Source organism: Lampetra planeri, chromosome 36 (assembly GCF_965212315.1).
Source record: "Lampetra planeri chromosome 36, kcLamPlan1.2.h2, whole genome shotgun sequence".
In the NCBI taxonomy this organism is placed as follows: domain Eukaryota; kingdom Metazoa; phylum Chordata; class Hyperoartia; order Petromyzontiformes; family Petromyzontidae; genus Lampetra; species Lampetra planeri.
This window is the reverse complement of record NC_136142.1, coordinates 5,766,787-5,901,604: the sequence shown is the minus strand read 5'-3', so window position 1 is coordinate 5,901,604 and position 134,818 is coordinate 5,766,787. Positions and strand designations below refer to the sequence as shown.

At 48.5% G+C, this 134,818-nt stretch overlaps 7 protein-coding genes across 20 annotated transcripts in view; 3 read left to right on the top strand and 4 right to left on the bottom strand.

Annotated features, from left to right (window-relative positions):
• Nucleotides 1–14,141: 14,141 nt before the first annotated feature.
• Nucleotides 14,142–21,874, bottom strand: MEAF6 (MYST/Esa1 associated factor 6). The gene is made up of 7 exons (XM_078611443.1): nt 21,698–21,874; nt 19,108–19,223; nt 17,840–17,927; nt 16,686–16,731; nt 15,564–15,822; nt 15,139–15,172; nt 14,142–14,797 (listed from the first exon to the last, which is right to left on the bottom strand). The coding sequence occupies exons 1-7, from the start codon at nt 21,785–21,787 to the stop codon at nt 14,795–14,797; spliced, it is 636 nt and encodes a 211-aa protein (XP_078467569.1). The 5' UTR covers nt 21,788–21,874; the 3' UTR covers nt 14,142–14,794.
• Nucleotides 21,875–24,953: 3,079 nt separating this feature from the next.
• Nucleotides 24,954–46,941, bottom strand: LOC144730730 (uncharacterized). The gene is made up of 11 exons (XM_078611445.1): nt 46,524–46,941; nt 41,655–43,270; nt 40,187–40,293; nt 38,604–38,758; nt 37,110–37,417; nt 35,491–35,812; nt 34,175–34,331; nt 32,895–33,180; nt 32,041–32,147; nt 29,910–31,491; nt 24,954–28,652 (listed from the first exon to the last, which is right to left on the bottom strand). Exons 2-11 carry the CDS (start codon nt 43,222–43,224, stop codon nt 28,546–28,548), a joined length of 4,701 nt encoding a protein of 1,566 aa, XP_078467571.1. The 5' UTR covers nt 43,225–43,270; nt 46,524–46,941; the 3' UTR covers nt 24,954–28,545.
• A 3,376-nt stretch (nt 46,942–50,317) lies between these two features.
• LOC144730727 (AP-1 complex subunit sigma-1A-like) lies at nt 50,318–63,850 on the bottom strand. Its single transcript, XM_078611442.1, has 5 exons — nt 63,632–63,850; nt 57,375–57,553; nt 56,957–57,065; nt 55,284–55,421; nt 50,318–54,220 (listed from the first exon to the last, which is right to left on the bottom strand). Exons 1-5 carry the CDS (start codon nt 63,632–63,634, stop codon nt 54,173–54,175), a joined length of 477 nt encoding a protein of 158 aa, XP_078467568.1. The 5' UTR covers nt 63,635–63,850; the 3' UTR covers nt 50,318–54,172.
• A 5,845-nt stretch (nt 63,851–69,695) lies between these two features.
• Nucleotides 69,696–88,270, top strand: LOC144730726 (G/T mismatch-specific thymine DNA glycosylase-like). 4 transcript variants are annotated; one of them, XM_078611441.1, is made up of 10 exons: nt 69,696–69,814; nt 76,004–76,257; nt 77,065–77,426; nt 78,435–78,504; nt 79,639–79,774; nt 80,595–80,677; nt 81,187–81,281; nt 81,665–81,836; nt 82,743–82,865; nt 83,977–88,270. In XM_078611441.1, the coding sequence occupies exons 2-10, from the start codon at nt 76,035–76,037 to the stop codon at nt 84,117–84,119; spliced, it is 1,407 nt and encodes a 468-aa protein (XP_078467567.1). In that variant the 5' UTR covers nt 69,696–69,814; nt 76,004–76,034; the 3' UTR covers nt 84,120–88,270. The 4 variants fall into 4 exon arrangements, with proteins under 4 accessions (XP_078467567.1, XP_078467565.1, XP_078467564.1 ...); XM_078611439.1 differs by having other exon boundaries at nt 69,718–69,834; XM_078611438.1 differs by having other exon boundaries at nt 69,718–69,842.
• Nucleotides 88,271–92,271: 4,001 nt separating this feature from the next.
• Nucleotides 92,272–112,146, top strand: LOC144730723 (uncharacterized). Of its 6 annotated transcripts, none has more exons than XM_078611431.1 (7): nt 92,272–92,519; nt 94,128–94,207; nt 102,622–102,884; nt 103,343–103,434; nt 104,015–108,517; nt 109,199–109,416; nt 109,891–112,146. In XM_078611431.1, exons 3-7 carry the CDS (start codon nt 102,665–102,667, stop codon nt 109,958–109,960), a joined length of 5,103 nt encoding a protein of 1,700 aa, XP_078467557.1. In that variant the 5' UTR covers nt 92,272–92,519; nt 94,128–94,207; nt 102,622–102,664; the 3' UTR covers nt 109,961–112,146. The 6 variants fall into 6 exon arrangements, with proteins under 6 accessions (XP_078467557.1, XP_078467554.1, XP_078467558.1 ...); XM_078611428.1 differs by having other exon boundaries at nt 102,589–102,884; XM_078611432.1 differs by lacking the exon at nt 94,128–94,207.
• Nucleotides 112,147–114,895: 2,749 nt separating this feature from the next.
• On the top strand, nt 114,896–125,438 carry MAN2C1 (mannosidase alpha class 2C member 1). The gene is given in 7 exon segments (XM_078611419.1): nt 114,896–115,043; nt 116,757–116,882; nt 117,260–117,500; nt 117,502–118,263; nt 119,194–119,445; nt 121,015–121,167; nt 122,084–125,438. Coding segments are annotated over 7 exon segments (4,143 nt in total). The 5' UTR covers nt 114,896–114,945; the 3' UTR covers nt 124,595–125,438.
• A 1,411-nt stretch (nt 125,439–126,849) lies between these two features.
• LOC144730722 (protein SCO2 homolog, mitochondrial-like) overlaps nt 126,850–134,818 on the bottom strand; it is a 9,981-nt gene continuing 2,012 nt past the window's right edge. For 4 of the 6 annotated variants that reach the window (XM_078611422.1, XM_078611420.1, XM_078611426.1 and 1 more), the window contains 7 exons: nt 133,328–133,396; nt 131,907–131,966; nt 131,689–131,776; nt 131,268–131,453; nt 129,654–129,746; nt 128,981–129,099; nt 126,850–128,099 (listed from right to left, as the gene is read on the bottom strand). In XM_078611422.1, coding sequence (XP_078467548.1) covers nt 127,971–128,099; nt 128,981–129,099; nt 129,654–129,746; nt 131,268–131,453; nt 131,689–131,776; nt 131,907–131,966; nt 133,328–133,384 — 732 coding nt within the window. In that variant the 5' untranslated portion in view covers nt 133,385–133,396 and the 3' untranslated portion in view covers nt 126,850–127,970. The remainder of the gene's footprint in view (nt 128,100–128,980; nt 129,100–129,653; nt 129,747–131,267; nt 131,454–131,688; nt 131,777–131,906; nt 131,967–133,327; nt 133,397–134,818) is intronic. The other 2 variants (XM_078611423.1, XM_078611425.1) reach the window with 1 other exon arrangement.

Here is a 134,818-nt window from a genome sequence, read left to right as displayed (position 1 = left end):
TACACGACCGCTCCCCGAGGTCACAACGACACTCACCCACCACACTGCAGGTCACGTTCGTATAACTTTTGCTCAAATCAATAAACATGTTAACTCTTACACTATCACAACTTTGTATCGTGCCGTTTGTTGATGACTGCTCGACGTTTCGTGACCTTGGGCCTGTGCTCAGCAAGTGTGTTCAAAAAGAAAAAAAAACTTCACAGACCCGTACGCTATGTCTGTTATCGGTAAAGTATTAAGTTATGGTTGATGTTCCAAACCAACCAGCTTTGGAAAAGATACACATGGTACGAGGTCAATTGAAGGGACCTCAGGTTGTAGTTCTGTGCTAACCGCTACAATCCCACTCCCCATCACCACCACCACTATGCCAATCTCGGTTTAAATTTGCAACAACAAAATAAGAATAAAATTACCCACACATTGTTCACGTAGCAATCATCGCCTCCTAGTGGCACCGGGCAAGGTGCCGAGTCACCTCGGGCCGCACAGGGGCAGCTGCCAACAGGGGGCTCTGAGCTCTGAGATGTATCGTGAAGTGACAGAGCGAAAGATACAACACGCAAGCTCATTCACTCACTGCCACATCCACCGTCACCACGCGATTCATGTATGCTGAAAATATTATCTCGCTTACCTTTGTTAAGCACGAGTTGGTCCTATCCTCGACATCTTCTGCCAGTGATACACTAATTAATTATAAAACCCAACATCACCAAAGACAAAGATCCCCCGTATAGGCTTAAGAGACCGTCGGGGCAAGTGCTGTTAGCGAGTAGCACCGATGAAGGCAAGACAGATAGGCACACATCCATCCGTACACACACACAGGCACACCTAGACACAAAGACAGAGATCCCCCATATAGGCTTAACGAACTGTTGGGGCAAGTGCTGTTAGCGAACACCTATGAAGGCCAACGCGCCCACACGAAGGGTGTGGGTGGCCAACACCACGCCCGGCCGCCTTTGTCTCTCCGGTGGCGATGTTTACCACACACCGCACCAGATACTAATTTGAGGTTGAGTCGACCTAGGGGGAGGCCCAGAACCGCTGGGGATATTCGTCACCGATGTTGAACCGTGAGCGGGAATCGAACTCGGGGCTAGGGGTCAGCGCAGCTCGCTTGACAGCATCTCGCAAAAGCCGAAAAGATTCTCACTCACCGACTGTGGTTCACTTCCAGACGTGCCACTTGCCGAAGTTGACACAAAATTAACAACAACGCCAGCAGCACCACGAGGCAACAGCAGCCTCAGCAGCAGCAGCAGCAGGACGTGTTGCTGTGGTTTTGCCCCCCCCAGCCCATCCCACAAACCCAGAATTATGTTACAAAGTGGCTCTTTCACAGCAGCTCAGCCTGGCCGGCGCACGGAACGCAACGTTTTACGCTGCGCTCCGCACGTGTGTCAGGAATGCCACTCGGAGCCGATTATAATCACTCTCACCGTTAGGCAGCACCAAGGCCGTAATTATTATATTGGGGGGGACACATCACCCCCAAGATTCAAATATGCTCAAAATGTCCCCCCCCCCAAATTATTGCAATAACATAGATTTCTGTTTATATGATTGTGGTTATACTTTATTAATCCCTAATCTCTGCCATTACATGCAATGAAACAAGTAAAGGTAAAAAAGAAAAAAACAAAGCAATGTAATACAATACACTATTAGACATTATTGTAAAAAATAAATTAAAAGTCCATCCCATTAGTGATTATTTTTTCATATTTTAGGCAGGAAATTCGTTTTCTAATTTTGATTTTTTTTTCTGGAAGGGGGGGCCCAGAGCCCCTGTAAGATTTGGTCCCCCCCAATGTTGACTCCATGGCTACGGCCTTGGGCAGCACCCACCGATAACGTCTCCCCCCCCCCCAGACCCCCACAGCCCCGGGCAAGAGGTCTGAAAACCTGCGGCTCCGGAGGCTCATGCGGCTCTCTTTAATGAACCGCTTCGTGACCGGTTTAAAAAAAAAAATTAACCCGTAAAAACAAAGTTTTTCACTATAAATCCTTTATATGCGTGGCGGCTAGAGTCCTCTCGTCCTCTGGCTTGAGATGGCTGCCACCTATGGGTCAGGTGATTGCCTGCCACCATTAAGCAATTGGTAATTAAATATAATTTATTTTTTCCTAAAAAGTGTAAAATTTTGGAATTTTTTTTGTCACGAAAATAAATTGTCACGCACAACGAGTCTGTGTGCAAAATGTCAGCTCGATTGGATCACGGGAAGTGGGTTAAAAAACGACCGAAAGATTTGCACGGTCGTAAGTGCGCAAGCAAGCGAACTTAATATAAAGGATTTAATAAGAACCGCCGTCTCGTGTTCACCGCGTGCATTGCGGCTCTTGAAATGTTGTTTGTTTATCGAATTCGAAAAAAATTGCTCCTTCTGTTATTTTGGTTGCCCCCCTCCACTGGTCCAGCCCCTGAATGTCACACTGCCCACAAGGGCTGAATGTTGGCCCCTTTATGGCAAAGCGTAGAGAAGAACATCGAGAAAACGGAGTCAAAACGGCCGCGTAATATCGAGAACTTTGCGAAGAGCGATGGACTTGCTTGTTTCTGTTACATTGTGGGTTTGGATGAAGTTTTCCTTTCGACGGTGTGAATAGGGGGGGGGGGGGGCGATGGCGCAGTGGTTAGCGCACAGTGCTGTGAACTCAGTGAACTAACTCTGATTTCCGGCTACGGTTAACAATTAGTGGCAAGCGATATCCGGACATGTGCTTGGCACCCGCTCTACTATACTCTTAGTTCTTTCGGTAAAGTCACGTAGGTAAAAAATGAAATTAAAATTGATAAAAAATAAAACAATAAAAATCACCACGTTTCGGAGGCAACACAAGTCTCCGTCATCAGGTGATGCAGCAAATCTGGCTGTGACGGTCCCACCTGATGACGGAGACTTGTGTTGCCTCCGAAACGTCGTGATTTTTATTGTTTTATTTTTATTAATTTTAATTTCATTTATTACCTACGTGACTTTACCGAAAGAACAAAGAGTATGAATCCTTGCAGTCACGAAAGCTTCAAATCTAGAACCCGCTCTACTGAGCAGCGTGGCGAGGTATGGTCAAACAACCCCCATGACCGACACGGTGTGGGCAGGCCCTCGTCCAGCAGAGGATTGACACAGCGGTGTGAAATGACTAAGCAATGTCTGTAACGGGACCCTGAACCAGATGCAAATACGGAAACATGAGTTCCTGTCCACAACGATGGCACGAGACATCCTCCAGATCAGTGTTCTTCATTGCAAGGCCCGTGGGACATCGGCGGCCACTGACAATACACAACACGTGAAAACACTCCCCCATCATCATCATCACCATCGTGCCGCTGTCAAACCCCAATGGTTTTAAATGTGGCGGTCCTCACACTGACGATGTCTTATGGGCGAAAGTGCCTCCCCTCTGAAAATGAGTGAACACTGATACAGACGGTCCTGTGGTGGTGGCACCAATGTCACATTTAAAAAGTTCTGCTGAGGAAGGCAAAGTGGAAGCCACCTCATCACCTCTCCTTCACGAACCATGGCTCCATGACATGAGTGCAGGGTATGTTGTACATACAGTATTCGCTGCAGAGGCGAGGTGTTAACTACCTCGCCTGGCATGCTGGAAGGTCGTGGGTTCGATCCCGACCCTGACGCCTGCTGCTGCTGCTGCATATTTGTAGAACTACCGGCGACAAACTGGGCCCTGTGGCCGAGCAAAGTCCATCTCATGGCCAACCCTCGAGGGATCGAGGAAGGCTAAAAAACAGTAACTATTAAAACTAGTTGTTTTGTCTTGTTTACCCAGGTAAAGTCCCACTGAGCTAGATAGCTATTTCTCTGAAGCGACCTGGTCACAAGTGATTTCTCAACGAAGTGGCTTATTGCGTGGATAAGTATTACAACCAAATGCTCGAAACGACGCATGTTTCTAAAAATGCGGAGGAGGGGGAAAACGTAAGGACCCGGAGAAAACCCCACAAGACCACGGGGAGAACGTGAAAACTCTAAAACTACAAGCGTCAAGGTCAGGATCGAAGCCACAACTCCCTGTATACGAGGCGAGGTATTTCACATCTCGCCACCGTGGAGCCCCTAGCGTGGTCAAAGCAACGAGTTGGGGGCCCTCTTGACAACCGCCACACCACAGAGCTGTAGTGGCTGCATTATGCGAAGACGGAGCGTCCATACAGCGTTACAATGTCCCAGACCGTGAGCGTAACGACGATGTGATCCGGCAAGAGGAGCCGCGATCTACAATAGCCTTGGTGCTTCCGTGCGAGACAAATCAAATATTGGGGCCCCGTCTGATCGATTGCCGCACACCCTGAGCTGATAATGTAGCTACGCCACTGCTCTCGAAGGAACGGAACATTGAAATCTGAATACCATCTTCTTGGTTCTTTCGGTAAAGTCACGTAGAAGGGAAATAATAAAAATAAAACATAATTAAATACAATTCTCACGACGTTTCGGCCACAACGCAAGCAGCCGAAACTGCTGCTTGCGGCTGCTTGCGTTGTGGCCGAAACGTCGTGAGAATTGTATTTTATTATGTTTTATTTTTTTATCATTTTATTATTTCCCTTCTACGTGACTTTACCGAAAGAACCAAGAAGATGAATCCCTGCAGTCACGAAAGCTTTAAATCGAAATCTGAATACCAATTAAATGCGTGGATATGTTTTAAAGGATGTCATAAACTTGTCGTATTGAAGTGTTCACACAGAAATTGGCAAATTGTGAATTTTTATAAAAGTATAATTTTTTTAAAATCTCGAATTTCACAATTGTACTTGGAAGTGATGTGCAAGCGAATTCCTCCACGGGATTACGACCTTCTCTTCGCCACCGTCACCAAGATGCCAAAGCTGCTTACTAAGCCGCTTACGCAGCACAAAGAATTAGCCAATGTGGGAACGCGGTGACTTGCCCACGGAGCAAATCACGGCATTGTGACTTTGCCAAAGTGTAGTTATGTAAGTGAAATAATAACATTCAACCGTGCTGGTAAAATGCCAAACTTGGCCACTAAACTTTGTTGGATTAAAGACTTCAAATCTGCATTTTTAAGTACGAAGCACAATTTCCTGTAAAGCTGTAAAAGGTAAAGGGTGCGTCCCGGCCAATGCAGCACTTGTTAACGTCACTGCTGCTCGAAGGGCCTCCACTGTGGCCAAATCTTACACGCAGGCCACACGTGTTGGATGAGGTTGCAGCTCCGATTAGCACGGTTGGCCGCATACGGGTGCGTAAGAAGTTCAACATACATGTGTAATGCGGGCGTAAGCGACCTTCCGGATGTGACGTCACGGGGGGTGGAGTCATGTGACGTGGGTGGAAGGTTCGGGTCCTTAAGCGGGTAAACCGGAAGGGGAAGTCAGTCGGGGTGTGAGCGGAAAAGAGTGAGGCCACGCGGGCGAGTGTGGAGAGGGGGGGGGCGCCGACGGCCATCGGGAGCCAACCCCGAAGATAAGAGGAAGCTGCGGAGTGGTGTGCAGCTGCAGAGGAGACAGCCAGAAGGGCTGCGTGTTAGAGGCAGCGGTGTGGCTGCCAGGAGGAGCTGCGGAGAGAGAGAGAGAGAGGGCTGCGTGTTAGAGGCAGCGGTGTGGCTGCCAGGAGGAGCTGCGGAGAGAGAGAGAGACAGCAAGAGGCTGTCAGAGCTGCGGAGGGAGAGGAGTTGCAGCGAGTACAGCCAAGGGGGGCTGTGTGAGAGAAACAGCAGCGGAGCTGCTGTTGTGGATCGGGCCGACATTGGAGTCAGCACCGTGGAGAAGCTACAGAGTAAAGACAGCCGTGTGGGTGTACAGCACGAACCGAATAAAGGACACTGAGCCAGACATCGTGGTCCAGTCGTTTATTACACTGGTGTCGGAAGTGCAACGGCATGTCGAAACAAGTGAGGAAGAAAGTTAATCCGGCGCCTGCATCGGCTTCTTCGTCCGACGACGACGAACTCCCTCCAACCACGGATCCTGTTGGGGTGGTGGAGGAGAGCCCGGCTGAGGCGACCACGGGAACGGGAGTGGAGGATGTTGGCGCGGTGGCGGGTCCGTCGACATCATCAGACGCGGATCAACGATGGCAAGCGATGGCGGTACAACTGGAGGCACTTAAGGACGTCCTGGCACATCTATGCCATCTCGTCGCGCCAGGGACGATGGATGATGCAATTGGTGCTCCGCGGGCCGCCACGTTGCCTGTCCTGCCGCCGCCATTGCCCACGCGGCAAGAGGCCGCCATTTTGCGCGCTCCGTGGCGCCAAACCGCCATCTTGGCCACGCCGCGGGCCGACGCCATTTTGAATTTGCCATCACAACCACCACCATTGGAAGACGGCGGGAAGAGGAGTCGGAGTCGCCACCTTACAACGGTTAAAGAATTTTCCGTCGGTGGGGACTGGAGCGCGTTCGCCTGCCGCTTCTTGGCGGCGGTACGCACAGCAAGATGGACCGATGCGGAGGCTTTGGAGGTGTTGCCGACTCTCCTGGGGGCAACTTTATGTGGTGTTTTTCAAGAAATGGCCGATGCTTATGAGCCACCAGATGATGCGCATCGGCGATTCGCTCAACGACAACGAGCACCAGAGGAGTCGCCCGTGGCGTTCAGGGGTGCGGTGCTGGAGCTGGCCATGGCAGCTTATCCTGAGACGCCACAGGACCTGCTCGAGCCTCTCATATTAGGGAAAATGTTGGAGCTGTCTCGGGATCTAGGGATCCCCATGCCTGTGTGTGGGCATGAGAAGCTAACTTCCCGGACGGCTGCTAAGTGTCTCGATGCGCAATTCAACCTCCGTCGCTGGAAACAAGTGACGGCGTGGACGGGGGGGCCCGTCAAAGAAGGGGATGCGCTGGGGTGGAACCCTGCGCAGGCTGTCTATGTTCCGGATGACCGGGGCCCTCAACAACTGACGGCCGCCTCCGCTCCATGGACGGGACGCGGCGGGCCGAGACCGCGCGCGGCGCTACCAGAACGGGGCCGTCAGGAGGCGAGGCCTGCGCTTCGGCGCAACGAGGCCGAATGTTTCCGCTGCGGGCGTAGGGGCCACTACGCCAGAGACTGCTGGGCCCGCTTCCCGGCTCCGCCGCAGCAGGAGGCCTCGGCACCGGTCAAGTCGGCTAAAGATCCTCCGAAACAGGCATGTCGGCACGCACCAGACACCCGGCAAGGCTTTACACCTCACCCATCACCGTCGTTGCGCCATCCTAACGTTGTGGTTAAAGCATGCCCTTCGACGGGGCCTTGTCGCTCGGTCACGCAATGGCGCAAGTTGGCACGGAGAGTCGTCGCGGCCGCTACGGGCTCGTCCACTGTACCGGGGTCTATACAAGGGGTGGACGTACGCATTTTGGTCGACTCCGGCGCGTCTGCGACTATTATTTCGGATGTCATTTTTCATCTGTTGGGCATCCCGCCGGGGGCTGTGCGTCCGGTTTATGGGTCGTGCGTCGCTGCGAACGGGGGTAGCATGGGTATCGTGGGTCAGGTGGATGCTAAGATATCTATTGGGGATGTGTCGGCCTCGGGTGTTGTGTTGATATCGAGATCTTTGGCGGTTCCTTGTTTGTTAGGCACCGATTTTTTGGCTAAGATGCCCATTTTGATCAAAATCAATGAGAATTGTATTGAACTGCCGGGGGGCCGTCAAATCTCGTTTCTGCCGTCGCCCTGGGGGCGACCTGCTTCGGCCGTACAAGTGCAGGCGCTGTCCGTCGCATCTGTGGACATCCCACCTGGTACACAGATGCTTATACCCTTGCGGTATCGGAAGCCCCTGCCTGATCGGCTAGGAGCAGTAGGGGTCTTGTTGTCACCGTCCGCCGCGATAACAACCGGGTTGGCGTTAGTGGGGGCACAGACCATCGTCCGGCCGGATCAATTACCGTTTTTACAGGTGCTTAATGCGGGGGGAGAAAACGTCCGTGTCCCGGCCGGTACGGTTGTGGCACATGCCACTACGGCGTTTGCGACCCATGATTGTCCACATAGCCGGGGAGTTGTTGCTGGGGTTTCCGAGCCAAGGAGTTCGGATGATCGTTGGGTTGCTCATTTATGTGACGAAAATTCTTCCCTGTCCATGGAGCAACGTGGTGCGCTGCGTAAATTGTTGTTGACATATTCCGATGTGTTCAGCTCCGATGATTTGGATTTGGGCCGCACTTCGTTGCTTTACCATCACATTGAGACGGGCGATGCTGCCCCTATTCGATTAAATTCGCATCGGATGAGTCCTGCGGAGCGAGAACACGTACGGGGGGCAGTGGAAGACATGTTGGCTGCGGACATTATATCGCCATCTAACAGCCCATGGGGCGCTCCAGTCGTCTTGGTTAAGAAGAAGGATGGCAAATTGCGATTTTGTGTTGATTTCCGCAAATTGAATAAGATATCGGTGGCAGATGCGTACCCCCTGCCGCGTATGGATGACTCCCTCGACGCATTGTCGGGGGCTAAGTTCTTTTCCACACTGGACCTCTCTTCGGGATTTTGGCAGCTTCCCCTTGACGAGTCCTCACGGGAGAAAACCGCATTCCGTACGCCGCAGGGGTTATTTCAATTCAACTGTCTCCCGATGGGATTGAATGCGGCCCCTGCTACATTTCAAAGATTGATGGAGCTCGTTTTGACGGGGTTGCAGTGGGAGACATGTCTTATATATTTGGACGATATCATTGTCTTCAGCCGCACATTTGATGAACATTTGACGCGGCTGGAGACAGTGTTCACGAGGATGCGTTCTGCCAAATTGAAATTCAAACCAAAGAAATGTCACCTACTGCAACGGTCCGTCCGCTATTTGGGGCACATTGTGAGTGCTGAGGGAGTGTCCACGGATCCGGAAAAGACGGCGTGCGTCCGGGATTGGCCGACTCCGGCCACCGTGGGGGATGTTCGGCGGTTTTTGGGATTTGCCTCGTATTACCGAAGATTTGTGCCGGGTTTTGCGACGATTGCGAGGCCCTTGCATCTCCTTACGGGTAAAGGACGGAAGTTTGTTTGGGGACAGCCGGAGGAGGCGGCCTTTCGGAGTCTGCGTGATCTATTGGCCACGGCCCCAACATTGGATTATCCCGATTTCGATCACCCATTCATTCTTGATACGGACGCGAGTGACACAGGTATTGGGGCGGTGTTATCACAGTCTAAAGGGGGTGTAGAGCGTGTCGTGGCGTATGGTAGCCGAGTCTTGTCTCCTGCGGAAACCCGCTACTGTGTCACTCGCAGAGAACTATTGGCGGTTGTTTTTTTCCTACGGCAATTTCGACCATACCTCTACGGTCGTTCTTTTATTGTGCGTACGGATCATGCGGCCTTGCAATATGCCCTTAAAATTGACCAGCCATCCGGACAGTTGGCACGTTGGTTGGACACGCTACAGGAATTTTCCTTCCAAATTCAACATCGGAAGGGAGTGCGCCATGCGAACGCTGACGCACTTTCCAGATTACCGCGGCGCGCCCCTTGTAAATGTGAGTCGGGGACGCATAGGTGTTCGCCGATTCCAAACCCCCCTCAGCCGCTTACGTTGGCCGTCGAGAAGTCGGACACTCCGATGGAACCGGGACCGGCTGACGGGGTTTTGAATCTGCCGCGGTCTGTCTGGATCCGGGAACAGATGATGGATGAGTCATTGGTGTCCTTGCGGAAGCGGTCTGCTAAGGACAATGGGAGTCCGAGTACGGCTGTGGGGCCGCAAACCGCTCTCCGAGATGGTCTGCTTATGTGGCGGGAGGGGTTCCAGGAACGTTGGCGCCTGGTGGTACCAACGTCCTTGCGATTCGAGTTGATTAGAACCCTCCATTGTGACACTCTCTTACATTTAGGGGTGCAGAAGACCTTGTTGACGTTGCAACGTCATTATTTTTGGCACGGCATGGCGACAGATGTCGTAGGGCACGTGCGCGCGTGCCCTGCGTGTGCACGACGTAAGCCGCCGAAACATCCTTACGTGCCGCCTCTCCAGTCGATTCAGGTGTCTCGAGTCAATGAATTGGTGGCACTGGACATATTGGGACCTTTTCCACCATCGGCGAGGGGTAATAAATATTTGCTGGTAGGGGTTGAGTACCTCTCCCGTTGGCCGATGGCCTGGCCGTTGCCCGATCAGTCGGCCGCGGCCATTACCGACGCCTTTTTGTTTGGGTATATTATGGATAAGGGGGCGCCTGAGAGACTCCTCACGGACCAGGGCAGGAATTTCTCTTCTAAATTATTGGCGGAAGTGTGCGCGGGCCTTGGGACTAAGAAAGTACGGACATCCCCATACCATCCGCAGACGGATGGTATGGTTGAACGGCTGAACAGGACATTGTCTGCCATGCTTTGCCATACCGTGAGTGAACAACAATCAGATTGGGATCTGCACATCCCCGGGGTGCTTTCGGCGTACAGGATGACGCCTCATGCGGCTACAGGATATTCGCCGTTTTACCTTATGTATGGTCGGGAAAACGTGCCGCCGGTGGATGTGCAATTGGGAACTGGGGTGAAGGGACCTCGTAAACCACTTCCTGAATACATTCAGGACACGGTTCGCCGAGTCACGGAGGCGCGGGAGAATGCCCGCGTGGCTACGGCCAAAGCCCAGGCCCGGAACGAGCGATATGCGCGACGGTCTGAGGGGGAGTGCCCTTGGAAGGTTGGGGACCTAGCCTGGCTTCATTGTCCACAGGTACGTCCGGGGACCTCGCCGAAATTGCACAAACCCTGGCATGGTCCCGTACGCCTCATTGCGGTTCCCAACCCACAGTCAGCACGCGTCCAGATTGGGTCTCGTCGCTGGGTTGTGCATACGTCGCGCTTGAAACCATATGTTGCTCCCTTACATGATGCGTCATCCCCCAATGTTGCCTTGCCGGGGTCTGTTGCTGCTGACTCTCCCCTGCCTGCCTCCATTGATCTTGCTAGAGCGCCTGTCGTACCTGTTCCAGACAGGCCGGCCGTGACATTGCGGGGGACGAGGGGCCCTGCTCGGAGGACGCCTGCCAGGTCTGCGGGACCTTCGAGCCCTGCAGCCCTTCCGACCCAGCTGCGGGCACGGTCACAGGACAAGCCCAAGACTAACTCTTTAGGGACACGTGACGTCGGTGGACTTCCAGCTGCGACAGGGGGATTACCCCCTGTCATTCCTCGACTTTCATCGCGTTCCCGTTCTGCGAGTGGGCCGCCGACCGTCCGGGACGGGCCGGCGACCCGCACACGTTCCAAATCGCTTACGTTTCGTTGATTGTTGCTGTCTTGTTATTTTTTTTCTTACAGTTGTATTTATTGCATGCTTTTTGTACGTTCGTTGATGTTAATTGCGTTGTTGTTGTTGTTCTTGCTGTTACATTGTATGCTTAGTGTCCTTTAGGGGGGGAAGCTCGGTTCGCCGCATTACGATTTGCTATTGGTCAGCCGAGGTCGGCTGGGATTTTTCTACGGGGGAGGGTGGTGTAATGCGGGCGTAAGCGACCTTCCGGATGTGACGTCACGGGGGGTGGAGTCATGTGACGTGGGTGGAAGGTTCGGGTCCTTAAGCGGGTAAACCGGAAGGGGAAGTCAGTCGGGGTGTGAGCGGAAAAGAGTGAGGCCACGCGGGCGAGTGTGGAGAGGGGGGGGGCGCCGACGGCCATCGGGAGCCAACCCCGAAGATAAGAGGAAGCTGCGGAGTGGTGTGCAGCTGCAGAGGAGACAGCCAGAAGGGCTGCGTGTTAGAGGCAGCGGTGTGGCTGCCAGGAGGAGCTGCGGAGAGAGAGAGAGAGAGGGCTGCGTGTTAGAGGCAGCGGTGTGGCTGCCAGGAGGAGCTGCGGAGAGAGAGAGAGACAGCAAGAGGCTGTCAGAGCTGCGGAGGGAGAGGAGTTGCAGCGAGTACAGCCAAGGGGGGCTGTGTGAGAGAAACAGCAGCGGAGCTGCTGTTGTGGATCGGGCCGACATTGGAGTCAGCACCGTGGAGAAGCTACAGAGTAAAGACAGCCGTGTGGGTGTACAGCACGAACCGAATAAAGGACACTGAGCCAGACATCGTGGTCCAGTCGTTTATTACACATGCAGGACCTCGACTTTAACCCACCACACACAATCCTGATCGACAGAATTGTGCTGTTCATACTGCTGGGTGAATAGAGGTAGAGGGAGTCTTGGAAACTTGCCCCGTGATTTTAACTACCGTTGGGAGATCGAACCTGCGATCTCTGGATTGCAAGTCGTCTACTTAACCATTGCACTGTGGCAGCATCTACACCTTGTCGTGCAGTATAAAGGAATGTTTTTACAGTATGGTATAATATACATATGGGTATTGCTTAATATGGTAAAATTATTAGTCAGTTTCCCCATTAAAACCTCCCCGAGCCTCTATACTTTGTTTCAGGAGGGTCCTGCATTGGCTATTCCCATTAAAGAATCGTTATCGGTTTCTTTCGGGTCACATCGTGTCGAAGTCATGTCGATTTCTAACGATAACCCTCCACTACCCGACAGCGCCAATCAAATCAAGTTGTCACGTGGGCAAATACGCCAAATGCATGTTAGTTAAAAACTAACATTGTACCAACAGACCTGAATCAAAATAAAGTATTAATCATATTGTTCGTAAAAGCCTTTATGTATATATACATAAAAAAAATTATATAGATTTTTTGGCTTCGGATGGTGGAGGAAAACTGAGGAAGCCAACCACGCATTTCAGGGGGAAAACACGAGTCGAGATTGAAAAGTGTGTAAGTTTTGCACGGCGCCTATTGAGATGTCAATGAAGGACAATCGCGACATTTTTTTATGACCAAATAGTTTATTTTGTTAAAGATCTATTGCGTGTAATTAATGCGGTAGCTTTAAAAACATTTTTCTCCAACTGGTGTCATGTCGACGAGACTCCACAACACGCTGTTAATGCATGGCCATGTCTGTAACGGAGATGTCACAAGCGCTGACAGGACACGTGATCGTAACGTTGGTTGAAAGCACACAAATCTCGACACTAAACACACTTGTCATTACATTTTTTTCTACAAACTGTTGCTGCGATGAAAAACAAACGGCAAAAAAGTAAATAAGACTGCTACATTTATAACTGGTAAAGCAAGACGATTATGTGAACTAACGTTTATTTCTTTATGTGGTATTCAAGGGTAAAGTTTGGAATTATAGCTAAGATTGAGGAACATATTTTTGATGACTTACAGCCCTTGTCATTCGACTGTTGGATAAACGCCTCCCCACACGTGGATTGGTCGTGGCAGTTTGTCTGGCCATACTTCACCACGCCAGTCAAAACAGGGTTGGTGGAGGAGTGGGGGTAGGGTTTCTCAGGACCAGCTCATGTATCACTCGCCAACCGACGTTAGACGGAATCAAAGTCGGAGCAACTCGCTATCCGCTGCATCACCACTCCACCCTAAGGGCATCACCGCCATCATCATCGGTCACGATCAGGAGTCGGATGCGGCTCTTTAAGGGCCACTTCACGAGACGTTATTTTTCTTCTTGGTTCTTTCGGTAAAGTCACGTAGAAGGGAAATAATAAAACATAATAAAATAATTCTCACGTTTCGGCCACAACGCAAGCAGCCGTCCTCAGGTGAAGAACATGTCTGTCGGGAAGACAGCGTCTGACAGACATGTTCTTCACCTGAGGACGGCTGCTTGCGTTGTGGCCGAAACGTCGTGAGAATAATTTTATTATGTTTTATTTTTATTATTTCCCGTCTACGTGACTTTACCGAAAGAACCAAGATGAATCCCTGCAGTCACGAAAGCTTTAAATCGAAATTTGAGACGTTATTTATTAAGGACACATGCATTTAGCAAATTCGACAAAAAAAGGTCTCAACTTGTTATCGTAGTTTCCCACCCCTGGTCATGATCAATCCCACTACTGGATGAAGGCCTCTGAGTATCGACTATAATATAAACATTGAGACACAATCAGTCACTACTGTTGAATCAATTTTTTTTTGCAAATTACTACTGTTCTTTTTGCTTGATAGCATTCGGTATACTGCTACGACCGTTGCGTAGGACTTCGTGGTTGCGCCGCATGGTTCGCTTATGTGTTTTCAGATCGTGCCACGCGCACAATCCTAATCACAAATCAGAGAGCATTTCAGTACCGTTGCAGCGACTCTTACTCAGGTGAGAAACATTTGCAGACAAGATATTGCTGGGAAGACACTAAGGCCCCTTTTCTTTGTGCTTTCAAGCTGCACGTCACAGCACGGAATCGATGTCCTTGCTATGACTGCAACTTTGCGCATGTACTGCAAGAGAGGTTCATTCACTGCATCTTATTCACGATTATCACTTTACCAAGGGTTTTTTGTTGTTGTAATCACTGTGTGAGTTTCTCGTGGTTGCGCCATGCAATGTGTTTGGGGGTTGTGCCGCGCGTTGTTCTGCACAATGACGTCCTAGCGCGTGGAGCGAAACGTCGGACATCAGACCAAAAAAAGATGCGGTGCACCGCGACAACGCATTGAAGAGCTCTACGGCAGCACAATCCCAAAAACCTACGTAGCGGAATAACTTTATGTTCACCAAGCATTCAAACTCACTTGAATTTCTGGTTCTCCCGTGTTATTTCTGGTCGTACCGCAAACATTGATCGGCACGATGAGCCCTAACTGAATTCAGTTCCTGACGCTCCCGAAACGCACAACCAGAAAACACATGGGAGAGCTCCTTGTTTTCCCCCGTTTAAAGTGATCATTAACAGAAGCTACAGGGGAAATGTTGAAACTCTTTTTCACGAAGGGTAGAGGCGGAGATCACTTCAACGGCTTCACCCAGCTCGCTGGAAATCCTTCATTTTACTGTGAAGACAGCATAAGAAACATCATCATCATCACTATGAGATCTCTTTTACCAGTGGCAAAATATAGTAGTAGGTTTTTACCCTTTTAAACTGGTACAAAACTGACACCTTTATTCAAGGCATCATGTTTGCAATAACCACAACACAAGTAGTCAAAAAAGCAAACAAAAATAAGCAACTCTGATAATGATAATAATATGCACTGTCCTTGAAGTTGATTGGTCCACACCCGAGACGGCTTTCTTTAGAGCCTAGTCCCCATTGGTGTTGGACCAGATGAGATGGTCCAACACCATAATGTATGCATTTCATAAACACTATTTACAACGCAGTACTTACACTTCGGGGTTTCTTGTTGATTTTCCACTCAAATCTGCAACACAATGCGTAAGCAACAAGTTAGAGCCCTTCAATGTCCTCACGTGTTCGTTTCTCCATGCAAGAAAAACCTAACAGTCGTTCTTATGCGACTCGAATCACCCCGTAGCTATATGTATGTTGAACTTCTTTCGCACCATACGTAGCCAACCGTGCTAATCGAAGGGGGAAAATTCGATTAGTGTTTGTGGATGGCTCTTGCTCATCCATCAGGTTCCCCTCCACACACACACAGACACAAGCGAGGGTTGCCCTACACGTGACTGTTTTGCCAACCTGCGTGACCACCGCGCCGTCCGTGCGACTACTATCACGGGGAGCTCTACCGCGCCAGCACAGCAGTCGCACACAGCGGTGGCGTCAGACCGGACACACCAGTGGCGTACCGGTGCCGTGCTTTGTGCTTCCTCTTCTTGTGGCTGCCGTGCGGGGCAGTGGCTGCCGCTGCTGCCGCTGCTGCTGGAGCGAGCTGCTCTGGCTGGCCGCCATCGCCACCTCCGCCGTCCGTCGGCTTGGCGGGCGAGTCGCTGGCGGCCTCGGCTTCGCCGGGCTCCGGCTCGCACTCCCGCGCCGCCACCGCTTCCTCCTCCACCGGCGCTGGCTTCACCTTCTCCTCCCGGCGCTCTTCCTTCTCGAGCTTCTCTTCTGCAGCAGAGACCAAAGCGATCGTGTCGGTGCTGAAGCGCGCGGCAAGGAGAATGAGGGTCAGGATTTGCATCTAGAGTGGCGCGCTTGCTTCCATTGCTCAGCAATTCAAGGCGCGCTACGCTGCCAAGCTAACCGCAGGCGGGACTCGAAATTCAATAAATCTAGGAGGAAACCTGGAAAAGCAGTTGCGAGTAGCAACATCATCAATACCAGCTAACATCACTCGCCTCACCGAAGAGAAGCAGTTCCAGCCATCTGACGTTGGCTGTAAATCACCACAGCCCCTTACGTTATGGCAAGCTTTGTGGCCACTTCCTGGAGTTCTGCCATTACGAGTACGGTACATTTCATTAAAGCGTGTTTTAAAAAAAAAGTATTTTTTAATATTACTTCTTTTATTAAGTTGATCATTTTGTTTGGCCCGCGAATGATGTTATAAATATCCAAATGGCCCTTGGCAGAAAAAATGTTCCCCACTCCTGCTTTACAGCAATGGCTGTGCTGCCCTCTGCTGCCCACCGTGTCGTCCCACAGCAGAGGTCGCAAACGGGTTTTGATTCCTTACCCGTACCCGGCCGCACCAGGGTCGCAAATGGGTACCCGTATCCGGTCGGGTACGGGTACCCGTTCCCTACCCGTACCCGTACCCTACCCGAAATGAGTGACAAACGGTTACTCACCAGTGACTCACGGCCTACCCGTACCCGGCCGCACCAGGGTCGCAAACGGGTACCCGTACCCGTACCTGGCCGGGTACGGGTAGCCGGGTATCGGGTACCCGGTTGCGACCTCTGTCCCACAGTGGGACTTTGGTTTAAAATAAACCCTTCAGATCTGATCAAGGAACAACGAACACTCACTCTTATCTTCCTCTGCTCCATCTTGGTTCACAACTACACCCACAGCCTGTAGAAAAAAGTAGACGCGATACACGTTTTAAAACTTGATTGACTTTGTTGACATATACGAGTGCTATTAGTCAGCATATTTATGCTTAATGTTAATGTTTGAAGCTTGGCTTTGTAATTTGTGCTTTGTTTATTCTGGAGGTAATCTGCCCACTACATTGTGCACTGCAAGGAATTATGTTTGCAATTCTAGATTTGAAGCTTTCGTGACTGCAACGATTCATACTCTGTGGTTTTGTCGGTAAAGTCACGTAGGTAAAACAATCAATAAAATAAAATAAAACTAAATAAAATCACGACGTTTCGGAGGCAACACAAGCTTTCTTCATCAGGTGTATAAAATAAATCTCGCTACAGTTATTGTGCTATGCCCTTTTTTACACCTGATGAAGGAAGCTTGTGTTGCCTCTGAAACGTCGCGATTTAATTTAGTTGTTTTCATTAATTTTATTTTATTTTATTGTTTTACCTACGTGACTTCACCGAAAAAAACAAAGAAAATGTTTGCAATATTTGTAATTCGTCATCGTGATGCAGTTTTCATTGTTTTGACTTTATTATTTTCTATTTTGTCATTTTGGTGACGCATGCCACTCCTGCAAATAAAACTTATCCTGGTCTCTCAAGTCTTGACATTTGAATGGGCATGTTTAGAGGTGGTCAGATAGTTAATGGGGCAAATGAATCCAATCAGAAATCTCACAGAACAGTGCATGTCCCCGAGTGTTAGGGAAGAGCCCACAGAAGCGAACATTACGGAAATACTGCTGAGATCCCGATAAGTGACCTGGTAGGAGGCGCCACTTTCCCACTTGAGAGAAATGCACAAAAGTCAACCCAATAATTTCTCAGACCTGGAATTTAGACAAATTAATTGAATACAAACAACAAATGTATATTTTTTCTTTTAATATGTGCTAATTCGAGTGAGAGCTCCAAAACATAAGAACCCGGTTGAATCATGGATGGTTGAAACCCAGACTCAAACTCATTAAATCAACAGTGGTGGTGCAGTGTACAATTCCACGAGCCATCCTCTGGCCACCTCCATCTTGAATATCTGTAACTTTAAAATGTTTTTTGAGACACAGTGAACATCAACTCACGGCTGAGGATGTGACGGAGGATTTGCTGAACAATCTCTCTGCCTCTTTAAACCTCCGGCTCTTCCTCTCGACGGGTCCAGAGCCACCCCTGTGCGGCGAGCCAGGGGGCAGGGGCACAACAAAAACAACAAAGCACGCGCACACACCAATCTCTTTAAACACACGGCACAAGGAGCATAAACCATCACGCAAACTCCGGTCATCCATCCTCGCAGCGACGGCTTTTAGCTAGCCATCGAACAAAGACAGTCACACTGCGTCGCGCGCTTTCAGATGCACTTCTGCGGCCGTCTGGAACACCCTTTCTTCCGATGTTAGGAAGCCAATGGAGCTTTCCACCTTTAAATCTAGATTGAAAAGTAATTTCTTTATAACTGCTTTTTGTGTCTAGTTTGTTGTCCTTCCCCCCACACCTCCGATGATCATGCTTGTCTATGTACGCTGCGAAAGAAGTTCAACATGCATACATACGTCATGCGTTTGTTTGACTAACATCCACACCCATTTTCTTCGCAAATATTAAAAATATATATACGCACACACATACAGTTCAACGCAAAATTGTATAATAGACAACTCAACATAATCATCCACGTCATTGAGAATATAAACAAAATAAATAAACAGAGAAATATGCACTCCAAGAAGGCCATGTTGCTTTTGCGTTATATAATAAATACTTGTTTTTTACGTGAAGGGACACGGTCTGCTTATCTTCTTTCTTATTTATATTCTCCATGACGACACTCGTGATTGGTTTGAGTTGTGTGTTCATAGGGCAAGGCAACGGTTGCCTCCTCAGACAATGTCAATTACAATCTGCATGGACTACGACGACACGCTAACTCAAACTAAACCTTTATTACGATTATTACGAGAGCACACCGAAACCAGGACGGGTGGAATTCATCTGTTTGCAGGCTCTGCTACATCTGCCATCGCCTGTTGAGTGACGTGATGTTAACCATCTCACCTGGTATGCAGGACATTGTGGGCTCGATTCCGACCCGGAAGCCTGTATATTTAGAGTTTGCATGTCTCTCTCCCCGTGGCCACGTGGATTTTCCTCCGGGTCCTCCAGCTTTTCCCTCCACATTTCGAATCAACGTGTTTAGAGTTATTTGGCCGCTACAAATTTCCACGTGATCAGCCACTTCGTTGAGCTATCATTTGTGGCCAGGTCGCTTCTGAAAACAAGTTACATAGCTCAGTGGGCCTTAACTGGTAACATAAAAAGTAGTTTAGCTAAATAATTTAGTTTAGCTTGCCTCTGGTTGGAGAGGTAGCGGTCCCATCCTCTCACGATGTTGCCATACACCTGCGTGTCCTCCAGGTAGCTCCCCTCAAACGCGTAGATTTGTCGCTCAAGATTTTTCAGAGTCTCCTGTAAAAAAACAAATCAATTTTAAAAATAGAATGGATGCAAACTAATGTAATCGGACACATTTGCTTATAAAAGTCAACGAGCCTCGTGTCCAGGAGAAGTTCGCTCGAAGGGTCGATGTCAAGTGGGCGACCAACAAGGTCTGAATTGGTCTGTAATAAGGCAGGCACTGATAAGGGGTTGACGGGTATGATGATATAATTTCATGCATTTATAAATGACCTCATCTTACCCTCTGGGACATTGCCACGTACCCCCAAGGGGGTCCACGTAACCCCGGTTGAGAACCACTGGCTTAAACCGAGCACCGCTTTGGGAGGAACAGCCAACAATGCTTGTCCTGTGGATGTACCTGTCTCGGTCATAGGAATGTGACATTTCCACCACTGGCTTGGGGCCTAGAAACAGGGGATGGGCACGACTGCACTTCTCGGTTGAATGTGAAACCAGGGTGGCAGCCGAGGGATGGAACGTGACAGAGGCGACGTCCACCAAGAAGGTGGAGTGATGAGGTCAGTTCCTGAGCAGGTGCTCTGGGTGACTAATTAGAGGCGCATTATGAGATGGCTGCCATTTGAGGAAGTCTTCATCCAGCAGTGGACGATGCCTTACACAAAGGCCGTAGCCATGGAGTCAACATTGGGGGGGACCAAATCTTCCAGGGGGTATGGGGTCCCCCCCCAGAAAAATATCTAAATTAGAAAATTTATTTCCTGCTTAAAATATAAAAAAATTCACTACCACATGGGATGGACTTTTTATGTATATTTTACAATAATGTCGAATAGTGTATTGTATTACATTGCTCTGTTTGAACTTTTTTTTACCATTTCTTGTTTCATTGTATGTAATGGCAGAGATTAGGGATTAATAAAGTACAACCATAACCACAATCACATCAACAGAAATCTATGCATTGATGTATATGAAGACAAGTCCAGATATTGTGGCCAAGGTTTAGCAAAATTGTTGTTTTTATTTACATAGCATAGCAATTATATTTTTTATAGCAATATATTGTAGGGGGGGGGGCATTTTGAGCATATTTGAATATTGGGGGGGATGTGAATATTGAATATTGGGGGGGATGTGACCCCCCCAATTTTTATGATAATTACGGCCTGGCCTTACACCCACACGTGTAACGTGGTATTATTATACCAACAACGCACCAAATATATTTGCAGATGTGACGGGAACTCTTTTTTTAATTTGCCAGTATCAAAGAAGTTAAAATAGTAATAATAGGCGTTTTATCCTTTCTAGCGATAAAACAGTAGATGTGTTAAGATGTTCAAACACCAAATATCTACATGTTGTGGTTAATGTAGAGACCAACAAGGTTTTTGGGAATTGGCTTAATGCAGTAAATTTGATTCCTTGCAAAAGGTTTATATTTTGGTGTTATAACATCTTAACACAACTCTTGTTTTTTTGCCATAAAGGGTAAAACCTCTTAATTTTCCATTATCTTTGCAGACAATCTCCATGACGTTATTACCAAAGTAGTGCCTACACATGGATAACGAAACATAATTTTTGTAACCCATTATACGAGAACGAATCATTATTACAACTCATTAGTGTGTTATGATGTAGTAGTAACTCAGCCGGTCGCACTCTCACTTGCTATCTCTAGCTATCAATAGTCGATAGCAAGTGATCGATAGTCGATAGCAAGTGATCGATAGTCGATAGCAAGTGATCTATAGTCGATAGCAAGTGATCAATAATCGCTAACATGTGATCGATAGTCGATAGCAAGTGAGTGATAGTCGATAGCAAGTGATCAATAGTCGATAACGTGATCGATAGTCGATAGCAAGTGATCGATGATCTCCACAGTACTCTACAACACCGTACAGTGGCGCAGTGCACTAAAGCAAAGACAAAGGTCCCCCGTGTAGCCTGCACAGACTGTTGGGGGCAAGTGCTGTTAGCGAGTAGCGCCTATGAGGGCACACGAGGGGGTGGGTGGCCAGCCCCCAGCGGCGATGTTTAACTTACACACCGCAACCAACGTACTCGTTTGAGGCCGAGTCGACCTAGGGGAGGCCCGGGACCGGTTCAGATAAATCGTCACCGGGTGTTGTTGGCCGTGAGCGGGTTCGTAGCGCAGCGTAGCGCTGACCGCTTACACCACCAGAAGCGCCAAGGCCGCCGCTTCGTCGTCGTTGCTGTGGTTTTTGTTGTTTAAGGCTGAGTCGACCTAAAGGGGGGAGGCCCCGGTGTAGGAGTCGAACTCGAGGGTGAGACGCAGACCGCGCTCACCGCTGCGCCACCGCTCCCCTCCTCCTACCTCCCCCACACAACGAATGCTACAAAAAAAAATCATCATCGTCATCGTCACTACTCGCAGCGTTATTGTTGTTCTCGTAATCAACTACGGCCCGGTGATGTGGTTGTTGTTGTCTGTGGTGGTTGTTGTCTGTGGTGGTTGTTTGGTGGTGTCGGATGCAACTACGTGGGCTGACCGCGATCTCCTGCTGCCTCTTGACCAGCTCGCTCAGCTCGTGCCTCGTGTCGGGCAGCTGGGGCGAGGCAGAGTTCTTGAAGGCGGCCATGTCGCCTTTCCCTCCTCCTCGATCACCAACCTCCTCCCGTGTGCATCACGCGTGGAGGGCGTCCGGGGGGAAGTGGTGGGGATAGCGAACCCTAGTGGCTGGAGCGCGCTAGGAAATCGTTAACTTTTCACGGTTAAAGATGCCCCCAAACAAGGTCCCATCGGTAGTTGGCACGTGGCCACGTGGACATGGACCACGGTCACATTTCAGTTGGTGGCCACCCGAGTTGGATAAACTTGAGATGTTTATGTGACCAGCAGTTTTAAATTACCACGGTCACATTTCAGTTGGTAAGCGAACCCTAGTGGCTGGAGCGCGCTAAGAAATCGTTAACTTTTCACGGTTAAAGATGCCCCCAAACAAGGCACCCATCGGTAGTTGGCACGTGGCCACGTGGGCACGGACCACGGTCACATTTCAGTTGGTGACCACCCGAGTTGAATAAACTTGAGATGTTTGTGTGACCTACAGCTTTAAATTACCAATCACCTTCACTCACCTCCTCCTGTGTGCGTGGAAGACATATTTCTTTTATGGCTTTATTTTGGTGATTTCGAAAAGTGTTTTGGTTTGGCCATGTTTGTTTGTTGTAGTACAGAGTTAAACTGATGGCTTTAATCTAAGTTGTCTTGTAGTTGTTGTTTGACTTGCATCCCACTGGGGATTTTTTTGCACAGCGTTGGTGTACGCTGTTTTCTCCTGGATTTTTTTGTTTGTTGCGGTTGCACCCGATTCAAGAGCCGAATGGCTCACAGGGCTATACCAAATAAATGAAAATGAAACGAAAACACCGAGGGAGAAGCGAGATAGTGCCCCCTCGTGGCTGGAGCGAGTTATAAATCGTTAACTTTTCACGGCTAAGAATGCCCACAAGGTCCTCTGGAGTTGCCACGCACGTGGGCACGGACCACAGTATTTCATTTGGTGCCACCCGAGATGGATACACTTGAGGTGTATGTGACCAACAGACTTAACATTACCGTTCAAAGTTAATAATGCAATTATCTTACGTAATAAGCATGTTGATGCAGACTGTTTTAAAAGGTTTCAAATAGGTGTAGCCCAAGGGTCATAAAGAAGTGGCTGGGTCTAGTGATGTTAACGTGAGAAATTAGCATGTAACTGGGTACGGAAGTTGCTATGATAATGTAAGAGATTAGCATGATGTTAATGTGAAGAATTAGCATGTAACTGGGTACGGAAGTTGCTATGATAATGTGAGATTGGCATGTTAATGTGAAGAATTAGCATGTAACTGGGTACGGAAGTTGCTATGATAATGTGAGAGATTAGCATGATGTTAATGTGAGGAATTAGCATGTAACTGGGTACGGAAGTTGCTATGATAATGTGAGATTGGCATGTTAGTGTGAGGAATTAGCATGTAACTGGGCACGGAAGTAGCTATGATAATGTGAGAGATTAGCATGATGTTAATGTGAAGAATTAGCATGTAACTGGGCACGGAAGTTGCTATGATAATGTGAGAGATTAGCATGATGTTAATGTGAGGAATTAGCATGTAACTGGGCACGGAAGTAGCTATGTGAGATTAGCATGATGTTAATGTGAAGAATTAGCATGTAACTGGGCACGGAAGTGGCATGTTGTATGTGCTGGCTCTCACTTCGCGTGTATAAATCATAAATAATAATTCACTGTGGAACTAAAACATTTTTTGTTCCTGGGTAGTGTTATTTTCCAATTGCTTATGCCTCAAAAGTACAGAAATTGATATTATTCCCCACAAACTTTGCTTTTGTAAAATCATGCAATATCCTATAACACGCATTACCAAATACACACCATTGCTCGTCTATTGGAACCAGGGCTCTTCTACATGACCCAAAGTATTCTCATAATTACTAGACGCACTTCGATCCCCAAAATGGAGGTTCGTCTGATAACCGGGTAGGCAGGTAGGGGTACGACCAGAACGAGTGGTGAGCGATAGCGTAACGGGTAGCTAGTTGCCCTATGAACCTGGCTTCCCACTTATGGGCAACATCAACAACCATGATCTGTATGGGTCCTGGGCCTCCCCTTGGGCGACCCAACCTCAAATGTGTAAACATTGCCACTGAAGAGACAAAGGCGGACCCAGGCGTGGCGTTGGCCACCCTAATGGCACTTGCCCCAAAAGTTTAAGGCTATACCGGGGACCTTTGCCTTTTTGACCGTGATTGTACATCTTTTTAAATACCTATCACAAGTTTTTTTTTTTGGGGGGGGGGGGGGGGGTTCGTCTTATTTTCTGAAGCGTTATTTTTATCCAAAGAATAACATTTGGATGCAGGTAGCGTGTGGTGGGAAAAAAAGTGAGTTCACTGAATTATTCCAAGACGTCTCTGCCATCGTGGACGAGTAAGAACAATCTCTCTGGTGTAAGCCACTCCGACAGCAGTGGCGAGCGGTGTCACAAGAGCGAACATCCATGCGGATCTCACGGGAGGCAACGCAAACGGCCCGTGTACGTGCACCAGCCTTGTATGTTGAACTTCTTTCGCACCGTACGTAGTCAACCGTGATAATCGCAGGTGCGGGTCATGGGATGTACTACTATACTTCACCACGCCGGTCATCGCGGACTGCAGGCAGCAGACGTGGGACCAAAGAAGTACAACTAAGTCTTCTTGGTTCTTTCGGTAAAGTCACGTAGAATGGAAATAATAAAATTAAACATAAATAAAAATAAAACATAATTCTCACGACGTTTCGGCCACAACGCAAGCAGCCATCCTCAGGTGAACAACAGGTCTGTCTTCTCGACAGACCTGTTCTTCACCTGACGGCTGCTTGCGTTGTCTTCTCGACACTCTGTCTTCTCGACAGACCTGTTCTTCACCTGAGGACGGCTGCTTGCGTTGTGGCCGAAACTTCGTGAGAATTATTTTGTTTTATTTTTATTATTTTATTATTTCCATTCTACGTGACTTTACCGAAAAAACCAAGAAGATGAATCTCTGCAGTCACGAAAGCTTTAAATCGAAAAGTACAACGAAGATTTGCGTGCTCTGCCCTCTTGCTGCCCCACAAGCTGTCACTGCAGCAGCCTTGTCACGTTCATCGGTTACACATCCGAGGACTGATGCAGGCTAAAAACCCAGCTTAGCTTTTGTCGAGATCGGACGCAATCCGAATTGATTGTCAGAGGCATAATTGCAGGGCACATGCCTGCGTCATGTGTGCAAGTTTAATCAAATTGTGCGAAACACCGTGAGTGGTAAACACTGTGAAACTTAGCAACGCAAGAACCATACAAAAAACACATCAACAACAAACAAATGCACAGTGCAGACAGATGCTATGCGGAATTCCTCAATTAGGTGAACTCAGAAGCCCTTATCGGGGATTATAGGTTTCAATTTACATATATTTTTTCTCCGATATGAGAATTTCACATGAAAGATTCAAAATTATTGTAAATAGTTTTGTTACGTAAAATATGCTATTTAAAAAATATATAATTTGGTAGAGTTTTCTTGTTTTGGACCATTTACTTTAATAATTTTACCAATTACTGCCCTCCTCCGTGGATCAGAGCACCTCTTTGCTGCTACTGCTGCTAACTGAATGTCGATTCCCCTTACAACAGGCATGGGGGAAGCTTTAATTACTCAGGCCTGAATAGGACTGGCGTGTCACATATTATGAACACACGTGTTATCAGAAAACAATGCAAAACATAACCCGCATCTCATATAAACAGGCACTTGGCAAGACAGAATTAACCGAGTGAGATCAAATGAGACACACATGTGTTGCTAGGTCTAGTAAGTATCCAATTAACAAAACAAACTCACTCGTCAATATAACTACATTAAAATAAAATATCTAAATATAACATTTTAAAAAAAAAGCACTTCATGTAGTTTTCCTTTTCATAAGGCAGTTATTATTCACGAATGCGTTGAGTTATTTGTGCTTGTGCACCAGTGTCAAAGCATCGTCACCAAGTAATTAGCACGGCCAAAATTCTCGCGGTCACGGATAAAGCGAGTTTTCAGGCCTTCGGAGTGGTTGGTCTCGTGCCCACAGACCCTGTGAAATACAATGTAGTCAACGGACTCGTATATTCCCCACCAAAGCTATAGGTCCTATACTCTGCAGCGAATTTTCAGTGCAGGCTTTACATCCCCTGGTTAGTCGAAAGGCAATCGCCTCAATGGAAATGACTCTTACAACACAAGGGGGTGAGGGGCTGCAAAAGGAAATGCCTACAACCTTGCAACGCTACGTTTTCCTCATGCGTTTACGCAGGTTTTTAAATCCCCTCTCAATCACCTCCAATCTAATGGCGATGTGTGCAGTCCACATCCCCTGCGAACGACAAAGCAGTTCGTTGGTTTGATAAATCTCAGTAACCCCGCTAGAGGCCACTTTCAACCGAAGTTAACAGAACCTACACTTGCATTATAATCGCAATCATACGTGTGTCTGTGGCACTTAACCACTGACCTGTGAGTCATTGCATACGTAGTGTTTCATGTCAAGTTAGTGACCGTTATATTCTTAGTTCTTTTGGTAAAGTCACGTAGGTAAAAAATTAAATTAAAATTAATAAAAATAAAACAATAAAATCACGACGTTTCGTCACAGCCAGATTTGCTGCTTCACTTGATGCAGCAAATCTGGCTGTGACGGTCCCACCTGCTGACGGAGACTTGTGTTGCCTCCGAAACGTCGTGATTTTATTATTTTATTTTTATTAATTTTAATTTAATTTTTTACCTACGTGACTTTAACCGAAAGAACTAAGAGTATGATTCCTTGCAGTCACGAAAGCTTCTAATCTAGAATTAGTGACCGTTATTTTCAAGTGTAAAATTTGTGTTGACGTTGATGATCAAAAATGTAAAAAAATTGTACTGTCATTATTTACCCAGGGAGTTCACACCGAGACCCAGGAGTTTTTTCACGAGGGTTGCGGATTAATCGGGACGTTTTGCCAGTTCCATTAATAAGTGCTTAGGTTCATGCGGGACAAAACTGTCGTGCCCGGAGAAGAAAAATCATGCATACAAGGGGGTGAACATGAATGAACATGCTCCAGAACAGATACACCTTATTTGTGTGATATTTCTCTAACTGCATCACCTCACCACTAGAGCATAAAAATCCAAAACTTGCATCATATTACACACGTATTATTTGGAATGAATCCCAACATGACAGCAGGTTTATGCACAAACACAGAGATCGTGAAAAAAATGTTTTCCTCATCTACCTTAATTACATGAATAGATGTAAAATAAACAGCAAAATATTCATTCCATTTTGCTTCTATACATCTGGTGTACTCTTGTTAACGCTGGCTGCGCGGAATGATTTTTGTCCACAATACGTTTAAATGTGAATCAGCATTGTATGATGAAAATTATAATAATGATGTTCTTTAATTACCCTTGTAAAGCCTTGCTGAGTCTCAAGACCTGTGTTCATGCACTGGGAGGAGGTGTGACCCAATTTCATTCCGCTTGAGTTTGGCTTCGTAAGGGCGGAAACTGAAGAACTCAGAAAAAAAATCCACGGCGCATTCGAGGGGGTGACACTCAAAACTCAACAAAGATCATTTTTATCCACGGATAAACTCAAAACTTTTCAATCCATCTGTGGATCAAATAAATGTTGTGTTATGCCATCTTTGTAATATTTAATATTTGGGAAAACACACAAAGCGCGACGTTACGAGGTTTCATAACGCCGCGATAACGTTTTGTGACATGGAAAACGTTGTCCAGTATCCAGTATCCAAGATCCCTTTCCCAAATCACCACCCTCAAAAAAGAATCCACATTGATCTACAATCTACAATCAATGCTCCCCAATATTACACTTTCCCACATGTAACATTCAATTTGGCTGGACCCCTGAAAACAACCAATCTTCACATCAGGGGTTTTCACTGTACCCCAGAATCAAACAAACTCCAATATGAGCCACACGTCATGGGACTAAACTACTGCAACAGAAATGCACGAGTGCCACCAAGACTCCCAGCTGTGCACTTCAGGGGCACCGATCAGTGCTTCTCAACTCCAGTCCTCGCAACTGCCCCCCCACCCACCTCCACACTCCGGTTTTTCGTGATTTTTTTCATTCGTAGACCAAGTACAGCCACTGTGCACTGCATGTGATCTTGCTGCGGTGTAACGTGTGACGGTTTGATCTCCCGCCCCACTCCGTGCGGAAGCTGAAATGGGTAGGTTTAAATTTCGATTTAAAGCTTTCGTGACTGCAGGGACTCATCTTCTTGGTTCTTTCGGTAAAGTCACGTAGAATGGAAGTAATAAAATAATAAAAATAAAAACATAATAAAATAATTATCACGACAGAGTCTGTCTTCTCGACAGACCTGTTCTTCACCTGAGGACGGCTGCTTGCGCTGTGGCCGAAACGTCGTGAGAATAATTTTATTGTTTTATTTTTTATTATTTTATTATTTCCATTCTACGTGACTTTACCGAAAAAACCAAGAAGATGGGTAGGTTTATTAAATTGCTCCCTCCGCCCCCCACCTCCTCGCCTCTATCCACCCAATTGGGTGGACTTATGGCGAGTGTGGAAGAGGAAGTTATTGATGGGGCTGCCACCCGTTACCACCGTTTCACACTGCACGAATCTGATGGTAATCACGAAAGCTGTACCGTGAGGGGGTCGCGAGGACTGGCGTTGAGAAACATGGCACGACCTCATGAGTCGCGAGGTGAGTACCGTGTAATTGGTCTAAAGGGAAAAAGGAAATAAAACATAACAAATTAAAATTGGGGCTTTGGTGAAGTGGAACTGCATGATTCTCTGTTCTCCTCGTGCACGAGGGCCGCTTGATCGAGATCTTCCTCCCTCCCCGTGGAGTCTTGGGTACCTGTAGACAAACCGTCAAAGTTTCTGCAAACCCATCTATCTCACGTGTCAACACCTATAACGACAAGGACAATCATTTACAGCCCCTGTTAATCAACTGGGTGGAGGATGACCTCCCTATTACGCTGGTCAATGCGGGTTTGGTAATATGCCACGCACCACTGATGTTAGCCGTGCACTGGCAATTTAATTGAAGGTGATGAGCGCCAGCAGCGCAAGGCCCTGCTGGTTCTAGGCCAGCACCAGGGTGGCCGCCTGTGGCAGGCGGCAGCACGGGGAGCCACCCCTGCCAGTCCAGCACACGAAATACTCTCCCCTGCGTGGACGTCCAGCAGAGGTCGCAAACGGGTACCCGATACCCGTACCCTACCCGATACCCGGCTACCCGTACCCGGCCGGGTACGGGTACGGGTAGCCATTTGCGACCCTGGTGTGGCCGGGTACGGGTAGGCCGTGAGTCACTGGTGAATAACCGTTTGTCACTCATTTCCCAACGTCTTGTCTCTCTCACAAATCAAGTTCCTAGAATCAACCCACCCGCGCCTGCAACGTGGCTTCATCCCAGAGGTCACAATCAGGTACCCGATACCCGTACCCTACCCGTACCCGGCCGGGTACGGGTAGGGTACGGCAGGGTACGGGTACCCGTTTGCGACCCTGGTGCGACCGGGTACGGGTACGCCGTGAGTCACTGGTGAGTAACCGTTTGTCACTCATTTTGGGTAGGGTACAGGTACGGGTAGGGAACGGGTACCCGTACCTGGCCGGGTACGGGTAGCCATTTGCGACCCTGGTGTGGCCGGGTACGGGTAGGCCGTGAGTCACTGGTGAATAACCGTTTGTCACTCATTTCCCAACGTCTTGTCTCTCTCACAAATCAAGTTCCTAGAATCAACCCACCCGCGCCTGCAACGTGGCTTCATCCCAGAGGTCACAATCAGGTACCCGATACCCGTACCCTACCCGTACCCGGCCGGGTACGGGTAGGGTACGGCAGGGTACGGGTACCCGTTTGCGACCCTGGTGCGACCGGGTACGGGTACGCCGTGAGTCACTGGTGAGTAACCGTTTGTCACTCATTTTGGGTAGGGTACAGGTACGGGTAGGGAACGGGTACCCGTACCTGGCCGGGTACGGGTATCCATTTGCGACCCTGGTGCGGCCGGGTACGGGTAAGGAATCAAAACCCGTTTGCGACCTCTGCAGTTGCTACAGCCACAATGTATTTCACATCGCACACCGGCACCGGCATCCTCACCTGAACTGTCGCTGCAGGACCCGAGCGACCTCCCGCACTGTCCCGTCAATTTGGTGCCGTCGTCCTGAAAATCCATCGCGTCAATCGCCGTGAACGCGATTCTCTCCACCAGCATTTCCCCCGCGCACTTCGGTTCGCCGTCATCAACGCCGTGCTCTCCGTCGGATGGGCACGGGCGATCGGTGCTCGAGCCGAGAGGCGAGCAAGGCCAGGCAGGGCGGCCATCCATGCCGTCGTCCGGTGCAAAGTGGCGCTCGCTAGAACCGGCGGGGGCTGCGCCGCTGGCGCTCACGTACTGGCTGCCCGTCAAGTTCCCAGAGTGCCCTACGTAGTCCGACACGGGGTTACCGCCGGTCACGTGATCCTTGGACATCTGGCGAGGAGGGAGGCAGCTACCAGAGCCACTGCAGTCTGCTGGTTGGTAGTAGAACTGAGAAGCGGAGGTGGCGGTGGAGCTTGCCGGGAGCTCCTGCCACGTGAAGGCACTACCACCACCGCCGCCATCTCCACCACTCAAGGTGCATTGTGTGGGCTCCGCTAGTCCCACAGCACAGGAAGTGGACACCGCCAGCCCAGGGGATTTCACGGCGGTGTCGCACCTGGGATTGAACTGCGTAGCCTCGTACTGCAATGTGCCGGGACCCTGCTCGTCAGCGGTGCTCAAGAAATACGTGCCATAGATGAGAGGGGTCGGGCTCGACAACAGCCGCTGGCCGTGTCGGAACGCGTGCGTGGGGTGAGCCGACTGCACGGACACGGGCAGAGGGCTGCGGCTGCCCGAGTGGTTCACTTGTAAAGTGTGGCTAAATGGGGTCGCGTTGTTGGGTACGGCCGAGTGTTGAAGGAAAGCAGAGTGGTTGTAGTTGAAAGAAGGCCGAGGGAGGGTGGGGTGGTGACAGTGAACGGGGTGACTGAGGTGGGCCGAGTGGTTCGGTTGAGCAGCGTTATTGCCGTGGACCGAGTGGCCAAATTTCGGGACATTGTTATACAGGACAGGCTGGTTCGAGACGGGCTTATAATTATAGGTGTGCGGATGCCTGCAGCCGACGGAATAATTCAGACAATCTGTGTTTTCATGTTTGAGAGCGTGATTAGCAAGGCACGAGCGGTTGAAGTGGGTTAAGTAGCTCAGCTGGCCTGCTTGGCTAACCAGGGGCGCGTGACCGATGTCCGCCCTGTGGCCGGCGTAAAACGAGTGCCCAGAGTCAGCGGAGTGGCCCACGTTGGCTGGGAGAATCGGGAGGGCCACGTGATTTGCCGAGAAGGTGAGCGGCTGACCAAAGTGGCTGCTGTTGTCACCGTACGAGCTGTATGCAGCATTTCCGAGCGGGTAAGTGCCAGCTTCGAGGGCAGCAGCCTGTGCAGCCTCCATGCCACCTTGGCCACTGTCCATGGTGAGATAGAACCCATTTGGGACTCCGCTATGCACCACCTCCGGCCCATCACAGTCGTCGATTTGACTGTGGACGGCTGTCCCATAGCCGCTGTGGAGCTGCTGTAGGGCAGTCAGCGTGTAGCCAGGCAGGTAGGACTGCGTAAGCAGGTCCCTCCCGGCCGGTATTCCGTAAGACTTGAGGTGCGTCTGCGTGAATGCACGAAGACAAAGACAGAGATCCCCCATGTAGGCTTAACAGACAATGGGGCAAGTGCTATTAGTGAGCACCTGTGCAGGCTCACGAGGGGGTGGGTTTCCAGCCCCACGACTGGTCACCTTTGTTTACCAAGCTCCGATGTTTACGCACCGCACCAGGTACCTAAACCCAGGGGAAGCCCAGGAATGGTTCAAATATTCACTACTGTTAATGGTCGTGAACGGGAATCGAACTCAGATCGCCGGATTCGTAGCGCAGTGCGCTAACCGCTTCACCATCACTCCCCATGCACGCACGCACGCACACACATACACGTGGAGGGGAGGAGCAACCAGGGGATTGCACAAATTATATCCAGGATGCTCGTGATGTAATGGTTAACATACTGGACTTGTAATCGAGAGCTCGTCCGTTCGATCTCCCAGCAGTGGATTGACGTGTACATATATGGAGAGATTCATCGGTTGCAGGTTATTTTGATTGACGAACATTTTTTTAAGTAGCGATGATGCCTAGCAGAGCAGGGCTAGCCCACATACCTGTGTGCGCAGCCCATCGCTAAATCCAGCATTGTCACTGTTCGCTTTGTGTTGAAACAGCAGCTCAGAAGTGGACCCAGTCTTGTACATGGAGTCTTGCTGCAAAGCTGAATTGAGCGAGAATGCAAAGTGTTGTTGGTCACACTGTAGGCACAGGCTGTGCACTCCCAATCCAAACCATGCTAAACATCCCTCAAGCTTACATCAATATTGATGATTATCATGATGATGCTGATGGATTGCATTGATGATTCATCCTATTATCCACACCTTTGCACAGATGAGAGGTCATTGACCTGGAGGAAAAACTCATCCCATCACTCACATGTAACCACGGATAATCGTGGCTAACCGCAGATAACTGTGCATAACCATGCAGCGTGCCACGGCAGGTAGCAATACCACCTCAGGTCACGCCAGAGGTCGCAACCGGGTACCCGATACCCGTACCCTACCCGATACCCGGCTACCCGTACCCGGCCGGATACGGGTACGGGTACCCGTTTGCGACCCTGGTGCGGCCGGGTACGGGTAGGCCGTGAGTCACTGGTGAGTAACCGTTTGTCACTCATTTCCCAACGTCTTGTCTCTTCTCACAATTCAAGTTACTAGAATCAACCCACCCGCGCCTGCAACATGGCTTCATCCCAGAGGTCGCAATCGGGTACCCGTACCCTACCCGATACCCGGCCGGGTACGGGTAGCCGGGTATCGGGTAGGGTACGGGTACCCAATTGCGACCCTGGTGCGGCCGGGTACGGGTAAGGAATCAAAACCCGTTTGCGACCTCTGGGTCACGCCACTGCTTGCTTGTCGATTGTACCGCCACAGGGTGGTGGGGCATGCTTACTTACTTGAGTAGTATTGCTGCTGCTGCTGCTGCAAGGGCGATTGACGCAACTGTTGCTGGTTTCGCGAGTCCTGCGTGGACGCCAGCTGGCAGTGACTCCTGGCGCCGCTGGCCGACAAAGACATTACGCTGTCCGGTGGCTGGCTGTGGCTGTGGAGGTAGACCTGGCTGTTGGCTGGGAAGGGCGGCATGCCGAGGCTCGGCGGGAAGGAAGGGAAGCAAGCGGTGCAGCAGTAGTGCATGGGCAGTCCCTGTCCTTTCATGTAGGGCAGCGGCGGTGGTACCCCGTGCTGGTAGGGAACACACGGTGACTCTCAACTCACAGAGATTAAATCCAACAACTTTCACTTGCAATGCGCCCATAACGTAACACGTTATCTCAGAGCACAGAATTACATAACGGAGAATGGGAGGGAACGGGACAGACCAAGAAAGGAAAGGAGAGGAAGCATTCATATACTGCCAAGCCCTGGCCACTTCGCAGCCCCAAGCCAACCATATTTGGCATCACCCAGTGTGTTCCCATCCAAGTACAAACCAGCTTGAAAACCTGCTTAACTTTCAAGGTTAGACGATCAGGAATATTCTGTTTAATCGGTCGTGTAGGTCCTCCCTCATGCTGACATTTAATTGGGGGAGCAGTAGGGTAGTGTTTAGCAAACTGCACTCTAAGCCCAGTGATGTGAGTTTGATTCCCAGCGAGTGATATCTGAACTTGTCCTCCCAACCCACTGCCCCCCGTTCTACCCCGAAGTTTGACAAGTTTATACTTTAATATGGGACAAACATTAACCGTGTTAAATTTCGATTTAAAGCTTTCGTGACTGCAGGGATTCATCTTCTTGGTTCTTTCGGTAAAGTCACGTAGAAGGGAAATAATAAAATAATAAAAATAAAACATAAAATAATTCTCACGACGTTTCGGCCACAACGCAAGCAGCCGTCCTCAGGTGAAAAACCTCCTACACATTCCACAAGTAATGACTAATCCCATATCTGCATTTCCCATATGCTAAATTCCTCTTGATGTGCAAATTCTTTTGTCAAGGCGCTCTTCTCCCTCCAACCCAGCTTAAATATACGCTCCAAGCCTGGTGGTGTTTCATTCAGACGCTGTCTTTCCGACAGACCTGTTCTTCACCTGAGGACGGCTGCGTTGTGGCCGAAACGTCGTGAGAATTATTTTATTATTATTTCCCTTCTACGTGACTTTACCGAAAGAACCAAGAAGATTAACCGTGTTGGTCCTAACGGCCTGCTCAGGATGTGCAGCGTGCTGGATACCTCTGCGCTAGCTGGTGGCACGTGCTCCCCTGCGTAGTCCACGCTGTTTGTGATGACGCTGCCTCGCGATTTGGCCAGCAATGTGTGCGGGTGGACGAAGCTAACTCCACTGGGCCTTGCTTCCACCTCCTCCTGTTTGTCCTCCCAGAAGGCATTCCTGCACAAGGTAAAAAGTAAGATAGATGCAACAGTCATTCAACTGTTACTCTAAGAACGCAATACAATTACAAGGCCAATGTGGCAATGACATTATCGTGACACGGAGCGATGATATGGCCCGTCGGGAATGTCATTCGCCGCTTGTTTCAGAGTTTTGTGGTTCAAATCCGGCAGGCCACCCTGGTTAATACTGTGCTTGTATTAAACGTAATACATGTGCTGTTTGCTTCACAGTGGACGTTCAAGATCCCATGAAGTTATTCACACATTAAGTGCCAGCATCATGGTCCAACTTAAAAAAATTACCTGCAAATTACTCGATTAAGATTTTACACAACCACCTTGCCCCCGACAGTGAAAACTACTGAAGATTAGGTCTGTGAAATGTAGCACCTTCACGACAGCCTTGCATTCGAAGATTGCTGCTAATACTAAATGTACCAAAGTATTAACAGATTATAATTACCGGTGACAGTCACGCACAAAGGAAATCTATAACAATGGGTATGGTTTGCAACATCAGTTAGATTGTCAACCTCCTTGTCCAACTGCAACAAGATTGTCTATGATCATGTGAGTAAACATTGGCCACATCGCCACGATACATCCTTCGCAGTTGAAGTTAAAGATTTGTAAAACTCAGGACACGTGTATAGAATCACACGTGGATTAGAAATCATACGCGAGTTAAGAGATATCACATTGTCTTGACTGTTGATAAAAGTGGGTTTTGGGCATGATACGTCGCAAAGAAGGGGATGACAATAACCGATGGTCTAGACCATGGGTCGGCAACCTACGGCTCCGGAGCCGCATGCGGCTCTTTACGGGCTGCTTCTTGACGATATGTACGTATGTACAGTATGTACTCAGATGCATTGCGGCTCTTGAAATACTGAATTTTGTACCGAATTGGAAAGAAATGGCTCTTCTTGTTATTTTGGTTGCCGACCCCTGGTCTAGACTAATGACCGAGCAGTAGCCAAAGGAGGGAACCCACCCAAAAATAATCACTGCAGAGGAACAATGTGGATTTCAGTATCACAGGAACCACGAGGGATGGGGATGTCGTGGGCGCGGCCTTTATCCAAAAGTCAGCAGACCATGGCTGGTGATGATGCCGACTCACGAGTTTTCTTTACTGTGCCCCAACTCACCTTTGGACACTGCCAACGTTGCAGGGGATCGCAGGCGCGTGCTCCGGTCCGTTCTGCTCCAGCGGCACGGCGTGGGTTGCAGGCATGTGTAGCGGCAAGTTGGCGCTGCGCTTGATCAACGGTGGGCTCATCAACTGCAGCGGCGGGGCGGCTGTGGCCATCGATGTGGCGTTGGCGAGGCCGGAACACCAATTGGCTACGCTGCGCGGCTCTTTGGGGAGCGTTGTGCCTGCCGTGCCGCCGTCACTACCATCACTGCACTGTGGTCGTGGTGGTGGTGGTGGTGGAGACGTCCTTTTCATCTCTGTCCCAAGCTCCAATCCTAGCGGGCGGAGAACAAACCACGGCACAGCGTCGTATGATTCTCGTTCCTTGTCTGGACAAAATACAATTGTGGTTGTAGGACTAGGATTTTTGCCTTTTGCGTCATGCACATTTGGACGTATGCACAGTAGTCCCTCGCTTCACGTTTTTAATCTGTTCCACGAAAACTGTTAACCGAAATAACTGTTAATCGAATTCACTTATGAATTGCCCGATGATGCTGGATGCAATTACAAGCGAAACGTCATACTCAAATTGTAAATGTTGTGGTTTCACACTTCAACATACCGGTGGGCTAAAGCAGTGAACTATTTGTCTTTTGTCAACGTGACACTTTTTTACTGATTGGCCGTGTCGGGTGGTGGAGGGTTACGACACATTTATAAATAACGCGATCTAAACCCAAAAACGTTGATTATGAAAAATCACTGAGTCTGCAAGAGAGCTGTTTCCACTATCAAAACAGAAAACAATGTAAACAAATCCAGTGGAGGTCTAAATACTCAAAATATTAACATTAGCCGAAACCATGGGGTCCTATGGGAGCCGAAACGTTCCCCGAAAAACCGATGTCACTGTTTCCCAAGGGACTACAGTATGTTGAACTTCTTTCGTACCGTACGTAACCAACTGTGCTAATCGGAAATGTGGGGGTAGGACAAACTAAACACAAAAAGCAGTTCTAAAAAAATTAGTTTTCAACCTAGATTTAAAAGTGCATCGCTCCAGTGGCTTCCTAATATCGGAAGAGCGTTCCAGACGGTCCCAGAAGCACATCTGAAAACGCACGATGCAGTTACCGCCATTGTTCAATGAGCAGCCCAAAGCCGCTGCTGCTACGAGAATGACCAGAGTTCACGTGATGGTTTATGCTCCTTGACAGGATCACATTGTGCCCATTATGATATTTTTTTCAAATTTGAAACATGCAGCACCCTGTCACCACGTGGCATATAAAGGTGCTTTCCAATGCAACTGGACCTCTAGCATATTGCGGTTCACAAGTAAAAGGTAAAACGTTAAAGGTCCAGCCGAGCAAGTACTTCCTCACGCCACCGCTGGCAGATGGCCCTCCATGAGAGAGAGTTCTAGACAGCGCATGCAGAGACTATTTGACCCACTCCTCTACGCTGGCCAGACATCTTGGCAGAGGTGAGAGTACTCAGACTTTACCCCTCTACGTGGACCTGCCAATCAATTAATTGAGGTGCACCCATTGTACCGTTATGATATTGCACGTAAAAACCGGGACCTTGTCTGACTTGTGCGATCGCCGCTTTGGTGTGCACACCCACCCGGCGTGCAGACGAAGCTGCAGTACGTTCCGGACAGAGGCGGCGGCGGCGGTACCGAGAGGGCAGCGGTTGCGCAAGGCAGGCTCGACGTGGGCAGCTGGGGGCCACTGCTACCCACCGGCGCTGGTGACGCGGCACAAGCGACTCCCCCATCGGGGGTTTGCAAACGCAGCCCGCGGAAACCCGGGGGGGCACAGCCAACGTCAGCCGGCATGGACCGCGGCGGCTGGGTCATAGGGCGAGGCGGCTGCTGGAATACGAAGGTCGCGGGACATTGAGACGCTGAGCCCGGTTCTTCCTGTGGAAGGCTGCCGTAGAGAAAACAGACAAGATACACGCTAGAGTTGTTAAACCCGCTTTTCTTTCATTACTGGCAACCACATTGTGAACTATGTAAAAATGGTTTCTGGTTGTGCTGTACATACAGCAATGTATAACAAAAAACATTAATGTGCAACCCTGTGTGTTTGTGTCTGTTTGTCACCTTATATGCGGTGTAATGGCAAGCACAATTGACTTCCTACACAGAGTGGTTAGATCCAGTCTCCCGGCTCAGCAATTGCAACAATGGGGGAAGTTTCTGAAATATGCTCGCCTCTGTCCACCATGCAGAACAATGGGCACTCCACAGATCGTCAATTGGCAGGTCTCCTGCGGTGGTGTAAAGTTTGTTGGTATGCTCAGGTCCTCTCAACATGTCTCGTCAGCGTGGGGGAGTAGAATACAAATAACTTCTCAAGAGGCCCTTAAGCCAGCAAGCAAGCAATCAACTGCAGCCCTGTCATAGGCAGAGGTAATTTGAGAAGGCTGCTTGCTGGCCAATCAGAGTCGCACGCGCCGTGCGGAGTGTATGTCTGCGAGTACCACTAGTGCGTTTATTCGGAGTGTTCCACAGGAAACGCTTGCCGGCTCCTGCCTCTTGGAACCGGCAATACGAACGCTTGCCGGCTTACCGTCTCTCGTTAAGCAACCCGAGTATATACGAGGGACACGTTGCCATTGTTTTGGTTAAATCTGAAGCAGTGTCATATGGCATCATTGCTTCTTAGTGTGCCACCCCTGACCCACCCCCCCCACCCTCGGCTAGGGGGAGTTCCAGACTAGTGAGGCGAGGGGCACCTCCCTAGTCTGGAACTCCCTTCCCCCCCAGCCGTTTGTGCTGTCAACTCCCTGCCCCTGCTCAAATCCAAGCTCAAGATTTGTGTTCTTTCTTTCCTCTGCATACGACCCACTGCTGCTTTCTATAAATAAAAAAAATCCCCACTCCTCTGCTTCTGTACGAATCTTGAGATGCGGTCTCATGTAGATGCTCTGTGGATCCACGATGTTTTGATTGTATTCTAAACTCGTACAGAAACCCAGACTCGCGCAAGAAACCCCACAGACTCGCATAGTGACCGACACCAAGATGAGGTCGTGTTTAAAGGCTATATAAATCCACATCGTTACGTATAATTAAACTGTAATGTGAATGCAAAAACACCAATGACGTACCGGCTAATTGTGGTGGTGGCCGTGATGGTAGTTTTGGCTATGGTGGTGGTGGTTGCCGTGGCTCCGATGGTACGTGGGGGTTTCTTGACGTCCACGGCCTGCGCTTTCTGCCGCTGCAGCTTCCGTAACTTGGCTCGTCGGTTCTGGAACCACACCTTCACGAAGCGCCGCACCATAATTTGTGTAAAAAAAATTGCAGGGTCCAACAAATGAATCGGCAGTGTATGTCTTATCAATGGTATATTAGCAGACAGATGGAGTATGGAGCCGTGTACACGTCAATACCCTGCTGACAGGTCGAACTGCAACCTCTTGATTACACCTACAGTGTCATAACCGCTACACCACTGTGGCAGCTGCCTTCAAATCCCAATGAAAAAGAAAAACATGTTTTGTATATTGCTAGACATGTTTATATGCGAGGAAAAATCGGTAACCGTTTTTTTTCATTCGGTTACCGGTCCGTTATCAGTGCCTACCTTATTACAAACCAATTCAGACCTTACTGGTCACCCTATGACCTTATAAATCTCAACATTCAACCTACAGTCCCATCACAAGAGAGAAACACAAACAAATTGACGAAAAAAATTTGCCCAAATTGAAACGGCTGTACGCCGTATGGAACTGAAAACTCAATTTCCCTTTACAAGAATACGGGTAAACCATATAGGTTGACAGGTATGCGGTCCTGAATCGATTTTAACCACCTTATACTTTACTGAATAGTAACTGCTATAGAAATTGTGAGACCCTGCTCTAGAAATTGTGAGTTCCAGCAGTTGTTTTATGATGTTCGGGGGTTTCAATGGTGTTTGTTTCATCCTTTTACAATGCTTTTTATATTTAGAATATTAAGAACCAATGTTATATGCAAATGGGAACGTTTTCTTAAAGGAACAGAGCTTTTTTTTTATTTAAAGCTTTCGTGACTGCAGGGATTTATCGTCTTGATTCTTTCAGTAAAGTCACGTAGAAGGGAAATAATAAAATAATAAACATAAAAATCATAAAATAAAATTCTCACGACGTTTCGGTCACAACACAAGCAGCCGTCCTCAGGTGAAGACAGAGCTGTCTGAAAGACAGCGCTCCAATGAACACTGCTAAGCTTGGCAGCGTATTTTAAGCTGGGTGGGAGGAGAAGAGCGCCTTGACAAAGGAGTTTACATATCAACAGAAGAATTTAGCATTGAATAAGCTGTGTTAATGTGAGAGAATTAGCAGGATGTTAAAGTCAGAAATTAGCATGTACATGCCAAGGAGCTCTTCTCCTCCCACCCAGCTTAAAATACGCTGCCAAGCTTAGCGGTGTTCATTGGAGCGCCGTCTTTCAGACAGCTTTGTCTTCACCTGAGGACGGCTGCTTGTGTTGTGGCCGAAACGTCGTGAAAATTTTATTTTATGTTTTAAGTTTATTATTTTATTATTTCCCTTCTACGCGACTTTGCCGAAAGAACCAAGAAGATGAACAGAGCTTTGTTTAGAATCCACATATACGGGGAACCCCACTCCTGAAATATCCCAATCGAGGACACGCTGGACACAATGATCATGATAATGGATTGAAGGTCAGCGTTTACCACGACTCGCTGTGGTGAGACTTCGATAGCAGAGGCGATGAAGAGGCGTCGCTCATGGTCAGGGTAGCAGTCTTCCTGGAACACCTTCTCCAACTTATCCAGCTGACCTACACTCGGAAAAGACAAATATCCCCTGTATAGCCTTTAACAGACTGTTGGGCAAAGTGCTGTTAACGAGCACCGATGAAGGCCGGTACGGCACACGAGGTGAGTGGCCATACTATGCCCGGCCACCTTTGTCTCCCCAGCGATGATAATTAAACACACCGCACCACATACTTATTTAAAGCTGGGTTGACCTAGGGGAGACCCACCCGCACTGGGCAGTGTGAAACATGACAAGACCATTGGGAGTGAAATGTATTCTTACTTTTTAAATCCTTTATATTAAGTTCACTTGCTTGCTTGCGCGCTTACGACCGTGCAAATCTTTCGGTCGTTTTTTAACCGACTTCCCGTGATCCAATCGAGCTGACATTTTGCACACAGACTCGTTGTGCGTGACAATTTATTTTCGTGAAAATTTTTTAAAAATTTTTTCCACTTTTTAGGGAATTTTTTTTTTTTCATATTTAATTTAAAATACCAATGTGATAAAAATGAAACTCTTACTCAAGAAAAACAGAAATGAATAATAAAATAAAACCGATGCCACGCATATAAAGGATTTATAGTGAAAAACTTTGTTTTTACGGGTTAATTTTTTAGACAGATAGTTTTGCCTACAGCTCCAAAATCAGGGATTGAGAGCCTCTTTCTTTATAAGGGCAGAATAGGACTCTCAAATACATACCTTTGGCATCAATCTTGACTTAAAGCTTTCGTGACTGCAGGAACTCATATTCTTTGGGTCTTTCGGTAAAGTCACGTAGATAGGTTCAAAGAAAACAACACAAGCGGTCGTCCTCAGAAAAAGGGGGTTAGCCTCTAAAGGCAAACTGTTTATAAAGGTTTGAAATGGGCGTAGCCCAAGTGTCATCAGCATGGGTGGGGCCGCTAATGTTAATGTAAGTGATGGTACTCGTAGAGGACAACCACGGCACTGGTAGTTGGCTTCCACCAATAAAGGGCTACTGCTAGTGATGATGGTAGAAGTGGGCAGTGATGGTCCCGGTGGTGGGCTTCCATTAATTAAAGGATTGCCAGGTCTAAAATGGAAACATCATAGCCAGTTATGACTTAAACTGGTTGATAATGTCCTTCCAGTGATTGCTGAGTTTGTACCCATCTTCTCGGTTGAAATTGTGCCTATGTCTGTATATATGGATGGCTATATATATGGATGGCTTCATGAACGAATTTTTGTTGATAGCCAGTGGCTATCAACAAAGATATAACTTTATCGAAAGACCAAAAGAATACCTTTGGCATATCACACATTTACAGACACTTTAGTCACTTCTGTCATTTCAAAATGCCCTAGAGGTTCCCCACCCTTGCCCTCGCCAATTCATTCTGTTCCACGTACACTGAGTGTAGAGGGTCCTGATTTTTTTCTTCGGAGGCTCAGAAACTGCAGGCTCGGTCCAAACCTCCAAACCTCTGCGGGAATGACCCGAGCATTCTTCAGCGGGCATAAGCGGGCATGGAAACATTGGCTGGCTCGAGGGTGCGGGGAGACCGGGTGGAAGAGTTGGGGGGTGGCACTGCACCGGCTGTTTCCAGAACTCCTCCTGAAGCCGCTGGTGCTGCTGACTCATGTCGTGCGTGCAGTACGAGGACTCTATGTTGAGTCCCGAGTGTTTGCACTCTGCCAGGTTGACTGGAGGAAGGGTGTGGCCTGTGTTCCGCTTGTCCTGAAAGTTGTACACCGCGGAGGCATCTGAGAAGGCTTGCGCCCTAATAGCGTTCACCTTTTGATGCACGGACTGCGACTCGTGGTGCAATTTGATCTTGAGCACCTCCCGAGTGAGCACGGCTTGACAGGCGGCACTGCTGCTACTGCTGCAGCAAGGCTGTACCGGCTCCGAGCAGGCGCTGCCGTAAAGTGGAGAACCGTGCTGACTTGTTTGCTCAGACTCTGTGGATGTGATGGAGACTCGACTGTCAATCGCGTCCCGTTCCGTCTCCAAATTCCACCGGAGTTCACCCACTCGCATCCCGCCGCACGGTGCCGAGACGGATGAGGAATCAAAAATTCCACCGCTAACTTCTTTGGTGACGCTCCAATACATTTTGTCGGTGTTGTTGTTCTTGAAGAGAGATGTTTTTTGGGAAGCATCGACCAAGTTGTCCAAAGCAACAGGGTCATGGCCACGGTCATCGACTGCTCCATCGTTTTTATCGACGACGTTAGATTTGCCCGCGTGTTGATCAAGAGAATCTCTGATCACCACTTGAATAATCATGTCCGCGGGGTTCTGCCTGTGCTGCGTCTCGTTGCTGGGAAACACGTCGTGCTCCAAGTGCTGATATACGTCCGATCCTTCAGAATCGCGAGGAGACATGGGATCATTCAAGAGCACTATGTTCATATTCTCACACCCCTCAGGATCGGCCTCACTGTGCAGGACGTTTTCTGAAAACGAGAAAATAATTTTACCCGACTCCATCAAAGCACCTTCTTCGGTTGCGTTCTCATTGTTGACAGCCTTCGCAGGACGTCCCCCAAAAGGTGACGATAATCTCTCAGCAGAGGCAGTCTCATCCTTCTGAAGGGCTTCTTCCTCAAGGTCATCTTCGGAACACAATAAAGTCTTATCTCCAATCGACTCTATAGTAGAGCATTCACCACCATCGTCTGTCTGATCCAAGTCGTCAGCAGTGCCTTGGGTGGCCTGCAGAGTTCCACATGGCCCAGCACTGTGAGTGTCCACACCCTCCAAATCATCACACTGGAGATGCTCCTCCTTGTCCAAATCATCACAATGGATATCCTCCTCCCCCTCCTCTTCCTTCTTCATGCAAATTTCTTCCACATAAATGGGATGCTCGGGTATCTGGAGACACGTATCCAAATCGCTACAGCATCTCTTGTCTCTCCTTCGATCAGGGATGGCACGCTTTTGACCGCTTCTGTTATTCTCTGGGAGATCCATCGCTTGAAATTTACAACATTTTTTTTTAATTCTCTGTTTGCAAAGACTGTTAGGAAAGAAAACAGAAGAATTAGTCAACAGCTTCAACATCATGATAATTGTTTTTCTACCCTTTTATCTGGCAACAAAACTGACACCTTTTTTTTACAAAGAGTCATGTTTGCATACACCACAATACCTGCAGTCGGAATGCAAACAAAAAACATAACTCTGATAATGTATGCACTGTCCTTGAAGTTGATTGGTCCACACCCGAGACAGCTTTCCTTAGAGCCTAGTCTCACATGGTGTTGGACCAGATGCAGAGCCGGCCCAGCCACTAAGCGACCCTTGCAATTGCAAAGGGCCCCGTGGCCAGCAGAGGGCCCCCTAGAGTCACTGCTAGCGAGTGGGTGAAAAAAATCATACATCAAAGGGGCCTCCAACCAAATTTTGCTTAGGGCCCCCAAAGGTCTAGGGCCGGTTCTGACCAGATGACGCCAAAAGGCGCACAACTCAAAGACAATGCACCATCAGATTATGAGAGCTCGGGGTAAGCATTTACACCATTGGAACCTCATTTACCAGTAGAAAAATATGATAGTTTTTTTACCCTTTTATCTTGCATTCCGACTGTAGGTATTGTAGTCTATGCAAACATGACTCCTTGTAAAAAAAGGTGTCAGTTTTGTTGCCAGATAAAAGGGTAAAAAAACAATTATCATATTTTTCTACTGGCAAATGAGGTTCCAATAGCTTCAACATCAATTTGAAATATGACAGCTTCTACAACTGTACTACTATTGATTTGGTGAAACTGGGAAAATATTTGTTTAGGTAGGCGCCTTTGCAAACAACGCATTCGATTCCACGAAGGTCATTGAGAAAAGTTCAACATGAACACACGGTACACGAGCTAAGGAAAAATAATGGAAAAATGCACACAAGTCAGAAGCATATAACATTGTACAGGTGCAGGCCTTTGCCAATCAAGTGCTGGCAGATGGGCTTCCCCATTCCACGTGGGTCGCAGTGCTTATTTGACCACACTTGACCATGTGTGCCCTATTGGTGTAGGTGAGGGGAGGCACAGTTATACGGTACAACAGTGGATGCTACTGCATTGCCCTTGTGCTGCTGGTAACATAGTCGCCAGCAGTCGACAACACCTTTTTGGTGCATGGGTGGTTGTGTGGATTAAAGGCTCAAACCCAGCCTTGTTAACTAGATCTGACCAGATCGGGCGCATTGCAGGTGATTTGGTCACAGGTGTCATACTAACATGATGCATATACAGTATTAAATACATTATTTCGTGAATATTTTTTCTGTGCAATTAAGGGATATTGTCTGAAACGTCGTATATATATTATTTTTTGCACATTCCAATATTATTGGCGAATGTGTTGAGTTTTTAGTGGGATCTCTGCAATGTTCTAATAAATTTCGATTTAAAGCTTTCGTGACCGCAGGGATTCATTTTCTTGGTTCTTTCGGTAAAGTCACGTAGAATTGAAATAATAAAATAATAAAAATAAAACATAATAAAATAGAATAAAGTTTAGCTGGAAGCATATTATATTTTTGACGACATAGAATTGTAATGTATTACTTACTGTTAGTAGCTCAGCTTATTGGAGAGTATATTTAGTATACTGATGATACTATGTAGTTTATACTTTAGTTGTTTACGTGGTGTTTTAGTTACTACAGCTACATACTAATAACATTCCTTCCCTTTATTAATCCCCTCCCTTTGATGCTAATCCTGCATAATGCACGGGCATAATGACTTTAAACCCCCCGCCAAACCTCCTACGCATTTCACAAGTAGTACTAATCGCATATCTGCATTTCCCATAAATATGCTACATTCCTCTTGATATGCAAATTATTTTGTCAAGGCGCCCTTCCCCCCTCCATCCCAGCTTAAATAGTCGCTCCAAGCCTGGAGTGTGTCATTCAGACTCTGTCTTCTCGACAGACCTGTTCTTCACTTGAGGACGGCTGCTTGCGTTGTGGCCGAAACGTCGTAAGAATAATTTTATGTTTTATTTTTATTATTTTATTATTTCCCTTCTACGTGACTTTACCGAAAGAACCAAGAAAATGTTCTGATACTTCATGAAAGCTCTACGCGTGGCACAATGCTAATTTGCTTCTCACAGATTCCACTTTCCAATGTTTTAGAGAATCATATCAAAGCTGAACATTACAGAATGCATTCAATAACTTGGAACGTCAAAGACAAAACAACGCAGGCAACATTGGCATGTTGTGGTCCAAACGCCATTTGCTGCATGTGAACATCTTCAGTAAAATTATTAAGGAACGACAAAGGAGGGAATGGAAATCGAGAGGACCATCGTGGAGATGGAGCAATGATATCAGCTTAAGAGCAGGAGCCAGAGGGTTTCTGGCATATTAGAAAGTAGATTAACACCGAGGTAAATAACTGCAGATGTCTTAGTATTTGACAAGTAATGGATTGTGCCATATTATAAAGAAGATTAACACCGAGGTAAATAACTGCAGATACTGGAACTCATTGAAGACTTCCTCCATATAAGATATTTAGCGATGCATTTATGTAAGTGGTTAATACAAGTAGCTGATGTGGCAACGTAATTATTAAACGAGGTTATTGCATAAGCGACAATATTGGCCATTTAAAGATACAGATTTTTTCTTAAACTCCGTAAACTTTGACAATCTTAGGGGTCTGGGCCTACGGCCCAACTGTTGAAACCGAAGCCTGCGTTAAACAAAATGTAAAAATAATTGCGACGGAAATTAATTAGCAATCTAGGACAAGACAGTGAATGCTTATAAATTAAGGCTTCAAATGAGGAACATTCACAATCTCTGGTTTAAACGATTAAAATCAAAACGACGGCGAGATTAACCACACGCAGTAGTTAGAAGGCCATTATGGGGAGAGGGCCCCTACCAACAACAATAACAACACCTTTGATGATTGCTAATTGTGCTCAACAAAGTCCTCGACGAGAAGTGTTGGCGACAGAGGTTCAATAACGTAAAGTTAATTTGATTACAAATCGGTTATCCAACTCCTCGGCTCTCCACCATGGCGCACGTGGGACCACGTGGCACGGATCCGACATTTAATAACACAAACAATAGCACGCACATACAACAACAATAACCTTTGCTTTAAACGAATATAATCCACCAAAAAACTTTTTTTAAATGCCCCCCCCCCCCCATATAAATTAATACGTTGCAAGTCACGAGTACACTTTAACCAAATTATCGAATTAATTGAGCAATTTCCTGTTGTTAAAAAACCCGATACGTACACTGCCCGAAAATTGTAGCTTGAAGGCAACCCTCCTCTGGGTGCTGACGAGCCACTCCCACGACACAAACAAATTTACATTGCTGTTAAGAGGCCCTCAGCCAATCATCACCAAGTTAAAGCTTTGCTTCCATCTCTCGCCGCCCTCCTCTGTGTGTGTGAATATCAACTGGATCTCCTAAAAGCCCTCTGATGACACCGTGTGAAACTTGAATTTTCAGGTCCATGTACGGCGTACAGCCATTTCAATTGGGGGCAACAGCAATGTTTTTTGTGTTTTTGCCTTGTGATTGTGACTTTGTCGGATTGAACGTTGAGATTTATAAGAGCACGTGGTGACCAAGAAGGTCTGAATTGGTCTGTAATAAGTAGGCAGCCCTGATAAGGGGTTGATAGGTATGCCAGCCTCAAATGAGTACCTGGTGCGATGTGTAAACATCGCCACTGGGGAGACAAAGGCGGCCGGGCGAGGTGTTAGCCAGCCACACTCCCCCCATGTACCTCGCTAAGAGCACTTTGCCCCAACAGTCTGTTTAGGCTACACGGGGGATCTTTGTCTTTGCAGATCGATTGGCCAAAATCACCAAGGAATGTGCCCCATCTGGTCAGATCTCAGAAGCTGAGCAGGTTGTGTGTGGAGGGGGGGGGCTGGATATTGGTGGGATGGGGCTGCTTTTAAAAGCATCGAAACAATGTGTTGCAAAGTAATGAAAAAATAGGAATAAATGTACCCTCTCTGGCAATAAAACATGTTAAGATAAATTGGAGGGTTTGCCGTGCTTGTTTGTTCCACACTTAACTTCTAATTTAGCAATCTTTGGAAGAACGTAATCAAGCAGGCTATGCGTTAACTGTGTGCTAACCGACTCTGTTGCATTGCATTACACTTCCTAATTTTACTGGTAGGAACCTCCTGGTTACACCAGCCCACAGGGGATTATTGTGTCCGTCCGTCGTGCAGGGAGGGGCTGGGTGGGGAGGGAGGGGCTGGGTGGGGAGGGGAGGGTGGAGAGGGGCTGTGTGGGCTGGGTGGGAAGGGGAGGGTGGGGAGGGGCTGGGTTGGGAGGGTGGGGAGGGTGGGGAGGGGCTGGGTGGGGAGGGTGGGGCTGGGTGGGGGGTGGGAGGGTGGGGCTGGGTGGGGAGGGGCTGGTCACCCCGTGGTGCCCTTATAAAACTCAACGTTTAACCTACTCACGCCGGCTTGTGCCCGCCCTCACAGTCGGGCATATTGGCGGAATACACCACGCCGCCGTTGACCCTGGCCATTGACCGAGCAACCCAACGTTCCTACCAGCTCCCTCCGCAGGAATGTGTTTGTGATGTTCACTCAAATATTTAGTTCCAAGCGGGCTCGACAATTTTTTTGAGCATTTGGCTGCTATGAATTTCCCACCTGATAAGCCACTTCATTGGGCTATCATTTATGGCCAGGTCGTTTCTGAAAAAGAGCTAGAGAGCTCAGTGGGTCTTACCTGGTCAAATAAAAAAATATAAAAAGAGTTTTGTGTGCCAATTTTAAGATTTTCACTCCATATAGATCTCGAGAATCACGGACATCGATCGCTCTCTGGCACGAAAAGAATGTGCAGAGTCGAGAATTCCAACCACTCTGCCACAGCAGAGCCACTCACTGTGACAGCAACACAGACATTCACCGCGGGATGGAGTGGGGCACGAGCCGATGAACTTGGCAACCCGAGTTCGTCAATGGCCGTTCCCAACTCAACACATTTGTTGCTACACTGTGGTCTTAAAAGGAAAACAAGTATAACCCGTAAAAACAAAGCTTTTCACTATAAATCCTTTATATGCGTGGCGGTTAGAGTCCTCTCGTCCTCTGGCTTGAGATGGCTGTCACCTATGGGTCAGATGATTGCATGGCACCATTATGCAATTGGTAATTAAATATAATATTTTTGTCCTAAAAAGTGTAAAATTTTGGAAAAATTTTTCACGAACATTAATTGTCACGCACAACGAGTCTGTGTGCAAAATGTCAGCTCGATTGGATCACGGGAAGTGGGTTAAAAAACGACCGAAAAATTTGCACGGTCGTAAGCAAGCAAGCAAGCGCGCAAGGATTTAAAAATAGAAATATTCGACATTTCAGACAACGGCTCATCTTCATAGCACATAGTAAGTGAGGTCAGAGAGAGTAAACAATAACAGTTCGAGACTGCCCGTTACACCATAGGGCCTGATTATTTTTTAATGTTTTATGATCAACAGTTTTTAAATAGTAAGTAGTTAGTTATCTAAAAGTAGCTGCTGCATTGAGTAACAGGCAAAATCTTCGATAACCACAAAAATGTTTCTAAAGATCTTCACCGACCTGTACTGACCTGTATGTGACCACAAAGACAAAGACCCCCCGTATAGCTTTAACAGACTGTTGGGCAAAGTGCTGTTAGCGAGCACCGATGAAGACCGGTACGGCACGCGAGGGGGTGGGTGGCCAGCACCATACCCAGGTGCCTTTGCCTCCCCAGTGGCGATGTTTACACACCGCACCAGGTACTCATTTGAGGCTGAGTCGATCGAGGGGAGGCCCAGGAGCGGATCAAATAATCGCCAACGGTGTTGGCTGTGAGCGGGAGTCGAACTCGGGTTGCCGGATTCGTGTCGCAGCGTGCTAACCGCTGCACCACCACTCCCCACTATGCCCGCCATGCAGTTTGGCCACTCAACCACCATGACAGAAACGCATTTTGTGGCTATTGAATGTAATCTTCAACTGGAGAAAGAGCTTCGAATATATTGCAGGTCTCTTCTTGCTGGTGATGACTAAAGCATGCTGACGTTTTGGGCAATGGACCTTCTTCATAGCACATAGGAAAGGCCAGAGAGAGAGATGATATATTGTAGCCATTCCATTGTTCTTGACTAATGTGTTGAGTTTCTTGTTGCTTGTGCACCACTGCCAATGCAGCAGCACCAAATAATGTCTCATTTAATTTATCGCTGTAATCACTTGGTTAACTGTTGACCCACTTTAATACGAATGTAATCACGTGCAGAGGTATCTTTTCTGCACGTATTTGTAACCTGTTATTGTTGTTGTTGCTATACTTGATCTGCCAGGACACGTGATAACGATGACACCTTAGGGGCCGTCCATAAATGACGTCACGCGATTTTGGGCGATTTTTGACCTCCCCCCGCCCTAGTCAGTGGTCACACGGCGTCACAAAAAGTCAGACCCCCCCCTCAAACATGACGTCACAAAGCTCTGCCCCCCCCCAAAAAAAACATGCTTCAAATCACTTTAAACTATTGTCATTGTAGTGCGTATTTAATGTGGCGTTGCACTCTGATGTTATAGGAGAAAACATTTATTAAAAAGTATATTTAATTAAGTAGAACGTGTTGTCTATATTTATTTAAAGTTGCGCATTTTGATGTGACGTCACATTTCTCACCCCCCCCCCCCCTCGTCACACATCGTCACAAATGTCTGACCCCCCCCCCCCAGGTGCGTGACGTCATTTATGGACGAGCATATTTCCCAGGGTTCGAGCAGAGCTGTGGTTAGCGGAAACTCAGAATTAGAAGTTTGCAAGTTTAGATCAGGTGGTCAACGAAACCCATCATCGCTCCGAGGAAGATAAAGCAATTACCGCTTTGTACGTATGTTTAACTTCTTTCGCACCGTACGTAGCCAACCGTGCTAATCGGAGGTGCGAGGGGAAGGACATGGGAGATATCAACAACAATTGTATAAGGCATATGGAATTTCGACCGCACTCCCACGTGTGTGATCCGACAAATTGTCACGATTCAATCTCGCGATCCGGATACAAGAATCAATGTATTTTATTGCGATGAACGGTTGCGTTTTGAGTGACTGCAGTGGGCAGGGGGGGGGGAGTCACACATAGAACCTGTTAAGATCCCATTGCAGGCGACAAAATATAGGCAGCGAAAAACGTCAATTGTCACACGCGATTTGACACGTGCATTGAGCTCGAGAAGCAATCGATAACTGCAATGCATCACCACGCCCCTATACGATGTATGTCCACCTGTGTATAACTTCTTTCACACCGTACGTAGCCAATCGTGCTAATCGAAGGTGCAACCGAAGGTGGTCGCCGATCCAAATCTCATTTATGCGGCGAGATTATTTGCTTTGGCTCCAGCAGGAAATTGAGAAAATTCCCAGAAACTTGGTAAGAACTGCAGCACACTCGCCAGCCTGCGGGGATGTTTAGTGTTGTCTTTTAAGTGCCTTGTCGCACTTTCATCTCAACTAAACTTAACCTTCACTGCTTCGACAACTATTGCCCAGGTCCCACGAGCATCACAACTCGAAGTTGAACTCAAGTTGCCGTTCCAGGCAGCACGTTTCCGTAGTTTTTTTTTATTATTAACTTTAAGTTGGTTGTGAATTCTGGCCAAAGCTCAAATCTTTGAGGCTAATTTCACTCCACTGAAATTAGCCTGAATTCCCTCCGTCAGAATTCCGGCAGAGTAGAAATAGGTAAATCGTTATAGATTTTTAGGTCAGATTGCCAATGCGTGTTGTACACCCCAGGGGCGTGCGGTCAGGGGAGGCAGAGCCTCACCCGTCATACTCCAATTAAAATAGCTGTTACGAAAAAAAGCGAATAAATATTAAGATTTTTACACTGATCTGTGTTATAAATGTCATTTCTGTACGATTCCAATCATTTTTATAGTCAAAATCGCCAAATTTTCGGAGCTCCGCTGCAAATACTGGAAGAGACGAGAGGTGAGGCAGCGACGAGCTCAGCCTCCCCTCTGATTGCGCAACCCCTCAGTAAGTGTATGGAGCGCGGGCAATAAGCGCGTGCCTGCTACTATCTCAGTATGTCACCAATGTAATGTTTGTAGACCCCTTCGTTTCATGTCCTCGCCTTCCATACTCCAGGTAACTTATTTCACGTATGTGGATAAATTTATTTAGGCTCGCTGGTCTCGTCATGAAACTGCAATGAAAAAGCACCAGGGGAGGCAGCTATCACATCTGCCTCACTGAGGGGGACGTGTCTAACGCGCCCCCCTCAGTGAGGCCACGCCCTCTGTGAGGCCACGCCCCCCTCAGTAAGACTACACCCCCTCTCAGTGTGTGAATCTGGCTCTGACACTAGCCAGTGCCTCCCCAGCCATTGACCTCACCGCACGTCACTGGTACACCCTCCTGCACTTGATGGAGCCAAATAAATAAAGTCGTGATGTGAACAATAAATTAAGAATAATAAAATTGGTTGTGAAAGCTTGTGCTAAATGTACCCTCTACTGGGATGAAATACATTACCAAATATGTTACGATAAAACATATTTGATTGGAGGTGGCTGGAACATTTCATTTTAGATTGAAATTTTACATTGAATTTAAGTTGTCAGCACCAGCCTTGGCATTTGACTGTAGCCGAGTCTTACTCCGAAGTGTTTCCGGAAATAGCTGTCCAACTCGGCGATTACTTGACACTCATTTTCTTTAGTCAACTCGAGCCTTCTTTCAACTTCAATTCTGACAGATATTAGGCCAACTCGGGCCAACTCCAGCACGCATTCTCCACTGGCACATCTGAGCTGAGCTCAGCACGGGGTCACTCGCGGTACGGGTGGTTTTCCACAGGCAATTTGCTGTGCTGAGCAAGAACCAATCCGTTATGCGCTGCCCGCACAAGACGTCCGAATCTGGCTTGGGGCAAAGCACGCCCAGGGGCAGGGCTAATGTCGCATTCGTCGCGTGTGACGTCGTCAGTATACTGTGAAGCAGAGGTCGCAAACGGGTTTTGATTCCTTACCCGTACCCGGCCGCACCAGGGTCGCAAACGGGTACCCGTACCCGTACCCGGCCGTACCCGTACCCTACCCGTACCCGGCCGGGTACGGGTAGGGTACGGGTATCGGGTACCTGATTGCGACCTCTGGGATGAAGCCATGTTGCAGGTGCGGGTGGGTTGATTCTAGGAACTTGAATTGTGAGAAGAGACAAGACGTTGGGAAATAAGTGACAAACAGTTACTCACCAGTGACTCACGGTCTACCCGTACCCGTACCCGGCCGCACCAGAGTCGCAAACGGGTACCCGTACCCGGCCGGGTACGGGTAGCCGGGTATCGGGTAGGGTACGGGTATCGGGTACCCGGTTGCGACCTCTGCTGTGAAGACATGGAATTACCCAGACACCGACATGGAAATTGACTCGCTCTTTCAGTGTTGAGACAGCAGCATGTCTCGGCTCCTGCAGTGGAAAAATTACCTAACGCCAACTCAGCTATGCTGGCCTGGCTCAGCAAAGCTCCGATGTGGCTCAACTGAAGCAGTGGAAAAGTGGAACGGTTGACCGTCGTCCTCTGGAAACTCGGTATATGAGCGGCAGGAGCAGACAAAACGCCTTGAGGGAATATACATTTTTTTTTTACCATTATCCACTCAAAACACATTCTTTTATTTAACATGTAGTAACTACTATTGGGACAGACAGCAGCTTCATTATTAATATATGATTAAAACAGAACTGTATGTTGATGCTTTATAAAACCAAATTGTACCATGTTATTTGGGCATGTAACAATTCACGTCGCACTCTTGACCCGTTGATTTGATGAATTGTCACAATTCAGGATCGCCATTTGATTCTCTCTCATTTTTAGCGTTTCTTTCTCTTCTGCCTCATTTGTATAGGCATGTCCACTGCATTTACCTTCACATTAGCATGTAATTTGAAATGATAACTTCCATTAATAGTGAATAATCTAATGTCACAAGCGCAACTCAATGCAAAGTACTACAAGCATCATCATCGATTCCAATCGATGTATCGTTACATGCATAGCATCACAACGCGCAAAGATGGGGCTAAAATAAAAATAACGGTTGTTACTTTCATCGCGTCTCTGTGACAATGTGAATCGTCGCGATCTCATAGCTTCTTCACCATTCCTCGTCAGACCTGGGGTCAATCACAATCACAACAGAATCGTGAGCCGAAATTACAATTATGAACACGGTGAACTCTCGATTGTCTGTGGGTGGATTGTCTGTTTTGCGGATTTACCGCCGGAAAAAAATATAGATTTATGCGCGCGGCGATATAAGTACGCGCTGCTGCTCACTCTTCGAGGACCAGTGACGCAGTGCCCACGTGACTGTAAGCACGTCGGCCAGTAAACCCATTACTTTGAGAAGCAATAAAAAGAGCAATAAAATAGAATGCACATTAAACATGTTCACCCCCATTCTACCGAGGTAAACAATAAGTACGTTTTATACCCTAATTTAAATATGTTATCCGTGCTTATGCTTTATCCGGGCCAGCCCTCCATCCTCCCTCCCGCACCCTCCCCCCCCCAAAAAACCTACCATTATCCTGGATAATTGAGAGTTGACCGTGCTGTTACAATTAATTTACAAAATAAACAATGACATTGTAATACAGTAGATGCCAGGTCTGCCACCTCACACAGGTTTCACGGTATTAAGGCTTCAAAGAAAACTCTCTCCGGTGAACACAAACGCGTTTGCGAGACGTGGGTTTTCACGGTGGTGCTCTGCGTGGGGCTCCGGGTGTAATTTACGTTGACGGGGGGGAGAGCCGGGGGGGGGTGGGGTGGGCCGGGGGGGGGGGTGCTCTTCCAGAGAGCGGGGGGGTCGTCTCGGCTCAACTCGGCCCTTCACTCACACCAGCCCCAGCTCCTCCAGCATGCTGCGAGGTTCCTCATTCTCCTATAGGCGCAATCACACGGTGGGGGGGGGGGGCAGGGGGTGGAGGGGGTAAGGGGGGTGGGTGGGGGGGGAACAATGAGCATTGCCATTGCCGGCCAACGCGGGTGCACAATTGCCATGTTTGTGACAAATTGTACGTACGTACGTTTGCATGTTGAACTTCTTTCGCGCCGTACGTAGCCAACCGTGTGCACGAGTCACAAATGATGACAAGTTATTTACCGCGTTTCGCATTCGCGTCTTTCCGGAAATAAGTACCGTTTCGCAGATTCAAGTTTATCGGAATATCGTGTGTGTGGTTTGTACTCGACCTCTTGTGTTTGTCTTTTGACGCGTGTGTGTGTGTGGGGAGGGTGTTGTTGTATTTAGCGCACCCTGTTACAAACCAGTGATCAGAGTTGGATTGCAACCCACCGCCAACATCAGTGGTAAAAATATCCATGATTAAAATGCGTGGGGTGACCTTAATCCAGCAGTGGTTTGACATGGGGCCGAAAGCTGCTGTAATGCCTAAACCGCTCCCAGGGCCTTCCCCCATGTCGACTCGGCCTCAAATGAGTACTTGGTGCGGTGTGTAAACATCAGCATCGGAAAGACAAAAGGTGGCTGGGTGTGGTGCTGGCTACCCACCCCCTTGGTGCGGGCGGGGGAATCTTTGTCTGTGTTTTAGTGCAGGGGTCCCCAACCCCCGAGCCACGGACCGGTACGGGTCCGTGGCCTGTCAGGAACCGGGCCGCACAGCAGCAGCAGCGCGAGGTGAGAGCGGCGAGTCCGCGCGTGGAACCCGCCCCCATTGTTTCATTATTCACCACTTCCGTCCGCGCCTCTTTCCCGCACCGCGCACTCGTCTCGGTCACAGTGTTGGTAAGCCCACAAGCTCTAACCCCTAGTAGCCAACATGAGTAAAAAAAACAAACGTCGCTGGAGAGCTTCTTTGAAAAGGGGGAAAGACCCAATGATGACCCCTTACCCCTCCCCCCCCGGTCCGTGAAAAAATTGTCTTCCACGAAACCGGTCCCTGGTGCCAAAAAGGTTGGGGGCCGCTGTTTTAGTGTGTCCGCACCTCCTGCAGTAGGTCGGCCTCCTCGATGGCTTTCAACGCCCTCTTCTTGGAGGTCTCCTGCACCTCCCCGCCCAGCAGGAACTCGTCCAGGATGAAATAGGCTTTCTCGAAATTGAAGATGATGTCCAGCTCGCACACCTGGCTCACACGGTCACCAAGCACGTCAGAGGACAATCCCACATGTCGACGCATCGTCCCCGGAGGTGGTCCCATGCTTCAGTAACAACATGGTGCTAAGACTAAAACGAAACGATTTTCTTTATTTTAGCAGGTAAGGCCCACTGAGCTGTAAGTTCGTTTTGAGACGTGACCTGGCCACAAGTGATAACTCAACGAAGAGGCTTGTCATGTGGACATGTATAGAAGCATCCAAATACTCTAAACGCATGTTGATTCTAAATGTGGAGGGGAAAACCGGAAGACCCGGAGAAAAATCCACGCGACCACAGGGAGGAACATGCAAACTCCAAAAATACGGCACGCGTCAGGATCGGGATGAAACCCATGACCTCCTGTATACAAGGTGTGGTAGTTAACATCTCGCCACCGTGGTGCCACGCACATGGATGTGTGCAGTCCTTGCGTAAATGTCCGAAAAAAATGTATATTATTCGATTAAACGTTGCATTGGATCCACCAGTAAAACACAATGTGTCCCTAAAGGCAACTTCCATTCTTTAAGAATTATTATTAGACAGCAGATTTGGCCAGCAGCAAGCAACTGTGACGTCACTACGGCAGGTGTGCCGGGCTAGGTGCACTTTGAGGGCAGATGATGTGTCGACGGCTCGCAGCTGGCAGGAGGTACCAGGAAAGACCCCATTTGTCACGGTTCCACCGACTGAGATAACTGGACAAATGCACCACCTGCGTTCTCCACCGTACAAATCTTTACTTACATTGGAGGAATCTTATGAGCTATGAAGCTACTTTTCACAGATGTCTGGTAAGGGTGAGTGAGCAAGTTAATAACATAAAACTACACACAAGTGCACACCCTTTATAGCAGCCTTCTTCATTGCCAAGGCCCGCAGGCCACTGGCAGTCCCTGGTGGCCTTTAGTGCGGCCCCCGACAATACACAACACGTGAACCCCCCCCCCCCCCCATTGTGCTGTCAAACCCAATGGTTTAAAAATTAACCCGTAAAAACAAAGTTTTTCACTCTAAATCCTTTATATGCGTGGCGGCTAGAGTCCTCTCGTCCTCTGGCTTGAGATGGCTGCCACCTATGGGTCAGATGATAGTCTGCCAGCATTAAGCAATTGGTAATTAAATATTTTAAAAAAATTCCCTAAACAGTGTAAAATTTTTGAAAAAAATGTTCACGAAAATTCATTTTCACCCACAACGAGTCTGTGTGGAAAATGTCAGCTCGATTGGATCACGGGAAGTGGGTTAAAAAACGACCGAAAGATTTGCACGGTCGTAAGCGCGCAAGCAAGCAAGCAAGCATGCAAGCACGCAAGCAAGCGAACTTAATATAAAAGATTAAAAAATGTGTGGCGGCCCTCACACACTGATGATGTCTTATCGGCGAAAGTGTACCCCCCCCCCCCCCTCTGCAAATCAGTGAAGAACACCGCTTTGTAGCATGCAGATGTTGCCGTATTCATCGCGTTTCAGAAAATCTATCCAGCAGTCGATGGCTCACGGCCGGGTGCAATGCCTCACGTTTCCGAAGTACTGGTCGAGCAGCTCCACGTAGCGGTGGATGAGCTCCAGCGACAGCAGTTCATTCTCGTGCGACTCGATCGCGCAGCAGAAATACAGACTCGCGTAGCTGTGCACACAGATACACGGACAAAGATCCCCCGTATAGCCTTTACCAGGCTGTTGGGGCAAGTGGGCTTCAGCGAGCGCCAATTAAGGCCGGCACGGCGCACGAGGGGGTGGCGTGGCCGAAACCCCGCCCGGCCGCCTTTGTCTCCCCGGCGCTGAAGTTTATAAACCGCGAGCGAGGCAAATACGTAAAGCCAAGTTGACCTCGAGGAGGCCCAGGTCCCATGGTGATATCGCTCACCACTGATGTTATCCGTGCCAATGTTGATGCGCCGTGGGGACGGGGGGTGGGGTGGGGGGGCCGCATCACCGTTTGTAAACGAGCTTGAGGTCACGCCAGTCGAGGAAGTTGGAGGAGCGGGGCTTGCGCGTGAGCACCCCCTGCACCACCTCGCGCACCACCTTGCGCCGCTCGCGCTCCGCCAGCGCCACGTACCACTTCTGCAGGCGCAACTTGCCCTGCCGGCTAAACAGCAGCATGAAGCGCAACTGCACACACACATGCACAAGACAAAGATCCCCCGTATAGCCTTGACAGACTGTTGGGGCAAGTGCTGTTAGCCAGTAGCACCTATGAAGGCCGGAACGGCACACGAGGGGGTACGTGGCGAACACCACGCCCGGCTGCCTTTGTCTCTCAAGTGGCGATGTTTACACACCGCACCAGGTACTCATTTGATGCCAAGTCGACATAGGGGAGGCCCAGGACCAGTCCAAAATATTTGCCTCTATTATTGGTCAGGAGTGAGAATCGAAATCAAGTCACCGGTTTCGTTGCGTAATGCGCTAACTATTGCGCCACTGCTCCCCACACAGATGTATAATAACAGAAAGTAATATAATTATTGATGGTAATACGAATCATAACACTTGCGTTTACGGAGAGCCCATAGCCTAACGAAAAATCTCAGAGCCCCTTGGTTTTAGCTTTGGGAGAGACGCCCCGAATGGCAGCTCGTCCCAAGGTAGCCACAAGGTGACCCGGCACCAGCCTGCCAGTGGGCATTCTATTCTTGCGTACACATAGCAGTACAGTACGTTCCAGAGCTAAGTGTCGGCCACGCCGAGAGGGCTTCAACGACAGTTTGTGGAGTGTTGCTGTTCCTCCTCCTCCGTCAATGGAGCGCAGGCTACAGCAGAGGTCGCAAACGGGTTTTGATTCCTTACCCGTACCCGTACCCGGCCGCACCAGGGTCGCAAATGGGTACCCGTACCCGGCCGGCTACGGATACCCGATCCCTACCCGTACCCGTACCCTACCAGAAATGAGTGACAAACGGTTACTCACCAGTGACTCACGGCCTACCCGTACCCGGCCGCATCAGGGTCGCAAACGGGTACCCGTACCTGGCCGGGTACGGGTAGCTGGGTATTGGGTAGGGTACGGGTATCGGGTACCCGGTTGCGACCTCTGGGCTTCACTGGGTTTCCTGTGTGGTCCACAGTTTGAGTTGCATGGCCCCAATCGCACTACTGTCTCTCGCGTCTCGATTGTCCATTCGTGAAGGAGATGTGGCGCAGCATTGGCCTGCCGACGTGCTGATGCGGTTGATGGACACACCCCGGTGTCTGCGAGGAGGAGGATTGTCAACGCCTGGAGGTGTGATATTTTAGTCTCTAATGAGGTGTTAATTCTGGACGTCCAAGTTGTTCCACTCTGTTTTGTCAGTGTACTTCCGGGCACAAGCCGGCGTGAGTAGGTTAAACGTTGAGTTTTATAAGGGCACCACGGGGTGACCAGCCCCTCCCCACCCAGCCCCACCCCTCCCACCCCCCACCCAGCCCCACGCCACCCTGCCCACCCAGCCAGGACGAATGTCAACGCCAGGAGGTGTGATATTTTAGTCTCTAATGAGGTGTTAATTCTGGACGTCCAAGTTGTTTCAGTCTGTTTTGTCAGTGTACTTCCGGATCTGGGTGAGATTCTATGATGGTGATGGCACGGTCACAAGTGGGGGATCAGGACTTGTGGGCCCTAGTTAGCCAGTAAGAGCCGATGATGAGAACTGCTTTGTGTAATCCCAATTTGAGAGATTTGCGGTGGAATTTTTCGAATTTGGCAAATTTGAACAAAAACCATGACCACCATCATCAGACTTTAGGTCTTACACTTGGTCTCTGACCTTAGGAGACCAAGTGGTCTCCAAGTCCTCGCCAGACCAGGCAAGATTAACGACCTCGCCTGGTATACAGGAGGTCGTGGGTTCTATCCCGACCCCGACGCCTGCTGTATATCTGGAGTTTGCGTGTCTCTCTCCCCGTGGTCGGGTAGATTTTTCTCCTGGTCATCCGGTTTTCCCTCCACATTTGGAAACATTCTATTAAAACAAAATTCACGTAATACGCCACGTCATTGGGCTATCATTTGTATCGCTTCTGGAAAAAATCCAAATAGCTGTGGGCCTTTCCTGGTAAAATAAAAAAAATATATTTTGGGTGCCACTCAGATGTCCGTCTGGGTAACTTGCCTTGCCCCACCCTGTGTATACGTGTCCCAACCACATCACAAACTCCTCTTCGATTGCTGGCCATGTTCTTTACGACCAACATCATCAGCGTCAGGCGATATGTAAAATGGGTCCTGGGCCACCCCCTTTCACCAACCTGCATTGACCCGTCTGGTGAAGTATGGTCAAACAACGTTCACGACGAACAGGCCATGGGTAAAACTGTATCCAGCAGTGGATTGATGAAGAACTTTACATTACCGTCAATGAATAATCATTGATATATTACGTGTGACGTTAACCCCATTAAACCAGTTCAGTCATTAAACATCGAAAGAAATTCATGTCATAAGCAAAAAGAGAATTGATAGCTTTCTCCTGCCAAACATGAAGACTGGATTGAATACGAGTGTGTTCGATTCAGAATATGCCACAAATGTTTCTCCGCTACCTAAATTGTTTCGAAAAAATGTGCCTTCCTTACCGTGTATTACAGCGGAAAGTTTAATCATCTTCAATCTAGCAAAGGTCAAGGCGAAGCCCTGCAATTCCCTGCTCACGCCACTGTCGGCAGTACGGCCCAATTAGACGGAGCTCTAGAGAACCCCTCTCGAAAGGAATTTTGGCCCAGACTTCTTGAAAGAAGTGGGCAGTAGTATGTTTTAAATCAAGATTGCAAACTCATTTCTTTATAACAGATTTTTGTGTTTAGTGTGTCGTATTTCCCCAGCACCTCTGATTATCATGGTCGGTTACGTACGGTGCGAAAAAGTTCAACATATATAAAGAGGCGAGGGGATCTAACATTAAAACACATTCCTGCGGAGGGAGCTGGTAGGAACGTTGGGTTGCTCGGTCAATGGCCAGGGTCAACGGCGGCGTGGTGTATTCCGCAAATATGCCTGACTGTGAGGGCGAGCATAAGCCGGCGTGAGTAGGTTAAACGTTGAGTTTTATAAGGGCACCACGGGGTGACCAGCCCCTCCCCACCCAGCCCCACCCCTCCCACCCCCCACCCAGCCCCACCCTCCGCACCCAGCCCCTCCTCACCCACCCCACCCAGCCCCTCCCAGCCCCTCCCCACCCTCCCCTCTCCACCCAGCCCCTCCCCACCCTCCCCTCTCCACCAGCCCCACCCCTCCCACGACGGACGGACACAATAATCCCCTGTGGGCTGGTGGAACCAGGAGGTTCCTACCAGTATAAAACCTGCCCCATTGTTTCAACTGCAGCAGCGGGACCTCTGGATTGTTTATCGAGAACAAAGGTTAATGTTTAATGCAGCTTGTTTACAACATTTTTTTTTACATCTACAAACAATTTACAAGGTGTACACGAGTGCCGCTCACAGCATGCGATTCATGAGCATGCTTTTAATTAAATGTTCAGGTTTATAAATAATTAAACTTCTCACGTGATAAAAAAAAGATTCAGGTGTCTCTGGAGGAATATCGCTCCGTATCGATCACCAGGCAGCCTCTTTGATCGCACGCGGCACACGCCGTATGGTTTGTGCAGTTTTCAGCAACATCATCATAACTCGAGACTCATGCACTGTGTCTCAGCGCTGCGTTATAACGAGATTCATTCACTGTGTTACAGCGCTGAGTTATAACGGCTCATTCACTGTGTCACAGCGCTGTGTTATAACGACTCATTCACTGTGTTACAGCGCTGAGTTATAACGAGACCCATTCACTGTGTTACAGCGCTGAGTTATGACGAGAATCATTCACTGAGTTACAGCGCTGCGTTATAACGAGAGACTCATTCACTGCGTTACAGCGCTGAATTATAACGAGACCCATTCACTGTGTCACAGCGCTGAGTTATAACGAGACCCATTCACTGTGTCACAGCGCTGAGTTATAACGAGACTCATTCACTGTGTCACAGCGCTATGTTATAACGAGACTCGTTCACTGTGTCAGCACTGAGTTATAACGAGAGACTCATTCACTGTGTTACGCTGAGTTATAACGAGAGACTCATTCACTGTGTTACAGCGCTGAGTTCTAACGAGACTCATTCACTGTGTCACAGCGCTGAGTTATAACGCGAGACTCATTCACTGTGTTACAGTGCTGAGTTATAACTAGACTCATTCACTGTTACAGCGCTGCGTTATAACGAGACTCATTCACCGTGTTATAGCGCTGAGTTATGACGAGAGATCCATTCACTGTGTTACAGCGCTGAGTTATAACGAGACTCATTCACTGCGTTACAGCACTGAGTTATAAGGCGAGACTCATTCACTGTGTTACAGCGCTGAGTTATAACGAGACTCATTCACTGTGTTACAGCGCTGAGTTATAAGGCGAGACTCATTCACTGTGTTACAGCGCTGAGTTATAACGCGAGACTCATTCACTGTGTCACAGCGCTGAGTTATAACGAGACTCATTCACTGCGTTACGGCACTGAGTTATAAGGCGAGACTCATTCACTGTGTCACAGCGCTGAGTTATAACACGAGACTCATTCACTGTGTCACAGCGCTGAGTTATAACGAGAGACTCATTCACTGTGTTACAGCGCTGAGTTATAACACGAGACTCATTCACTGTGTCACAGCGCTGAGTTATAACGAGAGACTCATTCACTGTGTCACAGCGCTGAGTTATAACGAGAGACTCATTCACTGTGTTACAGCGCTGAGTTATAACGAGACTCATTCACTGTGTCACAGCGCTGAGTTATAACGAGACTCATTCACTGTCACAGCGCTGAGTTATAACGCGAGACTCATTCACTGTGTCAGCGCTGAGTTATAACGACTCATTCACTGTGTTACAGCGCTGCGTTATAACGAGACTCATTCACTGTGTCACAGCGCTGCGTTATAACGAGAGACTCATTCACTGTGTTACAGCGCTGCGTTATAACGACTCATTCACTGTGTCACAGCGCTGCGTTATAACGAGAGACTAATTCACTGTATTACAGTGCCGAGTTATAACTCGTGACTCATTCACTGTATTACAGCGCTGAGTTATAACGACTCATTCACGGTGTTACAGCACAGAGTTATAACGCGAGACTCATTCACTGTTACAGCGCTGAGTTATAACGCGAGACTCATTCACTGTGTCACAGCGCTGAGTTATAACGACTCATTCACTGTGTCACAGCGCTGGGTTATAACGAGAGACTCATTCACTGTGTCACAGCGCTGAGTTATAACGACTCATTCACTGTGTCACAGCGCTGGGTTATAACGAGAGACTCATTCATTGTGTTACAGCGCTGTGTTATAACGCGAGACTCATTCACTGTGTTACAGCGCTGTGTTATAACGCGAGACTCATTCACTGTGTCACAGCGTTGCGTTATAACGAGAGACTCATTCACTGTGTCACAGCGCTGAGTTATAACGCGAGACTCATTCACTGTGTTACAGCGCTGAGTTATAACGAGATTCATTCACTGTGTTACAGCGCTGAGTTATAACGCGAGACTCATTCACTGTGTTACAGCGCTGAGTTATAACGAGATTCATTCACTGTGTTACAGCGCTGAGTTATAACGCGAGACTCATTCACTGTGTTACAGCGCTGAGTTATAACGACTCATTCACTGTGTCACAGCGCTGAGTTATAACGACTCATTCACTGTGTCACAGCGCTGAGTTATAACGCGAAACTCATTCACTGTTACAGCGCTGAGTTATAACGCGAGACCCATTCACTGTGTTACAGCGCTGCGTTATAACGCCGACACGTGCCGTGTTAAACACGTGCATTGTGCGTTATACCACTGGTACGCGTTACAAAAGTCGAAGATGATAATCATCAATCCACCGTTTGATGGTCTCCCCACGCGTACAGGTGTACAGCCCCGGTAAGTTATAACAACCGACAGCTCGTTCCACGTGTATCACGAACATCACCAGCAGCAGCAGCAGCCAGGATCGATCCACTGTTGGATGAAGGCCCTTTCTCACGTACGCACACGCGTTAGAGCGCGCTGGTGAGCCGAGTTCCAACGCGGAAGCGCGCCGCGTCAAGGCGGATTAGCGCGTGCCTCTTGGCCAGGTAAACGCAGGTGGAGTGGTAAGAACAACCTCGCTGGGGCTTCCACTCTCCCCCCTGCTTCTATCTCACTCTCACTCACTCACCATTGTCCCAGCTGCTCCTGCCTTTGATGCGGCTTGATGATGATGAGGCAGTAGCTGATGATGATGGTGGTAGTGATGATGTGGTTGCTGGTGGAGGGGGTGGGCTGGCCGTGCCCGGCTGCTGTCTGAGAGAGGTTTCCGGGGAGGGCTTTGACCTTTGCGGGGGGTGGCACCAGAGGTAGGGTCCGCCCAGCAGGGGCTCACCTTCACCTGGCAGCCACAAACCTCATCATCATCATCCTCCTCCTCCTCCTTCATCCATTCGCTCCCCTTCCTTATCCTTCTCCATCTCATCAAACCTCATTATGCTCATTAAAATCCTTATCACCATTCTCATCACCATCTACTTCAACAGATGTGTGTGTGGCTTCGTATGAATATCATGCCATAGATTTCCATCCAATCGCAATTATAATCGGTTAACGACTATACAGAAATTCAGGGTGTCAGTCTCAACATAAGAGGCTGGCAGTGGCCACCATGAATGAAAAACAGTTCCGTTTGGAACATGGAAAGTTACTCAACTCACTTAAATATGAATTCCATAAGCTGAGTTATTTTTCCTATTTAATGAAAACAAGGGTGTACATTGTTGCAGGCGCGTAACAATGCATCGATTCATGGATTACAACATATATCGTAACAATTGCATGTGTACGGGTCTCCGAAGTTCCTCCTCAATCAAATAAACAGCCCTGTCGTGTGATAGCTGTCAGGGGAATGCGCACCGGCTTGGTCTTTTTCTCGTAATTCCAGATCAACAACTTACACAATTTCACGTTCAGGTGGTCAAACCAGAAGACACGCGCGTCAGCAGTAGCGGAGTGCACCGCTGTGCGAAATATCATGCCATAGAATACCCCAGCCGCTCGGTAGGGGTGGGGAACCTTTTTTCTTCTAGATTTGAAGCTTTCGTGACTGCAAGGATTTTTACGTAGGTAAACATATTATTTTATTATTTTTACCTGCATGACTTTACCTAAAAAACCTAAGAGTATGAACCTTTTTTCTGCCAAGGGCCATTTGGATATTTCTATAACATCATTCGTGGGCCATACAAAATGATCAACTTAAAAATTAGACTGTTGTTCAAACATTCAATTAACTCACCCCTAATGCGATGGGCTGGAACTGCTTCTATTTGGCGAGGCGTGTGATGTTAGCTGGTATTGATGATGTTGATTTAAAGCTTTCGTGACTGGAGGGATTCATATTCTTGGTTCTTTCGGTAAAGTCACGTAGAAGGGAAATAATAAAATAATAAAAAATAAACCAATAAAATTCTCACGACGCTTCGACTGCAACACCTGATGACGATTGCTTGTGTTGCAGTCGATACGTCGTGAGAATTTTATATTTTTCTTATTTTATTATTTCCCTTCTACGTGACTTTTCCGAAAGAACCAAGAATATAGTATTGATGATGTTGCTACTCGCAACTGTTTTTCCAGGTGTGCTCCTAGATTTATTGAATTTCGAGTCCCGCCTGCGGTTGCCTTGGCAGGGCTACACCAAATGATTTCGTGGGCCGGACGTTCCTCGCCCCTGGTACTTTATAGGATTCTAATGGAAAACGAAAAACGGCTGGAGACGCCTCACAGAGAAGGGAGATGATTGGTCAGGACAAGGGGAACCGAGTGAACATTCTAGAAGAAAGACGGAGGAATGGGATGTGAAGAGGACGAGAGACTGCCGTTTTTGATGTGAACTTCCCACGAGAGTTAGAAAATCGTTTAAATAAAACGTGCCCTTACCTGAATGTCACTTGTGTGGACTCCCTGTCATATTCCCATTCAATGTGTGGCTGCGTCCACTTTGCCGTGGTGTCGGTTACACAACACCCTCCCGTGTGTTCTGTATCGGTTTAATCCTCGATATATCAAACAACGCCCTCAGCTGCTTGTGGATATAATTACAAGTGATTTAATGAAATGTAATCGACATCCAACCTGCAAGTCATTGTTTTAACAAAATGTACCGGTCCCGTACTTCTAGATTTGAAGTTTTCGTGACTGCAAGGATTCATACTCTTTGTTTTTTTCGGTAAAGTCGTGGAGGTAAAAATTTTATATAAATAAAATCACGACGTTTCGGGCGCAACACAAGCGTCCTTCTTCAGGTGGGGATAACTTATGGTGTGGTTTCGCTAAGTTGTCCCCACCTGAAGAAGGACGCTTGTGTTGCGCCCGAAACGTCGTGAGGTCAGGTCCATCATCAGCCATGTTCCATCCACTGTTGCATGTAGGCTTCACCAAACCGCTGACATCGCTCACAGCCCTTACAGGACATCCGAAACGCGCCGAGTGTCTCTCAAACGATAAACTATTTTACAGGTGTTTTTGTTAGATCGCGTAAAAATAAATGTGTCGTTAAACCCGCCACCACCCGACACAGCCAATTAGGATTGTGACGTAAACAGAACGTGCCAATTCGTCACTAGTGCAGCACACCGGTGTGTTGGAGAGCAAAGCCACAACATTTACAATCTGAGTACGACGTCGTTGGAGAGAAAATCCACAACATTTACACAACACTAGTGGCGAATTGGCGCGTTCTGTTTACGGGACAACCCTTACTAATTGGCTGTCGGATGTTGGCGGATTTAACGACACATTTTAAATTTATGCCATCTAACCCAAAAAAAAACCTGTATTATGGATGATATTGGTTGCGAAAGCCTATTACGTGTTAAACTACAAACTATATTATTTTTTATTTTAACAGGTAAGGCCCACTGAGTTATATAACTTTTTTTAAGAAGTGAGCTGGCCACAGACACCTATTCAGACTTGCCTTCCCATAAAATCGAATTTTTATATTTTTTTAAACTGTCTTCTTTACTTTTCACCTATTTTATGAATGTTTATTTACTACTTACATTTCTCGTGCTATTCGTTCAGTCGTTGTCAGCCGCTGAGGTCGTGACGGGTCTAAATTTTCATTCCTCTTGCTCTGTTGCTCCAACACCCCCCCAAGTCGCGTTCCCCCGTTCCGCCGTAATGTACAGCGTGGTCCAAATGTCTTGTGACCACCCCCCCGCCCCCATTTAATTCTCTAAAACTTAATGTAAGTTTGTTTGAAGTGAGATTTATTTAAAACATAAATGAATATGCAAAGGTCACAAAATGTCAGGTGTCAATTAAGCTTGGGAATTGACGACGAAATTTGAATTTATATCTTGACTTAAAGCTTTCGTGACTGCAGGAATACATATTCTATGAGAAGACGATTGCTTGTGTTGCGATCGAAACGTCGTGATATTATTTTTTTTTATCTACGTGGCTTTAGCGAAAGACCCATAGAATATATTTGAACTTACCGTATATGTTTTGTTTATCTTCCTAGACTGGTATGCAGGCGGTCGGGGGTTCGATCCCGACCCTGACGCCTGCTGTATATTTGGAGTTTGCATGTCTCGCTCTCCCGTGGTCGCGTGGATTTGTTGTCCAATTTATACCCTCCACATTTAGAAACATGCATTGCGATTATTTCGATTATTTTGCTGCTATAAATGTCCAAATGATACGGCTACTTTGTTGAGCTATCATTTGTGGCCAGGTTGTTTCTGAAAAATAAGTTCAAATCCCAGTGGGCTTAGCCTGGTAGGATGGGGATGGTTTAGTTTTATTTGTATGTGTTTGGGTGATTTGTTTACCTTTCTCGTACTTTGCACTGCTATCATGTTTATTACAGTTTGTTGTTGTAACGTTCTTAACCGCCCCCGACTGGACACCTGTAAAAAAATAGCTTTATAGTTCATCGGATTCCTCCAGTATAAATACATATTCTGATTCTGATAAATTGGGGGGGTCACACGACATCTAGACAACCACGTACACTGATGCCTACTTTATTGAGGCCGGTATTGGCACTCAAAATAACGATTCAGTGATTGGAGCCTCACTGCACACGAAGCTGAATTCGCTACCCAGACGTCTTCCGTCCTTTGGCTGCCACTCCGTGCTGAGTCTCGACCATCGCCTGTTGTCGCTTCTGGCCATGACGTGCCCTGCCCAAGCACCCTCCTCTGCTTTTCCTCAACACTCAATAACACATTCCTCCTGCGGAGGGAGCTGGTAGGAATGTTGGGTTGCTCGGTCAATGGCCAGGGTCAACGGCGGCGTGGTGTATTCCGCAAATATGCCCGACTGTGAGGGCGGGCACAAGCCGGCGTGAGTAGGTTAAACGTTGAGTTTTATAAGGGCACCACGGGGTGACCAGCCCCTCCCCACCTAGCCCCTCCCCACCCTCCCCTCCCCACCCAGCCCCTCCCCACCAGGCCCCTCCCCACCCTCCCCTCCCCACCCAGCCCCACCCCTCCCACCCTCCACCCAGCCCCACCCTCCCCACCCAGCCCCTTCCCACCCTCCCCTCCCCACCCAGCCCCACCCCACCAGGCCCCTCCCCACCCTCCCCTCCCCACCCTGCCCCAACCCTCCCACCCACCACCCAGCCCCTCCCTCCCTACCCAGTCCCTCCCCACCGTCCCATCCCCACCAGTTCTTCCCTCCCTACCCAGCCCCCCCCTGCACGACGGACACAATAATCCCCTGTGGGCTGGTGTAACCAGGAGGTCCCTACCAGTGTTTGCCTCTCTCCCTTATGTATATTCTCTGATCCACGTGTTTCTCCTATCATAGTTTCACATGTATTATACGTGTCATATTATATTGTTAGAATTGTACTCATGTTATGGCATGTTTTTTTTAATCTGGTATTTATTAAATCGGAGCGGTGGCGCGGTGATCAGTCTACTGCACTTTAAGATAATCGATTCCGGGCCACGACTAACATCAGTGGCGTGCATCATCGGGCAATTCGCTGGATGCAATTACCAGCGAAACGTCGTACAACTCAAAAATTGTAAATGTTGTGGTTTCACGCTTCAACACACCGGTGAGCTAAAGCAGTGAACTATTTTGTCTTTTGTCAACGTGACACTTTTTTGCTGATTGGCCGTGTCGGGTGGTGGAGGGTTACGACACATTTATAAATAACGCGATTCAACCCAAAAACGTTGATTATGAATTTAAATCAGTGTTAAGAGATATGCATACCTTATTACAGACCAATTCAGACCTTATTGGTCACCCCGTGACCTTTATACATCTCAACGTTAATTCTACAAATTCCCATCACTAGGGAGAAACACAGACACAAAATTATTTATAGATTTGAATCTTTCGTGACTGCAAGGATTCATACTCTTAGGTTTTTTCGGTAAAGTCACGTAGGTAAAATAATAATAATAAAATAAAAATAAATGAATATAACTAAATTAAATTAAATGTAGTTATTTTCATTTATTATTATTAACTAAATTAAATTAAGTTATTTTTCATTTATTATTATTAACTACATTAAATTAAGTTATTTTTCATTTATTATTAACTACATTAAATTAAATTTAGTTATTTTCATTTATTATCATTAACTAAATTAAATTTAGTGATTTTCATTTATTTTATTATTATTACGTGACTTTACCGAAAAAACCTAAGAGTACACAAAATTATGTTTTTTGTGCCCGTAATGAAACGACTATGCACCGTTTGGACCTGAAAAATCAATTTCCCTGTACAAGAATACGGTTCAAACCGTATGAGTTGACACGGTATGGGTATGTTCACTTAAGATGTGTTTTTTTATGCAATTGGCGACTAATCTCTTTGAGTTTTCACGATTTAAACCAAAACTGTCAATCAACCCCCACGCCCCATGCAAGATGGCGCTGAGTTTTACACATCGACGTGACGTCATGTCCTCTCAAAAGCATCGCCTTCCAAAATGGTGGAGTCCGTCTGTTTGGAAGGCGGTGATGACGTCACCATCGTTCGCCCCTCCCCCTCCACTGCGAAGTTGAGGGGTGGGGGGAGTTGCCCTTATCAGACCCCCCCCCCTTTCTCTTGCAATGTGCCCAACGCCCATTGGTTGAAAGGCGCGTGCTTGTCCCGTCGGGGGCTGGGCTACTGGAAAGGGGGCGGAGCTACTTGGGGAAAGGGGGCGGAGTCATCTGGAAAGGGGGCGGGGTCGTCTGGAAAGGGGGCGGGTCTACTTGGGGGAAGGGGGCGGTAACGAAGGCGTGTCCACAATTTTTGCCGGCATCGTCCGTTCTTTTGTTGGAGCAAGTCCCTGGGCCTTTGCGACCAGAATTGTATTCGTATCCCTCCTCTGACACAAAGGGTACAAGGCTCCGTCCGCGCGTACGTGTGTGGGTATCTCTCCTAAGCGCTACACAGTCTTGCTGCAACAACCACTCCAGCGGTCGGCGGGCAGTGTACTTGGCCCACCGGTGCCTTGCTTAAATTTTCGCTGCTACCGCTTGTGTGTTGGCTCATCGCTTTGGGGCCTACATAGACGAACAGTGCCCCCCCCCCTCTTCAGCTCGCTATTGAATGCTTGCCGGGGTTTCTGCTCGACTCTCTCACCCCGTGTCCTCTTCGCCTGCTGCTGCTGCTGCTTCTTCTACTGAACTCTGCGGCAATGGACGCTGTGTTGCCTGCGGGTAACGAGGCCCCTGCCTTTGGCTGGTGAGAGATGGCGGCGTTCGTGTGGTTTGTATTGGATGTGCATGTGTTGGCCGCAACAACAACGACGAGTTGGTGGTACATTTGGTTGAGCGCGTACAGCCACTTGGGTTAATCCACTGCTGGATGATGGCCTCTCCCCCACGTGTATCGTTGTGTTTGTATGAACCATACTTCATCGCGCTTGTCAATGTTTATGATTAGCACTGCATATATATGTTCGTGTATTTGTACACGTAGAAGCCACTTTTGTCAAGCCATTGCTAGATTGTTTTAATTCGACCATACTTCACCGGTCTGGTTCGTGTGGGTTGATGGCTGTGAGGCATTGACACGTGGCAGGATAGAAAGTACTGTACAACAACACGTGTGTTGCTGGACTGCCAAGAACGGAGCAGCAGAGCTGCCTAATTATTTCGATGCCAAGCCGATGGTTGGTTAATTCCACGTTAACGTGACGGGAGCCGGTCCATCCATTGGGCCGACGATTTTTGAGCAACGAAATGGGTTATTTTTTGTTTTATAGCAATGTTTTGTTTTAATATAGATAGGTTGCGTTACTGTATTTTTTAACTATTGGAAATAGGTGTAATAGTTAATTTATCGAACCCTTAAGATGACGTTGATACTTAAACTGCATTTAAATTATATTCCTGGTTCTTTCTGCATTTAAATTCTCGCGTTGTGCTACTTATTTGATTGGCCTCCCTTGATAATGTATTACATACTAATATACTGTATTCTGATCAAAAGTAAAAAAGCACTATCAATGTTATACCGCCCTGAAGATTGACGTTTTGGTGCCGTCACTGTTTTACTAAGTTTAGTACAGTACTCTTAAAGTAGTGCTCTATTTACCTCCCCTGAGATGATCGTTAACAAATGTAATGCAAAGTGAGGAATGGTTGAGGGAGAATGTCCTTTTTTAATACAGTAGTCCAGTGTGAGTTTAAAAACGTGAAATAGCAACAACCAAAAAAACACAGTTTAACCCTCAATATATCACACAGCACCACAGTTTCAGGACAACACCGGGGCAAATGGACGTGGCTTCCTGACAGGGTCTTGAGAGGGGGGTCGGAGTGCTCTGTTAACAATAATTTAGCTTCTGCGTCTAACCGAGAACGCTTTGTAGTAGTTTTTAAATGGACACAGCACGTGGTGGTTGGGCCATCCATTGTCGCCCCTCCCCCCCCATTGTCGTTTAAATCCACGACCGTTAGTGACGTCACGCGTGCCATGTGGGCCCTGACTGGCCATGCCAAAGGCAGCTGGAAGGGCCCTCCGATCATGGCCATTATAAACTTTAACTAAAACTCCTGTGGTTTTGATAATTGTTTTTTTTACCCTTCTATCTGGCATTATGGCTGCAAGTATTGTGGTCTATGCAAACATGACTCCTTGAAAAAAGGTGTCGGTTTTGTTGCCAGATAGAAGGGTAAAAAAACAATTATATTTTTTTACTGGCAAATGAGGTTCCAATGCTAGATTTGAAGCTTTCGTGACTGCAAGGATTCATATTCTTAGGTTTTTTCGGTAAAGTCACGTAGGTAAAAAATGAAAATTAATAAAAGTCAAATAAAACAAATAAAAAAATTCACGACGTTTCGGAAGCAACACAAGCCTCCGTCGGCAGGTGGAACCGTCACAGTCACGACAGCTGTATCAAGTAAATGAGAGATCACAAGAAATACTACCCGTATATATAATGGTTGAGGGGGGTAGGGCCAGGAACGGCACACTTTTTTTATTAATATTATTAATTAAAAAATTTTACCTACGTGACTTTACCGAAAAAACCTAAGAGTATGAGGTTCCAATGGTCCTGTTTTTTTATTTTACCAGGTAAGGTCCCCCAACACCCCCCACCTGAGCTACGTAGCTCTTTTTCAGAAGCGACCTGGTAATCGCAGGTCCCTTTTGAAAACGGAGATGGCTTTATTATCATCATCACGTAAATTGTTTTTATTATAGCAGCCGAATGTTGATTTTAAATTTGGAGGGAGGAGGGAAGTAGGAGGACCCGGAGCAAAAATCCATGCGACCACGGGGGAGAACGTGCTAATCACAATTAAGATTATATTGTGATTACGAATTACACTGGCCATTGTCAATTACGTCCTCCCAAACGTTCGGATATTGAACTGGTTTTAGTGGAAGCAAGAGACTCAACTTGGTTGGACTGGATACATGGGGTGCGTAGTAACAATTGCGGCAGCGTTTGTTAGCTGGGATTGCTCTTTACATTGCAATGGCCAATTACGAATTTATAATTGTAAATTATAATAGTTCTGGCCGTTAAACTGGTTTAGTAGAAACCACGTAGCTGAACTGGCTTGGTGAGGCAAAACCCAGCCTCTGTTCACTCTGAACAAGTATGGCAGATTTTTTTCAGCTGGGATTACAATTACATTGTGATTACGAATTATAATGACAGTAGCGTTGTTAGCTGAGATTACCCATTACATTGTAATTATCAACTACACAATTGGAATTGGAAATGACTCCCAACTTTGGCTGTTGAACTTGTTTAGTCAAACCAAGTGGTTTATCTGGCTTAGTAAAGTCTAGTTCACTACCATTGCAGCAGCATGAACTCGGATTAAAATTACATTCTGATGGCAGCGAGAGCTGGACCATATAAGTAACATTTGAGCGAGGTTTGCCTGCTTAAAATAAATGCGGGTGGACATTTCTCTCCGGTTCACACGACTTTTATTTTCAGTTTAAGTGGAAGTGAAATGGCTCGTGAGCTTATTCATCATTATATTACTCGTACCACTCCGTCGGAGATTAGTCGCCACTCACACCACGTTTTATTCTTTGATGTGGAAATTTACTGCGCAGCGTTTATACCTAACGACCCAATCCATGTGGCGGAGAAATGAACCGACTTGGTTTAACCAATTTGACCATTGAAAACTAGGTTAAACTATTTTACAAATACTTGCCAATTTTAACTCATCTGAAGGAAGTGCTGTAGTTTAAAGGGTTTCATTCCGGTTGTACCGAACCAGTGTGGTTACGTTTAAATTGCCACTTTTTTTTAATTTGTACTTTGTAGGAATTGTAATGGGTTCGAGTCTTTCTGGCGCTACCATTCACCGAAGTGCTAACTTGGCGATTGTTGTGAAACGCAACTTTGAATCGTGACAATTCGGGTTGGGGAGGCCCTCATTGCTCTTGACGACAATGATCGCGAGTGTAAGACTTTTATTTCGGTTAAGGAATCGTTGCATTCCTCGTAATTATATTCCATTTACGTGTAGAAGCCATGGGCGCATTTGAAGAGAGCAGGGGTAGGTGCCAGATGGCTCTGCATGTGACAAACATGACTTCTGAATGCCCCCGCCATCTCCTGCCCCCCCACTGCCCCCTGAGCTAATTAATATTGATGAGAGCGTCTGCCTTTATGTAACCCTCGGGGGCGGGGCATGATGCCGATCCATTCATTGACTAAAATCGATGCTTACACTCGAGATACATGCATAGAATTTCGATTTAAAGCTTTCGTGACTGCAGGGATTCATCTTCTTGGTTCTTTCGGTAAAGTCACGTAGAATGGGAATAATAAAATAATAAAAATAAAACATAATAAAATAATTCTCACGACATTTCGGCCACAACGCAAGCGGCCGTCCTCAGGTGAAGACCAGGTCTGTCGGGGAGACAGCGTCTGACGTCGTGAGAATTATTTTATTATGTTTTATTTTTATTATTGTATTCCCTTCTACGTGACTTTACCGAAAGAACCAAGAAGATAAATAGAATTGTTCCATGAGAAACAATTATTGAAGATTTCTACACATATAAACGTTACTTTAAGTAATATGCCTTCAAGAAAATTACCTTCAATGTCCCCCGATCTTGTTTGTTGCATCTAGCAACCTGAGCAGTGATGAGTCTGGTTAGTCCTTGGATTGGGTGACCGCCAGGACTTACCAGGTGTTGTGGGGGGAGTACAGCAACGAGGATTCTAGGAAATGTTGTTGCTTGAGTGTCTCTCTACCCCACTCCCCTCCTCGCTTGCATGGTGGGTTTTCTCTGGCTTCCTCCCACATGCAGCCTCATTAATTGCAATCTTAATTTTAGAACTTTCGTGACTGCAGGAATTATTATTTGGTTCTTTCGGTTAAGTCGCGTCTAAAGATAAAATAATAAATTAAATGAAATAATAGAATACGACGTTTCGATTGCAACACAAGCAATCATCATCAGGTATAATGAAATAGCGACATAAAATCTAACCAGATATGTCTGTCTATAGTTTTCTGGTTAGATTTTATGTCGCTATTTCATTATACCTGATGATGATTGCTTGTGTTGCAATCGAAACGTCGTATTCTATTATTTCATTTAATTTATTATTTTATCTTTAGACGTGACTCATTAATTGCATTTGACTCGTACAGCCACATACGAATTAAGTAGAGAATTTCATTTTAATGAAGATAGCGGAGAACTAAAATCTAACTCGTTTAATTGAATTGGTCAACCACCCGCTTGGAGCAGCATCAAAGAGCCTTGAGACTCAGAAGGGCATTCATGTATAAGTAATTGACATGTACATTTGGCGCAATATTAGGTCATAGAATGACCGAGATGGAGCAAACAAGATGCACAACATACAAGACTAACCATACAAATGAGATGCTGTAAATTGGATGAAAATTGTTGATTTTCAAATTACGACCCTTGAATGGTGGCAATTCGTATTAATCGCCATGCATTACGTGAATCCTTTGCATCCTGAGCAACCAGAGCCCCATTCAGCATTAATATTCGTGATGTGTGCCGGTATGCCACAAATTATATTCTTCCTCATTAAAATTAATGCCTTGGACACATCCAAAGATATTGCATCCAATTACTAAGCATGTGGTGTCAGTGGTTGGATCCTAGACTAGAAGCCAAATTGAAGTAAACAGCATGATGGAGGCAGTGTAGGGGATAGTTTACCGCACTGAGCCTGCCGATTTAAGTTTGATTCCCAGCCATGGCTAACCTCAGCAATGAGTGATATTTGAACTGATCCTATGCTCCCTTCCCACCCCACAATGACCAGTGTGAAATATGGTCAAACCCCATTACAAAAATTGGTATGGGGAGGCCTTTCTCTAGCAGTAGATTGACAGGACAGTATTTTTTTGTTCGTGTATGTATGATGGACGTCCTACATGGAGAAAACACTGCATATTCCAAACATAAGTGGACTCGACCATCGATGAAGCCATGCACTTATTGCCATACGAATCAAAATTACAAAGTGGTGACTTTTACATTTAACAAACCACTTAATCCTAACTTCTGTGCACGTCTCCTTAATCGCGTTCTCTCCTTTAGCTGCCACTATCGTTGGTCTCGGCTGCTGGCCATCCCTTAACGATTGTTCCCTGCCCAAGTCCGCCTGCTTTTCTTATCTGTCGATACGCATACGTTCACTAATCCATTTGTTTCAGTGTAATTCCGAGAGTTTGCCTCTCCATGCTTATTTGTGCTTTCAGTTTTTGCACCATTTCTTTAGTCGGGTGTCCCTGTTTCCAATCCGAATCTTGGCAGGTAATTTACACTGATTAAAAACGAAACTGCACATTTTCTCTGTTTTCGCGTTGTGCCGTGTATGTGGCATGTCCACTGCTTCATGCCACGTGCAGGGAGCTTCAGTCAGAAACAATAATCTCTGTTCCTCAACAAGCTCCCAGCAGGTGGAGCGAAACGTTGGACACATGCCAATTAATCGCAAGGCACAACCCAAAAACCGCATTGGAGTGACGCGTGGCACAAATGCGAACACCCACGCGGTAATAAGCACGCTTTGCTCTTGCATTTTCTACTGCTCCCACAGGCTAAACGCAGCGGACCCGCAGGTGTTGCAGATGCAGTACCAACGACTGCTGGCGGCCGGCATGAGCCATCACGCCGCTGGCTCCCTCGTGTGGAGCGGCCAGCACTCGCCGGAGTCTCCGCACGGAGCAGACCAACCAGCACACGAACCGGCTTACACGCAACTACAGAACGCGCAACCGGCGCATTGTCCGGACTTTGCGGGGCGGCCACAAGCCGAAGGCACTCTTCCAGAGCCGGCCAACCCCGTTCCTGGTGAGGCTTGCCATGTGACTTGGACCTAAGAGGGCGCTTGATGAGACGATAACGGGTACAGTTTTGATTCATAACATGCATGTGCTTAACAGCCCTTTATCTCAATCGGGGCCCTTCCCCATGCAGTGCAGGTCGTGGGGGTTGATCTTGCTTCGCCACGCTGGACAGGGTAGGTAGGTAGGTGAGAGCGCAGAGCCTAAATGGAGCATAGTCCAGTACAAGAATAAATTTTGTTGCACGACTTGCCCTGCAGCCCTGCAGCAGCCTACAAACACCGGTTTTGTGCTTGACTCACTCCTACCACACTGTTCATCTTCCTGTATCTGACAAAATTAGGTTCATTCACTGTGATTTCATTATTGGCATTTCATGCAATAATATTATAACCAGGTGATGGATCATTGCTGGTGGTGATTATGATCCATGGATTAGCTTACACATGGACCAACCAATTTGTGACCTTTTTCCAACATTGCAGGGGATCGCAGATGCAAGTTCAGATCCATTCTGATACTTTATTAGCAGTCAACAACACCGTCTCATCTACTGCAGAGATGGGAGTGGTGAAATTAGTTTATACAGCTGCTTGTTGCATTTTTTGCATCTTAGGAATGGGATAATTGTTGACGGTTTGGTGAGGCCTTCATCTAGCAGTGGATTTGTCATGGATGAAGGTAATTCATGATCTAACATCGGTGTTCCCCAATTTAATGTTAATGCCACCTGCTGATGATAATTCATCATGGACGTCCCCTCGCGGGTGTTCCTTTCTTTAGCCGATGATTATGATGTTGTTTTTGGTGTCAGTTGGCAGAGGACGCAAGAGGGCGGCTCCAAAAGAACCAAAAGCACCAAAGCCTCCGAAGGCACCAAAGGAACCTAAACCCCCAAAGCCACCCAAGGAGCCCAAAGCACCGAAGCCCCCCAAGGAGCCCAAGCCCCCCAAGGAGCCTAAGCCCCCCAAGGAGCCCAAGCCCCCCAAGGAGCCTAAGCCCCCCAAGGAGAAGGGACGGCCTGGGAGGAAACCTGGCAGCGGCAAGCAGGAGAAGATTACGGACACGTTTCAGAAGGTGAAGCGGAAGGTGGATCGATTCAACGGTGTCTCGGAGGCGGAGCTACTGCTGAAGACTCTGCCAGACATCCTCACCTTCAACCTCGACATTGTCATTGTGAGAATTCCCACAAGTTCACTTCCTTGTGCTTCACAACAATCGTAGTGAGCGCTCGCCACCCACCACCCTTTTCGGCCATTGAAGGTTAAATGTGGCAAAGCATTACATCGTTATTTTACAACACTTTTTTCAACTGGCACATTGTAGCCATGCCGCGGCCATGTCAAGTTAGGCCCTGGGTGGACAGGATGTGCCATCTTCTTGGTTCTTTCGGTAAAGTCACGTAGAAGGGAAATAATAATATAATAAAACTAAAACATAATAAAATAATTCTCACGACGTTTCGGCCACAACGCAAGCAGCCGTCCTCAGGTGAAGAGCAGGTCTGTCAGACTGTCTTTCAGACACTGTCTTTCAGACAGACCTGTTCTTCACCTCAGGACGGCTGCTTGCGTTGTGGCCGAAATGTCGTGAGAATTATTTTATTTTATTATTTCCCTTCTACGTGACTTTACCGAAAGAACCAAGAAGATGAATCCCTGCAGTCACGAAAGCTTGAAATCGAAATTTAAGGATGTGCCATGTCTTTTTTCCAATGCGGAAGCCAAGCTTGTGCTGCTGACATAAGTTGAGACACGTGTGGGTGATGTGTCCTCGATGTACTGGCTGCTGTTGTCACACTAATTGTACGAGTCATTAAGTCTCACCCTGGTCTGGGCCCTGCTTTGCTCCAAGCCGGATGCATTTTTGCCAGTGTGCCACGGTTGTGTCACGGCTCGGCCCCGCCAAATAGCCATGCCGTCTCAGCTCAGATGTGGCAGTGAAGAGGTATCCGGGGACACGGATGCATGGTAGATGTGGGGAAACTGATTGTTAATTCAATAGATGATTTTGTGGCACTTAAAAAATTGGTTAGATTATGCAAAAATGTCAAAACATTTTTATTGAAAATTCACTATTACAAAAATAGGGAGGTAGCAGGAAGGTTTGCATACGTGATAGCATACATGATCCCTGTGTGTTATGGATGAATACAATGATGATGGCTGCTGCTTTTCTCTGTAGATTGGCATCAACCCTGGCCTGATGGCAGCCTATAAGGGGCATCACTACCCTGGACCAGGAAACCATTTCTGTAAGGACCCACCATTCACAACGCCAGCAACAAAACGACTTGACAATATCTTTTGTTGTTAAGCTCATTTTTCGTGAATTGTTGTAAACAGGGGCGGTTTCTTCATTAGGGCGATTGGGCGACGCACCACCAATGTCATTCAACCACAGAGTCACGCTAGCCGTCACTGTGCCTCTGGATATAGTCCAATCAGCGTCATGCTACGTTCTGTGGAGTACTGCCTCTTTTTGGGCGATTTCCCTCCAGCTGAGAATCGCCCCGAGTGGTCCCATAGACTTACATTCAAAGATGTCTTTTTTCGAACGGGGGCACTGCAATGCATTCTCTATGGCTTCCGGGAGGGCTCGCCCTAACGTGCTTACGTCATCATACGTAAGCACGTTTCATCCAACAATATAATTTGTCGCCACCTAGTGGAATCTTTAATAAAAGAAACTTGAGTGGTTTGTTTTAATAGTGAGTATAGAAACAAACAAGATGTATTGTAAGAGTCACTTTATTTTTCATTAATATTAACGAAGTGAAGTTGCCTTTACATGCTTAAGCTGTTAATTTATCCATTGCATGGGTGGACCTTATCCTTATCAATCATCCAGACATTTGCCCCCCCCTGAGAGATTTTGCAGGAGCCGCCACTGGTTGTAAATGACCGAAAATATGTATTTCTAGCTTTGGTAAAATATAAATGCCCTTGTAATGTATCCATAAAAGCCTAACTGAGTCTTGAATCACAGGAGTGCCCTGAGATATTTGGACAATGAACTGAATGAGTGTTTGGCTTGTGGGAGGAAATGGGAGCACCCAGAAATCCCAAGTGTGAGTGATATTTGGAGATCCGCAGTTTTATTTAACCCACCTTGCAGCCCAAGCCTGCAGTACCTGATATTCCCTGCTAGATTCCCATCCAAGTACAAACTGGGCTCAACTCTGCTCGGCTTCAGAGAAGTTATGCTCTGTTTTAACTTAACTCTGGAATCTATGGGTTACGTAAACTCCCCTAATATAATCGGCATACTAACATAGAAAAACTCATCCCTAGTGTCTACCTATTTGCTTGAGCATCTGCTGTTTCTCCACAAGATGTTCTCAAGTTTGTTGTCGACCTAATTTACCATATCCTGTCTTTCTTTCTAGGGAAGTGCCTATTCCTGTCTGGACTCACAGACCAGCTTCTCAACCATCTCGATGACAAGTCGCTGCCAGAAAAATATGGCATTGGATTCACCAACATGGTGGAGCGGACCACTCCAGGCAGCAAAGATCTCAAGAGGTACACGAGGCTCTGTTGCCCTAGCTCTGCGATTGATATTCGCTTCAGCGGGTCATTCTCCAACACAGAGAGATCTGAATGGTTATTTTTTTCTCGTGACGTGATGCCTATGGCACAATCTGTTGCTGACATTGAGAGAGAAAAAAATTGCACGTATGGTCACTGGGTCTGTGAAACGGTCCACGTGTACCAGTACAACATCGAAAGCCGCCTCTCCGGCCAATGGGAGGTGAGCGTTTTGTGACGTGCCATAGTAATTAGGGAAGCAACAGGGCCCTTGGTTTTGCAGCACAGGCCAAGTGGTAGTATACGCTTCCCACAATGCCAGTGAACTGTCACCCGCCATAGCTCACCGGACTGAAGACAATCTGTGTTGCATTGTATCGATTATAATCGAATGTTACGCATGGTAGGCAGCCTTGTGTCGAATAGCAGAAACTGATGCTGTTTACTAGATATGCACTGCATATTATTATGTTTTATTTTTATTATTTTATTATTTACATTCTACGTGACTTTACACATGCACGTGTTTGCTGTGACGTCTGAAGACCAGGAATTTCAGTGGTGGATCTTGCAGCTTGCCCCCCCCCCTGGGTTTTAAATTTACTGTTTTACTCGAATGAAGACAAGCAACTGTACGCTGTTCTGGCCACAACACTACTCTCGTGTGTGCTGTGTAGACCTTCATTGGTCTCCCAAACATCACATTATCTAACAAGCAATGTAAACTATACTATATGGGGATATTTGTGTGTATCTACTTCTTTATAGAAAATGTGTCCCTGTGTGTGTATGTGTGTGCGTGTTTTGATTTCAGTAAGGAGATCAGGGAAGGAGGGAAGATTCTTTTGCAGAAGTTGCAAAAGTTCAAGCCGACTATCGCAGTCTTCAACGGGAAATGTAAGCGTCCGAAACTGCACCGGTGTAAAAAAAAAACACGCTCGTGTGACTCATGTTTATTTTGTTTAACCAGGTGGCAACTCCAAGAGACCAGGATTCATTTGCAGAAGTGACCCTTCATCACCAAAAAATGAGTTGTGTTGTACGAGTGAAGTTATTTTTTTACATGATACATTCTAGGGTTGATATTGGTATATACTGTAAATCCATTTCTTTATTAGAATACAGAGATCAAAATTCCACAGATACCATCAGGATAATTCTGACATTGCTTTAAAAATACATCTAAAACATTGTCGAAGAGTGCCCCTGCTAAGTTAAATTGCTGTATGCTGTTGCAGAATGCGCCCCATCTCGTCAGATCTCGGAGGCTAAGCAAACAAAGGATAGCGTTTGGATGACCACCGTGCATAAAACATGTGCTGTCGGCTGCAACAGGGCTACGTTGTGGGCAGCACGGCAAAATTTGTTGTACTGCACAATGCTCAAATATTCTTTGTTGTCCTCAGGCATTTTTGAAATTTTCTTCAAGGAAGTTTTTGGAGAGAAGATAAAAAATTTTCAGTTTGGTGAGCAACCAAACAAGATCCCTGAAACGGACATTGTGAGTTTGCGATCATTTTTTTTTTTGCCACGAGTGTATTTACATGAGGGCAAACGGATGTTGCTGCTACAGTTACTGTTCTGAGCTGTTTCTCGGCTCCGAAGTAGTTCATGCTAGGCTTTGATAAACCCACATGGCAAACATTGCCTCCCTTACTGGCAGACTATACCTGTCCGTGAATCATTGCACCTTCAGATGAGCCTTGCGCTAAAAGAAAGTTGTGAATACCGAACGTACTAAAAATAGTTAAAATCGTTATTTTATGGGCTGTGCAACGTACACAACTGCTGAGACCTGGGATCTGCCCATGGAGGAACGTTGTAAAACCCACCGCGTGCGTGCGTGTGTCTATCTGTCCGTGTGTTCCTCCGTCATGACGGCAGATCGTGTACGTGATGCCCTCGTCCAGCGCTCGCTGTGCCCAGTTCCCGCGCGCCCAGGACAAGGTTCACTTCTACATCAAGATGAAGGAGCTGAGGAACAGCACGAAGGGCGTCACACCCAATGAAGAGATCCAGGAGACAGAGTACACCTTCGACCTGCACAAGGCTAAAGGTGGTGCCCTGCTCCAGCTATGGCTTCCTGGGGTGACACAAGTATCTGGAAGCTGTGGTTTTAAAATTTGTATTGAATATTTATTGTTGTTAAAAGGACCCTTTTTAGAAGGGGGTGGATTGCTGCCGTGGTGTAATGGTTCGTACATTGGACTTAAAATCCAGAGGTCATCACCGTCATCGTCACGATCCATGGTCGGATAGCACATTTCGTAATTTATTTTTCCACTTTCACCTGTCTTGTGCCAATATGCTCAAGTAGTCCATATCTTTCTGGCACCAACCGCCTATGTAGTCAAGTCATTCTCTGTTGGGTCTTTCTCTCTTTTTAGTTCCTTCCATTTTTCAGATCAACACACTTTTAATTTAGATGTAGCTGGTTCAATCTCCTGGCTTAGAAGTTGAAACAATGGTGCAAGTATCTTAAATCCCCCCCCCAACCCTACACCATGGTTATCCGATCAGCAGGGCGCGTGTGGTGTGGGGTAAAGTGCGGGTATTCCCGCACTAGAGGCTGCCTAGTTCCCCCTATATTCAAGGCCCTTCTGCCATCAGTGGTGTGAACAAGAGAGTACCAGAAAGCAGTGCAGCAACATCCATTGCTGTACCATACGTCGAAGCTCTCTGCCTTCAACCCACGGTGCCCTGCATGGTGACGTATCTTTAAATAACCCTCACGACTTGCACTGTGTCGATCCAGCAGTGGATTGATAAAGGGCTGAACGTGTACATGTATGTACATGCAAAAGAGGTCCTGACTTCCTTGGTTTGGCTCTGATCTCAACAGGGGCATTGCCCCAGGCCAGGTGATCTGTAAATGAGCCATGTGGCTTGCCTTTCACTGAGCTGAGTAGCATTTCACTAATGGGGACCCGATGACGAACATTTTATGCTTGTGTGTTTGCAGAGGATGCCAAGTTGATGGCCATCAAGGAGGAGAAGCACGACCCAGGATACGACGCGGCTTATGGAGGAGCACCTAACGAGTCGGAACAGAGCACGTCCTGCAACTACGCTCAGTTGCAGCCAGGTACCACTTGCGCGCTCCATTAGTAGCGGAGCGAGCCGTGTGATCCACCACTTCATAATGCCATGTTAACTATACACAGACAAGGGATTGAACAGTGGCACAGTGGCACAGTGGTTAGTGCACTGCACTATGAGCCCCGGCAGCCACGAGTCCGATTCCTTGCCATGACTGATGTGAGCAGCGAAGTAATATTTGGATTGTTCCTGTGTGGATCCAGCAGTGGATTGACGAGGCTAAAAATGTGCATGTGAGGGCATGCGCAAAAGAGGTTCACACATTAACAAAGCCACACTGACTAGCATGGTGAGGTGTGTGGTCGAACAAACCTCAAGAACCAAACACGGTATGGAGCGGCCTTGATCCAGCAGTGGATTGACACTGCGTGCTGCAGCTTCTCCAATGCAGAGGGTTACATTGAAAGCGCACTGGTGTTGCTGTGAGGGAATTACCCTATTGAAAATCTGCCACGTTGATCAAAGCGGCTACCCGACACTTGGAGAGACTAACCCTGGCACAAAGGACTCTATGCAATTACGTAAATGTATTTTGCCCCTACAGCTGTCGGCCTCCTTACTATTTTTTACTGTCCTGCGCGTGACGTCACTCCACGTCAGCCAGCCCACCTCATTAATACTCATGAACAGGTGATGGCCTCCAAATGGACCCCCCCCCCCCTCCATTAATAATCATGAGTGGGTGACGTCACTCCACATGGGGGGCGAGGCACCTCCCCCCTCCTCAGCGTCAACTTCCAACCCTCACTACAAAGGCAGAACCATCGCGTCACGTGATCTCCGTAACGCTGTTGAGACATCGAAGTAAAAGGGATGTCATGATGAACAAGGGATTATAACCTTTAAATTGAATAAGTCTGTCACCGCGACCTTACAAATTGCACACGAATTGATACAATGAATATCACGTCGCGGTCTGCTTTTCGCTTGCAAGTTTAAGATTTACTGAAATACACCCGTCCTTGGACGGGAAAAAGGCTAGTAGTGACAATCGTTCCGAAGACACATGCTTTGAGGCAAGCATTGCACAATCCATGTGTATGTGTGATTATATTTGTTGTCCCAACTTGCTTTTTTGTTTTTTCCCCCGTTCGCAGCGGACATCTCCATGGACTCTCCGCAACAAATGCAGGACGATTGCCCGGGTGGCGGCTGGATAATCCCGCAGTTCGAGGGGCAGGGCATGGACGTGCCCGGACTCCCGCCTGCCCCGCAAGCCACCCCCCAGAACCCAGTTTGACTCCCGCTAATCCAGGTTACTGCTGCGGCTGCCTGCGTAGTGACCAAACTCACCGCAGAGAGGTGGGGAAGGGTGGAGGAGGGGTGGTGGGGTGATTGGAGGGGGGGTGGGGAGGCCCGTGTTCTAAATGTTTTGTCGATTGAAAGACTGCGACGATCACCTGCAGCATAAACATTTCCATGCTCTCCCGTCTGCTCGGCCCCTGGCTTCATCGACGAGCGCATTGGAGGAGGGGGTAGTGCTGCATCTCCCTTCCTGGAGAGGGGGGCTGTTACGGGTGCTATTGTTTTTACCCCCTTTCAAACCCTCCTCAGGTTCACGTGAAATGTTACCGAGCAACTTTTATTATTATTTTTATTGATAGCTACTGACGACGAGTAGACGTTTTAGCATGTGAGGAAATTACCATTGTTTACAGGCATCACAACAACAAAACGAACTTAAACTACCGCTTGGGTTTTCGTGGTTGTGTGTGCGCTTGTACAGCTTTCCAATGTTTTTCCAGTTGCTGAATAATCTCCCAGTACGCACGAGTGAAACATCGGATGTCGTGCCGAACGAACACGCATTACAACATGAAAACGCATTGGAGAGCTATGTTAATTTATTTTGAAATTGCACATCGGTCTAAGGGAATGCGCTTGCGTTAATTCCGGAAACGTCCGATGTACCTTGTGTTTTGCATGTACATTGCTTCTGAAAGTTTAAATTGACGTGTTCCGCCGTACAATGATGTCAAGCCTGAAGTAGGGCGGGTGACCCATTTTTCGATACCCCAGTAATTTCGAATGACCTCTACTTGCACGTTGTTGAATGTTGTAAGAATTTTACATGGGATATATATGATGGTGTGTCAGGAGAGATTGCTGGGAGATGCACATACAAATCTGGTTTAAATTTTCTCCCGATATATCTCCATGTGTTATCTATCAATGGATCGCCCTGTCTGAAAAATATTGATCACGTGATGGGGTTTTTTTAAGTGCTGGGTGCACACGGCTGCCTGAATGAAGTGTCCGATGGTTTTTTAATGATCATCAGCTCTTCGCACGGATCATTGGTACTCGGATAGTTGCTCCGAAGACCGACCTTTTTAAAACACCGCAGCAACGTTTGCTTGAATTGTTGCATAAAACGCACCGAAAGGATGGAGGAATCCTTGTATACTAATTTTTAACCTTGGAATCACCGAATTCGGTGGTCTCATTTGTTGGTACAATTTTAACCCAAACAAGTGATGAGTGTTGTAGGATTTGCGACTATATTAGAAGTTGAAAATATTCAGTTGTGTTGAGTTTTAAATTGAGGATTGAACTAAAATAATGTCATCGCTATGACGGAGTACCTCGAGTTCCCCAAGTTAAGTGTGGCTTGCCCACATGATAGTGTGGCCTCGTTGTACATGCAGTCTGGCCCCTGTCTCTGTGAGATCCGCTTGGCCTACCTAACTGCATGTGGCACAAATCGGTGCAGCTAATGAGAACTTTCGGGTACAAGTGTCATCTTGTGGGTTGGGCTGTGTTGAACATTTCTCTCAAGCTTTTGCCACTAGGGGCCTACTGCAGGCATCTTCACGAGCTGAAGTGCAGAGCTGAGATGAAATGGAGTTCAACTCCTGAAGATGCCCGCAGCAGGTGCGTGGTTAAAGTTTGACGGAAGTTTCGCTGGACCACGTAGCTGAACCCAGAAGGACCACACTCGGATTAAGAGTGGCTGCGAAAACCTACGTGCGAATGAGAAAACACGAGATTAAGCGGCACTTGTGGCGATTTGCGAGATATGGTGTTATGGGCTTGTTCAAAATGTTATCTTTGGGCAGCTATGGTTAAGAACGCGTGCTTGTCACTTGAATGATTGAATGGACACGATAGTTACCATGAAGGGCAGTAATTGGGTAGTTATTGAACACTATTTTCTCCAAATGTAAACCTATGGCCTGTAAGTTGCAGGGATTTTAGGTCGCAACGCACTTTCACCTGTTGCGCGCTCGCAGGATAACACGGCACGAATCTACAGCCATTCTTCACTGCCACCTTGTGCTTGCACGTGCACGCCCTACGTAACTCTCACGTCCAGTTGCACTCCTGCGCACACAACCCGTGCTTCTTTGTGCCCCATTACTCTTCAATGTCATGGCCCCCTCCCACATCCACGCCAATGCAATATTTCAGATATTCGTGGCAGCGTCGTAAACATTAGACTTTTTTTCAACATAGTTGCCATCAGCATCTGAAGTTTATTTCCCTCGAGTAAAACCACATGAGCTAAATAGCGCTCTTTTAAGAGAAACTATTGTCACGATTGCAGCGCTTGTGCCAATGTGAAACCAGGTCAGAATTCCATCCTGGTTAAATGATTCATTGGTGTCTTGTATGACAGCCATCCTTCAGTATGCTGAACAGATACAAATGTTGAGTGCCAGATCTGGGATGTGCGGTGGATGGGCGGGGTTGGGGCAACAGAGTCCATTCGGACTGCTATGGTCTCTGATTTTCTCAGGCTCCTGTGTTGGTCTGGAATTGTGTTGGAGGGCAGCTGACGATGTGACATTTCCATGAATATCTAAAATTGTGTATATTGCCTCAATAAAAATATAAAGTTAGAAAAATATATAGGAGGCATTACTACTTTTGGGGAGTTCTTCGTAGTATAGTCTAGTGTAGTTGGGTTGCCTGTAATGACTGAATTTCACCATTCCTCAACTGTACTGTATATGGTGCTACTTAAGAGTGGATTTGTTGATTTAAGTTGCGAGTGTAATTTTAATTACTCTAAACGCAACTTTGATGCCGGTTATTGGTGCTAAACTTGTGTGTAGGTATTTGCTACTTTTTTTTAGAATGGCCAGCTTACGGTGTAGTTTGAGTTGCTATCTTGCCACGCAAATGCTTACGAATAGCCTGATTTTTTTGAATGCCTTATCCAAGGTAGGGCCAATTTGGAGGGGGGGGGGGGGTGCTCCCTTGGGCAACTTTATTGGCTAGGTCCCAGTGCTGCTGCGTACAATTACGCGGTTGTGCCCTACGGCTCTGATGCGTTTGTCGTGTTATACTGCGTGCTGTTCGGCATGTCTTACTTTTTGTTCCGCGAGTTGGGAACAACAACTTCCAATTCATTTGGAAGTAAAACATCAGACGTGCCGAACAATGCTTGGTACAACCAGAAAACACGTTAAGCTGTAGGCCCAATGTTCCTTCTATACACTGGTGGTTACTTGGCACGCAACAATTCACCACCCACCCCAGGGATATGATGAATCGTCACGATTCAGGGTCTAGATTCTGTTCGAGAATCAATTCTTCTCTCATTCTCATCACCTTCATTTGTTATCGTTTCTCATTTGTGTTCCGTCTAGTTTGTACAGTATTGTCTGCTGCATTGTCCTGAACGTCGTGACGTCGGTATGTGATGTGTGCGTACACAGTAACAGAAATTGCAAATTATTCTCGCACGCACAACTATGAAGTTCCTATCGTGAGATTGTGAGCGTAAGAATCGATGTTGACCGATGATTCGGTGCATTTCGTTATGCGTATGGCAATGAGAGGCCAGCCCTGTGCATGCTGGATCATGAAAACAGGCTGAACACACCTACTCCTTTCACACAGGATATTGTGACTTTTACCAATGGTTGGGTTGGTTCCTGGAAAAGCCACGGGTCCATATTTACATCCAGGGCCCAAGCCATGCATTTATACATTTTTGCTCAATGGGGAATAGCTGTGCAGATCCTATTTGTACAGCCCTTTTTTGTCACTCCACTGCTGGATGAGGGCCTCTCCAAGCTCCGTGGGTTGTGACAATTTTGACCGTACTTTGGTCCGTGTGGGTTGCTGAATTGGTGGGAGCTGTAAATATTTGAGCATTGTGCAGTACAACAAATTTTGCTGTGCTGCCCACAACGTAGCCCTGTTGCAGCCGGACAGCACATGTTTTATGCACGATGGTCATCCAAACGCTATCCTTTGTTTGCTTAGCCTCCGAGATCTGACGAGATGGGGTGCATTCTGCAACAGCATACAGCAATTTAACTTAGCAGGGGCACTCGACAATGTTTTAGATGTATTTTTAAAGCAATGTCAGAATTATCCTGATGGTATCTGTGGAATCTTGATCTCTGTATTCTAATAAAGAAATGGATTTACAGTATATACCAATATCAACCCTAGAGTGTATCATGCATGTTAAAACCGTTTGACTCGAATCTGTTCTTTAAAAGAGCAGGTTTTAAACTTTCAGCATCGGCAATTTTCTACGCTGGATGAAGGCCATCCTGCACGTAACCATCTCTCTCGGTCCTGCAATGTTGTAAGGGCAGCTCACAGCGGCACTTGAACTAATCTCATTGCTCCATCTCCACGGTGGTTGCCTATTTTGAGGTGATCTCTCCTTTGACCGCCACAATCCGCTGTGTTTATTGGCAATCGTCCCTTCTCATGACGTCCTGCCAAACTCCTTAAGTCATTGATGTGTGTTCCCAGGCCAATGTTTCCTCATCTCAAGCAGTATGTCAATGCTTTGCATGCTTCTCTGATAGCTGCATTTTCTTTGCAGTCTTATATTTTCCATCCGCAAGTTGATGGCAGTAATGTCTCCAAGCAAGTTTTGTTTTAATATATCCTTTACACCATCAATTTCATTGTTCCAAAGAACACTTCATCCCGATGTTATTTGCCTTTTTGGAGTCTTGATACACTGTCAGTTGAAAGATTCTGCTTTGTCTGCAATAAGTTATTTCAACGCCAAGAAAAATTGTACTTTCTTTTTGCTTTGCTCGTGTATTTATTGGGTCCAACATTACAACCTTGAAAATATGTTAAATCATTGTAAATACATTTTCATTGGTTAAATCTTGTTTGTAAATATGGTATGAATTGATGCCAAATTATTTGGTCATGCCTTCACGTTTCCAATGTCTGGGAATATTTATTTTACTTTGGCGGGGGAAACAAAACCCAGCATTGGTGAGAGCGGATCTCCGTTTCCCCCACTACTCATTTGTACCTTGCTGCTCTCTTGCAGACGCCAGTGTGGCGGTTTTATTAATTGTAAATGTTTTTGACGATTTTTGTTTTACCAAAAATTAAAATCCAGCTTTTCAAAAACAGAACACTTAGCCAGGGGCTTGCATTTCGGCTGGGTCTGTGGGGGTTAAGCATTCACTTTTGTTCTTCTTGGTTCTTTCGGTAAAGTCACGTAGAAGGGAAGTAATAAAATAATAAAAATAAAACATAAAAAAAAATATTTTATTGTTATATTATGTTTTATATTTATTTTTATTATTTTATTACTTCCCTTCTGCGTGACTTTAACCGAAAGAACCAAGAAGATGAATCCCTTCAGTCACGAAAGCTTTAAATCGAAACATCCACTTTTGTTCTTCTTGGTTCTTTCGGTAAAGTCACGTAGAAGGGAAGTAATAAAATAATAAAAATAAAACATAAGAAAAAAATATTTTATTATTATATTATTTTATTATGTTTTATATTTATTTTTATTATTTTATTACTTCCCTTCTACGTGACTTTACCGAAAGAACCAAGAAGATGAATCCCTTCAGTCACGAAAGCTTTAAATCGAAACATTTACTTTTCCACACCCAGAACACCATCCAGTAAACCTCTCACTATTGCTGTGGCGCTACACATCACATGCCTGCAGCAGTCTTCCAGACACCTGAAAAGTATTCGAGTTCTGCTGTTACCTAAAGGCTTTAGTGAAGCGGTCTCCTATTTTGTTCATGGTGTTTTTTGATCCATCCAGTTCTGGAATTCTATAATTCTGCAAAATACCGTGAATGCCTTTTTTCGCCTGAAGGTCTTGGCTTTCTGGTTCAGCCACTCCCTAAACTCCGCTCCTTGTGATGAGATGCAGAGACTTTTATTTGATGGATACTTCAAAGTCTTACTGTAATGCGGGGTGGAGAAGCTATGCTATGCCTCACGGGCCCGAGTAATTGATCGCAAAAGTAACAAGTATAACCCGTAAAAAAAAGTTTTTCACTATAAATCCTCTATATGCGTGGCGGCTAGAGTCCTCTCGTCCTCTGGCTTGAGATGGCTGCCACCTATGGGTCAGATGATTGCATTGCACCATTAAGCAATTGGTAATTAAATATAATATTTTTGTCCTAAAAAGTGTAAAATTTTGGAAAATATTTTTCACGAACATTAATTGTCACGCACAACGAGTCTGTGTGCAAAATGTCAGCTCGATTGGATCACGGGAAGTGGGTTAAAAAACGACCGAAAGATTTGCACCGTCCTAAGCAAGCAAGTGAACTTAATATAAATGATTTAAAAATGAGTCGTGGAAAGGGCTGCCTGCTGCGGTGTGCATCAGAGGTAGTTCTTTGAGGTCCCATTCAACGTGCAACGTTGGGTCAGTGCTGGACTGGTTCGAACCGTCGGGGCAACATTGGGCAATCGTTCTGTGTGTATTGGTGCATTCGAAAACATTCGGATGTTAAGAGACGTCGACGACTGAATAAAAGTGGCCTTTGGCAGGGACATTACGAGAAGAAATGAGATGGTCGGTGGTCGAGACTGACGGAATTCGGCAGCCCAAGGGCACGTCCACCGTGGAGATGCAGCGATGAGATGAGCTCAGGAGTGTTGAGATCGTACGTTTAACTTATTTCGCACCGCACGTAGCCAACCGTGTTAATCGGAGGTAGCAGGGCCGTGAGGGGTGGTGACGACTTGGGCAGGGCCGTCATTCAGCAGTGGATTGAACAAAGGGCATTTATGAATGTTCTTGGTTCTTTCGGTAAAATCACGTAGAAGACAAATAATAAAATAAATAAAAATAAAACATAATAAAATAATTCTCACAACGTTTCCCCGCAAGACCTGGTCTTCACCTGAGGACGGCTGCTTGCGTTGTGGCCGAAACGTCGTGAGAATTATTTTATTATGTTTTATTTATTATTATTTTATTACTTCCCTTCTACGTGACTTTACCGAAAGAACCAAGAAGAAGAATCCCTGCAGTCACGAAAGCTTTAACTCGAAATTTAAGCCGTTTATGAATGTTCACGTAAACCCACCGCCCCCAATCGGCCACTAGAGGTCGCTATATTCAACAATAAAAAAGACGGTGATCAAATGTTTCTAATCGATATTCCCCGCCCCTGATGATCGCACTACACAGTGACGTCCTTCACTCGCGACGTTTGATGGCAGTGGCTCGAGGAGCCGCCGCCGCGGGCTATCTTCTCCAGCGAGCAAACTTCACTCCATCTCCTCGGGGGACCGCCCTCTCGGGCAGGTGACCACCTAAACTAAAAAAAATGACACCACTGAAACTGCTTTCTTTAAACATTTTTAAATCGATAACATTGCATTCGAGCAGTTTATCTCTTCTGCACGTTCCTTTCCAATTCTTTGGCGAGAAAAAAAAACTTGACACCATCTCCACGGGGTGGGGGGGGGCTCTCGTTACCACCTTCCCTCCTAATCGAACGTAACTCAATATTGACGTCGCTTAAGCAAGTAGATTTATAAACTTGCAGCCGTTATAATTTATTGGTGCGTCTGCTTAAAGGATGAAGGCAGCCACACGCCATCCATCATCTCACGATGCGGCAGTGCAATGTAGCACTCCCCTGTATCCGAGAGAGATTCAGTAGCTCCATCTCCACGAAGGATGTCCTATGCGTGGTGGTGGTGGTGGTTGGGGGGGGGGTCCCCCTTTCTCAATTCAACATTGGCGTCACTCTAGCACCGACGTGGTTAAGGGATCGGAGGTTGGGAGGGGAGAGATTGGGAGGAGGTTGAGAGGAGGGGGAGATTGGGAGGAGGAGGGGGAGATTTGGAGGAGGAGGGGGAGATTGGGAGGAGGGAGATTGGGATGTTGGGATGAGAAGGGGAGAGATTGGGATAAGGGGATGAGGAGGAGGGAGATTTGGAGGAGGAGGAGGGAGATTGGGATGAGAAGGGGAGAGATTGGGAGGAGGTTGAGAGGAGGGGGAGATTGGGAGGAGGGAGATTGGGAGAAGGGGATGAGGAGGGAGATTGGGAGGAGGAGGAGATTGGGAGAAGGCTGGGTGGAGGAGGGGGTGGAGTCTATTTCTCCTCTCCGCCTGCCGCTCGCTCTCGGCAAAGCGAACATGACTTCACTCGCCTGCGTCATTGCCCCCCCCCCCTAACAACGCGTCACAGCCGAGACCCGATTCCGCACTGCCACAAGCACGACCCCTCTGCCTCCTATTCCAACCACACACAGCCGCCTTGCTCTCTCTCTCTCTCCCCCCCCTTCACAGCCTTGTTCACACACACCCCTGCAGCTACCTGCCCTCCACCCTGGCACCACCATCACCACCACCCACATCACCACCCCCATCACCATCGCCACCCCCGACCCCAACGCAATTGCGCGGCGGTGAGCTGCATCGGCAGGGTGAGTCTGTGGGATGTGCGTGTTGTTGGTGGTGGTGTTGGTGGTGATGGTGGTGGTGTTGTTGGTGGTGGTGTGGTTGTTGGTGGTGGTCTGGTTGGTGGTGGTGGTGGTGGTGTGGTTGTTGGTGGTGTGGTTGTTGGTGGTGGTCTGGTTGGTGGTGGTGTGGTTGGTGGTGGTGGTGTAGTTGGTGGTGGTGTGGTTGGTGTTGGTGGTGATGTTGGTGGTGATGTTGGTGGTGATGTTGTTGGTGGTGGTGATGTTGGTGGTGTAGTTGGTGTTGTTGTTGGTGGTGGTGTTGGTGGTGATGTTGGTGGTGATGTTGGTGGTGATGTTGGTGGTGTTGGTGGTGGTGATGTTGTTGGTGGTGGTGATGTTGGTGGTGTAGTTGGTGTTGTGGTTGGTGGTGGTGTGGTTGGTGTTGGTGGTGATGTTGGTGGTGTTGGTGGTGGTGGTGATGTTGTTGGTGGTGGTGGTGTTGTTGGTGGTGGTGATGTTGGTGGTGTTGTTGTTGGTGGTGTTTGGTGTTGGTGGTGGTGATGTTGTTGGTGGTGTTTGGTGTTGTTGTTGGTGGTGATGATGTTGTTGATGATGTTGTTGTTGGTGGTGGTGATGTTGGTGGTGTTGTTGTTGTTGCTGGTGGGTTCGTGTGTGAGGAATGACCGCGGTTGAGAATTGTCTGTGAACCCCGCGCGGGGCCCTGGTCACACGAACGCGTGCGAGAGGACGAGCCGCGTGGGGGGTTGCGGAAGGAAAGGAAAAGAAGGAATGGGGGGAAGGGTGTTAGTGGTGGTGGTGGTTGTGAGTGATGGTCCTGGGACTTGCATTGAGAGCCGCTGTAGTGGGGGTGGTGGTGACGAGGAGATGGAGCGATGAAATCGGCACGCGTGCTCAAGGTGCCTCCGGTAGCATCGTGAACATGGCGGATTGCGGGGAGGCTTTCATCCAGCAGTGGAGTGGCTGCATCGTTGTTGTTGTGCTGCTGGTGGTGGTGGTGCTGGTGGTTGACGTGAGCACCACGACCACCACCACCAGCAGCTGCTGCTGCTGCAGCAACCCCCAGGCCGACGGCTTCATTGACGCTTCGTTGTCGGTGTTGTTGTTGTTCAAACTCGGATGTTCCGTATGCAGTTAAATGTGGTTGGTTCGATGAGAATCGATCGATCGATAATCACCACCAACATCAGCTGTGATTGATCCTCTGCTGGATGAAGGCCTCCGTCCAGCAGCAGGCTCCATCCAAGGCCCCCCCCCATCACTCCAACCGCACACTTGGCCTGTCTCTCATCTCTCTCATCTCTAGATTCTCTCTCATCTCTCTCTCGTCTGCCTATCATCTCTCTCATCCCTCTCTCATCTCTAAGCCAATCCGCGAGTTCCTCGTTGGTTGTTGTTGTTGTTGTGCCTTGTTGTTGTGAGTTGTTGTTGTTGTTCCGCAATGTGAGTTCCATAGCTGTCAACCCCTTATCAGTGCCCTAACTCATTACAGACCAATTCAGATCTTATTGGTCACCACGTGTCCCTGAAATATCTCAGCGTGCATCCTACAAAGTCCCATCACAAGGGAGAAACACAAATAGACAATGTTATTGTTGTTGTTGTTGCCCGTAGTGAAACGTCTCCACGTCGTATGGACCTGAAAACTCAATGTCCCTGTACAAGAATACGGGGCTAAGCTAGGCCTCGGCAAGGTAAATTACCTTTATTACCGGGTTAAAGGGTAAAGGTTTCGACATGCCAAGGGGTAAGGTAAAGAGTAGGGTAAAGGTAGCTCAGAAGAATTACCCGGTAGGGTAAGGGTAGGGCGAATAATTACCTGGTAAATACAGTACCTTCTTTACCGCTAAAAGTTCCGTGGCGCAGTGACGCAGTCCGTGGCCTCCATTTTAAAGTGATGGCGGAGCACATGGAGACGGTCCACGTTCTTGAGGTCGAGGTACTAGAGGACGAGGATGCCAGCAACGGCTTTTTGGGGTTGCTGCGAACAGCAATCGAAAGAGGCAGCGGTATGCGTTCCCGTGGGAGCACACACACGATTGGATGGAGGGTGATCCCCATGCACAGCAAGGGAAGCGGCAGTGCGTGCACTGCCGCAAGTGGTTTTCCACCCACACGAACGCGTCGGGGTGGAAAGCCCACCTCAAGAAACACAACGTGCTCGCCCCAGGCAGCGAGGTTGGGACGTCGGCGTCGGCGAGCCACCTAATACAGCAAACGCTGAGCCGGCTAGCAATCCCGGATCGCCTCCTGGTAAAGTTTGAGAACGCGGTGGTGGATTTTGTTATCCAAGGTGCAATCTCTTTGCGAGCCGCCGGCAGCGACAAGTTCAAGACCTTGGTCGACACATTGACGCAGGGATACGAGGGCCCGTCGACCCGCACCATCATTCGCAGGATTGTCGAGCATCACGCCATCATGCTGCCCATCGTCGGGGCGTTCTTCTCCAACCTGGACGTCGCCATCTCGCTCACCATCGACGGGTGGTCGAACCGCAACCTGAAGGGATTTTGGATGGTCACGGTGCACTGGATCGACAGCAAATCTGGTGCGTAAAAATCCATGCTGCTGACAATCCTCGATGTGCAGTCCGGAACGGGTGTTGGCAAGCGCATTGGGGCCGCTCTGTTTGAGCACCTCCAAAGCCTCGGGCACAATATCTCGACCAAGCTGCTTGCTGTCACCAGCGACAATGGCTCCGATGCGAACAGTGCTGTCAAGACGTTGTTCGCCCTGGTCAACGTGGACGCCGGATATGAGCAGTTGCGGGCTTGCCACCATATTCGATGTGCGGATCAATCCGTCCAGATCGGTGTCGTCCAAGTTCTAAAACTGATCAAGTCAACAAATGCCGAACTGCGCAAGGCGCTCTTCAATATCAGGTGCAGCAAGGTCGTCCGGCAGTCGTACCGCCGCGAGGCTGAGATCGCCAAGCTCGCCAGCAAGGAGCCGACGCACCAGGATTCGCCGACCAGGTGGCATTCGACGTTTTACATGGGCGACGACGCCATCAAGAAGCGTGTCCCATTGTACATTATCATGGCGCGCTTCCAGGAAGTGATCGGTGTCGGTGCTTTATCTGAACTGCAGTGGGCAAACATCGAGGGCGTGACAGCATTTCTGCGAATGCCGCGCCAGGTCATGGCCTCGTTGTCGGCGGACTACAATTCGACATTGGATCTCGTGCCGGTGACGATGGAGCACCTCGTCCGTCATTGCGATCACGGTGAAGCCGCCCTTGGAGCGATCGATGAGCCCTTGACTGCGACGGAGATGAAGGCCGAACTGGTGCGGTACCGCCACCTACTGGTTCAGGAACCCGCCATTGTGGCATCCTACTTGAATCCACAGCTGCCGAAAACGACAGACCAAGACGAGCTGGCTACACTGAAGGCCACAATCCGCTCTGTCCTGCAGCATCGCTACTCGGACGTGCTCACGATCTCGCCGATGGCAGTTGCTGCCCATATGGAGGAGCGGTCGCTGTTCAGCACCCTGTTCAGCAACGTCGGCAACTCCATAGACGACAGCGATGAAGTCGATCGTTTTCTGAGCATGGGCGTCACGACCGCCAGCGCCTTCATTGACGTAATGCAGTGGTGGTTTCTCCGCAAAGAGCTGCTCCCCGCCCACTACAAGATGGCCTGCGACTACTTGGGAGCGCCGGCGACGTCAACTCCCTGTGAACGTGCGAATAGCGGAGCCGGGCGGGAGTTCACATGCGTTTGCCAGTCGCTGTCAACGACGCTCTTCATAAAGTCCATGTGCTTGCGCTCATGGATCACGGCCGGCTGCCTGAAGGTTCCGTCTAACTGGGCTGGAGCGGCGCAGGATCTTAATGCCTGTCGTCCGTCCAAGGATGATGGCAATGACGAACTTGATCAGGTTGTTGATGAGATCGCCATCGACCAAGACGACTGGGATGAGGAGGTTATGGAGGACGGTGTCGTCGACAGCCTAAACGCCCGATTTGAGAGTATTCTATATGAATAAAGCGTCTTCTTCGTTCTTTCGGTAAAGTCACGTAGAATGGAAATAATAAAATAATAACAATAAAACATAATAAAATAATTCTCACGACGTTTCGGCCACAACGCAAGCAGCTGTCCTCAGGTGAAGACCAGGTCTGTCGGGGAGACAGCGTCTGAATGAAACAGCACCATGCTTGGAGCGTATATTTAATCTGGGTTGGAATATCAAGAGGAATTTAGCATATTTATGGGAAATGCAGGTATGTGATTAGTACTACTTATGCCCGTGCATTATGCAGGATTAGCAGCATCAAAGGGAGGGGATATGGGAAATGCAGGTATGTGATTAGTACTACTTATGCCCGTGCATTATGCAGGATTAGCAGCATCAAAAGGAGGGGATAGGGGTAGCATAAATAAAGGGAAGGAGTGTTAATAGTATGTAGCTGCAGTAACTAAAACCACCACGTAAACAACTAAAGTATAAACTACATAGTATCATCAGTATACTAAATATACTCTAGAATAAGCTGAGTTACTAACAGTAAGTAATACATTACAATTCTACGTCGTAAAAAATATAATATGCTTCCATCTAAACTTTATTCTCTTACATCACACGAGTCTACACCGTACTATATACTGCCATAGACAACCCCAACATTAAATTATATACTGTATTGCTATAAACCACACAAACTCCACTCAACATCCTGGCACCAGACAAACTCCACTACATCCTGGCACCAGACAAACTCCACTCTACATCCTGGCACCAGACAAACTCCACTCTACATCCTGGCACCAGACAAACTCCACTCTACATCCTGGCACCAGACAAACTCCACTCTACATCCTGGCACCAGACAAACTCCACTCTACATCCTGGCACCAGACAACCTCCACTCTACATCCTGGCACCAGACAAACTCCACTCTACATCCTGGCACCAGACAAACTCCACTCTACATCCTGGCACCAGACAACCTCCACTCTACATCCTGGCACCAGACAAACTCCACTCTACATCCTGGCACCAGACAAACTCCACACTACATCCTGGCACCAGACAAACTCCACTCTACATCCTGGCACCAGACAAACTCCACTCTACATCCTGGCACCAGACAAACTCCACTATACATCCTGGCACCAGACAAACTCCACTCTACATCCTGGCACCAGACAAACTCCACTCTACATCCTGGCACCAGACAAACTCCACTCTACATCCTGGCACCAGACAAACTCCACTCCACATCCTGGCACCAGACAAACTCCACTCTACATCCTGGCACCAGACAAACTCCACTCTACATCCTGGCACCAGACAAACTCCACTTTACATCCTGGCACCAGACAAACTCCACTCAACATCCTGGCACCAGACAAACTCCACTCTACATCCTGGCACCAGACAAACTCCACTCTACATCCTGGCACCAGACAAACTCCACTCTACATCCTGGCACCAGACAAACTCCACTCTACATCCTGGCACCAGACAAACTCCACTCTGTATCCTGGCACCAGACAAACTCCACTCTACATCCTGGCACCAGACAAACTCCACTCTACATCCTGGCACCAGACAAACTCCACTCTACATCCTGGCACCAGACAAACTCCACTCAACATCCTGGCACCAGACAAACTCCACTCTACATCCTGGCACCAGACAAACTCCACTCTGTATCCTGGCACCAGACAAACTCCACTCTACATCCTGGCACCAGACAAACTCCACTCTACATCCTGGCACCAGACAAACTCCACTCTACATCCTGGCACCAGACAAACTCCACTCAACATCCTGGCACCAGACAAACTCCACTCTACATCCTGGCACCAGACAAACTCCACTCTACATCCTGGCACCAGACAAACTCCACTCTACATCCTGGCACCAGACAAACTCCACTCTACATCCTGGCACCAGACAAACTCCACTCTACATCCTGGCACCAGACAAACTCCACTTTACATCCTGGCACCAGACAAACTCCACTCAACATCCTGGCACCAGACAAACTCCACTCTACATCCTGGCACCAGACAAACTCCACTCTACATCCTGGCACCAGACAAACTCCACTCTACATCCTGGCACCAGACAAACTCCACTCTACATCCTGGCACCAGACAAACTCCACTCTACATCCTGGCACCAGACAAACTCCACACTACATCCTGGCACCAGACAAACTCCACTCAACATCCTGGCACCAGACAAACTCCACTCTACATCCTGGCACCAGACAAACTCCACTCTGTATCCTGGCACCAGACAAACTCCACTCTACATCCTGGCACCAGACATACTCCACTCTACATCCTGGCACCAGACAAACTCCACTCAACATCCTGGCACCAGACAAACTCCACTCTACATCCTGGCACCAGACAAACTCCACTCTACATCCTGGCACCAGACAAACTCCACTCTACATCCTGGCACCAGTCAAACTCCACTCTACATCCTGGCACCAGACAAACTCCACTCTACATCCTGGCACCAGACAAACTCCACTCTACATCCTGGTACCAGACAAACTCCACTCTACATCCTGGCACCAGACAAACTCCACTCTACATCCTGGCACCAGACAAACTCCACTCTACATCCTGGCACCAGACAAACTCCACTCTACATCCTGGCACCAGACAAACTCCACTCTACATCCTGGCACCAGACAAACTCCGCTCTACATCCTGGCACCAGACAAACTCCACTCTACATCCTGGCACCAGACAAACTCCACTCTACATCCTGGCACCAGACAAACTCCACTCTACATCCTGGCACCAGACAAACTCCACTCTACATCCTGGCACCAGACAAACTCCACTCTGTATCCTGGCACCAGACAAACTCCACTCTACATCCTGGCACCAGACAAACTCCACTCTGTATCCTGCCACCAGTCAAACTCCACTCTACATCCTGGCACCAGACAAACTCCACTCTACATCCTGGCACCAGACAAACTCCACTCTACATCCTGGCACCAGACAAACTCCACTCTACATCCTGGCGCCAGACAAACTCCACTCTACATCCTGGCACCAGACAAACTCCACTCTACATCCTGGTACCAGACAAACTCCACTCTACATCCTGGCACCAGACAAACTCCACTCTACATCCTGGCACCAGACAAACTCCACTCTACATCCTGGCACCAGACAAACTCCACTCTACATCCTGGCACCAGACAAACTCCACTCTACATCCTGGCACCAGACAAACTCCACTCTGTATCCTGGCACCAGACAAACTCCACTCTACATCCTGGCACCAGACAAACTCCACTCTGTATCCTGGCACCAGTCAAACTCCACTCTACATCCTGGCACCAGACAAACTCCACTCTACATCCTGGCACCAGACAAACTCCACTCTACATCCTGGCACCAGACAAACTCCACTCTACATCCTGGCGCCAGACAAACTCCACTCTACATCCTGGCACCAGACAAACTCCACTCTACATCCTGGCACCAGACAAACTCCACTCTACATCCTGGCACCAGACAAACTCCACTCTACATCCTGGCACCAGACAAACTCCACTCTACATCCTGGCACCAGACAAACTCCACTCTACATCCTGGCGCCAGACAAACTCCACTCTACATCCTGGCACCAGACAAACTCCACTCTACATCCTGGCACCAGACAAACTCCACTCTACATCCTGGCACCAGACAAACTCCACTCTACATCCTGGCACCAGACAAACTCCACTCTACATCCTGGCACCAGACAAACTCCACTCTGTATCCTGGCACCAGACAAACTCCACTCTACATCCTGGCACCAGACAAACTCCACTCTGTATCCTGGCACCAGTCAAACTCCACTCTACATCCTGGCACCAGACAAACTCCACTCTACATCCTGGCACCAGACAAACTCCACTCTACATCCTGGCACCAGACAAACTCCACTCTACATCCTGGCACCAGACAAACTCCACTCTACATCCTGGCACCAGACAAACTCCTCTACGGTCAACGTCAGTGGCGAGTGTGATCAGTAATCGATCGGCCCCTGAGCATTACTCCTCCTTCACGAAACCTACAAACTGACCAGCGTGGTGAAGTATGGTCGAACCCCCCCCCCCCCCCAACTCCGCACCCCATGACTGACACCTCGTGTGAAGGTCTTCACCCAACAGGATAAAGTATCGACAAAGGGGTGTTTCGTAGTGCTGTACTATTATTGTTGTTGTGTGTAAAGCGATTACTATGATCCTGTGATTCTTCGGGAGATTATTCAGAAGATGCTGGCAGCACGTGGAGCAAAACGTGGGACATTATGTCAAACAACGCAACGAAGAGTGAGCAGCGTTGAATCGAGCGAATCGTTCCAAGGTCTCCACCACCACGGCATATAAACTATTTTTGTTGTTGGTGTTTGTGAATGCCCCAATTAAACTTTACGCTAAGTGCAAGGAGAGAGAGAGAGGTTGTACAAGTGACGGGGTCACTTCCTGTGAAATCAGTCCTGTTGCCCAGTGATTAAATCAAACTGTCTGAAACTTCCTGGTGCCATGTTCAAGTCGTCCGGCTCTATCAAGGCCCTCTCTCTCTCGGACTGCTGCCTCGGACGTCTCTCGAAAACCCCCCAAAAAATCTATCGTCGTGACCATTGGGCAACAGCAGCTCTATCCGCTGCTGGATGATGGCCTCCAGAGCCATCGCCATCTCTCACGTTCTTTGGAATGCAACGGTCCTCCCAGCACCTGTACACGAGCTGATTTCATCGCTGCATCTCCACGGTGGAAATTCCTCTTTCCCTCCTTTGCCAACTCCGTCGTTAGTCTCGATCATAGGCCAGACACCCAAGCCCACTCGCAGTGCTTTTTCTTAAAACCCAATATGATGTTTTTAACCTGATTTTGTTCTTCAATCCATGTGTTAGTGTGTGTGTGAGCGCGGTGGTTAGCGCGCTGTGCTATGAACTCTGCGACTTGAGCCAACATCAGTGATGAATATCAGAGCTGGTTCTGGTCCTCCCCTGGAACGGCTCAGCCTTAAATGAGTACAGTAACTGATGGACTGTGTAAACAGCATCGAGGAAACAAAAGCGGCCGGGCGTGGTGCTGGCCAGCTAACTCCACCCCTCACCTTGTGTGTTGTGCCAGCCTTCATTGGTGCTTGCTAACAGCACTTGCCCCAACAAAGGCTAAATAGGGGGTCTTTGTGATATCTGCCTCCTTGATGGACATAGTCAGCTGTGTTGTACAGCCTCTTGAGATGCGGTTGAAAATAGAAGCTCTATAAAATTCAGAGTGTTGTTGGGTCATACGTGGCTTTTTTGGGAATATCCGCGCACTTGTCGATGAACCGAAATGAGTGGGGATATGACGTGCAAAGATATGTATTATTTATACACCCTTGCCAGCAGCTGCAAAAACGTGATTAGGCAATGGGCCTGGCTGCATGAATACCAGGAAGTAATGCCACTGCGTGCGTAGGTGTTGGTGGTTGTGCTCCGCAGCTCTCCAATGTGTTTTAGTTGTGATTGTCCAGCATTTTGTTCCACAAAAACTGGGAGATTCGTAAACAAATGAAAGCATACGCACCGTCAATATTCACTCCACGTTGCTAGGGACCTTCCTCGGGAGCTTGTTCAGAAGATGCAGCCAGCACATGGAACGAAATGTCGGACATTATTCTGAACAACGCAACGAAGAGCTAGCAGCGTTGTGCAAATCCTCGAGGTAGATTAACGATTAACTGTCGTCTTTCTGACGTCTCGTGAATCGCTTAAAATTCATGCATGGTGTTGAGGATTTCAGAGGTAAATTCGTGAAATGTTTTCAATCAGTCACACCTGATGGTACAAATTGGCAATATAAATTAATTATATGGTACCTGTTCGTCCAAATTGCTAATATGCTAAAACATTAAACACCAAAATACATAGGAACCTACTTATCTTACAAAAGCATGAAATATAAACACATTTACCAGCAGCAGCAACAGCTCAATGTATGCAAAAGAATGCTTAATCTGAACACAAAATGTGACGGGTGACAAGCCCGACTCTACACCGCCCACAGTCGAGCAACATTCTGTGCAAATCCCCGAAACAGATTAACGACCAGCCATCGTCGCCGTGCTGGCAGTGTCTCGCCGCTCGCTGAGCGAGCCGCCGCCGGTGGCAGCAGGATGAGCCAGGAGCCGGGCCCCAGCCGGGGCGAGGTGGCGCAAGTGGACGGACGCCGCGTGTGGGTCCGCCGCGTGCCACTCGGGCACAACGAGGAGACGCTCCGCGATAAGCTGCTCATCCACTTCCTCAAGCCGAGCAAGGGCGGCGGGGAGGTGCTGGAGGTGATCTACCCGACGGAGATTCCCGGCTGTGCCCTGCTCACCTTCCAAGACTCGCAGGGTAGGTAGCAGTGCGTAGCGGTTAGCGCAACGCGTTACGAACCTGGCGACCCGAGTTCGATTACAGCTCGCAGTCAACACCATTGACAATTATCTGAACTGGTCCAGGACTTCGCCTAGTTGTCCTTCTCCCCACACCACCGATTAGCACGGTCGGCTATGTATGGTGCGAAAGAAGTTCAGCATACGTACATACAAATGAGTACCTGGTGCGGTATGTGTAAACATCGCCACTCGGTAGACAAAGGTGACCAGGCGTGGTGTTAGCCACCTACCCCCTTCGTGCCGGCCTTCATAGATGCTCAGTAACAACACTTGACCCAAAAGTCTGTTATGGCTATATGGGATGATCTTTGTCTTTGTATATATACGCTCTCGCCTACCGTGCATGCTCACCCCAGCACTGCCTTTGTCACCCGAAGATGTTTCCTCTGTCCCTTGAACGCCGGACGTGTTCAGTGGCAAGACGGGTGATGAAGCACAAGCCACACATCCTGAGCATCGATAAGGTGGAACACGAGTTGCAGGTGTCTCCATACAGCGACAATAAGGCGAGAACCCTGCAAATTCACCACACCTCGTGTGTCGTCGCGCCTTGCTAGAAGGTAGAGTTGCTCACACCGCCATTGGCGGGAAGGGGCCTCCACTAGAAGGAGTTTTACAGAGCCCCTTCAGGCTCTGAAGGGTATTTTCTGTACGTGTGTATGTTGAATTTCTTTCGCACCGTACGTAGCCCACCGTGCTAATCGGAGGTGCGAGTAAGGACAACAAACTGAACAACAAGCCGTTGTAATAAATTAGTTTTCAATCAAAATTTTAAAGTGCACAGTTCCAGTGGCTTCCTAATATCGGAAGGAAGAGCGTTCCAGATGGCCGCAGGTGGAAGTACCCACACTCCCCCACTACAAGTGACCTGCTGTTGGACTAATCGGATACACATTCATACTGCTGTGTGGTCTGAGAAAGTGAAATTTGAACAAAGTTGTCCATCTTTTTCCACTTCCACGCCGGGAGATGGAACGGAATCGGCGACCTCCAGATCGCAAGATCGATGTGCTTACCGGACGCACGGTCTTCCGTCTCTAGTTTTATCCGTTGCAAACGTGGTCGGTATGAACGCTGCCCTCGCAGGTTATCGAGAAGGTGACGATGGTGGTGAACCTGGAGACGCTGCGGGACGACGCGGCGGTCCTGGGCCTGTTGAAAAGCTCGGGGCTGTACCACAGGAGGGCGGCAGCGCAGTGGTTCGTGGAGGGGACATTCCGCGAAGTGCAGAGAGTGCACGACGAGCTGCTCTACCTCGTGAGCAGCGAGCACAACGGCGGATTCTCCTTGGTAGAGCACGGGGCGGCGGCGGCACATTTCGGCACCACGAGTCACCGGCCGCCAGAGGACGCTGCTAGCCGTAAGCCGTCATCGCAGAGGGCCGCCGATGAAAGTTTCGAAAGCAGAAAAGGATTTTCAAAGCAGCACTCAAATGCAAAGGCGCTTCCGGACCCATCGCATCCATCGGTGGACCCACAACACAAGGCGGAAAGTAAAAGACCCTTTTCGCAAGAGGAGGCCGGTGACCGTCTTTCATTGGAGCACATTGAAAAGTGCAAGTTAATGTCTTTGAAAGCAGACAACAGCAAAATGCCAGAGGTAAGTCTCGTTAACAGGACTGTATCTACCGTGGTCCAGGCTCCTCATCAACAAATAGTTCCCGACAAAAGTAAACTTTCCAACAACAGAAATTCCCACCCGAGACCGGTGGGGCTGCAGCAGTTGGATAGCAGGTCAGTTTCGGTACAAACCAACAACTGTCGATTCACCTCCGAGAGCGCTGCAGCTCTGCCGTCCACCTCTTCAAAGTTGAGGGCCAATAACGGAGCCGAGCCCGTGAAGGCGGACAATCAAAAGCAGCCTCTCGACTGGTCACATGGCGGCACCCACGGTGACACTTCTACTAAAATACCCAACAGAGAAAAGGCCATCGGTCACCCGAAAAATTCCAAAGCGACCCCGATGGAGACCGCAAAAGGCGCGGCACCCAGAGCCGCTCAGGAAACGGAGACGCGCGGCAGATCGGCGGCGCTTCACGACAAGAAGGCGCAGCCCACGCAAAGAGCCGGCGCTCATGTGGTGGCGCTGCCCGAGCGGGGTCTGCACAGTGAAGAATATTCGGTGGCGATGGACACGGACGTATTTCAGTACATCAAGAAATTCTACAAGCAGCAGTACAACGACGTCTTGAGCAGGAACCATGCCGAGTGCGTCGAGTGTGAGAGCGGAGAGATCACCACCGTGTATTTTCAGTCGCAGGCGGTGGGCCGGTTGGACGACGCCGACGGTAAACGCAAGATGTGCAGAGCGAGGAATGAGCTGTCCACGTTTTATCAGAAATTTCAGGACAAGCTTTGCCAAGAGTGGGTCGACCTAAGTCCTGCGTCTTTGAGCGTGGAGAAGCTGACAAAAATATGCCAAGCCATGCAGAATAAGTACAAGGAAATTCTTATAAAGCGATACCAAGCAGAGTTCTGTCTGGTTGGAGAGATCTCTAAGGTGTACGAGGCAGCCAGTGAACTTAAATCCTACAATAAATTACCAGACGACGATCAGCGTGGCATCCTAGAGGGAGACACGTTCACCAAATCGGCACTTTTATACAAAACGTTTGATGCCCGTACCACTGAAGGTCTTTACAATATATCCGGTAGTATGAGCTCTAATTTTATGAAAGACGAAGCTGGGGCCAAAGAAAAGGCACCCACCACCAACACCACCAGCGGAGGCGGAGCCAATTCAGACGGGAGGGCATCCAACAAAACCTTCGAGGGCCAGACAGACACCTCGCATGGCTATGCATTGCCTGAAATGTACGGGATGTCGGCGTTTGCTAGGAGGCAGGTGGATTACGCAAATACTGACGTTAATTCTTACAGGTCGTCGTTTTTGGGAAGACACGACGAGGCGAATGAATTCTCCGGCTCCTCGGACGGTGTCCTGAAAGAAGCGACGGGCAGAAAGCAGCAGTGTGCCACGATGTCGTCGGCGTTCTTGCAGGAGAGAGGCTCGAGGGTTAGATCGGCAGACGTCTCCTCGAAAATCCAGTTGCGGTCACAGAGCCTAGACGTGCCATTTCGGTCGTCGCAAACCCCGGACGAGCCGTTTGACCTCAGCCGTTGTCCTGAAAGTGTGGCCATGGACACAATGGTATGGACGTACATTGAGACGTTTCACAAAGCGCGCTGCAGAGAGCTGGGTGGCAAGTACAACGTGGACGTCGCCAAACGCGTTGACGGCGATATCGTGACGCTTCAATTTTCGTCTGCGAACAAATCCATCCCGGAATGTGACCCCAGGAGCTTCGGGAAGGAAATTGCTCAGCTCTACAATTCCGTGGAGAAAACGCTGGGCCAGCAGTTCATCCCGATTGATGAAATCAACCTGCTGCGGGAGAGTGGCGGTATACACGGCATAGCGACCATGAAGCACGTGTGGAGGCGGCTCAAGGAGAGGTTCCCCGAGGTGCTGTTCTCCGAAAGCGCCGGCGGCATCTGTGTGGTCGGCAGGAGCGAGGAGTGCGTGGCCGCTGCCAACGAGCTCAGAATGGTCAATACCACCATCGCCGACGACCAGCGCGAAGCGGAGAAGCAGCTGGGCCCGTCAAACAGACAAGCTGCTCGTGCAGTTGGCCACGAAGCGGGCGCCAGAAGCAAGCACTTGGCTGAGCAAAGTGGCTTTAGATATGAGAGTGCGACGGCCAATGATACCGGTGCTGCTGCTGACGTCCTTTCATGGCCACTGGGCGGGTCGGACTTTATCGGAGAATCCAATGGCGCATCGACGTCTTCGTCTTCTACCACGTCGTTAAGCAGCAAGCTTCAGCACTCCGCCGGCTTCGATCGATGTCCGGAAGAAATGTTATCTCTGCACAATGAGCAGCGAATGACGGACTACTACGCCTCCTCGCATTTCTACTTTCCGAGCGCAAGCGGCGTGCGAGTGGACAGGGGACCCTCGAATGCTCCAGACCACGGTGCGTCTGCTTTGGCCGAACACCTCCAGCCCAGGGAGGAGGCAGATCGAGGCAGAAGGAGAAATTGTTCCGACGCGCACCATGTGGAATCCGCCGTGAAGAAACAGTCCAACGTCGAGAAGATCGCCGATGACACATTCTCGGTGGACGCCTTGAAATTCCAGTACTTGGAGAAGTTCTGCAAAGTAGAGCTCGACGGCATCCTGAAGAGGTACAACGTTCAGATCACCATCCTGCAGCAGAAGCCAAACCTGGTGTTGAAGCTCACGGCGTGTGCGACAGGCGCAGGTAAAGTGGAGGATGCATCGAAGGTGTTTCTGGTCTGGTACCTGAACAAGTGCTACAGTTTACACATAGAGTACCTCCTGATGGACGGCGTTGCCGTGCAACTGTCCGAGGAGGAGATTCAAATTTACAGCACGGACCTCCAGCAGAGGAATCCTCCCCTGCTGCTCACACGGCACAACGACCTCATCGTGATTGTGGGTCAGAAGGATGGCTGCCTGGCGGCTGTGCACGGGCTCGCAGAGCTGCTTGCCGCGTGCGTCTCTCGCGAGCCGTCCGGCCGTACCCCGCATTCTGCTTCCTCCGAAAAGGACTCTCAAGTCTCCCCTCGACACTTTGGCGAGGGCGACGGCAGGAGGAACCCTCAGAACCACGTTCACACCCTGCCACAGAGGCATCAGCAGAAGCAGACCAGAGGCCTCGAAGGCGCGAAAACCAGCTCCAGAATTTTGCCAAACAGGTTCAGCTTCGAGACCAGGGGGGCGAAAGCCGCGACCCTGCGTAGCCCCTCGGCGAAGGAGCCGAGCGCCAAGCCGAGGTCATCGGAGTCGCGAGGACGGCAGGACAACGTGGACGTGGAGAGGGGCTCGGCGAGCGGCGCGCTGAGACGGTCGTCGTCGTTGCCCCGCAACATGGCGCGACAGACGCCCGTGCAGAACGCGCAGAAGCCGAAGGATTCGCGCGCGGACGTCTGCAAGGCGCAGGACATGGGCAGGAGGCTGCAGAAATCTCAGGACTTGCTGACGTCCGCCGTCTCGACCAAAACCAACCTGGACGGGGCCGCCCTTAAAGACACCAACGTGTTCGCACAGGGCCTCTCCTCCAGGCACTCCGCCGCCGCCATCAAGGAGCGTGCCGACGAGGGCCTGTGGACAAGCGATGGCTCGGCCGCGGGCATGCGCAGGTGGACCTCCCTGGAGGAGCTTGGCGGCTCAAGAAGGAACCCGGCGAACGCCACTGGGGAGGGACGGGCATCGCCGCGGGATGAGCTCCGCGAGCATTGCCGAACGTCGCCGGCGCCCCTGCTGTCCCTGGAAAAGACATGCTCCCGGTGCCAGCAGTTCTCTGGGCAAGTGGTGAGGCTGAACTGCGGGCATTGCCTCTGCGATCGCTGCCTGGGATCGCCTCCCAGGGTCCCGGCGGAGGCGAGGGCCTCGTTCTGCCCCATGTGTCTGTTGGGAGAGGCGGCGGCGGCGGCTGAGGGAGCAGTGGCAGGATCGGACCTCGGAGGCAGCATGAGCTCAGCCGTGCTCAATTTTCCTCTGCCGGGACACAGCAAGCAGCTGACCATCAAGATCACCTACAACATCCCTGATGGCATCCAAGGGGTTTGTACGGATTTTGTTTTCTAACATTGCTCACTGGCAATTTACGATGCTGTTTGTATTTGTGTAATGTAAATCAAGGGACCTTTAAATGGACATACTCTTAGTTCTTTCGGTAAAGTCACGTAGGTAAAAAATGAAATGATGACGGAGACTTGTGTTGCCTCCGAAACGTCGTGATTGTTTTATTTTTATTAATTTTAATTTCATTTTTTACCTACGTGACTTTACCAAAAGAACTAAGAGTATGAATCCTTGCAGTCACGAAAGCTTCAAATCTAGAATTTAAATGGACAGTTTATTGCTCTCACAACTCAGGTTTTTTTGGTACGTGCAGAGCAGGAGGGAGCTGTGTTACAGCGGTTAGAATCCTTCACCTATGAATCTGGCAACTGGAGTTTGATTTCCGGCCATGCCTAGCAGTGAGTAATATCTGAACTAGTCGTGGGCCCCCTGCATGTGACCAAGATTATTAACTCATTACCACGTAAAAAAATATTCCCCTTTACTTACCGATTAGTGACAGCTAAGATGCTTGGCATGACGGATTGGCCACGGTGGTGGGGGAGGGTTTGCGCGGCCATGTGAAGCGAAGCTACGGGCTGCATCCGGCCGTTGTTTTGCCCCCACCGCTACCGTAGTAAAGCGATCGGGCGTGTTGTGTCTATCTGCGGCTCAAAGCAGAGGCGGGACCCGTACCCCGGACGCCCCTACTTTGGCGGAACCTTCGAGGCCTACCTGCCCGACAGCCCCGAGGGCCGGCGCGTTTTGTCGCTGCTCACGAACGCCTTCCAGCGCGGTCTCACGTTCGCGGTGCGCGCCACCGGCGGGACTTCGGGCCAGGCACGTGTCACCTGGAACGGGATCCCCCACAAGACGGCCGTGTTCAGCAGCAGCTGCGGGTGAGCGGTGTGAGCGGAAAACGTGCCTGGGGGGGGTACCCCCCCACCACCGACCCCCCCCCACCCTCCCCCTCACCCCCTCCTCCTCCCTGTGACCCGTACTTGACCGGTGCGGTGAAGTATGGTCAAGTAATCCCCCCGTGATTCACGCGGTGTGCGAAGGCCTTCAGAAGTGGCTTGACAAAGCGCTGTAAAGTATTATCGTTATTGTATGCACCGTACGTAGCCAACCGTGCTAATCCAGACAGCCGCAGAAGCGCATCTGAAAGCGCGCGATTCGGTGATAATCTTTATTCGACAGTTAGCCAAAAGCCTCTGCGAGGATGACTGGAGTTTGGACGAGAGGAGATTGCGTGATGATGGGTTGTTATTAACAGGTTCCAGTGCAGCAAACTAAAAATGCGGAGCCAAACATCATAACGGCAAATTGATTCTAGAATGTCACATCATAACTGTTTGACTCTTGTTTTGCAGGGAAAGCTATCCGGATTCTTCCTACCTGACCAGGGTGTGCAATGCTCTGCGTGCCAAAGGAGTGGAGTAATTGTATCCTTTCTGCTGCTCATGCTGCGGCCGACTGCAGAAGGTCCACGGCAATACACTCGGCATTTTTGGGGTAATCGTTGTCATTGGCAGTTATCGGCCATATTCACTGGCAAGAGCACTTAATATTGGCAGCTATGGCAACTTGGTACGGCAGTGACGCAGAATGTGGACGGAGTTGTTTCGTCTATAAAACATAAATCGGTGCCGACAATATTGCCCGTGACAATTCCCGTAAAATTGTCTCGGTGTATCGTGGAGTTCCAGAGGCTGGCTCGTGCCATGTTCGAGAAACTCTGAAATACATTTGGCAGGGTCATCGTTAGGGATTTTAACTGTTTCAGTGATTTTTAAATTGACGAGAACCCGCGAAAGAAACTTCCCTTTTGCAATTTACGTATAGTTAACTTTAATCCCTACACATCGCAGTTACGTCGCTTGGGTTTGAAGAGCAATTTTGAAAAGTGTAAAAAAAATGAATGCTCGCCACAATCACACTGTTGTTCAATTATTTAGCATTTAAAAGGGGCTTCTTAGCAATCGCTTTTCTTCATTTCAATAGACCTTAAAGGTTTGCCGCTGAGCCTCCGTTATGTATTTTCCCGCAGCATGTTATTGGTTCAATTTCACAATATTCTGAATTTGGAGGATGTGGCTTTTATACCGAGAATTTCCAGCAATGCAGGGTTTCCCAAATGACATTGCTCATGACCTAGCATGGGCCCTCTCTCTCCAACTCTACAAATTTTAATGCATTCAAATACGAATTAAGTAGGTTCACACCGCGCTTGCCTGATGATTGCCAAACAATTCACTTGACGTGTCACATGACAAACATGTAGAGTATACACGTGCACGCAAAATCGCTCGTGCCATGTGGCACAACCGCCATCATTCGTCACTGGGCACGTCACCACAGCGCTTGTGCCAGGCCAGGTGCATGTTGAGGCCACGTGCTGTGCCATTGATGGCTCGCTGGCAGGTGGCACATAATCTCTGTGTTTGAGTTGGCATGCTACACAACTTGAGACACATTGACGAGAAAAAATGCAATGGCAAAGATCCCCCGTTTAGCCTATCAAGTATCTGTTAAGGCCGATGCAGCACACATGGGGGTAGGTGGCCAACATCCCACCTGGCCGTCTTTGTCTCCCCTGTGCTGATGTTTCCAAAGAAAAAGATTCCCCGTAGAACCTAAACAAACTGTTGGGGCAAGTGCTGTTAGCAAGTAGCACCTATGAACGCCGGACTGGCACATGAGGGGGTGGGTGGCCAGCACCACGCCCGGCCGCACGCCGGGCCGCATTTGTCTCCCGAGTGGCAATGTTTTTAAACATCGCACCAGGTACTGAATTGAGGCTGAGTCGACCTAGGGGAGGCCCAGGACCAGTTCAGATAATCGTCACTTGTATTGGCCGTGAGCAGGAATCGATCCCGGGTTGTTGGGTTCGTAGTGCAGTGCACTCACCGTTACGCAACCGCTGATGTTTACAGACACACACACACGATCTCTCTTAATTTGAATCCGCACTAATCACACGGAATGTGTTTTAGCAATCATCACTTGCGTGCAGCGTGTAACGACTTGATTTGTATTCTAATAGAGGTGAATTGTAAAATACGACCTCCCATGGTTTGTCGCAAGGACTGGAGTGTGAAGAATTCTCGTTTGAGGTGGTTACAAAAAAATAATCGGATAAGTGTGAACGGGTGGGGTCATGCCACCCCAAACCTACATGGATATCATCCTCATCATAGCTGCTGAATGAAGGCCTTTCCAAGCTCATCGCCATGCAAATTCGCTCTACTTATCGTTAAAATGTTTTTTAAAAGTTGCCAAAAATTAATTATCCAGATGTACAGCAACAACTACACGCCATGCGTATACACAAATTCACTGTCGGCTTATTGAGCTGTTTAAAAGAGTGTACATTCCACTGTAATAACATTTACTCCGGTTACTTGTTTTATATATAGTATATATTGTATATGCATACAATGCACTTTAAGAGCCAGTTTTATTATACTGTTTTAAAAAAAAACAATAAATAAGACTTGGGAAGAGATGTGAAATATTTTTTTATGCAGGGAGACCCGTTTTTGAAAACGCTTTCGCCAATCTACTGGACTATGATTTACTATCACGCATTTGTGAAGGTTTAATAAAAAGTTGTCTTATAAAAAGAACGTTTGTGTTTTATTGCAGCTTTCCGTATGTTTTTTGGGTGAGAACGCATGCATATAAATGTGTCGTGAAACCCACCACCACCTGACACAGCCAATTAGTAAGGGTTGTCACGTAAACAACAAATGCCGATTTGTTACTAGTTGTGTGTGTTGGAGAGTAAACCCACAACATTTTCAATTCGATGACCGCGACGTTTCCCCATTAATTACAACTGGCATCATCGGCGACAGCCAGCACAAAGCTGCCTGTTTTGTTGACGTGACAAACTTTACTAATTGGCTGCCGGGTGGTGGCGGGTTTAACGACACGTTTATATTTCGATTTAAAGCTTTCGTGATTGCAGGGATTCATCTTCTTGGTTCTTTAGGTAAAGTCAAGTAAAATGGAAATAATAAGATAATAAAAATAAAACATAATATAATAATATTATAGAATAATATTTACGTGATCTAACCCCCCAAAAAATATATCTTATGTGCGTTTTCACCAAGATTATATTACAATCGTTACGGTTCGTTCATTGAGTTTTTGAGCCAGGATGGGCGAGGCCTGGGCAACGACAAATATGCAATTGCCAAAAAAAACCTGAAATAATATTTTAGTTACAACTTTAATAAATCTTATCTACGATTTATCATACCATCTGGGAACACGTGTACTGTTGGCGTCACGCCACAGGATTAAATCCATTTCCGTTTTGAAGTCTCTCAGTGAGAAGTGTTACCACCCTTGATTGGTAAACGGCCCTCAAAGATGACATTACCATACCTGTCAACCCCTTATCAGTGCCCTACCTTATTGCAGACCAATTCAGACCTTATAAGTCACCTCGTGCCCTTAAAAATCTCAACGTTCATCCGACAAACACAAATAGACAAATGTTTTGCCTGTATTGAAACGGCTGTATGCCGTATGGACCTGGAAACTCGATGTCCCTGTACAAGAATACGGGGTAAACCCGATGGGTTGACAGCTATGCATTACAGTCTGTCGTCAATTAAATATACCTCTATAGCTACACCTGGGCCACACATTGCCATTTGTTTTTTTGTAAAGACAAAATTAAAACCGAAATTGCATAAGTGGCAGTAGAAATAAATTATGGCTGTATCAGACTTATGCTTCATAACATTAATGAAAGACTGCGTAATTTGAGGTCTGTCCACATTTATTCCGTCTGATGAGTTTCTTATTTCTTTACACAGTGTAAGAATTGTATTGCAGTGCAACGTGATCGTGTGTGTGCATTACTACACGGAGCTGGGATGCCCCATTGGGGTTAATGGTCAACACTCTGGTCTTGTTCGATCACCCGACACGGAAGTTAAAACCGTGCAAGTTTCTTAAATTCAATTCCTCCTCCGCCTCTGCCCACCCAGCAGTAAACGTGGGGAACGTCACGGCTGATCGACCGGCAGGTCGCATGCGATGGAGTAACGTTTGGTATACTGTATAGAGTCACGTACATAGATAAAAAATAAAAAAAAAATTGAAAATAAAAAATAGAAAAAAAATATAAATTGAAAATAATAAAAGCAAAAAACCCACGACGTTTCGATCGCAACACAAGAGGTCTTCCCCAGGCGGAGAGAAAAGATGGGAGCAAGCCATAAATGCCCCTGCTTCTGTGCGGCGTCAACAGCATGGGCGGAGCCAGCTTCAATGTCCAAGTGGTGTTCATGTACAAGTCGTGCGTTAGGCATTGGGGGGAAGGGAGGGGGCAGAGATGGAGCTGAAGGCGAGAGGGCGGTCCAAGTGTGTTAGACAATGCACTCTCCTGCCGTTTGTTTTGTATTGTTTGCTGTTGTAACTTTCTGGACCCCCGTGCCCATACTTGTGTAAATAAGAGTTTCATCGGATTCCCGTCCTGCAGTCTAAACACAGATTCTGATTACTCTTTGGTTCTTTCGGTAAAGTCACGTAGGTAGAAAATAAAATAAATAAATATTTATACCTCCGTGACTTTACTGAAAGAACCAGAGTATGGATTCCTGCAGTCACGAAAGCTTCAAATCAATAAAGATTCTGATTCTCTAGCCCCCGCCCCCTAATTATTTAATCACTCCTCTTAATTATTTGACCACGCCTACCTACTCTTTGGTTCTTTCGGTAAAGTCACATATAATTAATTACTTGCATATGTATGCTAGTATTTTATTTATTATTTTATCTTTATACTTAAAATAAAAAAAATACTTCCATGCATATGAAGATAAAATAAGAAATTAAATACTAGTATGTATGCTAGTATTTAATTTATTATTTTATCTTTATACTTAAAATGAAAAAATAATAAATTAAATACTGCCATACGTATACTAGTATTTAATTTATTATTTTATCTTTATACGTGACTTTACCGAAAGAACCAAAGAGTAATTCCTGCAGTCACGAAAGTTCCAAATTAAGTTTTTTTTTCACGCCTACCTAATTATCCTACCCCGCTCCCCGCTTCTCTGGGTCCCACCCCTTTTGTTTGGACCCCCCCCCCCCGTGATTCTTTAGCCCCGCCCCTAATTATTAGACCACGCCTCTTAATAATTAGACCACGCCCACCTAATTATCTTACCCCGCCCCCGCTTCTTTGGGTCCCACCCCTTTTGTTCGGACACCCCCCCCCCCCGATTCTCTAGCCCCGCCCCCTAATTCTCTGGCCCCGCCTCCTAATTCTCTGGCCCGCCTCCTAATTCTCTGACCCCGCCTCCTAAATCTCTGGCCACGCCCCTAATTCTCTGGCCCCGCCTCCTGGGTCTCTGGCTCCGCCCCTCCCGCGAGAGAGAGACAAGTTTTCGGCTGCAATGGCCGAATTCCACATCAAGAACAAGCGCACGGCGCTCGAGCGCATAGAGAAGGCGTTGTCGCCTCTCTACTTCACGGACGTGAACCTGCGGGGCAGGTAAAGCGCGGCCCGTGTGTGTGTGTCACCTGCACTGCACGTGCACCTAGCCTGGCACACCTCCGATTAGCGCGGTTGGCTACGTACGGTGCGAAAGAAGTTCAACATACAGTACTGTACATGCTGTACGTGGTGAAGGGTGAAGTGTGGCCAAACATATCTCGCCTTCCAATCCACCAGGCCTTCATCCAGCAGTGGAGCGACTTAGGGCTGTGTTACTGTGTACATTGTTATTGACTTGCATCCCACTGGGATTTTTGCACAGTGTTGGTGTACGGTGCTTTTTCTGCAATATTTTGCCGTCTTTTCTTGGATTTTCTGTTTGCACTTAATCACTTTAAGATGTTTTCTTGTTCATGTGTTTTGTTTGTTGCGGTTGCACCCGATTCAAGAGCCGAATGGCTCACAGGACTATACCTAATACATGAAACTTGAAACTTATACCTGGTTATACTGGACCGGTATATTGACTTCACCGGTCCTGGTGGCCTTCAGCACCTGCCCCCCCCCCGCCACCTTTAGGATGTTTGTTAATTTTAACTGCTGTTAAAGTGCAGCGGCGTGGGGTGTAAGTTAGTGAAGATTAGCTTGAGAAAACTATCATTTACAGGCCCATTGTCAATCCACTGCTGGATGGAGGCCTTCCCACGGGCGTTATCACTCCCCACTCATGTTTGTGTTGTTGTAGTACAGAGTTAGACTGATGGCCTGAATCTAAGTTGTCTTGTGGTTGTTGTTGTTTGACTTGCATCCCACTGGGATTTTTGCACACAGCGTTGGTGTACGGTGTTTTTTTTCTGCAATATTTTGCTGTCTTTTCTTGGATTTTCTGTTTGCACTTAGTCACATAGTCACATTAAGATGTTTTTTGTTTATCTTTTTGTTTTGTTGCAGTTGCACCCGATTCAATAGCCGAATGGCTCACAGGGCTACACCTAATAAATGAACTTGAACTTGAAGAGCCGAATGGCTCACAGGGCTATACCTAATAAATGAACTTGAACACTCATGTTAGCCGTGGAATCGAACCCAGGTCGTGGATTGTAATCGACATTAAACACGTGCTTCGTATCCGTTACCTGCCGCACGTTTACCCCTGATGTGCATATGAACTAGGTGACCACGGGTGTGGAGATGGAGCGTGGGAATCGGTCAGATTGCATAGCCCAATGCCTGGCCCCTATCCAGCCCGTAGGCCCCGGTGCAGTTGCACCACCTGCACACCTGAGAGCTTACACCACTGGGTTGTATTGGGTGTTGCGATGCTGTGCCGAGTGGTGGCGCAGTGGTTAGCGCACCATGCTTTGAACCTGGCGACCCGACGTTCGATTCCCGCTCACCACATACCAAACTGGGTTACAGATATTTGAACCGGTTCGAGGCCTCTCCTAGGGTCGACTCGGCATTAAATGAGTACCTGGTGCCGGGCATGGTGGTGGTCACCAGAGGTCGCAACCGGGTACCCGATACCCGTACCCTACCCGATACCCGGCTAGCCGTACCCAGCTGGGTACGGGTACGGATACCCGTTTGCGATCCTGGTGCAGCCGGGTTCGGGTACGGCTAAGGAATCAAAACCTGTTTGCGACCTCTGCTGGTCACCCACTCCTTCGAGCGCCACGTTGACCTTCTTTATAGGTATCGCTAACAGCACTTGCCCCAATAATCTGTTACAGCTATGGGGGGGGGGGATCTTTGCTTTTGGTGATACAGGCTGTATGAAGATGCCCGGCCGGTATCTGGATTGGCGGTGCATCATGCTGGAGGACGCATTTCCTTCCAGGACGCCCGGTCTGCTACGTACGAGAAGACGCAGGTCGGGGATTCCTATGGACCCACGTACGTTCCCACACGCACGCACAAAGACGCACACACACACAAGCTCTCATCACCACTGCTACTTACTTGCTGTACACCGTGGTTGCACTGCACATTGAAGGCCATGGAATCCTCAAATGATGATTGCATCGTATTTACGCTCGCCGGTCAATTCCCGTTGGATTCTGCTGCGGCGGTTGTATGGTTAGCGCACCAGGCTTCCAATATGCTGGCTCAATTCCATCTCCAGGCGTGGCAGTTGCAACAATGGGTGCAAGTTCCTCCCTCCATTGCCATGTCCTTATGTACACACTCCCAACAGGTTGTTTTTTACGTGTACCCCTTGTCTGAGCAGCACACAATTAGTTGCAAACACACAGCCGTGTTTCCCCCCTCAGCTGGTCCACACACTGGTTCCAAGTACACGTGGAGGTCCCGGAGGAGTGGACGTGCAAATCTGGTGACGATGACGACGATGACGACGGCGCCGCCGCTACCGCCGAGTGTGACGAGGTTCACTTGCTGTGGGAGTGTGAGGGCGAGTGCCTCCTGTTTCGAGACGGGCAGCCCGTGGCAGGCCTCACGACAGAGGGCGAGAAGACCAGCTACGTCGTTGGGCGGGCGAGACGCAGGACCCCCCCCCCCCCCGTCGTCGTCGTCGTCAGCGGCAGGATTCTCCGGCACGGCCGAGGATGCGAGCGGCAGAAGGAAGGACGCGGGAAACGAGTCGGCGACCGGGAAAACCGCCGCGCCAATCGACCTCACGACGTCCACGAAAAAATCCCTGCCACCGGCGCGCTCCTTCACAGCCTACGTGGAGATGGCGTGCAACGGCCTGTTCGGCGCCGGCAAGGGCTCCATGATCGCACCGCCGGACCCTGAGCGGAAGTTTGCGCTGAAGCGTGCGGCAGTGGCGCTGTTCCGGCGCGACGTGTACGAGCTGCTGACGGATCTGGAGGTGATCTACGAGGTGGCTTGCGGCCTGGCAGGAGAGGCGGATGGACGTGGCGGCGAGCAGCTTGGCTACCGTGCCCTCTACTGCGGCAACGCCGTTGTGAGCGCCTGCGCGGATGCTCCACGGCCCGGCCCGGCAGGAGCCGCGCCGGCCGGCGACGACGGTGGCGACACGCGGGAGTGGGTGCGGCACGCCCGAGCTATCTCGGGGGCATTTTTCTCCGAGCCGTGGCCCGGGTGCGGCCACGGCTCGGAGAGAGGGGCGGTCGTCGCTGGTGGGTGGGCAGCCGGCTACCCGGGAACGGTGGTGCACGCCATGGGGCACTGTCACATCGACACGGCATGGCTCTGGCCCTACGAGGAGACGGTGCGCAAGTGCGCGCGCAGCTGGGCCACCGCCCTGCAGCTCATGGATCGTGACCCCGAGTTTACGTTTGTGTGCTCGCAGGTAAGGAACAGAGTGAGGTGGGAGTGAGATGGAGGGATTCGAGACTAAACGTTTCACCACGGCTGCATCCAAATCGGAATCTTTATTTATCCTGCAGAAGTGTGTGTAGCAGTGGGTCTGTGTACATTAATGAAACCATGAGGTTATATTCTGTGGCAATGAACTTCTGACCTCCGGTGACGATAATTGCACACAGTCTGTTGTATTTTCAGCGGCTTAGAATTACGTACTTTTTTTTGCTTTGGGGACTCATCTCAGCATTCAGTTCACCTACTTGATTGGGCTATTTGTGCAGAGTACATTGTCACAGTTTGGACAAGAAGGGAAGGAGGAGGAGGATGATAAAAGAGACATTAGTTCGCTGTGTACAGTCCAGAATTTAACCCAAAAGCCTTAAGAGATAAACCTGAAAAGCCTGTATAGGGCTCGGATGGGTGACCACAATGTACACAACAGGCAATCATAGGGCTGCGGGGCTTAGGGTGGATATGTAAATTAAAAACTTTACTATATTTACTTTACCAGTTAAGGCCCACTGAGCTATATTGCTCTTTTTCAGAAGTGACCTCGCCACAAATGACAGCTCAACAAAGTGGCTTATCACGTGGTCATTTATAGCAGCCAAATACCCTAAACGTATGTCCATTCTAAATGTGGATGGAAAAACCGGAGGACCCAGAGAAAAATCCATGTGACCACAGCGAGAGAGAGACACGCAAACTCCAAATATAAAACAGGCGATATGGTCGGGATCGAACCCACGACCTCTTGTATACCAGATAAGGCAGATAACATCTCGCCACCATGGTGCCCCTGTGTGATCGTGAAATATCCGACGGTCGGATACGCGACGTTGTACTTAACCGCCATCCTCTGACCCCTTCATCTGCTCGTCCTCTTACCCGCACCTCCTCTCCCATCTCCCTGCAGGCCCAGCAGCTGAGCTGGCTAAAGCGGCGCTACCCGCGCTCGCTGTACCCGCGTGTGCGCGCCGCGGTGGCGCGCGGGGCCTTCGTGCCCGTGGGGGGCACGTGGGTGGAGTTTGACGGGAACCTCCCGTCGGGCGAGTCCCTCGTGCGCCAGTTCCTGCTGGGCCAGCGCTTCTTCCTGCACGAGTTTGGCGCCCGCTGCGACGAGTTCTGGCTGCCCGACACCTTCGGATACTCTGCACAGCTGCCGCAGGTGACCCGAGCCAACTGGTGCGTCGCGTGGTTAAGCAAAGGTTAAAGGCGCGGCCCTGCAACTGCTTGCTCGCGCCATTGCTGGCGGTAGGGCCTCCGCTTTTTATTTGATCAAGGCCCACTGCGTAATATAGCTCTTTTTCAGAAACGCATTGTAAACCACTTCCAACTTCACAAATTCAACGGAGGCAGCAGTAGCTGCAGCGATTCACTCAGTCTCACCTGTCATTGCGTGGCTTTAAAGCTTGGATATAGATCTCTAAGATGTGATTCACAGAGCCATATGCAAGAAGTAGTGAAGGAGTGTGTTGCTACCACACAATGACATTACTAAACTAAACTATGTTTATTTCACCAGGTGAGGCCCACTGAGCTGTGTCGCTCTTTTTCAAAAGCAACCTGGCCACAAATGATAGCTCAACGAAGTGGCTTATCGCGTGGAAATATATAGCAGCCAAATACTCTTAAACGCATGTTTATAAATGTGGAGGGAAAAAAGCGGGAGGATCCGGAGAATAATCCAGGTGACCATGGGGAGAACATGCAAACTCCAAATATACAGACGCCAGGGTCGGGATGGAACCCACAAACCTGCTGTATACCAGGCGAGGTAGTACACGTCTCGTCGCGAAGGTATTTGCCTATTCCACGTTGATCAGACATGCAGGAAGAGGTGCGCGTACTCACACTTTACTTCCATCGCACATGCCCTGTTCATCGACTAACTGCGGGGTTCCCACCTATACTGCCGGGTGGACAGGCAGTGGTGGGGAATTGAGAGACTTTCCCCATTGTTTGAACTGCGGCACCGGGAGATTGAACCGGCGACCTCTGCATTGCAAGTGCAGGGTGCTTAGCCGTCTCACTTGAGCGTCCTCAAACTTACCAACACATCACGTAATCAGAAGCAACCTCGCCCCCCTACTGACAAATGAATGCCCACTTGCAGGCCACTGCTGCCATCACCTTGTGCCGTACAGGGACAGCTTTTGTCAGGGGGGTACCCTCAGCAAAAAAAAACCTTCTGTTGGGCATTGGAATGAATGGGATGAGAGGTGATGTAAGGCTCTGTGAGATGCCGAGGCATTTCAGCGCCCAACAAATGCAAATCGTCGATGACGTTGCGAAAGGAACGAAGTTCCAAAGGAATTGAGAAACACAATTGAAGAGAGCACTCCAGATTGGTAGGAGCACACGTGAACTGCCAATAGCGTTGGATGTACTGGAGGTAACAATAAACCAACACATCTGGTTTGTGTTTTCAAGTTTTGGGCCACCATTGTATTAATTTTGCCCATTATCATTGGGGTAAGTCCCTAATCGCAACACACAAGTTTTGTTCACATCGGATCATCTTCACAAGAGTTGCGTGCATCCCCGTTACAAACATACGGACAGCTACTGCATATGTGCGTGTGTCGAACTTCTTTCGCACCGTACCTAGCCAACCATGCTAATCGGAGGTGCGGGGGGGGGGAAGGACAATATTGAACTTTAGTTGTAAAGCAGTTGGCAAACCGACCAACGTCCCTGCCCACCTCTCGTTGACCCCCCCCCCCATCCCCGACAGATCATGACGTCGTGCGGCGCGCGGCGGTTCGTGACCCAGAAGCTGAGCTGGAACCTGGTGAACGCGTTCCCCCACTCGACGTTCCACTGGGAGGGGCTGGACGGGACGCGCGTGCTCACACACTTCCCCCCCGCCGAGTCCTACGAGTGCAAGGTGAGGCCACCCACAGAGAGAGAAGTGCAGCAGTGCAGCAGCGCAGCAGCGCAGCAGCGCAGCAGCGCAATAGTGCAGCAGTGCAGCAACGCAGCAGCGCAGCAGCGCAGCAGCGCAACAGTGCAGCAGCGCAGCCACCTGACCGCCATCAAAGTCCCTCTTCCGGTGTTTTCGATTAATTGTCACGATTGGCATTTTTGTGCTACAATTCGCAAATCAAATCCTTGATTCAAATTTTTACCACTCGGTTTGGATTGTTTCTATTCTTTTTTTAACCTCTATCTCGTTGGTACAGTTTTGTACGCTCCATGAGCCGAAATCTGATATTAGCGTCTCTTTGTATTGTCAATTTCATTTGGATTATTTACATCATGTATAGTCTTGGTTGCATTTTTCTCTTTGTGTCATTAGTCTGTTGCATAAGTTTCGTCTTGTTTGTATCATCCAGCCCGTTTGTATTGTCTGTTGTTTTTTTATATTCGTCCGAAGGTGTTAAAGCATATCATTTACGTAATTAATTAATGCAATATTCTGGCGTGTATGATTACATGTGCTATCATGAGCGTAAGGCATCAATTTCTATTAATCGAGGAACCCGTTACACACCCTGATATTTAAAGATATGTTTTTCACGAAATGAACGTTACTCTGAAGCATGGCGAGTGGGAAAGAAAGTGCTTTCCCCTCGTGTGGAAAAAGAGGTCACTTGAAGAGGTGTCGGAAGCAATTCTCCGAAATCTGCTTCTCTGCTAGCGACCTGAAGGGATGCTAAAGACTCGAATGGTTTCTTCATCTCATAACGTGATGGCTGACGGCATAATCAGGTTTAAATTGGGGGAACGGACAATAACAAAAAAAACCCGCTGCAAATAAGAATTTCCATTGTAACCGCTGCTCTTGTACCGCGTCGGCCCAGGTGAGAGTCAAAGAAATCCTCAAAAGCGCTTCAAACAACCGTGACAAAGGTCGCACGCAGCACGCCCTCCTGCTCTACGGCTTCGGCGACGGCGGCGGAGGCCCCACGCTGGCCATGCTGGACCGGCTGCGCCGCGTACGCAGCGTCGCCGGCTTGCCCCGCGCGACCTCCTCCACCCCCGCGAGATTCTTCAACGCGGTGGAGGCGGAGGTGAACCAGGGTGAGCGGGGCGGCGGCAGCGGCGGTGTAGGTCGTCTGTGCACTTGGAGTGGAGAGCTCTTTCTGGAGATGCACAACGGCACGTACACGACGCAGGCACGCGTCAAGCGCGGAAACCGCCGGTGCGAGGCGCTGCTCAGGGACGCGGAGGCGCTGTGCTGCCTGGCGCTGCTGACTCAGAGCCCCGTGTACGCGGCTGAGCGCGCGGAAAGCAGCGGTGCGGGAGACGGATGCGGCGAAACGCGAGATGAAAGTAAAAGCGGAACCGCCTCCGAGGGCGGCAACGCCATGCCAGGAACCAACGCTTCCAGTGGTGGTGCAGGGGGCAAGGCGAATGACGACGACGACGACGATGGTGATGATGATGATGATGAGGGCGACGACGCGATGGTGTTGGGATATCCCCGTCAGCAGCTGACGCGCCTGTGGGAGGGCGTCCTGCTGAACCAATTCCACGACGTGCTGCCTGGCAGCTGCACGCGCCAGGTAGCGCGCGACGCCGAGGAAATCTACGGCGGCGTGGAGATCGACGCGGAGCAGATCGCCCGCGACGCCATGGCGGCCGTCGTGCAGCGCGAGCCGGGCGCCGGAGACTTCCCGCGCGACCCCATCGCGTTCTTCAACACGCTCGGCTGGGAAAGAACAGAGGTGGCAGCGTTGCCGGGCCGCGGCGTGAACGGCTACCTCGGAAGAGACCGATTCGTCCCAAATTCCAAAATTGTTTACGGTCGGTATGTGAAGGGCGACGAGAGACGCAGCGACAAAGCCGATGGCACAGACGGCCAAGAAGACGCTTCCGCTGGTCTGGTTCTCGTCACCGTTCCGACCTTCGGCTATTCCATCTACAGCGAAGCCTCACTGCTGGCCGGCGCGGCCAAGTCTCTCGCTGTAATACTGCACCACGAGTCTGACAGCCGCGCGGTCCTGGAGAACGATCTGCTCCGTGTGTCGGTGGATGGCGCGGGGCGGTTGACTTCGCTCATCCACAAACCGTCGGGCAGGGAGGCGGTGACCCCGGGCCAAAAGGCGAACCAGCTGGTGATGTTCGACGACGTGCCGCTGTACTGGGATGCGTGGGACGTCATGGACTACCATCTGGAGACGCGGAAGCCTCAGGAGCGAACCTCCGAGCCGCTCCGGGTTCTCACCGACGCTGCGGGAATCCGCGTGGCCGTGCGCGCGTGCCTGCAGCTGGGAGAGCGTAGCCGGGCCACCGTGGACATCTCGCTGGACGCAGGAAGCCCGTTCGTTCGGTTCGACGTCACCGCCACTTGGCACGAAAACCGCCGTTTCCTGAAAACGGAATTTCCCGTGGCGGTGCGCAGCGGCGGCGAGGCCACGTACGAGATCCAGTTTGGGCACGTTCGCAGGCCGACGCACCGCAACACGTCGTGGGACTGGCCGCGCTACGAGGTGTGGGCCCACCGCTGGGCTCACCTCGGCGAGCACGGCTTCGGCCTCGCTCTGCTCAACGACTGCAAGTACGGCCACTCGGCACGCGGCAACGTCCTGTCGCTGTCGCTACTGAGGTCGCCAAAGGCGCCGGACCCAGAGGCTGACATGGGGGAGCACGCGTTCGCGTACGCCGCCATGCCGCACGAAGGCAGCTTCCAGGACGCCGGCGTTATCCGCTGCGCGAGCGCCTTCAACCATCCGTTGAGAGCGCAGCGCGCCTCCTCCAGCAGCGTGGCGGGTGGCGCTCAGAATTCCTCCATGGCTTCCTCCGTTGCTCCGGAAAGCTCGAGTAAGCAAGATGCGGCATTGACCGTTGACGCTGCGCCTGCCGAGGTATTCAACGAGGAAGCGTCCCCGAGTCTTCCTGCTGCGCCTAGCGGCGACCCGCGTGTCAAACGGATTTCCCAGCGCGGCTTCTTCACCGTGGAGCCGTCCTCCGTGGTCGTGGAGACGCTGAAGCTCGCCGAAGGTTGGCCTGGCCACGCAGGTACCGGGGTGGTGCTGGTGGTACGTCTCTACGAGTCCCACGGGGGGGCGGCCGTGGCGAGGTTGCGGTGCCGTTGCTCGCCGGACCTGCCGCTCATTTCAGCTGTGCCGTGCAACATGCTCGAAGACGCCGACGACAGCGAGCCACCACTTGTCGTCAAGGATGAAGGTGATGATGATGATGAAGAGAATTCGCCTGAGCAAGTGAAAGAAGGCGATGACGGTCCCAATCAAAAACAGGCAAAGAGACCTCAGTCCGGTCCGGCCTGGCGCTGTGTCTTCGTGCCTTTTAAAGCGTTCCAAATTCGCACGCTCTCTCTGCATTTTGGCCAGCCCACACTTGTGCTGTAGACGAAAGTCTTTTCAAATTTCATTGACAAGATAATGACGTTACCCTTGAGGTGCTGAGAATATCTTTGTGTTAAATAACTCCACCTCCTCCAGGCACTTGTTGTTTTGCACCACAGACAGACTTTGATGTCTTTCTGCTTTATCTTGCACCGATGTTTGCATCGCATGCATCGGTTTTAACGGTTCAAGTAGAGAACAAAAGTCCCGTAGTGAGAACACTGATAGACGCACGAGGTGGCATCTTTTTAGTGCTGCAGAGAAGAGAATGTGAGCAGAGACCAAATCATTGAAGCAGAATGACACCGAAGCCAAATGAATAAACGTAGTGATTTGTCAAATCCATTGTTAGAGGAAGCCCCATGTCGGTCACGAGGGCTGGTGTAAACTTCACCGCGCTGGGCGGAACAGAATTGGTTTACACGTCACCACTGATGTTAGCCGTGGCTCGGATTCAAACTCTGGTCCCCTGGTTCATAACGCAGTGCGCAAACCACTGTACCGCCACTCCCACCCCTTGATGATGCTTAGTTTATTACACGTTTGTTCATAATCGATTGTGAGAATCGCGACGTTGAAAGAGGAAATTGTGGCGCGAGACATCGATTCAGCGGCAGTATTTCCGTTGGTCCAAATGTTTTGTTTGATTAAAGTCGCCGATTGTTTTGCCGAAATGATGCCGATTCCTCATGAAATTCGCCAAAACTGTGGATATTGGCAATCGTTATAGAAACTGATCTTTTTTGCAAGAAGGACCTGGATTTCTAGGTGATTTCTTAAGTCTTATAAAAGCCTTGGTTGCTAACACTAATTGTCCGTTTATGTGAATAAAGGTTATTGCTTGAAACTAGTAGTGCCGCGTTTCACTCTGTGGTGATTGCTGGAATTGTCCTGCGTTGCCGATTTGGTTATGGCAGACAGACTTCCCAACGAGGCTGGGGGGTTGTCATTTGATGCATCACATGGTCCTGGTAATCACCATACAGGCGGACTGTCAAATTCACGACGATCTACATTCACGACACATCCTCTGACACAACTCCGTACACATTTTAAACCGGTCCGGTTTCCAATGTCACTTGGTTAAGAGCTTTTGTTATTACTAAGTGGTTTTGTGGATTTTTACTTCTTAAACCCTGTTAAATGTGGCTTACAAAAAGGAAAAACACATCAGCAAGCAATGTTTCTACCTTATTCTTGGTTCTTTCGGTAAAGTCACGTGACTTTACCGATAAAGAAATTATTTTATTATTTCCCTTCTACGTGACTTTACCGAAAGAACCAAGAATATGAATCCCTGCAGTCATGAAAGCTTGAAAACAAAATGTTTCTACCGTTTCTACTATGGCGACAATCGGGTCCGATTTATGACGGGGTTTCCAGGAACGCATTGTGACATCGTTAAAGCTAAAAGCGGGCGACCGCCTCGACTGTGATTAAACAATTTGGTAGTGCTACGTTGGCAGCGATGCACACGAGTATAAATAACAAACAACAAATCTAGATTTGAAGCTTTCGTGACTGCAAGGATTCATACTCTGTTTTTTTCGGTAAAGTCGCGTAGGTAAAAAATTTAGTTTTCATTTATTTTTACTTTTTACCTACGTGACTTTACCGAAAAAACCAAAGAGTAACAAACAACAAACTGAACAGTCAATACTTCTTCTGTGAAGAAGGGCCACTTCTTGCCGATACATCGCCATTTTGCGATTGCACAACTGCTGCGAGGCATCGTGCAATCTCAGGATTGCTGCAGTGGAGCTGGGAGCGTAGTGCACATTGTGTTAAGCATGACAGGTGACGTTTCTTCTGCATGGGAAATGTGGATTAACAACAAGTAGAAAGTAAACCACGGTACTTTATAGTTGTTGAAAATGGTACCAAATAAATAATACACAGATGTAAAGCATCGTGCTGAAAAAAAAACACAAAGTGATTAAAGTGAAGCATTACATGTTCACCACTTAAGGAATTCGGCTGAGTGCAATTGAGAATAGGGGCTCTGTTCATTCTTGCTTTTTTAAGGAATGCCTTTAGAGTTCAAGAATTTGTCCATGGAGTGATCAACTTCTGAGAGTAACAACATAAATAACCTTGAACACAAACTTTGACCGTATTTATTCCCTGCAGCGGGGAGATACCTGGTCACATTACAGAGCTTGCAATGGTGGAGAAAGAGTAACTTTACCCACTGTGACAGTTAGCCCCGTATGCGTATGACACTGCTGTGTATACAAAATGCACAAGACATCCCGATCTAAAACCTTGGTCTCTTTATGTGTTTGTACAGCCTCAACATTACAATTACAAACCCACCACACAGTTACTATGTATTAAGCTACAACACCTGTTTCCGGCATCAGAGGTACACATCAATAACTGATTTGTATTTTAAACAATTCCAACGGTGTTGAACTTCATGACAATATACAGTCCTTTGTCTCATCCACTGCTGGATGAAGGCTTCCCTACACCGTGGTGGTCATGGAGGTTATTAGATCATACTTCACCGTAAACGTCAGCTTCAGACATACATGGGAATTGAACTCGGATTGCCAAATTCGTAGTGAAAGTCAACGACCAACGCACCGCTGCGCTTCTCAACACAGGCGTCCTTCCATCATTATAATGGTCCAGACTGCATCGTGTCAGGAATCACCTCTTGTATCATTGTGACCATTGCACCACCCATCCTCCACTGGGATTCCTCTAACACAGCATTGTGCTGTAAAAACTCTGCGAGCCGAGGTTGATTCCCGGCCACAGGTAACGTCGGTGGCGAGTGAGATCTGAAGCGGTCGGTGCGGGACATCGCGTGGCTACGTTCTGGGCAACAGAGGGCGGTGGCAGCCACAAATTAATACTGGTAGGAACCTCCTGGTTACACCAGCCCACAGGGGATTATTGTGTCCGTCGTGCAGGGAGGGGCTGGGTGGGGAGGGAAGGGAGGGGCTGGGTGGGAGGGGTGGGGCTTGGTGGGGAGGGGCTGGTCACCCCGTGGTGCCCTTATAAAACTCAAAGTTTAACCTACTCACGCCGGCTTGTGCCCGCCCTCAGTCGGGCATATTTGCGGAATACACCACGCCGCCGTTGACCCTGGCCATTGACCGAGCAACCCAACGTTCCTACCAGCTCCCTCCGCAGGAATTTGTTATACCGTAGGTGCTTCATGGTGAAGTGCTGTTGACCGAACCCCCATGATCGACGCAAAAACGGTGTTTCAGGAGTCCTTCATCCAATAGATTAACAAACGGCCGTGACGTTTGTTTGTATGGCATGTAAAAATGTTCATAATTAAAAAGCAAAACTTGATTGGATAAAGATGGACCCACGCCCCAACTCTGAGCGTTGGCTTGGTGCTGCCATGGAGGCAGGGTGGTCAGAGGCGATGTGCGCGCAAGCGTTGGCGCACTTTCTCTGCCATGATGGCCTCCTCCACGGAGCGGTCGTAAAACTCGAGCACGGCGCCGTGCGGGCAGATGAGATAGGTGATGATGGAGTGGTCCACCTGCGCGCACACGCAGGGTAATGAACGAACATCAGCCACGTTCGCTATACGCCGCCTGCCACCAAGTCACACGGAATAACACCGATACTGTAATAGCGCCTGCGTTTACATTCGACCCGTAACCTAACGAAACGTCTCTGTGATTTGCTCTTTACCTAGGGGACCCCTTTCCCCCCCCCTCCCCCCGGAGCAAGGAGATCACAGCACCGGCCCGTTCAATAGGCATCAGTCCACCAGCAGAGGGAGAATATTACTCATGCGATCTCGTTAGATTTAAGAAACTAAGCAGATTTGGGCCTGGTTAGTGCTTGGATGGGCGACCGTCATTCATGACTGGTTGTCTCACCAATCTTTATTCCAAATGTGCTGTCAGCATCATGTGGAGAATGGCCAGAGATATGGACATCATAGAACTACTTCTTAGATCACATCAGGTGGCTTTTGTTATCCTGATAAGGGGGTGCTGTTACAGAGACATTTTGCAACAGTATTTTATTTCTCATAACTGGAATGCAACCAAATTAAATGCAAATCCAAATTGATGGCGTTTTTTTTTATGCAGTTACAGTTAATCTGGCTGAAACCATTAACTCACTACACTTTAGAACCCACTTGAATTTAAACTAAACTTGAAATTTTCCAGGTGCGTCCCACCGAGCTCTCAAGGTTTTTTTCACGAGTGACCTGGCCACAAATGATGGCTCCACTAAGTGCCGTATCATGTGGCCGTTCATAGCAACCAAATAATCGTGCTTGGGATGACTGTAAAACCCGGATTCAAGCCAAGAATCCCAGCAATGCCAGCTGCGTCTCGACCCCCGAACCGCTCGGCCACTTCTGTCTGCGCACGTGTGTAGTAGATGACCCCGCGTGTAACGTACCACGTACTCCTGGTCGGTGGGGTCACGTGGGCCGGGCTGGGCGTACACGCGGTAGGCTTTTGATATCGCCGAGATCTGCTCCGGAGAGCCGGTCAGGCCGACCAGCCGTGGGTGGAAATCTGCGTGGCACGCGACAAAAGCTGCCGTAGTTTACGGGGTTGTCTCGCCAAGTACACAGGTAGTGACAACAATAATGATGATAATTCTGTAACTTACGTCGGTGATATTTTGGCAAAAAATGTGGATCATGAATAAACACGACCCTGGTAGGTAAAGGTGCAGCCCTGCAATTGCTTGCTAACGCCACTGCTGGCAGATAGGCCTCCACTCAAGGGAGCTCTCGAAGCCCTCGAAGGGTAACAGGCCTTCTCTTCCATATGGGCAAAATGTCTTTGAAGAGGTGGGATTACCCATAATTTACCCCGCCATATGCGACCTGCCGACCATCTGTGCTGTACCCATTTATACTGCTGGGTGGACAGGTAGGGGAGGATTTAATAAACTGTCTCCATTGTTTCAACGACCATTGCCAGGAGTTTGAACCAGAGACCCCAGTGTGATAAACAGAACATCACGGCAGCATCCCTTTCATAACAACATTTCAAAATAAATTCTTCAACACACTGCAACTAATAAATGAAGCCGGTTGGTGAAGGTGGGAAACCCGTCGTGCCTTTTATGTATTGCGCCACAGCCGCGACGTCGTCCCTCTGCGGATCGATCGTCACGAACACAGGCTGCACCCTGGGCAGATTCGTGTCCTTGTCTGCACACGCACACAGCACACGCACGCAACACACAGCACACGCACGCAGCACACACACAGCACACGCACGCAACACGCAGCACACACGCGTCACAGGACCTAAACACGTGCTTGTAACACCGGATGTGAAACGTGGCGTCAGGTTCAATCACTGCGTCTGTTACATGGCGAGGTTGGCGACATGTTAACTCTCTTGCCTGGTATACGGGAGGTCGTGGGTTCGATCCCAACCCTGACACCTGTATATTTAGAATTTGCATGTTCTCCCCATGGTCGCATGTATTTTTCTCCGGGTTTTTCCCCTCCACATTTAGAAACATCCATTGAAGAATATTTAGCTGCTATACATTTCCATATAAGCCACTTCATTGAGCCGTCACACATGGCCAGGTTGCTTCTAAAAAAGAGCTACACAGCTCAGTGGGCCTTACCTGGTCAAATAAAATAGTTTAGGAATGTCATTGTATGGTAGCAACCGTCCTCAGGTTTTCACCTGAGGACGGCTGCTTGCGTTGTGGCCGAAACGTCGTGAGAATTGTTTTATTATGTTTTATTTTTATTATTTTATTACTTCCCTTCTACGTGACTTTACCGAAAGAACCAAGAAGAGCAACACACTCCTTCACTACTTCTTGCATATGGCTCTGTGAATCACATCTTAGAGATCTATATCCAAGTTTGAAAGCCACAAGATGGCTGCAGGTGAGGCTGAGTGAATAGTTACAGCTGCTGCTGCTGCCTCCGTTGAATTTGCAAAGTTGGCAGTGGTTTACAACGCGCCGTACCGTTCGCAATGAAATCTGCGCATCACAATGCACTCAAGAGTTTGCAATTTGCCCTATGGCTTTCAATGTGCTCTGTGGTGCACGATGTGTCCCACAGTTTGGTCACCGTCTTCGTAGTCACACTGCAGCAGAGGTCGCAACCGGGTACCCGATACCCGTACCCTACCCGATACCGGGCTACCCGTACCCGGCCGGGTACGGGTACCCGTTTGCGACCCTGGTGCGGCCGGGTACGGGTAGGCTGTGAGTCACTGGTGAGTAACCGTTTGTCACTCATTTCCCAACGTCTTGTCTCTTCTCACAATTCAAATTCCTAGAATCAACCCACCCGCGCCTGCAACATGGCTTCATCCCAGAGGTCGCAATCGGGTACCCGTACCCGTACCCTACCTGATACCTGGCCGGGTACGGGTAGCCGGGTATCGGGTAGGGTACGGGTACCCGTTTGCGACCCTGGTGCGGCCGGGTACGGGTAAGGAATCAAAACCCGTTTGCGACCTCTGCACTGCAGGCTTCCCTCGATTTCCCACTTGTTAAGAGAGTCACAGGATCTGGTGTGAGTCGTGCGGATTCCTGCACTATGAAAAATCGAAGTCTTTTCATTATTGACCACCACCCTGAGTGATTGTATGAAGTCATTGATATGGAATTATTGTTAGATTCGTGAATGGATTCTCGTGACCTATTTCGAAGTGGCTTTGGAAACCCTTCTACGGTCCGTGTGAAGCTCACGTACCTAGGGTGTGTACGACGCCCGATACTTTCTCCATTTCCTCTGGACACACATCGGGGCAGTGCGTGAAGCCAAAGTAGAGCAAGCTCCACCGGCCGACCAGGAGGTCGTGACCCTTAACCTTGTGTCCACTCTGATCGGTCAGTTCAAATTTCACACCTCCCAGCCCAACGATGTGATCATTCAAACCTAGACAGACAACAAACACAGCGGTAAAGCACACACACAAGCACGTGCTTGTGATCACACACGTGTGTCCAAACGAGGACACTCAAAAGTCATCCAAGAGGAGTAACAGTTTGAGAATGTTGGTAAAGATAGGTGAATTTCAGAGCTACCCGACACGGCATTGGGAGGCCTTTCTCCACCAGTGGTTGGCAATGCCGTTCATGATTATTACGTGTACTTTAGTATACTTACGTACCTTGTTTTTCATACCGCAAATACGCCCACCACCCGAAGAAGGCCGATCCAATCCCTGCCGTCACCAAGATTCGAGTTCGCAAACTGAACTGCTCACGCGTGCACACGGAAACACACGTAGAGAGCCCTTCTGTCAATCGGCCGCTGGATGAAGGCCCCCTCCCCAAGCAGTGTGGGTTGTGAGGGCTGTTGGCCACGCTGCAGCTCTGGCAAGCTCACCTGTATCTCTTTGGAAGCCTTGGAAAATCCACGCGTGTGTAATCGCGTGCTCACCTGTCCCTACAGCAATTACCGAGCCACACACACCACACCGGTGAGCTTTATCTTTGCGGTCAAGTATGGGGTTATTGGGGGTTTTTTTCATAAACGAAGCCCAAAAACTACACCTGGGTGTTTTTCTGAGTTGCTTTGCTCATTTTTTGTTACAAATCCGAGTTCACCTTTTGGGGCCAATTATTTAACGGTGGGGCAAAGGTCAAGTTAAAAATGTCAACATATGGGCACAATCATTTCAGTTCTACTTTTTTGGTCACAACTAAACACAAATATTTTGAAATCTGTCTTTAGGTGACCCAACTCTAAACTTTAAAGGTAATACAGAGGATGGCATCGACAGCTATCTTTTTACAGTGTAAAGTCGCATATTCCACTCCCGAACCTCTGATTAGCACGGTTGGCTCCGTACGGCGATAAATAAGTTTAACATCCATATACGTTGTTTGCTCCAAGTGCTGGGAGATTCGGTAATCCCTCTCCTGAAATTCAGTTCCTGACGAAGCTCCCATCACGTGGAGCAAAACATCGGACATCGTGCCAACAACACGACCCAAAACACACTGGACAGCGACATAGCACGACCGTGAAAACCCACGCAGTCGAATTCATTTAGATGGCCCTAACACAGCTCCTTCACAGTCTCTCACACATTTGCCTATCATATATGCGACCACATCTCCATATACCATCACAAATGTTGCGGGTCGTCCTGTAATCCAACGTGACAATATCACCAGTATCAATTATCATACAAATTTACACATCAACTGGTATCTGCAATGAGGCCAATCTCACTCACAAGGTGTAGTAATATTTACGTATATAGCAGTATGCTATACAGTTGAGTGGGTAGAATAAAACAGTGTAATATGACAAGGTATAGTCAATAAGCATATTGCTGCGGCGCCATATTAACATTCCTTCCCTTTATTAATTCTAACCATACTCCCTCCCTTTGATGCTGCTAATCCTGCATAATGTACGGGCATAATGACTTTAAACCCCTCGCCAAACCTCCTACGCATTTCACAAGTAGTACTAATCGCATATCTGCATTTCCCATAAATATGCTAAATTCCTCTTGATATGCAAATTATTTTGTCAAGGCGCCCTTCCCCCCTCCATCCCAGCTTAAATAGTCGCTCCAAGCCTGGGGCGTGCCATTCAGACTCTGTCTTCTCGACAGACCTGTTCTTCACTTGAGGACGGCTGCTTGCGTTGTGGCCGAAACGTCGTAAGAATAATTTTATGTTTTATTTTTATTATTTTATTACTTCCCTTCTGCGTGACTTTACCGAAAGAACCAGGAAGATGAATCCCTGCAGTCACGAAAGCCTTAAATCGAAAAATAAAAATGCACGTACCCTTAAGGGGAACAGGAGAGCTGGCGTCAGTCTTCGAGCAGCGCACCACAAACGCATCACGCCAGTCTACTACAACACACGGGCAGCAGTACACACAGACAACAGTAAATACACTGCTGTATGAAGACCCCTCCATGCCGTGTCCATCATGGGGGTGTTGTGGCCGTGCTTCAGGACGCTCATCAGTGCCGGTTAGCAGAGGTGTGGACTCGAGTCATGTGACTTGGACTCGAGTCAGACTCGAGTCATGAATTTGATGACTTGCGACTCGACTTGGACTTGCATAACAATGACTTTGTCCCACCTATGAGATGTGGACTCGAGTCATGTGACTTGGACTCGAGTCAGACTCGAGTCATGAATTTGATGACTTGCGACTCGACTTGGACTTGCATAACAATGACTTTGTCCCACCTCTGCCGGTTAGTCAAGTGGTTGGGTGGTCCAGAATGGGGAGCGGTGGCGCAGTGGTTAGCGCTACGTTGCGCTACGAACCTGGCGACGGGAGTTTTGATTCCCGCTCGCGGCCAACACCAGTGACGATTATCTGAAACGGTCCTGGGCCTGCCCTAGGTAGACTCAGCCTCAAATAAGTCCCCGGTGCAGTGTGTCCATATCACTACTAGGGAGTCAAAAACAGCACGGCGTAGTGCTGGCCACCCAACCCCTCGTATACCGCGCTGGTCTTCACCGGTGCTCGCGAACAGCACTTGCCCCAAACAGCCTGTTAAGGCTACACGGGGGATCTTTGCCTTTGTTTGGGGTGGTCCAGGAACGATTCAGATATCACTCCCCAAGGATGGTGGTAACCACCGTGGCTGAGAATCGAACTCAAATAGCCAGCTGGGTTCATCTCGTGAGCGGTACTGCGTGAGAGCGGCCACGTGGTGGCGTGAGAGCGTAGCCAGTACAGAGGTCGCAAACGGGTTTTGATTCCTTACCCGTACCCGGCCGCACCAGGGTCGCAAACGGGTACCCGTACCCGGCCGTACCCTACCCGTACCCAGCCGGGTATCGGGTACCTGATTGCGACCTCTGGGATGAAGCAACGTTGCAGGCGTGGGTGGGTTGATTCTAGGAACTTGAATTGTGAGAAGAGACAAGACGTTGGGAAATGAGTGACAAACGGTTACTCACCAGTGACTCACGGCCTACCCGTACCTGGCCAGGTACGGGTAGCCGGGTATCGGGTAGGGTACGGGTATCGGGTACCCGGTTGCGACCTCTGAGCCAGTCCCAGCGTGAGACTCTGCTCTGATGACATGACGGGTGGTCGGAGGGGAGTGTGTTAAGAGCTGCGAGCCTGTGATTTGTTGTAGAGTTTAAGCGTGGTGGTATCTTCTTGGTTCTTTCGGTAAAGTCACGTAGAAGGGAAATAATAAAATAATAAAAATAAATCTTCTTGGTTCTTTCGGTAAAGTCACGTAGAAAGGAAGTAATAAGTAATAAAAATAAAACATAAGAAAATAATAATTATATATTTAAAAATGT

What these genes read in the sequence shown, in the direction of transcription:
- MEAF6 (XM_078611443.1), bottom strand. Translation starts at nt 21,787, where the DNA reads ATGGCCGCCTTCAAGAACTCTGCCTCGCCCCAGCTGCCCGACACGAGG. An exon ending in AGAGGCAGCAGGAGATCGCG is followed by an intron (nt 19,224 to 21,697) that starts GTCAGCCCACGT and finishes GTTTTTTTACAG; the next exon opens with GAGACTCTGAAAAATCTTGA. An exon ending in AAGCACAAAGCACGGCACCG is followed by an intron (nt 15,173 to 15,563) that starts GTACGCCACTGG and finishes ATTGTGTTGCAG; the next exon opens with ATTTGAGTGGAAAATCAACA.
- LOC144730730 (XM_078611445.1), bottom strand. Translation starts at nt 43,224, where the DNA reads ATGGATCTCCCAGAGAATAACAGAAGCGGTCAAAAGCGTGCCATCCCT. An exon ending in TCTCACCACAGCGAGTCGTG is followed by an intron (nt 38,759 to 40,186) that starts GTAAACGCTGAC and finishes CGCTTCGTGAAG; the next exon opens with GTGTGGTTCCAGAACCGACG. An exon ending in GCAGCAGCAATACTACTCAA is followed by an intron (nt 32,148 to 32,894) that starts GTAAGTAAGCAT and finishes CGCTCAATTCAG; the next exon opens with CTTTGCAGCAAGACTCCATG.
- LOC144730727 (XM_078611442.1), bottom strand. An exon ending in TCGACCAGTACTTCGGAAAC is followed by an intron (nt 55,422 to 56,956) that starts GTGAGGCATTGC and finishes CGTGTGAGCCAG; the next exon opens with GTGTGCGAGCTGGACATCAT. An exon ending in AGGCCGACCTACTGCAGGAG is followed by an intron (nt 54,221 to 55,283) that starts GTGCGGACACAC and finishes TTGCGCCTATAG; the next exon opens with GAGAATGAGGAACCTCGCAG.
- LOC144730726 (XM_078611437.1), top strand. Translation starts at nt 70,115, where the DNA reads ATGGACGCTGTGTTGCCTGCGGGTAACGAGGCCCCTGCCTTTGGCTG. An exon ending in GCCGGCCAACCCCGTTCCTG is followed by an intron (nt 76,258 to 77,064) that starts GTGAGGCTTGCC and finishes TTTTGGTGTCAG; the next exon opens with TTGGCAGAGGACGCAAGAGG. An exon ending in AGATCCCTGAAACGGACATT is followed by an intron (nt 81,282 to 81,664) that starts GTGAGTTTGCGA and finishes TCATGACGGCAG; the next exon opens with ATCGTGTACGTGATGCCCTC.
- LOC144730723 (XM_078611432.1), top strand. Translation starts at nt 102,665, where the DNA reads ATGAGCCAGGAGCCGGGCCCCAGCCGGGGCGAGGTGGCGCAAGTGGAC. An exon ending in CTCCATACAGCGACAATAAG is followed by an intron (nt 103,435 to 104,014) that starts GCGAGAACCCTG and finishes CTGCCCTCGCAG; the next exon opens with GTTATCGAGAAGGTGACGAT. An exon ending in GTGTTCAGCAGCAGCTGCGG is followed by an intron (nt 109,417 to 109,890) that starts GTGAGCGGTGTG and finishes CTTGTTTTGCAG; the next exon opens with GGAAAGCTATCCGGATTCTT.